Here is a 134657-nt window from a genome sequence, read left to right as displayed (position 1 = left end):
AGAGGGAAAAGGAATAAACAGGGACAGCAAGGCAGGGAAAGGATAGGCTAAAGGACAGGACTGAAAGCTGCAAGCCTGAAACAGGGAACCAACACAGCTAGACAGGAGACTGAACTGAAAGCTGCAAGCAGCCACTGAAGCAGGGAACAAACACAGATAAACCCAGAACTAGGCAAAGACATACAAACAAGACACAAGACTGGGAAACAAGCAACACAGTAAACAAGCAATATCCTAAACTAAACATAGACTAACTAGAACAGGCAAGAACTAGAGCAAGGAAACAAACTCAGGCTGAAGTGCAACAAGCACCAACATACCAGTGCCTTAGACGCAATGCAAAGGCCAAGCAGAGAGTTTCCAAATGGCTAATAAGCCCACCAGCAGTTGAGATTCAGCTGTAACAATCACCAGGCAGCTATGGGTGCTGATCAGGGACAAACAAGAGTAAGTCTGGCAGTCTGGAAGATCCGGACCGGATTGGCCTGAAGTCTGGAACGGGTAGGAACAGCAAGACAGTTTATAGCAGTTCATAGCAGCCACCGGTTCTGGCCACCAGAGGGCGAGGTGAGCACAGACGTAACACCCATCCATTTGAGAAAGCTTTAATCTCCATGGTTCATTTTTATTTTATTGGAAAAAAAGTCACAGGTTAAGAAACCAACGATGTGAAAAACAGAACAAATCTTCATGTAACAAACCCCCTAGTGGTGGAATGCAGAATTACTTATAAATAATTCCGCAGAAAACTCCACACCCAAAGGGGATTTGACAAGAAAAATGAGTCAATATTTTATTAAATACTATTACTACTAAAAAAAAAAATTAAAGCATTCAAAGATGTCACATTTATGGATTACCATTTGCTGAGGTTTGACAGTAGGGCGACAGAATGGTACAAGGTGTTAAAGTCTTTGCTGCTTTTTTACAAATTGCAATAAGAAATTCCATTTTGTGACAGTTAACCTTACCACTCTTTCAAACATAACTTCTACAAGGTAACATATCTCAAAGGTTTGCACTTAATCAGTTCACTCCGTGCCTCCGCAACAGGGACTCGGGAATTCAGCAACAAGCAGGTTTTAACAACAACAAAAAAAAGCCTCATATACGTATTAAAAAAAAAAACCCAACCTCATTCTCCTTCATGTTACTCAAGTTCAGTCAGGTAAGTGTCTTATGGTGAGTATATCGAACATCAGTCCACTCAGATCTGAGATTTTCTGATCTAAAATAAACAGGTAGGCACACCATGTTATTACTGGTACGTTGAGTCTCTGATAGCTATGCAGCTGTCTTGCGGTAGTTATCATATGCATCTCTGTTTCACGTCTCCTTCGGCGTCGGCTCACCAGCTCCACAACTCCAGGGTACCTACTAACTTAACTGTAAAAACACAAAAACAGAAAACCACAACTCCCTATCTTTGGTGAGTGTACCCTAGCTTCATTCAGTGGTTTCTTTGGCCAAGGACCATGAAAGCTTCCTACATTCAAATAAAAAGATAAGCGGGGAATTTCTCACCTAGTTCCCGTTTACCCCTCAAATCCTCTTTTAGGTTTTTACCCCCTGATGGCTTCGTCAGGGAGGTGGGCAAGATCTCCCAGAGGTGGGCAGCTGGCAGGAGGCACGTGCAGTACCAGGTTTTAGGATGAGAGTTCTTGGTGCAGGATTCTAATTTTTCTTAGGTGTGCTTTTCTCTTAGGAGTTGATGTGTCAACTGGGACACACTTTAATGCAGACTTTCTTGGGGTATGGACACAACTCAGGTGAGGCTTCCTCCTCTTCTGGACAGGCCTCTACTTCATCAGGCAGACTCTCACCCGGCCAGCTTCCCTTTCTCTGCACAGGTACATACGAGACTGGGCACACACACACGCCAGACTTCTCAGGGATAGGGATGTGCCCCCCCCCCCAGCGATGCTACACCACACCCTTCCAAGCTTCTCTCTCTGGCCCAACTCTCCTCAGCACTGCCCAAGGCTACACAGATCTTCCCTAGTCTCAGCCCAACACAGTCCCACTGGCTCCTCAGCCTCGCTGTCCATCTGGGATGGTCTCTGTTGTGTCTACTAGGGCTCTTCTTCTGAGCTTGCCTGTCTTCCTGCAGTTCAGCTTCTCGTTTACCCCAGCTTGCTTCACACTTAATGGGTTGTTACTCGGTTCCCTCCGTGTCTCCGCAACAGGGACTCGGGAATTCAGCAAAGCAGGTTTTAACAACAACAACAAAAAAAGCCTCATATACATATTTAAAAAAAACAACCGGAGAGGAAGTGACGTCACCGTCCATGATGGCCGCCTAACTCTGGGGCTCCCGCTCGCAGCACCCGTTAAAAGCAAAATAAATCGGTTAGCGGCACTTCTGGAGATGCACAGTGGGCAGACGGGAACCCTCCCACAATCCCCACCATGAGCAAAGCAATTTCGAAGCGGAATAAAGACATGGAGCGGTCGGCGAACAGCGGGCCTGGTAAAATGCCGAAGCGCCACGAGTCTCGGGCGCATGCCTTGCAGTCTGACTCGGATTCCGCTCTTTCCTTGGCAGAATCTCGACAGCCCCTGGCGAAAAAAGGTATTTCCAGTGAGCTCCACCAACTTTTAACTAGCATTCAAGAAGATATTAAAATGTCCAAGGAAGAGATCCTGGACCGTATGGAGGTGATGAGCACGAACCTTCGGGAGCTGGGGGGCAGGGTCAAAGACGCTGAAATGAAGATCAAAGAGCAGGCTGAATCACTGCAGCAGCATGAATCCCAAATCCAAGCGCTGGAGTTAAAGAATGCAGAACTCGCGTACAAATTGGATGATATTGAAAACAGAAGCAGGAGAAACAACCTTTGGTTTCGTGGGGTCCCAGAGGGCGGAGACACGGAGGATGTCCCGCATTGTGTGCAACATTGCTGGGACTCGAGGCGGAGGTGGTGACAATTGAACTGGATAGAGCACATAGAGCTCTTGGTCAGCGGCAAGAGCGCAGGCTGCGGGATATCATTACTCGGATCCATAAATATGAGGTCAAAGAGCAGATCATCGCTCAAGCCCAGAAGGCGCAGGACCTAGAATATGGTGGAGCCAAAATCTCAGTGTATCAGGACCTGTCTCAATATACTTTGCAGCAGAGACGTCAAATGAAACCGGCGTTGGAAGTATTGATTAAACACCGCACATCATATAGATGGGGATTCCCGTTTTCCTTGAACTTTGAATTGAAGGGAACCAAACACAGGGTTCAGCAGCTAGCAGAGGCCTGGGAGATCCTGCATGCGGCAGGGCTAGTGCCTATGAGAGTACCTCCAGGGGCCTTAGCATCCGTGACGAAAGAAAAGCTACAGAAATGGCAGCGGGTCCCTAATTCTACGAAGCGGAGCACCGCAAAAAGAAGAGTCGTGGCTGCTGAGACCTGAACGACCTCGGGGAGAGTCAGAGCTGAACGCTGGTGCAACTAGCACCTTCCTGAGGTGGTCTAGGGGAATCCTGGACAAACTATGATACAAGCTCAGCTTGCAAATTAGAGATACTATAGCCGGTATCTGAACCTTGAGTTCTGCATGTACTGTTAACGTTGTAGTTTAATTGGGAGGGTATGGGGAGTTTGAGCAGTGGAAGTGTGGGGAACAAGGAGAGGGGACTGGAAATGTAGGGGAATAGGTATGAGTGTTGTAAGAGATAGGTAGAGCTGTGAATGATGCTTTGGTAATTGCTTATTGTTAAGTGTGGGGTGGGAATGCGAGTTATGATCTGTAAGGGGAAGGTCAAATGTTGGTGATAGAGTAAGGGTGTGGGAGGGCGGGGGGATGGCAGGGTTGGGCTGTCGGGGTATTGGTGGGTTACTTCCTCATTTCCCACTCAGGGGACATAATTCCTCTGGCTGGTGCTAGTGTTGGGGGACAGGGGGGTCAGGGGGGGAGGGAGCTGGGTAGAGGGAGGGAGGGAAGGGGTAGGGAGGCCATATTATGTGCAGGTGGAGGTTCCCACCATTGAAGTGGATTGGTTATCTGTGCATCTTACAGGCATGACTTGTTTGCATAACCAGACATGAGTGTTGACCTAAAAATTCTATCTTACAATGTCAAAGGCTTGAATATGCCTCAAAAAAGGCAGAAGTTCTTTAAGGAATTATCACAATTAAAACCGCATATAGTATTTGTGCAGGAGACACATCTTCGTCGGGTGCATGAAAGACTCTTCTCCCACTCTAGCTATCCTAAAGCATTCTTTGCCTCATCCTCTGAGGGATCAAAAAAAACATGGTGTGGCAGTGTTGTTTCACTCGTCGCTAGCAGTTCAAGTAATGCGGATCAAACATGACCCGAGTGGTCGTTTCTTGTTTTTACATATAGTTATGGATCAGGTGGACTTGACTTTGGCATCCATTTATGCTCCCAATGATCATCAGGACCAATTTTTTGCCAAAATAAAGTACGCTCTTGCCGCGTTAGGGGCTCGGTAATCCTGGGAGGCGATTTTTTTGTTTTGGTTTTTTTTTAAACTCTTTATTTATAGCTTTTAACAAACATAATTCATTTTTATGAGTGTCAATACACAAAAAGAAAAAGTAATTCACATGTAACCTTACATCTAATGTCAAAATTTTCTTCTTACTATCGTCCACAATATTACAGTAAATAGTGATCCAAGATAAGGAAATAAAATTATCCTGCTTATTTTAGGCAGATACATCACAAATTAACTAAGGAAGGTCCTTCCAAGTGGTTAACTCTAGCCTGCTATACAGTGGTACATATGGGATTAGACTTGTACACTAACCTCTTCTTTGCTAATTAGAAATTCTTCTAACTGCTTTGGGTCAAAGAATTGATATTGCTTTGATTGAAATTTTACTCTACAAACACAGGGAAACCGCAGAAGGAAGTCCGCTCCCACTGCTACTGTTCCAGCCCGCAGCAGTAGGAACCTCTTACGCCTCCTCTGCGTTTCCCTGGAAAGATCTGGAAAGACCCTTATCTTTGAACCCATAAACTCAGAATCTAAATGCCTTAGAGATAGTTTGAGAACTGCATCTCTATCCATTTCTAACGCAAACGTTGCAAGCAGTGTAGTTCTCTGTGTAATTACTTCAAGAGATGTTTCCAGGAATGCAGTTAAATTCATTGCCCCCTGTAAAGGTAAATTTTCAGATGATTTAGCATCTAATTAAAGGTAAAATGCTCTAGTTATGGGCGGCAAAGATGTCTCCTGCATTCCTAGTATCTCTACTAAATATGTTTTAAGCATTTGGACTGGTGAAATTAAATGTGATCTAGGAAAATTTAAAAAACGAAGAGACAGTCTTTTAGCTTGATTTTCCAGATATTCCAAATGCCTAAAGGAAAAATTTCTCTCCTTAATTGAAGCCTGTTCGAAAAGTTCCAATTTTTCAATTTTTTCAGTCAGTTTTTTTGCTTCGGAGGTTTGAGAAAGATTAATTTGTAGTTGGTTCAATGCAGTCTCTGATAGTGCTTTAATTGTCTCTGTATTTTGAGAAATTAAAGTTTGTAAAGCATTCCGAGTGGTAAAAGTCTAAGGTCACTATGGCAGGTTTTACTATCTCTCCCAATAAAACAGCCGGTTGGGGGGCTTTCACAGCCTGCTCCAAGATACTCACAGTTTTAGACAAAACTGGTTGAATTGTTGTTATTTCTGAATCTCTCTGGCTGTCTGCTCCAGCTTTTCTCTCCCGCAGGCTCCCTCCCTGATCACTCTGTTTACCATTTTGGTCCGAGGTATCAGGGCTCAGCAGGAGGTTTTCCCTTCCGGGTTGAGGAGGTGCCACACGTTCAACAGGGCTCAGGGAAGCCCCGTCTCCACTGCTGTTCAGTAACGAAACGCTGACTCGAGCAGAGGGAGTAGAAGCCGACATGGAAACAGGCACTGCAGTAAAGCTATCCAACGTCGTCTGTTTGGGGGTAAGGTGCTCGTTCCAGCGATAGTCGGTCTACCTTAGGAGCGTGTCTGTTGACGCTTCCTATACCGTCACCATCTTGGATCTCCGATTCCTGGGAGGTGATTTTAATGCCATGATGAATCCAGCCTTAGACAGATCGGGAACCACCCAGCAGAGGGAGAATAGGGAATCACTAGCTCTGGGTTCCTTAGCGCACTCCCTGGGAACGATGGATGTGTGGAGGTTGAATCATATAGGGGAGCGGGATTACACTTACTACTCGCCAGTTCATGCATCTTATTCTCGCATTGATTGCATTTTTCTTGATATAGCACTGGTTGAGAGGGGCCCAACGGCAGGTATAGGTAGTATAACGATATCAGACCATGCACCGGTATGGGTGGTGTTGGCATGCATACAAGCCGAGCTTAAGGACAAGAGGTGGACGTTAAATACGACTGTACTGCAAGATTTGGAGGTGGTTGAGGGTTGTAGGAAAGCGTTGAAGGAATACCTGGAGTTTAACGTAGAATCTGGACCGCCACTTCATATAGTCTGGGACGCTATGAAGGCAGTCTCGAGAGGCTTCTTTTTGCAAATAGCTAGTAGGCGTGCAAAGGCTAGACGGGAGCAGTTGGCGAGTTGTCTGGAGAAAATTAGACACTTGGAACAGCTGCACGTTAGAGGTTCCCCAATAGTTCTGGAGGAATTGCGAGGAGTGAGATTGCAACTGGACTCCATATACTCAGAACATTTAAGCTTGTTACAGTCGCGGAGGCTAGTTAGTTCATACGAATTCACTAACAAGGCCAGTCGTATCCTTGCTATGAGGCTACGTAGGCAAAAGATGGAGCGCGCTATCACCCATATCCGGGATCGGAAGGGTGATATGCTAATCACCTCAGAGAACATACGTAAGCGCTTTGGGGAGTTTCATCAAGCTCTGTACACACCAGAGATCAGCCCTTCTGAGGAGACTATCACTGATTATTTAATGGGGAGCGAGTTACCCTCCTTGACGTGCCAACAGCGAGCCCTGATGGAAGAGCCGGTGACTCCAGTTGAGATTCAAAGGGCTATTCAGGGACTGCCTTCTTGTAAATCTCCGGGGCTGGATGGACTTCCTAATGAATTTTATAAGAAATATGCTCAGGAATTGGCTCCTCCCCTGGCAGAACTGTTTAATCAGACTGGCAGGGGAGAACCCTTGCCTCTGTCAATGCTGGAGGCGTGGATAGCTGTCTTGTCTAAACCGGATAAGGACCCTTGGAGTGCGATTCTTACCGTCCTATATCAGTGTTAAATGCTGATGTAAAAATACTATCTAAAGTGCTGGCCAACCGTCTGGCACCCTTACTACCGGCAATAATCCATCCGGACCAGGTAGGGTTTGTCTCGTATAGAAAGGCCATGGATAACATACGGCGAGTAGTGGATATAATGTGCTTGGCCCAGCGAAATCGGAGGCCCTTGGGTCTTCTCAGTTTGGATGCTGAGAAGGCCTTTGACAGGGTCCACTGGCCGTTTATGTATAAGGTACTGGAAGCATTTGGGATTGGGCCGCGCTTTTGTGGCTGGATTCGAGCCTTCTATGACTCCCCAAAGGCTTGTGTGAGAGTGAACGGGGGCAACTCTGAGATGTTCAAACTCTCTAGAGGAACGCAACAGGGCTGTCCCTTGTCCCCTATGCTGTTCGCCATGGTTATGGAACCTTTTGCCTCCAGGGTGAGATTGAGTTGGGATATCCTGGGAGTTAATGTGGGGGGGCGAGAGCATAAAATGGCATTGTTCGCAGACGACATGTTACTCTTTGTCACAAAGCCTCTGGTTGCTTTCCCGAACCTTCTGCGAGCTATTAACGAGTACTCAGGGGTATCGGGCTTTAAAGTGAATATGACGAAATCGGAGGCCTTGAACGTAACCTTGCCCGAGGAGTTGGTGGAGACTTTAAAGTTGTCTTATGCTTTTCGGTGGGCCCCTAAGGGAATCCGTTATCTGGGAGTGAACCTAACGGGTAAACTCTCTGACCTTTTTACAGCAAATTATAAAGGATTGGCTAGAGTTCCATCTGCGGACTTGGATAGGTGGGGGGACTTGGAGTTATCATGGTTTAGCAGAATAGCTATTGTCAAGATGAATGTGCTGCCGCGCTTGCTATATTTATTCCAAGTCCTCCCGATAATGATACCTAAAAAATTCCTTGCAACTTTGCAAGATCGTATAGTGCGCTTTATCTGGGCGGGGAAGAGGCCACGCTTAGCGCGCTCCTACCTGTATCAAGATGGGAGATGGGGAGGGCTGGGGGTTCCCAACCTAGCATGGTATTACCAAGTGGCCCAAGCACGTGCGGCGGTCGAATGGTTCCAGGACTATCCCAATAGGCAATGGGTGCACATTGAACAGCAATCTGTAGGCCCGAGGCCCCTGGGGACGCTTGTGTGGCTTCCCGGCTCGTTTAGATCACTTGGGGAGGGAGTGTGTCCTTCTATCCTGGTAACGCTTTGTTATTGGGATAGTCTTTTTCCACGAAAAAAGTGTGTACTATCCCGCTTGTCACCGTTAGCCTATAACCCAATGTTTTACCCGGGGACTGAAAAAGGAGTATTTACCAGACGGTATGGAGAGGGATTGAAAACGTGGGGACAGCTGTTTGAGGGTGACTCATTGTTATCTTTTAGTGAGGTTGTGGCTAGATTCCCGGGGGTGGAGAAGGATGAATTTGCCTACAGACAAGTATCTCACTTCCTTACTACCAGAGCTGTTCGGGAGGTGGTTGCTAGGGAGAAATTACCTATGGAAGCAGTATGTGAAGAATCTGCAACGACGAGTGGGTTGATTTCCCGTTTATATAGTTGTATTCGATTGCAAACACCACGATACACACTTCATAGAAGGAGCTGGCAGAGGGAGTTGGGCCTGGAGCTGACAGAAGCTGAGTGGGAGAGGATGGAAAGGGCAGCGGTGAGGGTGTCCACCCATGTACCCTTCAAGGAAAATGCCATAAAGGTGCTGTTCAGGTGGTACCTGACACCTGATCGCCTTCAGCGTATACATCCTGCATCATCGGGCTTATGCTGGAGAGGTTGTGGTGTCAAGGGCACCATGGGGCATATCTGGTGGGCCTGTGTAAAGATCAGAGCCTTCTGGAAATCGATCCAGAGTAGGTTACAAAAGTGGCTGGGATGCCCGATTCCTTGGAGTTCTGCCTTTTTTCTGTTTTCAGCCAAGGAGGCAAGCCTTACATATGAACAGCAGGCATTGACGAGGTATGCAACGAGTGCGGCCAGGATAGTAATTGCCTCCTGTTGGAAGTCGTCTCAGACTCCTCCAATAGTAAGATGGCTTTATAAACTGAGGTATGTTTGCGAGATGGAGAGGCTCATAGCGGAGCGGCGTAACCAGACACATAAGTGGCAAAAAACATGGGAACCTTTTCTTACTCATACATAGTGTACTTGGCGGTGGTAGTTGGGATCTGGGAGGTGAGTTGCCTACCCTAAGGGGGTGGGGGGAAGTAGGGGGGGAGTGTTGGAGAATTTGGGATTTTGGAAAAGCTTATAAAATATTGAAGTTATACCATGTTGTTTTGTGCAAATTAGAACAGAGCTAAGTGGCATACTTTCTAGCGCCTTGGCTTGTGTTTATGTATCTCATGCCTTCACATTGCATTTTGTACTGTTTTAATTGCTAATAAAGACTTCATGCAAATAATAAAAAAAACAACAACCGCATTAGTACATAAGTACATAAGTAGTGCCATACTGGGAAAGACCAAAGGTCCATCTAGCCCAGCATCCTGTCACCGACAGTGGCCAATCCAGGTCAAGGGCACCTGGCACGCTCCCCAAACGTAAAAACATTCCAGACAAGTTATACCTAAAAATGCGGAATTTTTCCAAGTCCATTTAATAGCGGTCTATGGACTTGTCCTTTAGGAATCTATCTAACCCCTTTTTAAACTCCGTCAAGCTAACCGCCCGTACCACGTTCTCCGGCAATGAATTCCAGAGTCTAATTACACGTTGGGTGAAGAAAAATTTTCTCGGATTCGTTTTAAATTTACCACACTGTAGCTTCAACTCATGCCCTCTAGTCCTAGTATTTTTGGATAGCGTGAACAGTCGCTTCACATCCACCCGATCCATTCCACTCATTATTTTATACACTTCTATCATATCTCCCCTCAGCCGTCTCTTCTCCAAGCTGAAAAGCCCTAGCCTTCTCAGCCTCTCTTCATAGGAAAGTCGTCCCATCCCCACTATCATTTTCGTCGCCCTTCGCTGTACCTTTTCCAATTCTACTATATCTTTTTTGAGATACGGAGACCAGTATTGAACACAATACTCCAGGTGCGGTCGCACCATGGAGCGATACAACGGCATTATAACATCCGCACACCTGGACTCCATACCCTTCCTAATAACACCCAACATTCTATTCGCTTTCCTAGCCGCAGCAGCACACTGAGCAGAAGGTTTCAGCGTATCATCGACGACGACACCCAGATCCCTTTCTTGATCCGTAACTCCTAACGTGGAACCTTGCAAGACGTAGCTATAATTCGGGTTCCTCTTACCCACATGCATCACTTTGCACTTGTCAACATTGAACTTCATCTGCCACTTGCACGCCCATTCTCCCAGTCTCGCAAGGTCCTCCTGTAATCGTTCACATTCCTCCTGCGACTTGACGACCCTGAATAATTTTGTGTCATCGGCGAATTTAATTACCTCACTAGTTATTCCCATCTCTAGGTCATTTATAAATACATTAAAAAGCAACGGACCCAGCACAGACCCCTGCGGGACCCCACTAACTACCCTCCTCCACTGAGAATACTGGCCACGCAATCCTACTCTCTGCTTCCTATCTTTCAACCAGTTCTTAATCCATAATAATACCCTACCTCCGATTCCATGACTCTGCAATTTCTTCAGGAGTCTTTCGTGCGGCACTTTGTCAAACGCCTTCTGAAAATCCAGATATACAATATCAACCGGCTCCCCATTGTCCACATGTTTGCTTACCCCCTCAAAAAATGCATTAGATTGGTGAGGCAAGACTTCCCTTCACTAAATCCGTGCTGACTTTGTCTCATCAGTCCATGTTTTTGTATATGCTCTGCAATTTTATTCTTAATAATAGCCTCCACCATCTTGCCCGGCACCGACGTCAGACTCACCGGTCTATAATTTCCCGGATCTCCTCTGGAACCTTTCTTAAAAATCGGAGTAACATTGGCTACCCTCCAGTCTTCCGGTATTACACTCGATTTTAGGGACAGATTGCATATTTCTAACAGTAGCTCCGCAAGTTCATTTTTTAGTTCTATTAATACTCTGGGATGAATACCATCAGGTCCCGGTGATTTACTACTCTTCAGCTTGCTGAACTGACCCATTACATCCTCCAAGGTTACAGAGAATTTGTTTAGTTTCTCCGACTCCCCCGCTTCAAATATTCTTTCCGGCACCGGTGTCCCCCCCAAATCCTCCTCGGTGAAGACCGAAGCAAAGAATTCATTTAATTTCTCCGCTACGGCTTTGTCCTCCTTGATCGCCCCTTTAACACCATTTTCGTCCAGCGGCCCAACCGACTCTTTGGCCGGTTTCCTGCTTTTAATGTATCTAAAAAAGTTTTTACTATGTATTTTTGCTTCCAACGCTAATTTCTTCTCAAAGTCCTTTTTTGCCCTCCTTATCTCCGCTTTGCATTTGGCTTGGCATTCCTTATGATCTATCCTGTTACTTTCAGTTGGTTCTCTTCTCCACTTTCTGAAGGTGGTGGACTTTGGTCCTGGGGAACTGGGTTCGATTCCCACTGCAGGCACAGGCAGTTCCTTGTGACTCTGGGCAAGTCACTTAACCCTCCATTGCCCCAGGTACAAATAAGTACCTAAGCCGCATTGAGCCTGCCATGAGTGGGAAAGCGCGGGGTACAAATAAAAAAAAAAAAGTTCAGTCAGGTAAGTGTCCTATGGTGAGTATATCGAACATCAGTCCACTCAGATCTGAGATTTTCTGATCTACAATAAACAGGTAGGCACACCATGTTATTACTGGTATGTTGAGGCTCTGCTAGCTGTGCAGCTGTCTTGCGGTAGGTATCATATGCATCTTCATTTCACGTCTCCTCGGGTGTTGGGTCACCAGCTCCATAACTTCAGGGTACCTACTAACCTAACCAGTGCATTTTTTCTAGCAAAATAGGTGTCGGTACTCAAATGTCAGGCTGCCCTTTAGGGGTGGGGTGATCACTGAGGGACCCATTCCACAATAGCCAGGTCCCCTGCAACCAGTCACAGAACCTATGACAAGGCAGAATTGGTGTATAGAGACTGAACTCTTTCATTAAAACTTGGGGGCATGGGTCAATTTTAGCAGACAATGAAAAAGGTGCCGGTACTCTACCCCCTCAAAAAAAGCCCTGAACCTAACTGTAAAAACACAAAAAGAGAAAACCCTGACTCCCTGCCTTTGGTGCGTGCACCCTAGCTTCATTCAGTGGTTTCTTTGGCCAAGGACCATGAAAGCTTCTTACATTCAAATAAAAAGATAAGCGGGGAATTTCTCACCTAGTTCCCACCCTTTACCCCTCAAATTCTCTTTTAGGTTTTTACCCCCTGATGGCTTCGTCAGGGAGGTGGGCAAGATCTCCCAGAGGTGGGCACCTGGCAGGAGGCACATGCAGTAGCAGGTTTTAGGATGAGAGTTCTTGGTGCAGGATTCTAATTTTTCTTAGGTGTGCTTTTCTCTTAGGAGTCAGTGAGTCAACTGGGACACACTTTAATGCAGGCTTTCTTGGGGTATGGACACAACTCAGGTGAGGCTTCTTCCTCTTCTGGGCAGGCCTCTGATTCATCAAGGAGACTCTCACCCAGGCAGCTTCCCTTTCTCTGGACAGGTACATACGAGACTGGACACACACACATGCCAGACTTCTCAGGGAAAGGGATGTGCCCCCTCCCCCCCAGCCATGCCACACCCTTCCAAGCTTCTCTCTCTGGCCCAACTCTCCTCAGCACTGCCCGAGACTACACAGCTCCTCGTGGCCAATATGACTCCCAGCACAGCCCTGTTCTACTCTCAGTCAGATCAAATAGTCTCAGCCCAGCACAGTCCCACTGGCTCCTCAGCCTCACTGTCCATCTGGGATGGTCTCTGTTGTGTCTACTATGGCTCCTCATTTCGGCTTGCTGTCTTCCTGCAGTTCAGCTTCTCTTTTGCCCCAGCTTGCTTCAGACCCTTCCCTTCTTGCCTGCTTCAGTGCTTTGCACCTCCCAGGACTTGCCTGCAGCTCTCACTCTCTTTCACAAATTAGGGTACAACAACTGCTGGGCTTTTCTCTCTCAAGATTACTTACAGTTCAGCATTTCTTCTCATGTGCAGGCTTGCCTTTCCAGTTCTTCAGCTGGTATCTCCTCTGTTCAGGCTTGCCTCTCCTTTCTAGCCTGCAGCCTCCTTTCTCCTCAGACTCCCTTCTCTGCCTCCAGCCTGCCTGCTACCTCGCCTGCCCGGTCTTGTTTCTGTCCTGGAAACAAGCAGCTTCTAGGTTGGCTTACTCTCTGCCAACCTCCAGCTGCTTCTGCCTGGGCTTCTCTCCTGCCAGTGTGCTGCCATGACCTGCACAGGCATGTCCCGTCTTACCTCCTGATTTGTCCACATTTGCGCCCTTTTTCAGGCTACCAAGGCTCTTTGCTGCCTCCTAGCCTCTGATTGGCTGCTCACTGCCCCTCTATCCCCGGCTTTCTCCAGTCCTCTATCTCCCAGAACACACTGTGGCAATTACAGCTCCCAGTGTCCTCCAGGGTTCTTGAACATAAACAAAACAAAGTTAACATAACTTGCTTGCTCTAGTAGTTTTTATGAAAAATTGCTACAGAACAAGTCTTTATACTTGGATTGTTTGCTCTAATATTTTTATGGAAAAAAAATTATAGAACAAACTTAGACATGGATTGCTTGATCTAGTAGGTTTGGGGGGGGGGGGGGGTTGTTGGTTTTTTAAACATACAAGGTTTTGAGAACAAAACACATGAGGGGTGGACATGAAAACTTTTACCACAGATAGCCTTTTGAATTTTTAAGAATGTGGCTATGAGCCACTGGGCCTTGTTCATGAGAATCCCTTTTAGCTGAATAGATTTTTTTTTCTCTTTAACTGTGGGCACCTGAGGATTGTAATCCAAAACTAGTTCTTTAAAACTCAAAAATTGATTTTCTCAGTTTTCACTGTTTTTTTTATTTTTTTTTTATTTTATTTATTCGATTTAAAGAAATATACAAGAAACTTCTTGATTGGAAAAGCATCATAAAAATAAAAATATATCAACAGAAATTAACAATCAAAGAGGTAAATATTGATACTCAAGTCCATAAATTGGAAATCCAAAATTTAGGAATTCAAGGGGAGCAAAAAAAATAATAGGAAATTAATAAGGATAACACAATCTCTACTAAAAAGAGTTAATCTTTTCCTTAACGCTTATCCTTTTTCACCGAGGCTATAAGAGCTGATGCATGTGTTGGTTCTGTAAATACATATTTCTTCTCTTCAAGTCTGACTATGCACTTGCAGGGGTATCTTAAAAAGAAGGTACCCCCCAAGTGCAGTATTTCAGGCTTAAGGAGCAAGAATTGTTTCCTCCACTTACGAGTCTCCTTAGAGACATCAGGAAATAATAATATTTTATATCCCAAAAAGGGTTTATCTTTATTATAGAAAAATAAGCGGAAGATCCAATCCTTGTCAGGCAATAATGCAACTGTCGCAACCAAAGTCGCGGCAGTTGCTAATTCGGAGTCAGAAGTTTCAAGCAAAAGAGAGATATCCAATGGAGTTTCAGGCATTTGATTCAATTCTTTTCCTGGGATGTAATATGCCAAGGTAAAAGGTGGCAAATTCTGCTCTGGTATGTTCAAAATGTCCCGCAAGTATCGTTTTAACATATCAAGAGGAGAAACAGTTTTTGTTCTAGGAAAATTAACAAATCTTAAATTATGATTTTTTGCGTAATTATCAAACATTTCCATCTTTTTTCTAAGATTTGTCAAGTCATTAGTGATTAAAGGTTGAATCGTTTCCAATTTCATAATACTTTGTTCCATTTTGTCAGTTTTTTCATCTATAACTTTAATCTTTTCCTCTGTTTTTTGTAAATCCATCTCTAATAGTTTTATTTTAGGTGCAGTATCATTAACTTGTTTCAGGAACGTTTGACCCAGGATAGAAACTAAGTCCCATAAAGTGTCCAGTGTAACCTCTTTCGGTTTAACTAATAATTCCTTCGGTATTGCAAACCTTTCAGAAGTTTTCACACGCTCACTTTGTCCTTCGGCTCCTCTCCCTTCTATTTGCGGCGGCGTCTCTCCTTTCTCTAATGGTAGCAAGACCTCATCTCGACGTTCTTCCGGGTCCATAACACCTGAACAGGGAGACCCCGTCGAGTCAGTGAGGAAGGAGCTTGAGCCTACCGGCTGGGGAGGTGGAGTTTGCATAGCGGGGCTCAGCGTGGTTTCAAGGCTAGGGGAGACCGATTCTCCCAAAACGCCGGTACTCCCTGCTAGCAGCATTCCGCTGTTTGGATTAACTTCCTGCGGTCTGAGAAAGCGGTCGATTGGACCAGGTAAAGAGGGGGTTAGCGGCGAGGCCCTGGCCGTCAATCTCCCTCGGCGTTTTGGCATCGTAGGATCGAGAATCGCAGCGTCTCAGTAGAGTGCAGCCATCTTGGATTTCCCCTCATAGCCCTCAGTTTTCACTGTTAAATGTAATCCCTTTTACTTTCAGACGTGTCCCTACCCATTGAATAATATATAGCCATCTGTTTTGGGGCCAGACAAGACAAATTCTGTGATTTGCTCACCCATTGGGATTTCACTTGTTAATTCACCTAAATAATCTCAGAGTCTGTGTTGTGGTAAGGACAGTGCATGTTTATGTATTCTGCAAAGGAGTTGGTAGCTTATTGTTCAAAACACCTGACCTCATAGATTTCAGCAATCACATACCCTTTAGTGAAAACTACTTCCATTTCTACGGTAAACTAAGTTCCCACCAGGGCTCTCTCACTATTACTGTAAGCGCATTTCTCCCTCTGACCTGTCTTGGTGCACATACAACACAATAGAAATATGAGTTTTCCATGCAGCCTCACATGTAACATTGGTAAAAAGAGCCCATGTGGACAGTACATCTTGACTTTCACAAGCCCGAAATAATCAGAGAGGGGGCCAAAATTTTCACAAATAATTTGTGGTGACCTATTGGATATTCTTTTGTTTTACTGATAAATGGATATAGGCTGGTAAAGTAATAATAGTATATTTTCTTGCCCTGCTTAGCCTGGTAGTACAGACAAAGGGCCCTGCTTACTAAGGCATGTTAGCATTTTTAATGTGCCTACAATTAGTGTGCGCTAACCGTGTAGGTGCCTATTGGGACATTGGGGGCGCATGCAGCGTTAATGTGTGTACATGGTTAACGCATGTTAAAAACGCTAACGCCTATAACACGGCTTAGTAAATAGGGCCTAAAGTTTGTTCTACCTCCAAAACATAGCATCGAGATTAACAGGAAAAGAAGGGCTGAGAAGGAAGGCATGCTGATCCAAAATAAATCCCAGAAAGACAGTTAAAAGTTGAGAGACAGAATAAGGTACTATCTGGTTACGTCCCTATTGCATCCACAACTAAAGGGGCCAAAGGGACATCGGGAAACTCTTGGACTTGTAGAGCAGTACACCAGGCTCCAGTACAAGACGTTGAATAAAGACATGATTGGTTGTGAACCACTCACAGAGGGAAATTTTATTAATGGCAGATGATGAATGCAGTGGTACCATGATTGACTGTAAATAATAGCTAAAAAAATTTTTGTAATTATTTTGATTAACATTTTGAAGTCAAACAAGAATCATATCTCATGCATTTACAGCACCAGCTGGTAATCAACAGTTACAATAACATCCCAAACCCCTCCCCCCTCCCTCCCTTTATTCCGCCAATGAGCTCTATAACCTGTAAGTCGGGCAAACTAACAAATCTCATATCTCAATCTAGGACAACGGTGTAATTATCAGTCGAGGGGCATCCAAGTCCACCCCTTTCTCTAGTCTCCAGGTAACATATTTGTCCCATTGTTTGTAAAAAGGTACTGTTTGTCCATTCTTTATTGCAGTCATTTTAGACATTTGGTATAGATAGTCCATTTTATGTACCACCTTGACCAATGGGGGTTTGAGAGGATTCTTCCATGCCGATGCTAGCACAATTTTTCCTGCCACCAACCACACCGAGGCCAATCGGTGTATTGACGGCTGCACTCCCACCGGCCGAAAATGCAATAGACAGTTCTCTGCTTTCAGGGGATAGCGCACCCCGGTGAAGCTTAGCAAGGCATTCAATAGCTCCGACCAATAGGCCTGCGCCCTAGGGCAGGTCCACCAAATGTGGAACATATCTCCTTTCTCTATACAACCCCTCCAACAATACCCCCTCCCCCCATGACCATACATTTTTTCTATCTTATCAGGTGTAAGGTACCATCGATATAGCATTTTGTAACCATTTTCCACCATAGCATTTGATATGGAAACCTTTAACATATAACCTATAGCTCTTTCCCATTCCTTGTTCACAAAACTTATTTGTAGATCTTTTTCCCATCTCAAGGTGTATCGTTCTATAGGGGTATGTTTGGATAGTAATGCAGCGTAGAGCCGAGATACACATCCCCGATGGCAACCTCCCCCCCCCCCCCCCCCCCCACAGCCTTTTCTATGTCCGTTTCTTCTAAGAGTAATTCCTCCTTGGCTCTGATTTATATAGTCACGGACTCTGTTATAGTGAAACAGGTGGGAAGAGGGAAGGCTAAACTCTTCTTCGAGTTCTGTGAATGCAACTACCTCACCATCCTCCCACACCTGACCCAATGACACCAACCCCCTGCGTTCGCAGGTGCTATAGATATTATCCTCTACTGCTAATGGGGAGCTCATGGCAGTCCTTATCGTCATACTACTAAAGTGCTGTCTACCCGGAAAGAGCTGTTGTCTTATCCTATACCATGTCTGTAGTGGAAACTGTATCCCCGGTGGCGCTCGTCTCATAAAAGTCAGAAACTGCCTTCGAGGCGCCCATATGATAGCATCCAGTCTCCCCACCTTCATCCACTGCTTCTCTATTTGGAGCCATGGTTTTATACCGTCAGTGCCCCATTCCGCCAGCACTCGTAATTGTGCCGCTTGATAATATAGTTTAAAATTTGGAACTCCCATTCCTCCTCGTTTTTTCGGCTGGAACAATACATCCGCTCGAACTCTTGGGGGCTTGTGTTGCCAAATATAGGCAAATATTTTCCTATGAAGTTGACGAAAAAACTGTTTGGGAATTGGCAGTGGCAGCGCCAAAAATAGATACAACACTTTTGGCAAAATGATCATTTTCACAGCGGACTCTCTTCCCAGCCACTATAGCTCAAGCCCCTCCCAACGCTCCAGTTCACGAAATAATTCCTGAACTTTGGAGGGGTAGTTGGGCTCATAATAATAGCTAAATTTAATGCTGAGAAAGTCCCTGATACCAAGATTGCAACATGTATATAGTATAAAACGAAGAACAATGTCCATATTCATTCTTCATGCTCATGCAGCATGGCCTTGGCAGTAGTGACAGGTCCATAGTGCTTTGAAGAAGAATCCATGATGGTTTGGTTCTGGCCTCATATGCACACCAAAAGGTTGTTCAGGCTGAGGTCCTAGGCCAACCAAATTTCAGTTTTGGCTTCAGTGCCAAAACCAAGCTGCAATCCACATTCAGACTTGTTTTAGTTTTGTCTAAAAAAGCTGATGCATTTTTGGCTGAGACCACCTCTCTTCACCCTCCCCCCCGAACATAAGAAGCCCCCCCCCCCCTCCCCAGACTACTGGCAGTACCCCCCCTCCCCGATCCCATTCGTAGGCCACCACTGCTGCCCCTGTGCTTACCTTACCACTCTGTTGGTCTGGTGGCATGTTGAGGCAGGATCAATCCCTAGTCTCTCCTGCCCAACCAGCAGTATCTCCAGTCAAAATCACTGCTGCAATTTTCAGTGGCAGCCTTGCGAGATTGCTGCTGGAGGTAATGGAAGCATTTTGGGATTGGAGCCAGCATGGGGAGGAGCCAGTCTACAATACTGAAGCTAAAGAAGAGCGCATTAGTGTCAGTTGATTAATAGCCAGTATCTGCTATCCTGCGTGGATTATTTTGTTACTTCTTTGATATGACAACTGAGTGATGCTTTTATTACAGTCAGTACAAGTAAATAGTTTGAATCCTTTGCTTAGAGAGGCACGGAAGAAGCCAATTTCAAAAGCAGCCCCGCCACTTAGACCCTGAAGCAGTGGCACGAAACGCTGGCTAGTGGTGAGAGGGAGAAGGAACTTGCTCCAGCAAAAGAAGTTATAAGTGCCAGTAGTAAGTGCAACTGAAAGGTAAGTTTCCTTTCAGTTTTGAATTACCCATTTTTTGTAGCCATAGTTGTCGAAATATCTGATGCGGCAGCATTGTAATTAGAATTGTGTAGCCGGAGGCTATTAACAGTAATTAGCAATTCGACAATAAGATCAAAGGTTTTTTTTGGCTAATGATGAACAAAGGATTATTAAAGATCTGTTTAAGCTCTATTCGATTGTGTTGATCTAGGAGCTCTGTGAGGCCTTTTTTCCTTTGATAGATGCACTAATTTATAAAAGTGTATTTGGTTGCATTTTCATCACGTGGAAGCAATTTTTAGATTAGATCTGACGATTGTCTCCTGTGTGGACCATTTTGTGTCTTTTTAGATTTGAAAGCTGAGTGAAGCTTTTATTACACACAGTACATGTAAATGGTTTGTACCCTGTGTGGATCATTTTATGACATTTTAGATTTGAAAGCCGAGTGAAGCGTTTATTACACTCACTACATGTAAATGCTTTGTATCCCGTGTGGACCATTTTGTGTTCTTTTAGATGTGAACGACAAGTGAAGCTTTCATTACACACAGTACATGCAAATAGTTTGTACCCTGTGTGGATCATTTTATGACTTTTTAGATATGGAAGTTGAGTGAAGCTTTTATTACACTCACTACATGTAAATGGTTTGACTGCCGAGTGAGTGTGTTGATGAATTTTTAGACTTGAAAGCTGAGTGAAGCTTTTATTACACTCAGTACATGTAAATGGTTTGTACCCTGTGTGGATCATTTTGTGTCTTTTTAGATATGAAAGACAAGTGAAGCTTTTATTACACTCACTACATGTAAATGGTTTGTCTCCTGTGTGGACCATTTTGTGTGTTTTTAGATGTGAAAGACAAGTGAAGCTTTTATTACACTCAGTACATGTAAATGGTTTGTCTCCTGTGTGAACCATTTTGTGTGTTTTTAGATTTGAAAGCTGAGTGAAGCTTTTATTACACACAGTACATGTAAATGGTTTGTACCCTGTGTGGATCATTTTATGACATTTTAGATTTGAAAGCCGAGTGAAGCGTTTATTACACTCACTACATGTAAAAGCTTTGTATCCCGTGTGGACCATTTTGTGTTCTTTTAGATGTGAACGACAAGTGAAGCTTTCATTACACACAGTACATGTAAATGGTTTGTACCCTGTGTGGATCATTTTATGACTTTTTAGATATGAAAGTTGAGTGAAGCTTTTATTACACTCAGTACATGTAAATGGTTTGACTGCCGAGTGAGTGTGTTGATGAATTTTTAGACTTGAAAGATGAGTGAAGCTTTTATTACACTCAGTACATGTAAATGGTTTGCACCCTGTGTGGATCATTTTGTGTCTTTTTAGATATGAAAGACAAGTGAAGCTTTTATTACACTCAGTACATGTAAATGGTTTGTCTCCTGAGTGGACCATTTTGTGTGTTTTTAGATTTGAAAGCTGAGTGAAGCTTTTATTACACACAGTACATGTAAATGGTTTGTACCCTGTGTGGATCATTTTATGACTTTTTAGATTTGAAAGCTGAGTGAAGCTTTTATTACACTCACTACATGTAAATGGTTTGTATCCCGTGTGGACCATTTTGTGTTTTTTTAGATGTGAACGACAAGTGAAGCTTTTATTACACTCACTACATGTAAATGGTTTGACTGCCGAGTGAGTGTGTTGATGAATTTTTAGAGTTGAAAGCTGAGTGAAGCTTTTATTACATTCTCTACACGTAAATGGTTGGTATCCCGTGTGGACCATTTTGTGTCTTTTTAGATCTGAACGACAAGTGAAGCTTTTATTACACTCACTACATGTAAATGGTTTGACTGCCAAGTGAGTGTGTAGATGAATTTTTAGAGTTGAAAGCTGAATGAAGCTTTTATTACACTCAGTACATGTAAATGGTTTGTACCCTGTATGGATCATTTTATGACGTTTTAGATCTGAAAGCTGTGTGAAGCTTTTATTACACTCACTACATGTAATTGGTTTGACTGCTGAGTGAGTGTGTTGATGAATTTTTAGATTTGAAAGTTGAATGAAGCTTTTATTACACTCAGTACATGAAAATGGTTTGTACCCTGTGTGGATCATTTTATGTTTTTTTAGATCTGAACGACGAGTAAAGCTTTTATTACACTCACTACATGTAAATGGTTTGACTGCTGAGTGGGTGTGTTGATGACTTTTTAGATTTGAAAGACGAGTGAAGCTTTTATTACACTCACTACATGTAAATGGTTTGTATCCCGTGTGGACCATTTTGTGTTTTTTTAGATGTGAATGACAAGTGAAGCTTTTACTACAAACAGTACATGTAAATGATTTGTACCCTGTGTGGATCATTTTATGACTTTTTAGATTTGAAAGACGAGTGAAGCTTTTATTACACTCACTACATGTAAATGGTTTTACTGCTGAGTGGGTGTGTTGATGAATTTTTAGAGCTGAAAGCTGAGTGACGCTTTCATTACACTCAGTAGATGTAAAGGATTTCTCTTTTTCATGATTCCTTTTGTGAATTTGGAGTTCTGAAAATAAGAGGAAGCTCTTACTACATTCAGCACAAATAAAACTGATACTCCTATTGTACGCAATACATGTAAATTCTTTCTGTTTTTTTCCTTTCCTCTCGCCATGGTGTAATTTAGAAGTCACTTGATCGCTATTATTAATTTGGAAGGGTCTCTGGTCCTCAGGGATGTCCTTGTCATTTCTCTCACACTTACTGGGTCCGTCTGTTGAATCTCCTGCAGGGTCTCTCTCTTCCTTTGATTCTTGCTTACAATTATTTTTATTAATCTTCTTAGTTCTTGGGGAAATATTCTCACAGACATTTTCTGATTGTTTTTGGATTTGTTCCATTTCTACAGGATGTTCTCCCTGCTTCTTTACTCTCTTCTTTTCTCGTGTGATGTGGTGATCTATTGGAAATAAATAGAAGGTATTAATAAAGTGTTAGAAGACTGTGGTGATTTCCAAGATATTACCTATATATAATGGTGGGATTGGTTATTTTACACAGCGATTTTCTAAGTGTGGCTCAAGAACTGGTTTGCAAGTAAGAAACAGACAGACCATTTCTTGAAGTGTTTTTATACAGTTACTGCCACAAAGGTAGGCCAGAGCAGGGCAATGAGCTAGACAAATATCTAAAAAGAAGAAACATAACATAGTAAGTGACAGCAGATAAAGACCTGTGCGGTCCATCCAGTCTGCCCAACAAGATACATTTTACTTGATATACGATACTTTATATATATACCCAAGTTTGATTTGTCCTTGCCATTCACCCAAGAGAGGGACTGCTCAGACCTGTCACATAGTTTGAAAACATTAACGACAAGTGTGTGTGAACTGTGTGGCAGTGGATCATGATATCATGCTAGCACGACTGACAGAAACAGGTATCAATGGAACAGTACTTGCCTGGTTCAGATCCTACCTACCAGACAGGCAACAATCCATAATGTTTGGCAGCAACTCATCACCACCATGGACACTGACCTGCGGGGTACAAGGATCGATACTGTCACCTATTCTGTTCAATATCTACCTCAAACCACTAACTGAGCCGATTCGGTCAATGGACACTCAGTTCTACATCTATGCGGATGATGTGCAGCTACTCATACCCATTCAATCTGACTTACCTACAGCCTTGAATAAACTGTCTAACATCAATTCAAGAATGGGCTAAACACAACAAACTTTGCCTGAACCCAAGTAAAACCGAGCTTCTCTGGGTCCCTAACACAAATGGATGAACTCCCCCTCAAATCACAAGTCAGAAACCTTGGAATACAGTTAGATTCAACAATTACACTGATTCCCAAATCCAAGCAACCTTCAAGAGCTGCTTCTACTATTTGCGACAGCTACGCTATTTCCTTACATCGAGAAGGTAAATTTTATCCCAGTTGTACATGCCATGATAACATCAAGCCTGGATTACTGCAATGCTCTATACAATGGTCTGACTACAACGGGCCTGCACCAGCTCCTGTTGATTCAGAATGTGGCAGCAAGACTCATAAAAGGTTGTAAGCGACGTGACAATATCACACCATTTTTGCAAAAACTTCATTGGCTACCAGTACAATACAGGGCTAAATTTAAAACTCTATGTCTGATCTTCAAAGCCCTGAAAGGAAATGGTCCTGAGTACCTGAAAAATAGGATTATCCTCCACACACCACCAAAGAACACTAAGGTCCTCCCAAGGACTTTCACTAACCACGATGTGATATCCGCAAGCGAGCCTTCTCCGGAGTAGCCCCCACACTCTGGAATGCACTGCCTGAAAGGCTGCACTCAACACAAGACTATCTCTACTTCAGGAAGGAGGTGAAAGTTTGGCTCTTCAACCAGGCCTTTACTGGAAGAAGTAACTAACTCGTTAGTCTCACTCACACACACAAGGAGTACTCAGGCTGCATATACTGCATCAGGAAATGTTTATCCACTTCTACCCTGGCTAAGATAACATTTAACCATTTCTCTGACCTCATGTGCAACTTTCTTTAAATCAATCACCTTTCTTTCTAACTCTTCCTACTTTCTTACCCTTCTATATGTTATGTCCTTGCTTTACCCTTCGCAATCACGAAGTGGCCTAGGAGTAGCCTAGTGGTTAGAGCACTGGTCTTGCATTCCAGAGGTGGCCGGTTCAAATCCCACTTCTGCTCCTTGTGACCTTGGGCAAGTCACTTAACCCTCCATTGCCTCAGGTACAAATTTAGATTGCAAGCCCTCCTGGGACAGAGAAATATTCAGAGTACCTGAATGTAACACCTTGAGCTACTACTGAAAAAGGTGTGAGCAAAATCTAAATAAATAATAATAATGTTCTATTACGTATTGTGTTGACATTGTAAATAGTATACCATGCCATACTTTGTACTGTTTTTGAATATTTTTATTGCTGTAATTGTCTATTGTTCATGTTTGATCAATTCTTACTGTACACCGCCTTGAGTGAATTTCTTCAAAAAGGCAGTAAATAAATCCTAATAAATAAACCGACTCTGGAATGTTAGGAATTTGGGGGGGTGGGGGGGAAACTGTAGCTTGACAAGACAAATAAACAAGATAAAAAGTGGGAAAGATTATTCTGTAACATGGGGGGGGGGTGAAGTGTGGGTGAGACATGACAGGTGGAAAGAATAAACAGGCAGATGAGAAGGAAGGGGGAGAGAACTGGATGAAAAACCTATAAAATGAGAGAACGCCTTAGTCTCTGGGGGAGAGTCTGGTGGGCACCGGGGAAGCCAGCCGACTAATGGAAAAAAAAGATTAGAAGTGGGAAGAACTTTCTTATGTTTTAGTAAGCTGTTTGTGCACTGCTTCTGCTGCTATGATCTTGTCTATCGTTTGAAGAAAAGAAAAAATTAAAGAGAAGTTGCTGAATTGGGTAAGCTTCAGCCCATTGCAGAGATGGCATGAAGAGGTTAAAATCTCACAAGTGAGTGTATGCCAGAGCTGCGATCAGGCGGTACATTACACACATTGCAAGTTTGTGAAATGACAACATGTACCTTGGAAATGGCAGCGAGTAGACAGGAGATTTGGTCTGCATTGGATATGTGATAATCTGTGCTTATCAGGGAGTTTCTTCTACAGTGATGAATTAATGACCCCTTATCAAGACTCCTCCTTAAACATGGTCTCTGTCGGGTGAAGTCTTTCACCACTCTAATTTACAGGAGGGGGAACGACTTGTGAATGGAGTTTGCACATACAGGACCGAAATGATTGCACACAACCTATTTAATGCATCTGAAAATAATTAAACAAGAGTTGTTTATAAAGGGCCTGATGTTGAGCAGTATTTAGTCCTGTTCACTGGGTCATATCTGGATTTTCAGCAGCACTTACCCAGAGATTGCCAGTAAACATCTGGACAGCCCATCTCAGCACTATCCAGGTGCTGCTGGGGTAGTTAGGGTGTAGCCGGGAGTTACTAGTTTGATGGCACTATTCATCTAAGTCAGCACTGATCCCGTTATATCTGACTAATTACATAAGAACTTAAGCATTGCCATACTGGGGCAGATCAAAGGTCCATCAAGCCCAGTATCCTGTTTCCAATAGTTGCCAATCCAGAGATAAGAGGAGAACCAGGAGAGGACAGAGCCCTGGAACCCAAAAGAGGACAGTGTGTCGAGAAGTAAGTTGTGATTGACAGTGTCAAAAGCGGCGGATAGTTCGAGGAGAATGAGGATGGAGTAATGACCTTTGGAGTTGGCGAGGAACAGGTCATTACAGACTTTGGCTAATGCCGTTTCTGTCGAGTGAAGTGGGTGAAAGCCAGATTGAAGCGGATCGAGGATGGTATGAGAGGCGAGAAAATCAATGCAACGGCTGTGAACGGCGCATTCAAGTATTTTGGAGAGGAAGGGTAGGAGGGAGATGGGGCGGTAGTTGGAGGAATAGGTGGGGTCAAGTGAAGGTTTTTTGAGGAGAGGTGTGACAACAGCATGCTTGAAGGTGTCAGGGACAGTTGCGGTGGAGAGAGAGAGGTTAAGGATATGATAGATGGGAGGGGTGATAGTAGGAGAGATGGTGATAAGTAAGTTGGTGGGGATGGGGTCTGAGGAACAGGTGGTGCATTTCGAGGAGGAGAGAAGATGGGCGGTTTCCTCTTCGGTGATATCAGGAAAAGAGGAGAAGGAGGCCTGGGTTGATTGGTTGAGGGAGTGGGTGATAGGATGAAGAGGAGGAGAAGGTTTAGTGGTGAATTCGAGGTTGATCTTCTGGACCTTGTCGCGGAAGTAGTCAGCCAGTGATTGAGGAGAGAGTGAGGGAGGGGTGGGAGCGGAGGGCACTTTGAGGAGGGAGTTGAGGGTGGCGAAGAGACGACGAGGGTTAGAGCTGAGGGAATTAGTCAAGTGAGTGTAGTAGTCCTGTTTGGCGAGGAATAGGGAGGACTGGACGGAGGATAGCATGAATTTGTAGTGAATGAAGTCAGTATGGGTGCGAGATTTCCTCCATAGGCGTTCAGCCGATCAGGAGCAGGAGCGAAGGTAACGGGTGCAAGGGTTAAGCCAGGGCTGGGGATTAGTGCGCCTTGTGGGACGGGAAACAGACGGTGCAAGGGTGTCTAGAGCGGAGGAGAGAGTGGCATTGTACCTGGAAACAGCCTTGTCGACGGACTCGGAGGACGTGATGGACGGGAGGAGATTGGAGATACTAGCGGATAAGGTGGGGGGGTCAACAGCCTGGAGATTCCTGGAGGTAGTGGTTAGTGTTGGGCGGGACTGAGGGGGAGGGTGATGAAGTGTGAAAGTGATCAGGTGATGGTCAGAAATGGGAAGAGCAGAGACGCAGAGATTAGAGGGCGAGCAGGTAGAAGAGAGGACGAGATCAAGACAGTGACCAGATTTGTGAGTAGGGGTGGTAGAGCTCAGTTGGAGGTTGAAGGAGGTAGTTAGGGTGAGGAATTGAGAAGCGTATGAGTCGGACATCGGGGGATGGGCGCCCAAGGCGGGAAAAACCGCGGATGCGCCAGCGGAGGAAAGACCGGCTAACTCACCAAACTCATGAAAGGTGCCCAAAAAGGGCTTCTCTGCCTCCGATCCCCGCTAGATGCGCGCACGCGGTCCGGGGAGAGCTTTTTCGCGCCCTTGCCATCCGACGCCATTAGCCACGTGGAGAACGTTCGGGGAACCCCTGCCCACTAGGAAAGGTAAAATTTACCTGCTGTTTGCTCCGAGCTGCAACGAATTGGTGCCCCAGTGAGCAGCTGCAAGGAAAGCTGTTCTGCTTCAAATTGTTTTCGTTTTCTCTTTTTGTTTTTTTTTTACGGAGCCAGTGGGAGGGGGAGAAAAGGAGGGACCTGGAACCACCGGGTTTCACTTCCTCAAGAAGAGCCCTCAACCCCAGGTACTCAACAAAACCTAAATAAATAGGCTTGGAGACCTAGCCAGAGCTCCTGCTGTGTGACCACCACCTGCTGAGATAGAGAACATACTGAGAAGTTTCCGGCAGCACATGACCACATATAGGGAGGCAAAAAGATTGCTCTCTATCTCCACCTGCTGGTAGATGGACACAACCCACCAGTCTATGGATTGATCTGCTTGATGATATGGAAATGACAATATTTTAATGCCTCGGTATCCTTCCACGGTGCAACACACTTTTGTTTATTGAATGCAATTCTGGTCATCACATCGCAAAAAAGACATAGCAGAATTAGAAAAGGTACAGAGAAGGGTGACCAAAATAATAAAAGGGATAGAATGACTTCCATATGAGGAAAGGCTGTAGAGGTTAGGGTTCTTCCTCTTGGGAGAAAAAGCAACCGAGGATAAAGGTCTATAACATAATGAATGGATAGACATGACTAACTTGTTTACTCTTTCCAACAATACAATGACAAGAGAACATATAATGAAGTTACTAAACAGTATATTTAGAACAAATTGGAGAAAAGATTTCACTCACTCCCTGAATTCAGAGCCCAACCTGACAGAAGCCAGCTTTGTCAGTCCCTTATATGTATAGTGCCTGCTGCCTCCACCTAAAAGGGTTTTAGCAGGTAAGAATTCCACCCGCCCGAACAGAAAAATCCTCATGAGAAATTCTCCCCCTCCTCCCAAATACAGGTTGAAGAAGAGAAAAAGATATATTTCACTGACAGCCAGTCTTCAGCACACAGATATATGTCATCAAAACTAACAGAGAAATCTCACAAACCAAAATGCCAGACTGCTGAATTTCTTACCGCATGGAGCTCCATTGGGATCTTACAGGGTATGTCTCATGTAAATTTCTACATTAATTGCCAAATCAATGATGCTGGCATTCCAAAGAACATCTGCACTTCACCTTTGTGTGTGAAGTTGGTAACAAGACAAATTGACACTGACACAAGTACGAGATAAGATTTGTGGGCCTCCTTGGTTGGTGCCAGTACTTGCAGGGAGTGTGTCTGAAATAACTGTGGACCTCATTGTTCTCCAGGCCTGGATTTCACATGCTGAACAGGAGGAATGTGTTATCCGATTGGGCCAAAAATGTCCACTCTATCAAACACCACCACCCCTGACACACTCTCTGGGATTACCGAGGGTAAGCAGGTTAGTGAGGCAAACGTGATACCCACTTGCTCCCATCTTGATGATTCCCGCTCTCAAATTAGCAGCGCATCCTCTAGTGGGAATATTGCTGAATTACTGCTAGGGGGTCAGAAGTCCATATACAGTGGTGTGGAAAAGTCCTACATCACCTGTGAGATAATAATAACTTTCATCTCTGACCAGCTTTTTCCCAAATGTAAGGTGGAAAAATATTGCATATCACATGCCATTTTCAGAATTCAAGTTTGCATCAGTTGTATGTTTTTCTGATATTTTTCGGTGCCTGTAATGGTTTTTATCACGCCCATTGGTGTTCCATTAGGAGCTTCTAAATTTGATGCAATTTAGAATCGAAATGAACCAATGGTATTGAGAGTTTTCTGACCAATGAATATGCTCTAGTTTTTAGCCAAGTATTAAAGTTGATAAATTGTTTCAAACGGTCCTTTTCAGGGCCACAGAATTAAAAATAATTAATAAAAAAGTAAAAGTGTTACTCTAACACTTGAATTTGTGATATATACAATACACTTAGCATCATACATGGCTCAAAAAATAGGATAGATGGCGCTACATAAAAAATGTCAATGCTAAGTACGTGCAAAATTGAATTTACAACTTATGAACTTTCAACTTACTAATGAACTTAATACTGTATATGAATTTGGTTTCATTAACTCATAGAAGAAAGAGAAATAAACGAAAACATGATTATCTGAACAGGTGATGCAGGACTTTTTCACACCACTGTATGGGCATTTTCCTGCAGGGCTTTTGGCTATATATGAACATTAGCATTATAGGCCCACCCAGGAAACTCCCTCTCCCCACCTAACCTGTATTTCAATTAACTGATGGTAAACATCGACACAGTTGTATTTCAAGTAACTTTCACTGTTGACTGGTTTTAACAGGAGGTTATCTACTGGAATTTATTTTTACCTATGATTAATATGTGCCAGTTTGTGAGGAGAGACTATCAATTGCTGGCTATTTTTTTTCTGATGTGATCAATTTGAGTGTGACAGTGATTCTACATCATTTTATTTTTGAGCATTTAACATATTTGATTTTCTGTGAGACTTTTTGCTCTTTGTTTGCATTTTGGCTTTATAATGATGTCCTGATACTGCTAATAAAAACAAGAAATTATCCCTTACCCAGTGAGATCAGGGTCTGATAATTCTCCTTCATCACCTCCCTGTAAAGTTCCTTCTGCGCTTCATCTAAATACTCCCACTCCTCCTGGGAGAAAGAGACAGTGATGTCCTCAAATGTCACCAGCATCTGAAATGCAAACCAGAAACTCACTCAGCATCTTCTGCATCCTGTCCATCAGGAGCACCAAACATAGTGTTCATTGGGGACGGAAAAGTTTGCTGAATGCATATAATTTAGAATTACATAACACACAATCCCACAGGGTTATATATGAGACCAACAAATACAGGGGCTCAACAGAGCCCAGGGAGAGCTGTCTCTATGTACATACTTTGTAGTCACAGAACAGAGTTCCAGTAACTAGAAACCAGTTACACACAGAACCTGGGACACAAAGAGGGCCATAATCGAACACGAACGCCCATCTCCAAGGGCGTCTATGTCCAAAAACGGGTACGTGAAGAGGCGGGAGACCGTATTTTTGAAAAAAAATGGACGTCCATCTTTTTTTTTTCGATAATACGGTTTGTGCCGGCCAAATGCATCAGATTTGTGCGGATTTGAGCTGGGTGGTATCATTTTTCAGCGATAATGGAAACCAAAGGCGCCCAGCTCAAAAACGACCAAATCCAAGGCATTGGATCATGGAAGGGGGCCAGGATTCGTAGTGCACTGGTCCCCCTCATATGCCAGGACAGCATATGACGGGGCGTAGGGGGCACTTGTAAAACGTAAAAAACAAAAGTAAAATACCTCCCAAGTTCATAGCTCCCTTCCTTTGGGTGCTGAGCCCCTCAAATCCCCCCCATAACCCACTGCCCACAACTCTACACCATTACCATATCCCTAAGGGGTGAAGGGGGCCACCTACATGTGGGTACAGTGGGTTTTGGGGGCAGTTTGGAGGGCTCCCATTTACCAGCACAAGTGTAACAGGTAGGGGAGGGAGGGATGGGCCTGGGCCCACCTGGGTGAAGTCCACTGCACCCACTAACAACTGCTCCAGGGACCTGCATACTGCTGTGATGGAGCTGGGTATGACATTTGAAGCTGGCATACAGGCTGGAACAAAAGGTTCTTAAAGTTCTTTTTTTTTTGGTTGGAGGGGGTTAGTGACCACTGGGGGAGTCCAGGGAGGTCATCCGCCCAGTTGGGGCACTTTTTTGGGACTTGTTCATGAAAAAAAAGGGTCCAAAAAAAGTGACCCATGTTTTTTTCGATTATTGGCCGAAGGCGGCCATCTCTCCTCGGCCGATAACTACGCCGCAGTCCCGCCTTCACCACGCCCCGTCAACTTTGTTCGTTCCTGCGACGGAGTGCTGTTGAAGACGAGCAAAATCGGCTTTCGATTATACCGATTTGGACACCCACGGGAGAAAGACGACCATCTCCCGATTTGGGTCAAAATACGGGTGTCTTTCTCTTTCGAAAATAAGGCTGAAAATCTGCCAAGGGCAATGTCTCCAAACAAGAGCCCTGAATTCTCTCATTCTCCACAACAGTGTCTCAAGGTGTCACTCCCTACCCCTAGGTCTACTTCAGTCCGGAACGTGCAGCAGTGCTTGGCCTCATCTCTCTGTCATTTTCTTATAATCTCCTACCTGAGCAGAAGCCCTTTTAGGCATTTTATGCTCTGCTTTTGTAGTCTGCAGGTTAACCTGGAACAAAGAAAAGGCTCAGCGACGCGTCCGCTTCCAGCTCTGCAGTGTGCACACACTGATGACATCACAAGGAGGGGCGGCGCTTTACACAGAGCTCAGTCGGGGGACTTTTTTTCTGGGATCTACTCCGTTTAGTGCTGATTGGTCAGAATGATCCATGGGGCGGGTAGACTAGAAGTGCCCGCCCCTATCACGTGCAAAACAAGAAAAAGAAAAGCGTGTTTCAGCCGGGATAGAGCTCAAATTTCCTCCTCTTCCCGCTCCCAGGACTATTCTACTGTTTTAGAAATTGAGTTGAGGCTCCGTCTATCTAGCCACACAGCTGAAGTGAGTCCACGGTGACGTCACCGACTCTGCCAAAGCACAGAAAACTGAAGAGCTCTCTGCGCAAGTGCGCATGTCCCTGCCTTCCCGCCACTACAGGCACTATGTTCTATGTATATTGCACAATCAGTGTGCACCCGCGGTATAGTTAGGACCCGCTAAGCCTTCAAGTCCCTTCATATAATTTATTTTCTTCAAATTCTTTATTCATCCCGGTGTGCTTCATGCCTCGTCAATTTTCTAACTACAATTCTATCGTCTGTGTTTTAGAAGCAACGTATGATATAGCAGTGTACCTTGTCAGAAGATGTTCACAAGTTTACCATTACTTCAGGAAATTTTCAAGTCTTCCCTTGTCATATAAATAGCTTGCTACTCCTACGGGGGGGGGGGGTCAGGCTCAGGTTACTCCTGCATTGGCTTTTCCACTCTTACCGATTCTGTTCACCCTCCTGCTCTAACGGGGGGGGGGGGGGGGGGGGGGGGGGGGGGGGGGGGGCAGGATCAAGTTCAGGTTCTTCCTGCAATACACAGTATGTTCAGCACCGTGCACGCCTTCGACATGGAGGTTATTGGAGCCATGCAGGATGTACTGCAACATCACTCCTGATGCCGATACCAACTTTCAGCAAACAACAAAGACTTTTGGAGTTCAACGTGACTGCCACTCTTACCGAGGTGGGGGGGGGCACAGTTTAGCCCGCCACCGCCAGGTACCTTTGCTGGCAGGGGTCCCCAACCCCCACCAGCCGAAGTCTTCAGTGCCAGTCTCCGGCGCATTCGCTGATCTGTTTTTGTGAGTCCTGCAGGACGTCAGGAGTCAGGACTCGTAGAAACAGATCAGCGAACATGCCGGAGACCGGCGCTGAAGAAGACTTTGGCGGGGGTTAGGGACCCCAGGACGTCAGGACTCGCAGAAACAGATCAGCGAAAGCGCCAGTGACCGATGCTGAAGAAAACTTCGACTGGCGGGGGTTGGGGACCCCTGCCAGCAAATGTACCTGGCGGCGGGGGAGGGTCAGCCGCGGTGGAAGGGGGATTGAAAGTGGCCGAGGAGGGTCGGCGGTGGGGTCGAAAGTAGATGTGGCCAGGGCTAAATCTGTAGGGGCCCGTGCCCCTGTGGCCCCACTTAGCTACGCCCCTGGTTTAGGATCAGGTTCCTCTTACAATACTCACTAAGTCCGGTGCCGACCATGTTGTCGACATGAGACTACTGGAGCCATGCAGAATGCACTGCTCAACAACATGACAACTCCTCGAAGCCGATCCATCTTCCAGCAAATATCAAAGACCCTCTGATTTTTCAACTTTTAAAGTTCCAGTACCTGTCATAGTACTGATAAAACAGCAATGCTCTCTTACCAGAACATAATGAGTTCAAGACCCAAACAGTGCTAGTCCTCGTGAGCAAACTGACATGCATAACTCCAATATACAGTATGCATGTATACACATAAAAAGGCAGTTATCAGAGTTGACATTTTGATGTTGGTAAGAGATATGGATGCCGTCAACTAGTATTCACAACTGCTAGTTTATCTGTTCCTTTCCATGTATTTTTCATTGGGGGAATTAGCTTCAGTGCATAAACATGCATAGATATTGGGAGGAACCCATTGAAATTAAGGGTGACACTTCAATCTAGATGATCCTCTCAGTCACTAAAGAGGTACCACACTAAGATAGTGTGCTTACTTGATGTCTTGTGCCTATTTGTTCGTGGTCAACAGCAACGCACACCAATTAGTGCTGCTGTTTTTCTTTTGTGTTGTGTCTTCTCTAAAGATAATTGATCTCATTCAGTCTGGTTTTATTGTTTTTATCAGAGAGTTTCAGCCTCTTCTTGGTGTGTTTCTACTTTCTAGACACGCATTCTGTCTAAATACAGGACTTGTCTAAAACTCAAATAAGTCAGCTACAACTGTACTTCAGCTGTTTACTCAATTCTTTCTTCGGCAACAGTCACCAATCCGAATGAATTGCTTTGTTCCTTAACAGGCTGATTGCAGAGCAATTTAGAAGTTGACAGGTTAACTCTCACTAACTTCTCCCAAATTTATATTTTATTACAGAGGGCCTGCTTCTTCTACAACTAAAGCCTTTTATCAGATACTTTCTTCCCAGAAAGTATTGTTTTCACTTATATACGATGAGGCTCATTTTCAAAGCACTTAGCCTCCCAAAGTTCCATAGAAACCTATGGAACTTAGCCTCCCAAAGTGCTTTGAAAATATGCCTCACTGTCAGCTAGCACATTTACTTATTTCCGATCTGAGGAAGAAGGGCAACCTTCGAAAGCTAATCAAGAAATGTATTAAGTTATGTCCAATAAAAAAGGTATCATCTTATTTTCTTTTCCATGTTTTATTTTGTTTGTTTTCTTCCCAGAGTAACCACTACTGATCTGTAGTGTAATGGTTAGAGCATCTGCCTACTAACGATCTAAATACCGAAACTCAAGACTGGGGGTTCAAGTCCTGCTGTCATATTGGAATTGGCAAACGCCTTTAAGGCAGGGGCATAGCTACTATGGGGCCATGGGGGCAGGGCCCCCATAGATTTGGCCCTGGACCCCCCCTGCTGACGACCCTCTCAACCCCCCCCTCCCGCCGCCAACCCGTCACCATCTGCTACCTTTGCTGGCAGGGGACCCCAACCCACGCCAGCCGAAGTCTTCTTCTGTTTCTGCGAGTCTGACGTCCTACACGTTGTACGTGCAGGACGTCAGACTCAGAAACCAAACGAAGGAAGAAGACCGGTTAGCGGGGGTTGGGGTCCCTCACCAGCAAAGGTAGGCGACGGTGGGGGGGTGTTGGCAATGGTGGCGGGGGGGTCATCGGCGCCGGGGGGGGGGGCTAAAATGTGCCCCCTCACCTCGGCTCTGGACCCCCCCTCCCGCCGAAGTCTGGGTACGTCCCTGCTTTAGGGTACTATGTAAGCCACATTGAACCTGCAAATATGTGGGATACAAATAAATAGTTTACTACCAGTTTTCTCCTTTAATTAAGTACCAGAATCGCAGTTGTTCTATACTTATTTCCCTGCTATTGCAGCAACTTGTACATCAATGGAAGTCTTTCCTTATACTTTCTGGATGTATTGGTGATAGTCTTTATTTATTTATTTATTTATTTATTACATTTGTATCCCGCGCTTTCCCACTCATCGCAGGCTCAATACGGCTTACATAGTAACAAGAGAATACAATCTGTAGTATCAGAATCAACAAAGGAGGTATGTGGTAGGACAAATGAACAAGGGGTAAATGGGATAAAAGAGGTATGAGAGAAAGGATAGGGATAGGTAAGGAAGTGGAGTGATAAAGAAGAGGTAGGGGAAGGGCATGGAGGGTAAGAAGATTGGTAGGAGGTAATTTCTAAGTCATCGTTGTTAATGATAAGATGATAAGGTAATTTCTTTATCACTTCCTACAGCCTCTACAACTGTATCAGTGGATACTCAACTTGCAATGATGCAGTTTCTAGAATTAGAGGGCACTTTTATTGCACTTGACTGCTAGTGTTGCACTTTCAAGATACAGACAGAACTCCTATTGCAATGCCACATCAATACAGTACAGCTTTATACATTAAGGCTGATTAGGCATTTCCTTCACGCAACATATGGTGTCCCATATAAGTATGGGTAAAACAACCAATTATAGCCTCATACTTCGCTGTTTTTGCATTCAGTCTTGAGGGATAATGAATGCCTAAGGAACGTGCAGGTTACCCTCTTCTTCCGAACTCAATGTATATATTTCCTAAGCACACACATGGATCACTCCTTTATATTTGCTGCTCATATGGTAGTCTATTATTGTGCTTCATTATAAATTTCTAACATATTGGATAATCTGTTCGTGCTATTCAGGAAAAAACAAAGATAGTGTTTATAATGTAACAAGAATTAATTTATACTTGGGGATATTGCTCTAGAGCACTCGCTAATATTTATAAGTTTTAAGATAAATATTGAATAGTTCTCCACCAGTTACCCATTAAGGCAACAAGATTCACAATTGCAATGATTTAAATATTATCTCTGTTGAAATGCAGTATCCTGCGCTGGGAGATTTAAAAGCATGTACCCAGGACACAAAAGACCATATATTTAGCTTCAGAAAAGGTTTATTTATAATACAATTGCAATGAGAGAATGAGGTAGTTCCTTTTTAAGAGATCTTACAGAGACTCTGTGCTTGAAGTAAGGTAGCAGATTTGGATCAAAGGTTTTTAACTTACAGAAAAGTCTTTGTTATAGGAGCTGAGTGATGAGCCGCATGGTTACAGGAGAGGTCCTCATAGCAGGGAGATGAGCTGCAGGTCCCCAGAGCAGCAGCAGGTCCCAAAGAGTAGCAGCAGGTCCCAAGAAGACGAGATTGATTTGAGTTTTTCCAAAAATCTTTCAGCATCACCTTTCTTTCGTGGAGGGGCATTTTCGATATGACGTCTAAGTCCGACTTTCGACGTTTTGCAAAAAGCGTCCAAAATCTGAATAAGAAAGAAGTTCATTTTCCAAAAAGAAAAATGTCTTATCGTTTGTTTTAGAAAATACTATTTCGAACAAGGTTTTGTGCTTTGGACATTTTGTTTTTTGGTTCATTTTCAAAACAAAAACGTCCCAAGGGAAAAACATAGAAAATCAAGCCATTGGGATGTAGGAGGGCCCAGCATTTTTAGTAGACTGGTCTCCCAGACATCCCAGAAGATAAATGGGGCACCCTAGGGGTCACTGCAGTGGACTTCAAAAACATGCTCCCAGGTACACATCTTACCATTGCTCCCTTATCTTGTCTGTTGAGCCCCCTAAAACCCACCCAAAACCCACTATGCACAGCTATACACAATAGCCCGAAGGGGGCACATATATGTTTCTGGTGAGTTTTGGAGGGCTCACAGTTTCCACCACAAATGTGGCAGGTAGAGGGAGATAGGGACCAGAGTCCCCCACTCCGTGGTGCACTGCACTAACCACTACACTATTCCAGGGACCTGCATGCTGCTGTAATAGACTTGGCTCTAACATCTGAAACTGTCATAGAGGTTGCTAAATCATATTTGTATTCACATTTGTGGGGGGTGGAAGGTGGGTCAGTGACCACTAGGGGGTATTGGGGGGTCACCCCTGATTCCCTCTAGTGGGCATCTGGTCATTCAGGCACCCTTTTGTGCCTTATTCGTTATAACAGGTCTAGCTCAAAACGTCTTAGTTTTAGTCCTGTACGGTTTTGTTTTGTTCCATTATGGCTGAAAAACATCCAAATGTTAGGAACGCCCAGGTCCCGCCTTTAACCATTCCCCTGACACACACCCCTTTGTGATTTGAACGCACTTTATTTATTTTATTTTTATTACATTTGTACCCCGCGCTTTTCCCACTCATAGCAGGCTCAATGCGGCTTGCATGTTGTATACAGGTGCTTGTTTGTGCCTGGGGCAGTGGAGGGTTGAGTGACTTCAGTGGTGTGCTGGAGCTGGCTCGCAAGAGCCGCTTGTTAACTTTGCTCGGCTCTTGCGAGCCGGTTGTTGAGACCCGCGAGCCGGCTCTCCTCCCTCCCTCTTCCCTCACATCACCGACCTGACGAATTCTTCGAGGCAGGCAGTCTTGCCTGCCCGCTGCAAGTGGTGACTCTCCCCCGCTGGCGCTGCAGGTTCACGCTTTAAAAATGGCCGCCAAGACTTCCAGAGGCGGCCTCGCGAGACTTCACCATTGTAAGTCTCATTCTGTTTCTGAGCTCATTCTGTTTCTGAGTCTGACGTCCTGCACGTACAACGTGCAGCGACGTCAGACTCAAAAGAAACTTTCGGCGCCAGCTTTAGTGGAAGAAATGAAAGGACCTCGGCTTGGCTGGCGGGGGTTGGGGGTCCCCCGCCAGCTGACGGAATTCTTTTAAAGGCAGCCGGCAGCGGCAGGAGGACGCGGACCTCGGCTGGCGGGGGTTGGGGTCCCCCGCCAGCGAAGGTAGGCGAGCAACGGAGGGGGAGGGTTGGCAGCGGTAGGGGGGTCCAGGGCGAAATCTGCGGGGGCCCAGGCCCCTGAGGCCCCACGCAGATACGCCCCTGGCGTACGCTTTGTAGCACTATAGAAATGCTAAATAGTAGTAATAGTAGTAGTAGTAGTATTCAGGAAAAAACAAAGACAGTGTTTATAGTGGAGTCTGGGGTTATATGGTCCCCTCTGCTAACCACCCAGTCTCAGGCTATAATATGTGGTAATTCTTTTTCTGGTCTTTCTACTTACCATAGGAAATATACCAATAGGGGTTTCTGCCTCCTTACACCCACCCCAAGATACAGTGGACCAGCCGCCCCCAAGATGTGGGGTGACAGAAAAGACAGAAGCTATGTTTCTTCAGAGTAGAAAGTTTTTATTACTTACCAATCCAGATAACAACAAAGCAATCAACCCAATAACAAACAGCAATTTGTTATGAGAGGGAGAGAGAAATCACTGCAGTAAAAAGTTACTCACTGATAATCATCTCTGCCTCTGTCTAAATACAGTACAACAGTACCTTATATACAGTGGATTGGGCATCATTTCCCCTCCCAAATCATACAACCTTGCAACTTCAGCTAATTTCTGTCTTACTTTAGCTAATTTCTGTCTTATTTTATTGTTTACATAAAATGGAAAACATTATCTGAATGTTATGGAATACAGAACACAATATCTAAATGTTTATGGAACACAGCATCTTATAACAAGTCCAAGGTTTCTTTCACATGACATTGTAGCCGCCATTTCGTTACAGGAATTTCTCCAATACTCAAGTCATATGAATTGTTTTGTCTAAAAAAAATCAACACGTCTTTGCCTTCAAACTGTGTACATTCTCAGTGTCCTTGTAGAGTCAATGGCACCAATTCTGTCAGGGCGGGGAAGAGTGCTCCTTGCTGAATCAGTATGACCTCGAATTTACAGCTCTCAGCAGAAAGTAAAGATGCAGCTTTCAGGCATTTTAAGTTTGAGCTGTGCAGTTCATGGGTCATAATTGGCCTGTCAATGTTCAGAAAAGTGCAAAATCAATTCACCAGTCACACCTTCTTCAGTCAATCCTAGACCACTTTGAAGGTTGTTGAACCTTATGCATTACCCAGCTCTTTCTAGTTGCAATTAGGCAATTTCTGAAGTACCACTGGTGTAATTTTATTGCTGTTTCATCTAACCCTGACACCATTGACGGCATACTGGACCTAGATATTCCTTTTGCATTCCTCCTTTCGGACATTGTCTTCTCTATTTCAGGGTGCCGATAATTACTCAGAATTGCTATTAACTCAACTTCATTCATTCACCACTATGACTTCTATTTTCTTCTCTGCTCCAATGCAGCAAATACATCTGCTAGAACTGTACAGGTCCCAACTTCAAGCAGCATAAGTAAATGGAAAGCTGCATTCCACCCTAGTAATACTGGATTTTTTCATCCACATTTTTCTTATAAGAGCAGATATCAGAACAGTTATTTCAAATTGTTCTGGTTACAACCCAATCAGGCTCAGGAGTATTTCTACTCAATCTGACATCAGCACCATGAGTGTTCACGTCATGTTTGGTCACATCTCTGACCCATTTTCATCAGAATGGAATAGATGTTTTTAAAGACGTTTTGAACGACAGGTGAATTTTAGGCCAAGTTTTTTACAGATATTTTCATGTTTTCCAGACTAAAGTGGCTCTCCTACTGTCACGACTGTGGTCGTGACTCCTCTTTTACTCACCTTATTTCCCGATGTTCAGCTTCCAAGATGGCTCCTGTCTGTTCAGCCTCCAAGACGGCTCCTGTCTGTCCAGCTTCCAATATGACTCCTGTCTGTCTTTCCTTTGTGTTCCAAGCCTCTCTTTGGTGTCAGTGTGTTCCCTGCTCCTGTCCTGCAGTAGATGACATCATCAGTGAGTCTTTATAAGGAAGTGGTGTACTTGCATTCAGGGCCTTTGCATCTCCAAAGGTTGAGGATAGTTTCAATGCAGTTTGCATTTCTGCCTTGCTTCTAGTTGGTGTGCCTGTGGCACTTCTGTTTGCTCTTGTCTAGAGTTCTGTTCTCTGTGTTTGTCAACTACTGGAGCTTCAGCCATTGCTCTGCTCTCTGTCTGTGTTTGTCAGCTACTGGAGCTTCAGCCATTGCCCTGCTCTCTGTCTGTGTTGGTCATCTACTGGAGCTTCAGCCATTGCTCTGCTCTCTGTCTGTGTTGGTCAGAAACTTGCACTTCAGCCTTGTTTTGTCTGCATGCCTGTGGGCACCTCTGTTTTGATTCCAACCCTGTCTGCTTTTGGCTTCCTTTCCCTCCTGTCGGAGAACCCTGAATCCTTTGTGCTTAGCACTGCAGCCTTGTTCTTGTCTGGGTGCCTGTGGGCACCTCTATCTTGATTCCAGTCCTGTCTGCTTTTGGCTTCCTTTCCCTCCTGAAAAGGATTAGTACCCTAATCCTGAACCCTGTTTCAGTAAAGCTTGTTTCTGTATCCAATACCCTGTCTGAGTCTCCTGAATCCAGAAGTCCAGAACAGTCAAGCTTGTTTAGAGTTCTGTGTCTGGTGTGAGAATCCTGTTGGTCCAGTCTGTCTGCAGGCTCAGTCCAGTAAGTTCTGCCAGCTGCTTGCACCTGGGGGCTCAACCCCTAGGGAACGGTAGTCAAGCGCAGTTGAAGACCAGCTTCTCTGTCCTGCTTATTCCCTGCTTGTCTACTGCCGTAGTTCTAGTCCTGTGGTTCCAGTTCGGTTGTTCCAGCTTTGCCAGTCTACAGCTTCTCCTGCATTGCTTGTTACCAAGTCCTGGTTGGGGTCTTGCCTACTGCTGCCACTTGTCAGCAGTGGTCCAAGGGCTCACGTAGCTCCAGTGTCCGAGAGCCTGAGACCGTGATACCTACAAACTAGAGTTTTTCTATAAAACACTGCTTGCTTACATTTGAACCCAGTGCAACAACAGGGATATATGGAAACGTCCATCATCACCCCATTTCTTTGTATGCAATTATCACTCTCAATCATGTAGACCACATCTCGCTACTGCCTCACATTCTGTGTTTAATATGACCGCAGTTTTTTCTTCTATTATTGAGCTATATGATGATACCACATACTTTTAAACAAGACTGGATGACATATTGGACATAGCACGTGTCCCAAGGTGTGCTTGTGATGCAGCAACTATATGGCATCAGCATATTCATACTTGGGTCCATTCAATACCCTCTCTATATTTTCTACAATTTAGTAACTCATATATTCCTATGTCCAATTGGACAATTGTTTTTTTGCCAAATATTATCTCATAAAGCAGGGAGTACCACAACCTTGGAACTGTCACAGCATCTTATTTCCTGGACGTTCAATTCTCTAGTGGATTCTTTGAGCGCAAAATTGTAATAACATGAATGGTTATTCAGAACCACAATTCTACTTTCTTAATATAAAGTTACATTGTTCATTTTAGTATTTATATGCTGCTTAACCCTAAGCAGTGTACAATTTCACTTTACATAGACTCAAATCAGAGTGGATTACAGTCAGATACATTTCTATTATCCTGGGATCAGGAAGTTCTGTATCTCTTCTTGCAGTTCCCCTCATAGCAAGCATATTTTCATAATGCAATTCGAAACCTAGCATACATACTTCTCATTACTTTGTTTCGGGCTCCGAATGTGTGGTTCCCGGTGTTAGTTCTTTTTCACGGCTTTGTATCAGCCGTTTTCTTTCTTCCCAGAACTAATGGCTCTCATTCCATAACCCCAAGACACTATTCTCCATTTGAGTCTTTTCTATTTCATTATATTTATTTATGTATGTATTTATTTAATACATTTATATCCCACATTTTCCCACTAATTGCAGGCTCAATGTGGCTTACATTAATCTGTAGTAAGGCTACAGTGCATAAGGTACAATTATACAATATATAGTAATGTAGTAAATATCCACTAAAACAACAATGTATAAAGATTATAAAAGTAATCAGTGTTCTGGCACGTCAATTATATGACTTCTTCCCTTATCTCCAGCGGTATCTCATTTTCTTTCGACTACACTTAACACTTCAAGAATTTGTTGTCTAATTTTGAATGCCTCCGATTTTTCTTCTGGGGTATGTGACATTATTTGTTTTCTAATTTCTGAAGGTGTTTGCTCACTTTCCTATAGTTGTCAATTCGTTTCAATTTGGTTTATACAAGAGCTCTCTCCTTTCTCACCCCAGCTGACCTCCAGACATGTCTTGGGAACTCAATTTAGAGTTGCCTGCTTTTATGGATGCTCCTTTGCACCCAAATTAATAACAAGATTAACTATAGGCCTAGGTCATGTTTTTTTTGTTTTTTTTTTACTATGAATTCATTTCACCAGAATTATCCAAGCACCTGTCTTGTTATATCTCGCTCAGGGGAAACAATTTATAGAGGCAGTGAGTCTAAACACCGTATTTGTGCGCTGCAGGTGCTACTTCATTATGAACATAGTAACATAGTAGATGACGGCAGAGAGAGACCTGTACGGTCCATCCAGTCTGCCCAACAAGATAAACTCATATGTGCTACTTTATGTGTATACCTGACCTTGATTTGTATCTGCCATTTTCGGCGCACAGACTGTAGAAGTTTGCCCAGCACTATCCCCGCCTCCCAACCACCAGCCCCGCCTCTGCCACCCAATCTCAGCTAAGCTTCTGAGGATCCATTCCTTCTGAACAGGATTCCTTTATGTTTATCCCTCGCATTTTTTAATTAAGTATTATCAAATCTTTTAATGAGGAGTGGCCTAGTGGTTAGGGTGGTGGACTTTGTTCCTTGGGAACTGAGGAACTGAGTTCGATTCCCGGCACAGGCAGCTCCTTGTGACTCTGGGCAAGTCACTTAATCCTCCATTGCCTGCCGCATTGAGCTTGCCATGAGTGGGAAAGTGCGGGGTACAAATGTAAAAATAAATAAATAAATAAAAAAATACAGTACTTAGCACACATCTGAACTTTTTACCTCAGATCACGTATCCTTTTTTCATTTGGACATATATATATATTATCCTACCAGTATCTGGACTATTTCCTCCTACTAGTATGCATCAGAGATGGTTCTACATAGTGGTCTTTCCTTGAGCCCTTTGTATACATTTGGCTCGTAATGACTCCTCTGACCACCTGTTTTAATTTCTCTCTGTGTGTCTTTCTTTCCACTTTACAAATGAACAAATAGAAATAAAACAAATATAGAAAATAAAATAATACCATTTTATTGGACTAATACATTTAGCTTTCAGAGGCCAAAACCTTCTTCCTCAGGTCAATACAGTATAGTGCTGTTACAGTATCCTATCCTGACCTGAGAAAGGGGGTTTTGTTCTCCAAAAGTTAGTCAAAATGTATTAAAATTAGTCCAATAAAAAGATTACCTTATTTACATGTTCTATGTATAAACATTTATTAACATATCTACAATACTACTTTATCCTAAAGCAAAAAAATAAAAAAATATATTTTATTTACAGTTTCTTGTCTCTGGTTTCTGCTTTCCTCATCTTTTCACCGTCTTCCTTCCATCCAGCATCTGTCTTTGCTCTCTCTCTGCCGTCCCTTCCATCCACTGTCTGCACTTTCTCTCTGCCCCTTCAATACACCATTTGCCCTCCCTCTCCCATCCATCCAGGGTCTGCCCTCCTCACTGCCCCTTCTTTTCGGACCCCAGTTCCAGCTCCATTATCCCACCTGCCCCTAGTTTCAGCCCACATCTCCCACCTGCCCCTCCTTTTCAGCCCCACTATCCCACCAGTACTCAGTTTCAGCCCCAGCCCTTTTCTCCTACCAGTCCCTACTACTACTACTACTACTACTACTTAACATTTCTAGAGCGCTACTAGGGTTACGCAGCGCTGTACAGTTTAACAAAGAAGGACAGTCCCTGCTCAAAGGAGCTTACAATCTAAAGGACGAAATGTCAAGTAGGGGCAGTCTAGATTTCCTAAATAGAAGTATAGTGGTTAGGTGCCGAAGGCGACATTGAAGAGGTGGGCTTTGAGCAAGGATTTGAAGATGGGCAGGGAGGGGGCCTGGCGTATGGGCTAAGGGAGTTTATTCCAGGCGTGGGGTGAGGCGAGGCAGAAAGGGCGGAGCCTGGAGTTGGTGGAGAAGGGTACTGAAAGGAGGGATTTGTCTTGAGAGCGGAGGTTACGGGTAGGAACATAAGGGGAGATGAGGGTAGAGAGGTAAGGAGGGGCTACAGATCGAGTGCATTTGTAGGTTAGTAGGAGAAGCTTGAACTGTATGCGGTACCTGATCGGAAGCCAGTGAAGTGACTTGAGGAGAGGGGTGATATGAGCATATCGGTCCAGGCGGAAGATAAGATGTGCAGCAGAGTTCTGAATGGACTGAAGGGGGGATAGATGGCTAAGTAGGAGGCCAGTGAGGAGTAGGTTGCAGTAGTCAAGGCGAGAGGTAATGAGAGAGTGGATGAGAGTTCGGGTGGTGTGCTCAGAGAGGAAAGGGCGAATTTTGCTAATGTTATAGAGGAAGAAGCAACAGGTCTTGGTTATCTGCTGGATATACGCAGAGAAGGAGAAGGAGGAGTCGAAGATGACTCCGAGGTTGCGGGCAGATGAGACAGGGACGATGAGGGTGTTATCAACTGAGATAGAGAGTGGAGGGAGAGGAGAAGTGGGTTTGGGTGGGAAGTGTGAGCACTCTGGAGGGCTGGTGCGAGGGAAAGGGGATAGTGGGTCTTTCAGCCGGCATCATCCCCGTTCATTCAGCCCAGCTAGGAGAACAGGGCGCCCTCTAGGGATCAAACTGCCAGGGAAAGCTGTAATGCAGGAGAAAAACTACACTTCCCAGAAGACAGTGCAGGGTCAGTTGAACTCCCAGGAGGGGGAGGGTGGAGTGACTGATTGGGAGATGAGGTCTGATCCTGGAGATGGGGAACAGCTGGTGGAGCTTGGGGAGGAGGAGATGGAGTGGAATAAAGAGGAGGTGGAAGGAGAAGGTAAGGAGGAGTGCATGGAGGTTGGAGGGTTTGCTCAAACTTCCTCAGGAAAGGTAAAGGCTTTTGTGGCGGGAGTGTGGCCCAAGCTGTGCATACTTGGAGAGGATAAAATAATCCAGTGGGGAAGCCACTGGTGGAAGAAGCTAACCCATAAACTATCTAAGGGTAGAAGATAGTGCTGAGGAGGGGAGGCTACAATTGGGAGCAAGACAAAGGTTTGCTGGGTGTGATATTCTGAGTTAAGATTGGACTATGTTAATAAGCTGAATGTGGAAAAACTGAACTGACTCTTGCATTCTTGGTGAAGAAACTGCTTGAAGATTAAAGCTGTATTAAAAGATGTTGAGAGAATAAAGACCTGTGGTTTTCAAGAACTATAAGACTGCTGGAGTTTTGTGTGTCCCAGTCGTGAGCTGATCCTGGGCGCAGGTCAGCTGGGCAGCAGTTAAACTAGGCCAAGCACTGCAGCAAGGCGGTGGTTGCAGCTCGTACCGGGGAAAAGCTAGCCAAGCTAAGCAGGGTCGACCCCGGCTCTCACCTGGAAGGAGGACCTGGTTACAGAAGATAGTAAGCTCGGTCTTGGCCATGCTCAGTTTCAGGTGGTGGTTGGACATCCAGGCAGCAATGTCGGATAAGCAGGCCGATACTTTGGCCTGGGTTTCCGCATTGATGTCTGGTGTGGAGAGATAAAGCTGGGTGTCGTCAGCATAAAGATGATATTGGAAACCATGAGATGAGATCAGGGAGCCCAGGGAAGAGGTGTAGATTGAAAAAAGAAGGGGACCAAGGACAGATCCCTGAGGAACTCCAACAGAGAGCGGGATGAGGGTGGAGGAAGAACCATAAGAATGTACTCTGAAGGTACGATGGGAGAGATAAGAGGAGAACCAGGAGAGGACAGAGCCCTGGAACCCAAATGAGGACAGTGTGGCAAGATGTAAATTGTGACTGACAGTGTCAAAAGCGGAGGATAGGTCAAGGAGGATGAGGATGGAGTAGTGACCTTTGGATTTGGCAAGGAACACGTCATTGCAGACTTTAGAAAGTGCCATTTTTGTCGAGTGTAATGGGCGAAAGCTGGATTGAAGCGGATCGAGGATGGCATGAGAGGAGAGAAAATCAAGGCAACGGCTGTGAACGGCGGCGCGTTCAAGTATCTTGGAGAGGAAGGGTAGGAGGGAAATGGGGCGGTAGGTGGAGGGACAGGTAGGGTCAAGTGATGGTTTTTTGAGGAGTGGTGTGACTACAGCATGCTTGAAGGTGTCAGGGACAGTTGCAGTGGAGAGAGAGAGGTTGAGGATATGACAGATGGGGGGGGTGACAGTAGGAGAGATGGTGTTAAGTAAGTTGGTGGGGATGGGGTCAGAGGAACAGGTGGTGCATTTCGAGGAGGAAAGAAGATGGGCGGTTTCCTCTTCAGTGATATCAGGAAACGAGAAGGAGGTGTGGGTTGGTTGGTTGAGGGAGTGGGTTATAGGGTGAAGAGGAGGAGATGGTTTGGTGGTGAATTCGAGGTTGATATTCTGCACCTTGTCGCGGAAGTAGTCAGCCAGTGATTGAGGAGAGAGTGAGGGGCGGTGGGAGCGGAGGGCACTTTGAGGAGGGAGTTAAGGGTGGCGAAGAGACGACGAGGGTTAGAGCTGAGGGAATTAGTCAATTGGGTGTAATAGTCCTGTTTGGCGAGGAATAGGGAGGACTGGAAGGAGGATAGCATGAATTTGTAATGAATGAAATCAGTCCCGAGCTTCATCCCCCAGCCACTTCTCCCTGTCCCCTTTTCAGCCCCCAGTCTCAACCCCAGCACTTTTCTCCCACTAGTCCCAAGCTTCAGCCCCAGCCACTTCTCCATGTCCCCTTTCAGCCCCCAGGTCTGCCCTCCTTGCTGCCCCTTCTTTTCGGCCCCCAGTTCCAGCCACATTATCCCACCTGCCCCTAGTTCCAGCCCCAGCCCACATCTCCCACCTGTCCCTTCTTTTCAGGCCCCAGTATCCCACCAGCCCCAGTTTCAGCCCCCGCCCTTTTCTCCCACCAGTTCCGAGCTTCATCCCCCAGCCACTTCTCCCTGTCCCCTTTCAGCCCAGTTTCAGCCCCCAGTTCCAGTACTAGCCTCCTTATCCCACCAACCCTCCTTTTCAGCCTCCAGTTCCAGTCCCCTTCATCCACATGCCTTAGGGCCCCCCTTTTCAGCCCCAGACCCATTCTCCCACCTGCCCCAGGCATGGCCCCATTCTCCCTCCTGCCCCCTTCTCAGACCCCAGTTCCAGGCCCTTTCTCCCATCTAAGCCCCCCTCCCAGACCGTCCCCTTCTCCCCTCTGAGCGACCCCCAGACCCAGTCTCCTTCTCCCCTCTGAGCCCTCTTCTCCCCTCTGAGCCCCCCTCCCCGACCCAGTCCCCTTCTTCCATCTGAGCTCCCCTCCCCAACCCAGTCCCCACCTGGCTACCAGCTCCATCGATGGACAGACGATCCTCTCCTGCCACCCGGCACCCAGCCTTAAAAAAAAAAACCTGAGACAGGCAGGGGCAGTGGCGTACCAAGGGCGGGGCAGTGGGGGCAGTCTGCCCCGGATGTCAGCAATTGTGGGGGGGGGGTGCTCTGCTGTCACCGCAGTCCCCACCTGCCTACCAGCTCCATCAACGGACAGACGACCCTCTTCTCCTGCCACCCGGCACCCAGCCTTTAAAAAAAAAAACTGTGAAGCGCCTCGCGTCTGCTCTGCTGTAAGGAAGCAAATCGCTTCGTCGTGTCAGCCCTTCCCTCACTGTGTCCTGCCCTCTGATGTAACTTCCTATTTCCGCGAGGACGGGACACAGTGAGGGAAGGGCTGATACGACAAGGCGATTTGCTTCCTTACAGCAGAGCAGATGCGAGGCGCTTCACAGTTTTTTTTTTAAAAGGCTGGGTGCTGGGTGGCAGAAGAGGGTCTGTCCGTCGATGGAGCTGGTAGGCAGGTGGGGACTGCGGTGACAGCGGAGCACCCCCCCCCCCCCCCCACCTGCTGACATCCGGGGTGGACCGCACCTACCGCCCTGCCTCTGGTACGCCACTGCCCCTGCCTTTCTCAGTTGAATCATAACAGCTACCATGTGCCCCAGGCGGCAATTCCAATTTTGACATGCGTCCAAAACACACTGTAGAAATTTTCTACTGTATGGCATTTACCCGGCAGTGTATGTGCACTGATGATTACCGCCCGGTTAACACACAAGACCTTACGGCTAAGTCAATGGGTAGCAGTAAGGTCTCATGCCGAAAATGGAAGTGCGCTGGTTTTAATTTTGCTGCACATGTATTTTGCAGGCGCGCTGAAAAATGGACCTCTGCGCATCCAAAACATGCACCTAAACCAGCGCAGGCCATTTTTCGGCCCCTCTGTGAGCTTCTGTAATGTATTTCACAGTGAAACTCTTCACATCTTTCACCTATGAATTTAGCCGAGCATCTGTGAAACGTTTTGGGTTAAGATTTATTGTGTGCTCTAGAAACTTAAGTTGTTATTTTATATTACATCACATTGTATAAAAATGTTATAAAATTTCATATCCTTCATATTTATTGCACATCACAAAAGTAGTACATGACACGACTCGTTTGGGCAGGAACCTCTTAAGTCCACTCCCCTTAAACAACCAGCTGTAAGCTTCTTGGTTTCCCATTTTCATTTTGGAATCATCGCCGTTTGACATCTAATTTTGCTGCTGTTCCTCGCCGATACAGACTCTGGGTGGCCTGATCTCTGATTTTGGAAACATGACGGCAGATAAAGGCCATATGACCCATCCAGTCTACCCATCCTCTATAACCCCTAATTCTTCCTAAGCGATCCCACATGCTTATCCCATGCCTTTTTAAATTCTGGAACAGTCCTAGACTCCACCACCTCCACCGGGAGGCCATTCCATTTGTTGAAAGTTTCAAGGATTTCTTGATTACTTTGGTCATTTAAACCATTCGTACAAAAGTTCTTTACCACGGGAGTCAGTAACCCATGGTACAGAGATACTTTAGGTTACTGACTCCTGTGGTAAATGAAGGTGCAGTAAAAGCACCTTGATAACGTCCCCCCTTTACGAGGAGATTTGCAGCTTAGCAATCTCTGTTTTTTGATGAGTTTGTAAGCTTTTATAAGAAGTTGTCAGTTACCAGCCTATGCTCAGAAGCTTCAATACAACCAAAACAAGGACCTGTGAGACCATGATAAGAGGACTTTCTCATTCAGGTTACAGGATGTTTTCCCACTGGAAGAAACATGTCGTCTTGCTGTGCCTTTCTGTACATTTATTTATTTTAAAACAATTCTATTCCATACAATCCTTATTTCAAGTTACTATGTAAGCCGCATTGAGCCTGCATTGTAATAAATAAATAAATCACAGATCAGTATATACAATTTATAAAAAAAATAAAAGACCCATGAAAACAACACTGACAATACAATTTAAAAATTCAATGAATTCAATTTTTTATTTATGTGTTTGTTTGTGACTTTTATATCTCACATTATCCCAAACAAGTTTGAGTTCAATGTGGCTTACGATAAACAGTATAAGATACATAACAAAGAATAACGCCTAAGAAAGTAATTTGTTGTAAGAATCTGATATTACAATACAGTATCATAAACATACTGGGATAGCTATGGATGTTTAACATTTAGAAAATCTATTATGAATGAGAAATTGTACAAGAAGCAAAGAGAAAGTTAATGGTAAATAGAGGAATAACCAATTCAGGTAATAATTGTTTGAGATATGGTTGTTCTTTGTGAGGGTTTGTTTGAATAGGAACAATTTGAGGATTTTGCAGAATCTAGTATATTCCTGTATATTTCTTATTTTGGGTGGTAAGGAGTTCCACCATTTGGTTCCTAGGTAAGTGAAGTTTGCAGAGCGGACAGTTTTGTAGATCACTTTTTTGCAATTTGGGAGGTGTAGTCTGAGATAGTTTCTTGCCTCATATTTTGCATTTCTTTGAGGTAAGTTTATTAATGGTACCATATAGTCTGGAGCTGTGCCATTTAGTATTTGAAAGTTAAAGGTACATAATTTGAAGGTAATTCTCGCTTTGATGGGAAGTCAGTGTCATTTGATTAATAAAGGGGAGGCACATTCAAAATGAGAGATTTTGTATATGAACCTGGCTGCAGTGTTTTGAGCTGTTTGCAATTCAACAGGTACTCCTTACAGCCAGCATAGATGGCATTGCAGTAATCGAATTGGGATAATGTTAATGATCGTACCACCCGATAGTCTGAATGTTTCTGATGAGAAATAGGGTCTGATCCTTTTTAGTTTCCAAAGAGACCTGAACGTTTTTGTGATTACTGAGGAAACTTGAGTATCAAATGTTAAATAAAAAAAAAAAAATCAACATCAAACATAAGGTCAGGCAATTCGGACCCTAAAAAGGTCAGGTTAATTATTTGTTTCTTGGACTGTACATTTCCTGAAATGAACTTAGGACCTCTTTTATAAAAGCATGCTAGCTACTACTACTACTACTTAACATTTCTAGAGCACTACTAGGGTTACGCAGCGCTGTACAATTTAACAAAGAGAGACAGTCCCTGCTCAAAGAGCTTACAATCTAATAGACAAGTGAACGGTCGGTCCGATAGGGGCAGTCAAATTGGGGCAGTCTGGATTCACTGAACGGTAAGGGTTAGGTGCCGAACGCAGCATTGAAGAGGTGGGCTTTAAGCAAAGACTTGAAGACGGGCAGGGAGGGGGCTTGGCGTAAGGGTTCAGGAAGGTTGTTCCAAGCATAGGGTGAGGCGAGGCAGAATGAGCGGAGCCTGGAGTTGGCGGTGGTGGAGAAGGGTACTGAGAGGAGGGATTTATCCTGTGAACGGAGGTTACGGGCGGGAACATAAGGGGAGATGAGGGTACTCCTGCATGGCAAGTAAGAGCAAGCCCATTCAGTTCCTATGGGCTTCATCTGATTTGCCACACCACAATCTCTAGCGTGGCTTTGTAAAAGAGGTCCTAAAATAGGTGTGTTTTTAATTGCTCTTTGGACATCATCTATGAGATAATTTTCCTTAGTTCCCAGGGTAAGCTAATCCATAATTTTTGGAAGATAATACCGCTAAGTCCTAGGAGACTCTGGGGCAGTGGCGTACCAAGGGGGGGGGTGGGGGCGGTCCGCCCCGGGTGCACGCCGCTGGGGGGTGCCGCGGCGCGCGCCTGCTCCAAGTTCGCTAAACTTCTTTGCTTGTTCGCTGCAGCTCCCTCTGCCCCGGAACAGGTTACTTCCTGTTCCGGGGTAGAGGGGGTTGTAGCAAACGAGCAAAGAAGTTTAGCGAACTCGGAGCAGGCGCGCGCCGCACCCCCCCCCCCAGCGGCGTGCACCCAGGGGGGGTGTCATTTCGCAGGAGGGGGGGGGGAAGGTGTAATTTAGTGGGGGAGGGGGGCGCATCGGCGCTCCGCCCCGGGTGCCATCCAGGCAAGGAACGCCACTGCTCTGGGGCATATTTTTGAAAACAGAAAAACATCCAGAGAGTGGAACAAAGCTGCAGAAGGATGTTTTTCTTGCACAAACATCCAAATTGCTATTTTTGAAACACATATTTAAGACGTATTGCGGGTTGGTGGAGTGTTGGGGGCAGGATTTGGGTATTCCCACAACTTAGACATTTTTCTGCCACAGTGGAAGAAAGCAAAAACCATCCAGGGCAACTAAGTCATAAAAAGGTGCCCTAAATGACCAGATCATTGCTGAAGGGATTATGGCATGACCCCCTTCCTTTGTCGCCCAGTGGTCACTGTCCCCCACCCACCCACCCCAAAAATGTGACCCCCCCCAAAAAAAAATAACGGTAAAAACCAGTCTCTATGACAGTATCAGATGTTATAGCCAGTCCTATTAGAACAGCAGCCAAGTCCCTGGAGTAGCCAAGTCGTCGGTGCAATGTACTGTAGAGAAAAGAGCCAGGCCCATATAACTGTTACACTTGGTGGAAAATGTGAGCCCTCCAAAAACCTACTGTACCCAAATATAGATGACACCTGCAGGCATAAGGGCCATCGTAGTGGTGTACAGTGGAGGTTTGGTTGGTGTTAGAAGGTCCCCATACCAGGGGTATAGCCAGACCTCACAGTGGGAGGGGGCCAGAGCCCAAGGTTGGGGGCACATTTTGAGTGCCGCCCCACCGTCACACCTCACCGCCCCCCCACCTCCTCACTGACTCCCAAACAAATACCTTTGCATGCGGGGGTCCCCAACCCCCGCCAGCTGAAGGCTTCTTCAGCGCCAGTCTCTGGCGCAACCGCGTTCGCTGCCCTGCTTGTCTTTCTTCTTGCCCCTCCTATGCATGCTGACGCACCTTCTCAGTTTCACGTAAAGGAGCGACAGCGTGCACAGGAGGAGCAAGAAGAAAGATGAGCAGGACAGTGAACGCGGGTTTGCCGCAGACCGGCGCTGAAGAAGGCTTCAGCTGGCAGGGGTTGGGGACCCCCGCCAGTCTAACCAGGGGCCCGGACATAATTTGCGGGGGCCCAGGCCCCTGTGGCCTCCCATAGCTACGCCCCTGCCCCATACAAATATAAGGGGGTAACGGTGAAATGTGTACCTGGGACCTTTTATGTAAAGTCCACTGCAGTGTCCCCTAGGGTGCCCCACTGCTCTGCTGGGATATCTGTGTGGCCAGTGTATTGAGAATGCTGGCCCCTGCCCCCCCCCCCCCCCCCCCATACATCCCAATGGCTTGTTTTTGTGCATTTTTTCCATTGAACGTCTTTTTTTTTTTTTCAAAAATGGTCATAAAAGAAAAATGCACCGAGCACAATTGTCTAAAAACATCTAGGAAATGGCCATTTTTGAAACAAAAAGACAGAGATTTTCCCGGTTTGAAAATAGCCATGTTGTTTCAGCAAGATGTCCAAAGTTGGATTTAGACATTATAGGTCCCTCCACATGTTTGAAAGGTTGGAACATCTGTATACAGATATTTTGCCATCAGAACTTCACAGTCAGCCACTTTACTTAACCTCCTTCCCAATTCCCTACAGAACTGTTTTGGCTTCTCTCTGAACAATTGATTTTGAGTGTTTTTGCTAATTCTAATTTATTACTGGAGCATAGAAATTTAAGGTCTTCCTCTGTTAATGCTGCATAACTCAATTTGTTGTTTTGGATCGTTCTCTTTATCGATGTTAATCCTGTGAGATATTCATCTATCAGGGACACCTCTGCTTCTGATGATTTTATTTTTCCCTCAATACATTTTTTCCAAGAAGCAGCTGTCATCTTTCTTTTCTTTTCTTGATCCTGTATCCTTGCTGGTAGAATTCTCCCAGTAATCATTTTTACTGCAGAATATCGGATTTGATTAAATTCTGTGATACAGGTATTTTCAGAGAGGCTAAGAGCTCAATTATTAATTCCTCTACCTCTTTCTCCCACCTTTTGTCTTTCCCCTCAGTTAACAACTTAGCTTGCCTTTCATTTATTTCACCCTCATACAATTCTAGATTTCTTCTATCATTACCTTATTGCTGACGTCAGTACTCTGTTCTGAGCTCCATCTTGATCTCTTATTAACCTCTGTCCCCTAAATCTCCTCCTTCTTTCTCTCCAACATCAGCCATTTTATTTGCATTCCTTTCTAGATTCCCTTCCCTGTGCATCAGTCGTTCTTTTGGTGTGTTTTTTTTTTCAAACTCTTTAATTCTCTCGCTATATCTTCTGTTGTTTTCTTCTAAGACTACCAGTTCATTTTCAGCCAGGACCTCTCCTATTTCCACAAAAGACTTCAATAGTGTTGAGATGCTATCATGAACTCTTCTGTTTGATCTTTAAAATTAGGGATCTTAAATTCACATCGGCCACTTTTTTTGAAGCTTTTCCCATGACAATATTCTTCTTTCCTCCACTTTTAGGCAAATTCTTTTGGTATACCCTCTTGGTCCACATATAGGAAGTGTAGCATAAAGGCAGCAGTACATTATGTCTTTATCTGCAGGACTCCAATTAATTGTAGTTAATCCTCTCAACTTTTTCATTTGCTTTTGCAGCTGATCTCCTGTTCTAGTGGGTCAATGATTCAAAAAGAAAAATTATTCTCTTTTCCTCAGAAATGCACAGTAATTCACCAGCTACTGTTGATGAATTTATACTGAACTGCCTTTAACCCATTTTGCTGTTCATTTCATGTTGGTTTTTTAAAGCTGAGTGAATCTTATATTACAATCAGGATATATAAATGGTTTCTCTCAGGAACAATTTATCCAAATAAGTTAGCTCTGTGCACATCATGACAGGAATGACCCTCATTCCTAAACCAGGGATTATATGATCTCAGTTCCTTGAATCTACTTCTGTAGTGTGGATCTTTTGGTGGTTTTTTTTAGATCTGAAAGCTGAATGAAGCTTTTTTTTAACACTCTATACAACTAACTGGTTTCTCTCCCATGTGGATCCTTTAGTGACTAAAGCGTAACTGGCTTCTCTCCAATGTGGATCCTTTGGTGACTTTTTAGATGTGAAAATTGAGTGAAGCTTTTATTACACTCAGTACATATAAATAGTTTATCTCCTTTGTGGTTCATTTGGTGTCTTTGAAGATATGAAAGCCGAGCAAAGCTTTTATTGCACTCAGTACATGTAAATGGTTTCTCTCCTGTGTGAACCATTTGGTGTCTTTTTACCGATGAAAGCTGAGTGAAACTTTTATTACACTCAGTACATATGAATAGTTTCTCTCCTTTGTGGTTCATTTGGTGACTTTTTAGATATGAAAGCCGAGCAAAGCTTTTATTGCACTCAGTACACGTATATGGTCTCTCTCCTGTGTGGATCATTTGGTGATTTTTTAGACTTAAAAGATGAGTGAATCTTCTTTTGCACTCAGTACATTTATATGGTTTCTCTCCTATGTGGATCCTTTCATGGCACTTTAAATTTGATAGCCAAGTGAAACTTATATTACACTCAGTACACGTAAATGGTTTTTCTCCTATGTGGATAATTTGGTGGCGTTGTAAATTTGAAAGCGCAGAGAAGCTTTTATTACATTCAGTACATGTAAATGGTTGTTCTCCTTTGTGAATAATTTCGTGACGTTTTAGATGTGAAAGCTGTGTAAATCTTCTATTACACTCAGTACATCTAAATGGTTTCTCTCCTTGGTGGATCATTTGGTGACTTTTTAGATGCGATTGTCGTGTGAACCTTTTATTACACTCAGTACACGTGAATGGTTTCTCTCCCTTGTGGATCATTCGGTGATTTTTTAGACTTGAAAGATGAGCGAAGCTTTTATTACACTCAGTGCATGTAAATGGTTTTTCTCCAGTGTGGATCTTTTGATGGCTTTTCAGATATGAAATCCTAGCGAAACATTTATTACACTCAGTACATATAAATGGTTTCTCTCCTTTGTTTTTTGTGTGACTTCTTTTCTGCGTTTGGAGGTTTGAAAACCAGGGCAAGCTCTTCAGACTCCTGTTAGATGTAGTACATGCAAATTCCTGCTGGTCATTTTTTCTTTTCTCCTCTCCCTTGTCAGGGTTAGAAACCATGTAACCACTATTATTATTTTGGAAGGGTCTCTCTGCCAAGTGTCGCTGGTGCCCATAGATGTTAATGAGCTCCCTGTAACTTCTCTCACACTTTATGATTCCATCCAGTGAGTATCCTGCAGGGTCTCTTTTGTCTTCTGATTCCTGGTGATCATTCCTAGGTCCCTGGGAAATATTCTCACAGACGTTTTCCGATTGTCTTTGTTCTATTTTTACAGGATCTTTGCCTTGATTATTTTCTATTTTTCTTTCTTCTGTGACTGGCTGATCTAGTGGATAAAAATAAAAGTTATGTGTTAGAAGATAGGGGTGGTTTCTAAGATATTACTTGTGTATATTAAGAGGAAGGATTGGTTTTATTGCACCGGGTTCTATGTGTGGTATGTTTCTTATTTGCAAACCATTTCTTAAAACATTTTGTCTCCACACACCACAAGTTTGTGAGAGGCTGAAATGTCCCTTGGAAATGGTAGGGTATAGACATGAGAGCCTTGAAGAATGGTCTGACTGAGAATGTTATAATCTGTGGTTATCAGGGAGTTTCTTCGATTGTGATGAAGTAACAACCTATTAGGTTCTCAAGGCAGAAACTAGGTTCGTGAGCCCTTGTACCACTGCCAAGCGGCAGTGGTAGGCAAAACCACCCCACACCAGAGACAAGGCAGAACTCTGACAGAAACAGCTAGACTTCACCTGCACTTGACCGCCCTTCCCCAGGAGTTGAGCCCCTGGCTGCAGACGGCCGGAAGGATTTACTGGACAGGGCAGGAACTGGATACCTAGGCTGAACAGGGTCAGAGGGGAAGGGAATATACATGGGCAGCAAGGCAGGAAACTGGGCAAGGACTCACAGACAGAGAATACTACACAAGGCAGGACATGGACAAGCTAGAGGACAGGAACTGAAAGCTGCCAAGCAGCCACTGAAAAACACTGACAGACAAGAGACAGGACTGAAAGCTGCAGAGTAGCCACTAAACAAGAACACAGATAAACAGAAACTAGACCAGGAATACAGACACGAGACAAGACTAGGAAATAAGTAATAAACCTAAGCTAACCTACACACAGACTAACTAGAACCGGACAAGAAACTCAAACAAGAAACCAGACTAGGCAGAAGTGCAATAAAGCACCAACAAACCAGGGACCTTAGACAATGCAAAGGCAAACACAGAAGTTTCCAGGTGATTAATAAAGCCCATCAGCTGCTGAAGCTCAGCTGCAGGAATCACCAGGCAGTTACGGGTGCTGTTCAGGCACAAACAAGAAAAGCAAGTCTGGCAGCCCTGAAGATCCGGACCGGAGTGGGCTGAAATCTGGAACATGAGACAGTCCATAGCAGCCACCGATTCTGGCCACCAGAGGGCGAGGTGAGCACAGACAAGGAAACAGTCACCATCGTGACACAACCGTATCAGTAACAACAAGGATGACAAAAGAAAGGGCAGCAGATGATGTACCAACTTAACACCTTTATTATGACATCCAGGACATTTTCGTTTGCTGCTACCGTCGTCGGAAATTGGGTTTTAGTACATGCCAGGGTTAAAAACTTGTTCGTTAAAGGCTCATTTAGTTTAGTGCATCTTGCTCTAAGTCCTTTACAGTTGGGGAGATGTAAGTTTAGATAAGTTTGAGAGATTTAGAGCCGTTTCTGGTTGGAAGGTCGATCAGATTATACATGTTGCTTGGGGATTCTCCGTAGATAATCTTATGAATTGTCGTGTGGATTTTGAAATGTATTCGTTCAGTAATAGGGAGCCAGTGAAGCTTTATGTGGAGAGGTGTTGCGCTCTCAAACCGTGACTTACCAAAAATGAGTCCGGCTGCCGTGTTTTGGGCAGTTTGGAGTTTTTTCAAAATTTGGACCTTGCATCCAATGAAAATGCTATTGCAGTAGTCAACGTCATTGTCCTTGAGTGGGAAAATACAATTAATAAAAATAGTGTTTCTGCCAAAATATATCTTTATGCTCTCCAAAATTTACCCTTCAAAATAGGAAGGATAAACATGTAAATGGAATTAGATGTTCATCGGGGAGAGGGGGGAAGGAATAAAAGATGTAAATGACCCTACTGCAGGTCCCAAAGGTAGAGGATGGAAGGGAGGCTCTTGGATACTGGGGTCTACCATATAGTTTGTCAGTTATGAAAAGATGAGAGACTGGATAGACAAGACAACAAATTATTGTAATCTGCCCTTAGAACACATAAGGGGTCTTTTACTTAGGTGCGCTGATGTTTTTTGCGCGCGTTAAAAAAATGCGCAAACGCTAAAGACATCAATGCATTCCTATGGGTGTCTTTAGCGCGCCTAAGTAAAAGACCCCCGTAGGGCCCTGTTTACTAAACCGCGCTGTAGGCGCGCAAACTTTTTAGTGCGTGCTAACAATAGAGACACCCATAGGAATAGATCATTAGCATGTGCTAAAATATTAGTGCAACTACAGCGCGGCTTAGTAAACAGGGCCCACAGCAAGGCTGTATACACTGCCCTGGGTCTTATGTACTAATTGGGGAGGGAGGGGAGAGAGGCAACTAGCATCCAAAATTAGAAGTAACTCGATTATTACTTTGGTGAGATGGGTGTAGAAAATGGAGAGGAAAGATATGGGATGACACCAGGGTTGCAGGGAATGGAATTTAGAATATGGTGAAATAAAAGGATTAGACCCTGGGAAGAGGAGGAAGAACCTGAAGTGATAAGTTTTGAAGATGTAGAGATAAAGTATAACCTGGCAGAAAGAGAGAGGTTTTGTTTCGTCTCCTGATGCAGCCTGGCGAAACAGGGGATTCCCTGTCAAGATCTGTTTGTGTTTCAGCTCAGTGAAACTGATGTTCCTGAGGGGACTTTTCATGTTTCTATGGACTATTTAAGACAAGTGAAAGCTACATTTTTTGGGACTTATTTTCTAAGCTGTGCACAGTATTTTTAAACTCGCATTGGACTTTTTGCTTTATTAATGCCTTTTTATTTGAAAAATACTCTAGGATTCAGCAGGTTGTGATGGGGCTGGCACTTTACTATAATACCGGGCTTTTTGACATGGTAATTTTTTTTTCCACAATCAGGAGTTATTTCTTACCACGTTTTTTTTTTCCGGTTGTTAGAAAACCAGCGATAGTAGCCTATATTGGGTGTTATATTTATGTTTATTGAAGACTTGACATACCGCCTTTCACAAACAATCAAAGCAGTGTACAAAAAACTAAAAACAAAAGGAGTAAGAAAAGAACGCCAATGTCAAATAGGACAGAGGAAATCATGAATTAGAATAGAAAGGGAAGAGAACAGCTCAAAATGGGACAGGGAAAAGACAACCAATTGCCCGTCAATAACCTGGCCTCCAAAAAAAGAATATAGGTTAGGGGAACGCCTGAGAAAACAAATGTGCTTTAACTAGAGGACAGAAGCTCTGACTTCAAAGAAGGGAGTAAGGAGTTCCAGAAACTAGGAACTATTGAGCACCGCCCATCCACTCCCCCCCCCCCCCCCCCCCACCCAGGTGGTTGAGGTTTTAGTTTTTAATTTAAGCCTTATTCACGCTTCACTGATTGGTAAAACTTGATTTGATAATCGGTATTTAGAAAGAGTTAGTGGGGTTCCTCAGGGGTCAGTGCTAGGACCGCTGCTCTTTAATATATTTATAAATGATTTAGAGATGGGAGTAACTAGCGAGGTAATTAAATTTGCTTATGACACAAAGTTATTCAAAGTCGTTAATTCGCGAGAGGATTGTGAAAAATTACAGAAGGTTCCACGTTAGGAGTTACGGACCAAGAAAGGGATCTGGGTGTCGTCGTTGATAATACACTGAAACCTTCTGCTCAGTGTGCTGCTGCGGCTAGGAAAGCGAATAGAATGTTGGGTATTATTAGGAAAGGTATAGAAAACAGGTGTGAGGATGTTATAATCTGTTGTATCGTTCCATGGTGTGACCGCACCTTGAGTATTGTGTCCAATTCTGGTCGCCGCATCTCAAGAAAGATATAGTGGAATTGGAAAAGGTGTAGCGAAGGGCGACGAAAATGATAGCGGGGATGGGACGACTTCCCTATGAAGAAAGACTAAGGAGGCTAGGGCTTTTCAGCTTGGAGAAGAGATGGCTGAGGGGAGACATGATAGAGGTATATAAAATAATGAGTGGAGTGGAACAGGTGGATGTGAAGCGTCTGTTCATGCTTTCCAAAATTACTAGGACTAGGGGGCATGCGATGAAACTACAGTGTAGTACATTTAAAACAAATCGGAGAAAATATTTCTTCACCCAACGCGTAATTAAACTCTGGAATTCGTTGCCGGAGAATGTGGTGAAGGCGGTTAGCTCGGCAGAGTTTAAAAAGGGTTTGGACGGTTTCCTAAAGGACAAGTCCATAGACCGCTACTAAATGGACTTGGAAAAATCCACAATTTCAGGAATAACACGTATAGAATGTTTGTACGTTTGGGAAGCTGCCAGGTGCCCTTGACCTGGATTGGCCGCTGTTGGGGACAGGATGCTGGGCTTGATGGGCCTTTGGTCTTTTCCCAGTATGGCATTACTTATGTACTTATCTTTAAAATAAGCTTTATGTAACTCAGCTAATTACCCAATTGTCACGGTGGTGCCCAGGTTCCATGCTCTCAGTCACCTCGTCCCCTGGTGGTTAGACCTGGGGGCTGCTGTGAACCGATGACTTGGAGTTTCCCATGTTCCAGAAGATATGCTGGTCCGGTCCGGATCTTCCAGCTTTCCAGATTGTTGTGGAAGTTTTTTTGGAACTAAGCAGTACCCATACCTGGTGAACTCCCTGGTAGACTGCCTTTATTAATCACCTGGGAGGGTTTCTAGTTTGCCTTGCAACAGTGTTCTTCAGAGGTGTTCCTTTGGTGTGAGTTGTTGCTGTGCCTTTGTGCTTTTACTCTTTTGGGACTTTGACTCTGCTTGTCTACTGGACTTTTCTTCTGTTTGCCACCTGCCTAGACCCGGATTGTTACTGGACTATTCTTCTGTTTTCCGCCTGCCTAGACCCGGATTGCTACTGGACTATTCTTCTGTTTGCCACCTGCCTAGACCCAGATTGCTACTGGACTATTCTTCTGTTTGCTGCCTGCCTAGACCCGGATTGCTACTGGACTATTCTTCTGTTTGCCGCCTGTCTAGACCCGGATTGTTACTGGACTATTCTTCTGTTTGCCGCCTGCCTAGACCTGGATTGCTACTAGACTATTCTTCTGTTTGCCGCCTGTCTAGACCCGGATTGTTACTGGACTTTTCTTCTGCCTGCCACCTGCCTTGACCCGGCTTATTTCTGGACTATTCGTTTGCCTGCTGTTTCCCTGGAACCCAGCGTGAAGCCTTGCCTGTTCCACTGTGCTCCAGTTCTGGTCTGCCTTGTCTTGCGTTTGGGTGATTCTCCTGCCGCTCCTCGGCAGTGGCCCAAGGGCTCACAAACCTAGTTACCTGCTGTGTATACGTGACACCAATATCCCACAGTGTGGGGAAAGAACAATTTAGATCAGTTCTGGTCCCAGGAAGACATAACTAAATGATTGACAGTCGAATATTATAAGGCATAGTAACATACATACAGGCTTATTTTCGAAAGAGAAGGGCGCCCATCTTTCGACACAAATCGCAAGATGGGCGTCCTTCTCACAGTGTCGCCCAAATCGGTATAAAAGCTGATTTTGGGCATCCCCAACTGCTTTCTGTCGCGGGGATGACCAAAGTTCCCGGGGGCATGTCGGAGGCGTAGCAACTGGAGACTGGGACGTGCTTAACACACGGGCATCCTCGACCCATAATCGAAAAAAGAAGGGCGTCCCTGACGAGCACTTGGATGGCTTTACTTGGTCCTTTTTTTGTTACGACCAAGCCATGAAAAGGTGCCCGAACTGACCAGATGACCACCGGAGGGAATCGGGGATGACTTCCCCTTACTTCCCCAATGGTCACTAACCCCCTCCCACCCTCAAAAAACAACTTTAAAAATATTTTTTGCCAGCCTCAAATGTCATACTCAGGTCCATCGCAGCAGTATTGTAGGCAAGCTAGAAGTACTTATATATCAGAGAACATTACAAGATAGCAATACTCTGGACTCAGTCTAGGGGTGTACCTCTGAAGCCCACTAATAAGCAGCTAGCAGTGATGAAAAGAAACTAAAGACACAGAAATTAATATATTAGGTTTATTATATAGAGAAAAATATATAGAGAAATAATTCTGTAGCAAATTGCAAAGCAAAATACAAAAGCTTGCTATAAAAAAATAGATTATCACATATATCTATATATAATACAATATGATTCTCCCAAAGGACTAACTAAATGGTGTGGTAACACCACCAATCACAACTGATATCCTAATGAATCCTATGAGAACTCACACCAACAGTCATGCAAAATACTTAGCAGCTAACTACACAGACCACAAGTTCTGCCCACTAGACCTGTCTGTCTCAGTTAACAACCAAGAAGTAATTACCCCGACTAGAGGAAAATATCCAGATCTCACCTTTGCCGTCTGTCACAGACTTCCAATGGTAGATAAGTGGAACTCCTCAGAGTCTCGAGCTGAATTCTCAGCGAGTCTCTCTCAGTCCTGAGATAAGGTCTATTCTGAATACAGATGGCCTGTCAGTAGACAAGTCCTTGTTGTAGTGGTGCAAACCTCAGGAACAGGTTACAATGCACACAGTTCACTGATGATAGGAAAATCAGTCAGCTCTGACTCAGAGCCAGCTATTCGCTTGCAAATCCTCTGGTGATCTTCTCTTCTTCTGTTCTCCTCCGACTCCCTGTCTCACTCTCCGACCAACTGGTTTCCGACTAACTGAACTTTCTTCAGTCCAAAACTTTTGGTATCTCAGGGTCAGATGATACCTTTGGACCAATCACAGACGGTGACATAATGTCCAGGCAACATGGACAATAAGCGAGCCTTTGTTCTAGATGAGGTATGCACACTCCCTGTCTGGTCTCACTGTTCCTGGAGCCATGTCTGTTTCTCCTACCATGTTCTCAGGAGATAACGGGGCAAGTTTGCAACAAATACTATGTCCTTGGAATGTAGAAATCTTGCAATGCTCAGCAGTAGTTTCCTTTGCAAGCAAGCTGGTTTCTGCTAGTTACAGATGTATTCAGGTCACAGGTTGCAGAATCCATTTTGTTAAAAGAATGGTTTAAGCTTGTATAGGCCAAGACCAGCAAAGGTGAGATCTCAGGTAAATACCCCTACAGTATGCACGTCCCTGGAGCAGTTTTAGTGGGCATGTGGAAGATAAGACACAGCTCTAATTAATTTGGTATGTGAAGAGGAGTATGGCACTTGTTTTCCAGGCCCAGCTTGGCCACCTGGACTTGGGGAGCATGTGACCACGTTCCCACAGTATGGCTTGTTTACCTAAACAGAGAAGCATTCTGTAACTTTCCTCAGCTCTGAACATGAGTTTTGAGCCTAATAAAAAGGGGGGTTTCTTTCAGTGAAAACTCGGAGCTCATCTGTGAGTAACGTACGTACTGCGCAGAGGATCTGTTCCTGGTCTAAAAAGCTCCTGGCTTTTGCTGTAACGGGCCCCCCCAGCTGATAAGAGCCTGGATGATGTAAGGACCAGTGATGTTGTATATATAATATATGTATAGTGTATTATTGCTTCTTTTCCTGGTCTAAGAACTCTTAGCATTGCTTAGATGTAGAGACCAGTGCTGTAATAATTGTTTATAGATAGGTATTTCTTTTCAGTTATATAGCTAATTGTGTTTATATAGCTACTACTACTACTACTATTTAGCATTTCTATAGCGCTACAAGGCGTACGCAGCGCTGCACAAGCATAGAAGAAAGACAGTCCCTGCTCAAAGAGCTTACAATCTAATAGACAAAAAATAAATAAAGTAATCAAATCAATTAATGTGAACGGGAAAGAAGAGAGGAGGGTAGGTGGAGGCGAGTGGTTACAAGTGCTTACGAGTCAAAAGCAATGTTAAAGAGGTGGGTTTTCAGTCTAGATTTAAAGGTGGCCAAGGATGGGGCAAGACGTAGGGGCTCAGGAAGTTTAATCCAGGCGTAGGGTGCAGCGAGACAGAAGGCGCGAAGTCTGGAGTTGGCAGTAGTGGAGAAGGGAACAGATAAGAAGGATTTATCCATGGAGCGGAGTGCACGGGAAGGGGTGTAGGGAAGGACAAGTGTGGAGAGATACTGGGGAGCAGCAGAGTGAGTACATTTATAGGTTAGTAGAAGAAGTTTGAACAGGATGCGAAAACAGATAGGGAGCCAGTGAAGGGTCTTGAGGAGAGGGGTAGTATGAGTAAAGCGACCCTGGCGGAAGATGAGACGGGCAGCAGAGTTTTGAACCGACTGGAGAGGGGAGAGGTGACTAAGTGGGAGGCCAGCAAGAAGCAGATTGCAGTAGTCTAAACGAGAGGTGACAAGGGTGTGGATGAGGGTTTTGGTAGAGTGCTCGGAAAGAAAGGGGCGGATTTTACGGATGTTGTAAAGAAAGAAACAACAGGTCTTGGCAATCTGCTGGATATGAGCAGAGAAGGAGAGAGAAGAGTCAAAGATGACCCCAAGGTTTCGAGCTGAGGAGACAGGGAGAATGAGAGAGCCATCAACAGAAATAGAAAACGGGGGGAGCAGGGAGGTGGGTTTGGGAGGGAAAATGAGAAGCTCGGTTTTGGTCATATTTAATTTCAGGTGGCGTTCAGACATCCAGACAGCAATGTCAGACAAGCACACTGAAACTTTGGTTTGGATGCAAGGTGAGATATCAGGGGTAGAAAGGTAGATTTGGGAGTCATCAGCATAGAGATGGTAGGAAAAGCCATGAGATGAGATTAATGAACCAAGGGAAGAAGTGTAGATAGAAAAGAGGAGGGGACCAAGAACAGAACCCTGAGGTACGCCGACAGGCAGAGGGATAGAAGTAGAAGAGGATCCACCAGAGTGAACACTAAAGGTGCAGAGGGAGAGGTAGGAAGAGAACCAGGAAAGGACAGTGCCCTGGAATCCAAGTGAGGACAGGGTATCGAGAAGTATGCTGTGATCAACAGTGTCAAAAGCAGCGGAAAGATCAAGAAGAATGAGGATGGAATATTGACCTCTGGATTTAGCCAGTAATAGGTCATTGGAGACTTTAGTAAGCGCAGTTTCGGTTGTATATTAGTAAATAAGGCCCGTTTCTGACACAAATGAAATGGGCGCTAGCAAGGTTTTCCTGGAAGTGTGTATATTTGAGAGAGTGTGTGTGAGAGTGACTGTGTGAGAGAGAGAGAGTGAATGTGCGAGTGTGTGTGTGTTACAGAGATAGAGTGAGTCAGGGTGCGAGTGTTTCTGTGAGACAGAGAGTGTGTGCGAGTGCGTATGTGAGACACAGTGACTGTGAGAGAGTGTGTTTCACACAGATACACTGTGAGAGAGAATGTGTGCGAGACAGTGTGAGAGTATGTGTGCAATACACAGACTCTCTGTGAGTCCGAGAGAGTGTACGAGAGCGAGTGTGTGAGACCGAAAGTGTGTGTGAGACCGACTGTGTGACACATAGAGAGTGAATGTGATACAGTGTGAGACATAGTGTGAGAGAATGTGTGAGAGAGTGTCTGTGACAGAGAGAGTGTGTGTGTGACAGAGATACCTCCCACCTCCTGTGGTCTCAGGACTCTCTGCCTCTCTCCCTCTCTGCGTGGTTGGGAGCACCGTGCGAGTGTGAGTGTGTGTCACAGAGATTGACACTGGGTGCGAGTGTGTGTGTGTGAGATAGTGTGTGTGATTTTCCTCTGTCCCCTGGCCCCCATCCAGCCACCCAGCGATTCTCCTCTCTCCCCTGGCCCCCCTCCAGCCAGCCAGCAATTCTCATCTCCCCTGCCCCCCTCCAGCCACCCAGCTATTCCCCTGGTCCGCCCTCCAGCCACCCAGCTATTGTTCTCTGTCCCCTGCCCCCCCCTTCAGCCACCCAGCGATTGTCCTGTGTCCCCTGCCCCCCCTGGAGCCATGCAGCGATTCTCCTCTCTCCCCTGGCCCCCTCCATCCTTCCAGTGATTCTGCTTGCTCCCCTGCTCCCCTTCCAGCCACCTAGCTACTCTGCTCTCTCCCCCTGCCCCCCCTGCAGCCACCCCACGATTATGCTCTCTCACCTGCCCCCCCTGCAGCCACCCAGCGAATCCTTTCTGTTCCCTGCCACTCCCTGCAGCCACCCAGTGATACTGCTCTCTCCCCTGTCCCCCCCTTCAGCCACCCATCGATTCTGCTCTGTCCTCTCCCCCCCTGCAGCCACCCAGCGAATCTTTTCTGTTCCCTGCCACCCCCTGCAGCCACCCATTGATTTTGCTCTATTCCCTGCCCCCCCTGCAGCCACCGAGCGATTCAGCTCTCCCCCTTCCCCCCCCTTCAGGCACCCACCGATTCTGTTCTGTCCCCTGCCCCCCCTGCAGCCACCCAGCACTGTTCAGCACCTGCCACGTTGTGAAGCTGACTCCGTGTCTTCCTTGAAGGTTTCATTGGTTTGTGACGTTTTACCCGCCCTCGACGTCAAGACATTTTACACGAGGGCGGGGCAGAGACATGGGCAGAGAGCGAGCTACACCCTTACGAACCCACGAACCCTGAGTGAAGCCACGGAGTCGGCTTCAGAATGTTGGAGGTGCCTTTTATTATAGACGATATCTTAACCATTGTAGATTTTAGTTCCTCTAATAAAGGTTTCATTTATCTAATACGAATCCAAAAGAATCCACGGTAATTACTGAGTAGTCTGTGTCAGTGAGACAGGCTGTAAATCCATAGCGGTACATCTTGGCGATGAGGGTGTGGGATTCGTATAAAGAATGACACCTTTTTAAGAGGAATGCCGGGGAGAGTTAAATTCCAAGGCTGGAATGACGTACTATATGTTATTATAGCCACTGAGTGGATTCCGGTTTAAAGGAATCATTGCCTTTTGCTGTAAGAGGCAATTACTATGTAAAATGAGTTTATCTTGTTGGGCAGACTGGCTGGACCGTACAGGTCTTTGTCTGCCGTCATTTACTATGTTACTATGTAACAGTATTGCTTATCTGAAAACCCGTTAGAGCCGAGATAAACAGCATGGGAAAGGTATAGAGTTGGAATGATGTGTGATTTATGCAGTTAAAATGATAATTGAGCGTGCCGTGCTGTTGTAAGTGTGACGCAGTATAATTTTAAAATTATGTTTATACTAATTTGGAGTTATTAATTGCACATTTAAAGGAAAAGGGATAGGAGATAAATCTTATAAGATACAAGGACCGTCTTAGGCAGGGAACCTTTTAAACTTTCAGGCATAGGAATGTGTTAATTACTCAGCTTTTGCAAGCAGTGCATGTCAGGGAAAAAAATTTGACCTTGAGTGAAGGGAGAAGAGCAACAGGTTTTTTTTTTAAAAGGTTTTTGAGCTGACACAGATTGCTTCAGATCTGTGGCCAGTGCAACTGGAAGTAGAAAAAATAGGACCTTGATTGAAGGGAAAAGAGCAACAGGAGCTGTTGGTGGGACTCGATTTAAGAAAAAGATTCCAGGGACTGTTTCTTTCTACAAAACCAGCTGTATATTTCAACCGGAATGGGGGGAGGAGAGGAATTTTATGGAAAGTGTTTGTTCAAATACACACCTTACCTAGCTCTCCCTGCAGAGCTTTTAAACTGTTCTTAGCAAGCCGATAAGAACCCCATTAAGATACTAACACTTTGAACCACCAGTCAGAAATTTGAGCACTCAGGGGCCCTTTTACTAAGCCATGGTAGGCTGTTTGTGCGTGCAGCGCGCAGCCAAATGAGACTACCGCCAGGCCAGCACGCCCTCTTGGTGGTAATTTCAGATTTGGCGAGTGCCCTGGATGAATTATTTATTTCCTCCTACGCGCGCCGGTTCTGGCGGTAATCGGCGCACGCTGACCGGTCACCGTGCATGTACAGCGTGAGCCTTTATCGCTAAATCAATGGCTGACGTTAAGGCTCAGGCCAGTTTTGGGTGCGCGGTGGTTTCATTTTTACCTCAGGTCCTCTTCCTATCCCATTAAAAAAAAAAAAGTGCCTTTTTTTTGTAGATGTGGTAAATCTGGCCCAGCGAGCATCCAGTACAGACGCCTACACTACCGCAGGCCACTTTTTACCGCGGCTTAATAAAAGGGTCCCCTCAATAACTCATTTAATCTATTTACTTTCAGAATGGAAAAGACCTCACTTATAATTCATTGTCAGTTTGGAATTCAAGATCTCACCTAAATTACGTGATCTTATTAACAATCTGAACCATAATATCATCAACAGAAAAAGAGTGAGGTACATCCAAACTTGAGTCTTAAGTCACGTTCAATTTGAGGGAATTCCCCTTCATCACAGTCTGTAAACAAAGACACAAAGTATTGAATGTGTCATCAAAAGCTTTCTTAATTAGTAGGAAGAACTGAACATCGTCTGCATATAAACTGTAAATGTAAATAATACAACAAATGTACAAAAAGAGGTAATAAAAAATATTAAATAATATAGCAGAGAGAGCGAGAGAGGAACCCTGCGAAACTCCTGTAGAACATTCCATAAATGCTGATATAAAGTTATTAGAAACAACACAGAATTTTCCATCTTGTAAAAATGAGGAAAACCAAGTCAAAACCTTCCATTCATACAATGGAGGAGTGGCCTAGTGGTTAGGGTGGTGGACTTTAGTCCTGAGGAACTGAGTTCGAGTCCCACTTCAGGCACAGGCAGCTCCTTGTGACTCTGGGCAAGTCACTTAACCCTCCATTGCCACATGTAAGCCGCATTGAGCCTGCCATGAGTGGGAAAGCACAGGGTACAAATGTAACAAAAATAAAATAGATACTATTGGAGATTCTACATGGAATGTTGCTACTCTTTGAGATTCTACATGGAATGTTGCTACTATTGGAGATTCTACATGGAATGTTGCTACTCTTTGAGATTCTACATGGAATGTTGCTACTATTGGAGATTCTACATGGAATGTTGCTATTCCACTAGCAACATTCCATGTAGAAGGCTGCGCAGGCTTCTGTTTCTGTGAGTCTGACGTCCTGCACGTACGTGCAGGACGTCAGACTCACAGAAGCAGAAGCCTGCGCGGCCACATTGGTGATCTGCAAGGGCCGACTTCTAGTGGAATAGCAACATTTCTTGTAGAATCTCAAATAGTAGCAACAGTGGAGGAGTGGCCTAGTGGTTAGGGTGGTGGACTTTGGTCCTGGGGAACTGAGTTCGATTCCCACTTCAGGCACAGGCAGCTCCTTGTGACTCTGGGCAAGTCACTTAACCCTCCATTGCCCCATGTAAGCTGCATTGAGCCTGCCATGAGTGGGAAAGCGCAGGGTACAAATGTAACAAAAATAATCAATTAATCAAAATTAATGATTCACCGTATCAAGTGTTGCTGAAGTATCCAAACTTACTAGTGGAAATTGTTCTCCTGTGTCAAATTCAGCTTTTATCATGACTGTCCCAGTCTCCATGGGTCACATATCCACCTTTCTCCAGTCCTCCCCTCCATTACACACACATCCTCCACTCACCTTTCTACAACCACCACCCCCAACCCCTTTGGCACTCTCTCCTCTATTCATCTTTCTCCAAGGAGAGAGGGAAGCTGAGCCATGCCACACTACACCTCTGAGCCATTAGCTGCCTTGTAATTCTGTACAATTTTTGCATTGCACAGTATTCCCCTAGGAGTAACAGGTGGTTAGGCCAATACATGAAACACAAAATGCTATATTGTAATGTTGGTCTATCTTTCGGTGGCAGAAAGAAGAATCCAAAGTGAAAACTTCAAGCAGTTCATGAATAGGGGTAGTAGCAGAAGGAAAACAAAAGTACAGGATATTAATAATAGCAAAAATAAAAGGAGACATCTTAAATCATTCATCAACCAAAACTGGAAGAGGACACTGGAATAAAAGCCATACAAAATCCAAGCAAGACAACCAAAAAATGCTGGAAGGCCACGAGAAAATGCTCACAATCCAGGCAACAAAAGTCATGATCTGAAAGCCCAGATTTGGTTCAAGGAGTCTCATGAATGAGATATTGCCACACCTAGTTATTTAGGAGGGACATAGAAGGAAGAAAAAGGAGAGAGGAGTTGCTCTCTATGTAATAAATAAATAAATATGAAAGCAACTGAAATGCAGTGGGCGTGAGTTAAAAAAAGAAAAACATTGTGGACAGTCTTTGAAAGAGAAGATGGCATTTCCATTGTCACAGGTGTAGTCTAATGACTTCCGAGTCAAACAGAAGAACTGGACAGGGATCTGATAAATTATATCATGAAAATGGGAATGAAGGAAAGGGTGATAAACGGGGTGACTGGAGAGAAGAATGATCGTAGATGCCTTAAAAGGAGCTTCTTTTCAGCAATGATCATCACATGTTGTGGCTCAATATATAAATTAAACAGATTTCAGCCAAACTCAAAGCCCTGGATTTCAAATATGGCTGGCTGACCAGAGAACTAGACTGACAGCGTACGTTGGATATGGTCTAATGTTGATACTGTTCTTCATAGGAGGCTTATAAGAAAACTGAGTGCCCTGAGGGTAGGTCCCAAGGTGGTGAACCGGATCAGAAATTGGTTGGCTGACAGACGACAGAGGGTGGCGGTAAATGGAATTCGCTTGGAATAAAGAAAGGCGAGTAGTAACATACATAGTAACATAGTAGATGACGGCAGAAAAAGACCTGCACGGTCCATCCAGTCTGCCCAACAAGATAATTTCACGTGTGCTACTTTTTGTGTATACCTTACCTTGATTTGTATCTGCCATTGTCAGGGCACAGACCATATAAGTCTGCCCAGCACTATCCCCGCCTCCCAACCACCAGCCCCGCCTCCCACCACCAGCTCTGCCACCCAATCTCTGTTATGCTCCTGAGGATCCATTCCTTCTGAACAGGATTCCTTTATGTTTATCCCACGCATGTTTGATTTCCATTACCATTTTCATCGGAATTCAAACATGTGTGGGATAAACATAAAGGAATCCTGTTCAGAAGGAATGGATCCTCAGGAGCATAACAGAGATTGGGTGGCAGAGCCGGTGGTGGGAGGCGGGGCTGGTGGTTGGGGGGTGGGGATAGTGCTGGGCAGACTTATACAGTCTGTGCCCTGAAAAAGACAGGTACAAATCAAGGTAAGGTATACACAAAAAGTAGCACATACTGTATGAGTTTATCTTGTTGGGCAGACTGGATGGACCTTGCAGGTCTTTTTCTGCCGTCATCTACTATGTTACTATATGTGTAGGGAAGAGGAACCCAAACTAGGCAAAGTTCCACATTAGGAGTCTCCGCCCAGGAAAAAGTACTTACGAGTACTAACCTCCACTTTGTAATACCTCTTCTTACTCTGAGCACTACATTATCACATAACAGTGCTCTGCATTCCTTGGATAAGGGTGGGTTATAAATAATAAATCTAATTTAATCTCTTCTTACTCTGTACAGTGTTTATTATTATTCAGCTGTGCTCTGTAATATACCCTATTACTGACTACAGTATTTTTATTACTTACCTGTGAATGAGTGATAATCTTCTTTCTTTTCTGACTCCAGCAGTTCTTGAACAAATGGCTCTTCCTCTTGTTTAATCTTTGATAATATGTCAGGATCGATCCTTTCATAGTCTGATTTCCGCAAGAAAAAAAAAAAAAAGGAAAATTGAGTTAGGTTTCCCTTACAGTCTCAGAAAAATACACAGGAAGCATCTTATGATGGAGGAGGGGAGGGAGGAACTATTACCACCTCCATCGTACAGCAGAGGGATCTGGGGGTTATTATACCTCACTTTGAGTACTCTGGCACTGGAACTAGTCAAACATTTGTATAACAAATGATTTTATCACTTACGAATGAGGGAGCTGTGACTGATATTTTTAGCAATCTGGTATATTATGAGATCCCTTAGTCTAATAATCAATTCAGGAGCCTCCGGTGAATCAACTTTCAGGATCACTGCTGAGCCCTTCAGCTACTAAATTAATCAATATTTCTACACAATCAGATCTTCAGCTGATCACTGGCTTCACCAAGTCTAGAAGGTCTTTACTATAGAGCTGACAAGTTTCTATGCAAGAGGCTTATGCCAGGATGCTGTAAGGGAATGAGAGTCATTATTAAAGTCTGAAGAGAGACAGTACTATATTATTTCTTTGAATTACCCAGATCATCTGTTACCCGAAATTTGAACCAGATACTGGTGGGTGACATCACTAACTGCATTATTATTTGAATGTGTGCTGCCTCCTGAGCTCTTCACCTGCTCCAAGTCCTCCGTCTGCTCCTTTGTACATTGGGAGACCAGTTTCCAGCACTCAAGACAGGAGAAAGCGGCCTATATAAACCAGACACTGGGAACCACCAGATTACAGTCTTGGATCTGCTGGACCGCGCCTCAACTTATATCAAACTGGGAAACCTGAGTAGCGACACCACCGGACCGCAATCTACCACTCTCACAGACCTTAGGGAACTGCTGGATCAATACACCACTACAGGAGCCAATATGAACACAGTAAAATTACTCTTAGGAATTTTCTCCATAACTCTGATCCAAACAATAATGGCCGCACCTCTTCCAACATACGCAAAACCATGTCTCATGAAAACATTAACCTTGATACCTTCCTTGATGAACTAGACCCACACTCTGGAGAATATCCAGCAGATCGGTCTTGGTCAAACTTCACCTAGACTACAGACGAAATAGTTGCACAGGTAACCAGAAAACTCATCTGCTCATTGTCAACTCGACGCATATCCCAACTATTTAATGAAATCACCACCTGACCGATTCATTGCAGATGTTACATCCCATCTAAACTACATGTTCCAATACTCACGAACAGCACGAGACCAAGTCAGGCTTAAAGCAGTTAAAGCAGCTTTATTACTTGCAAGGACACAACATCCAGGAGATTAATCCAGCACACAGGAAAAAATTCAACACACAAGCAGGAGGTTGTTGTCTGACTGTATACTTATTTATTTATTTTTGTTACACTTGTACCCCACGCTTTCCCACTCATTGCAGGCTCAATGCGGCTTACATGGGGCAATGGAGGGTTAAGTGACTTGCCCAGAGTCACAAGGAGCTGCCTGTGCCTGAAGTGGGAATCGAACTCAGTTCCTCAGTTCCCCAGGACCAAAGTCCACCACCCTAACCACTAATTTGAGATTCTACATGGAATGTTGCTATTCCACTAGCAACATTCCATGTAGAAGTCGGCCCTTGCAGATCACCAATGTGGCCGTGCAGGCTTCTGCTTCTGTGAGTCTGACGTCCTGCATGTATGTGCAGGATGTCAGACTCACAGAAACAGAAGCCTGCACAGCCTTCTACATGGAATGTTGCTAGTGGAATAGCAACATTCCATGTAGAATCTCCAATAGTAGCAACATTCCATGTAGAAGTCGGCCCTTGCAGATCACCAATGTGGCCACGCAGGCTTCTGCTTCTGTGAGTCTGACGTCCTGCACGTACCCTGCGCAGCCTTCTACATGGAATGTTGCTAGTGGAATAGCAACATTCCATGTAGAATCTCCAATAGTAGCAACATTCCAAGTAGAATCTCCAATAGTATCTATTTTATTTTTGTTACATTTGTACCCTGCGCTTTCCCACTCATGGCAGGCTCAATGCGGCTTACATGGGGCAATGGAGGGTTAAGTGACTTGCCCAGAGTCACAAGGAGCTGCCTGTGCCTGAAGTGGGAATCGAACTCAGTTCCTCAGGACCAAAGTCCACCACCCTAACCACTAGGCCACACCTCCACTGTTGCTACTATTTCAGATTCTACATGGAATGTTGAGATTCTGTTGCTACTATTTGAGATTCTACATGGAATGTTGCTATTCCACTAGCAACATTCAATGTAGAATCTCCAATAGTAGCAACATTCCATGTAGAAGTCGGCCCTTGCAGATCACCAATGTGGCCGCACAGGCTTCTGCTTCTGTGAGTCTGACGTCCTGCATGTATGTGCAGGACGTCAGACTCACAGAAACAGAAGCCTGCGCAGCCTTCTACATGGAATGTTGCTAGTGGAATAGCAACATTCCATGTAGAATCTCCAATAGTAGCAACATTCCATGTAGAAGTCGGCCCTTGCAGATCACCAATGTGGCCGCGCAGGCTTCTGCTTCTGTGAGGACATCAGACTCACAGAAACAGAAGCCTGCGCAGTCTTCTACATGGAATGTTGCTAGTGGAATAGCAACATTCCATGTAGAATTTCCAGTAGTAGCAACATTCCATGTAGAATCTCCAATAGTAGCAACATTCCATGTAGAAGTCGGCCCTTGCAGATCACCAATGTGGCCACGCAGGCTTCTGCTTCTGTGAGTCTGACGTCCTGCAGGACGTCAGACTCACAGAAGCAGAAGCCTGCGCAGCCTTCTACATGGAATGTTGCTAGTGGAATAGCAACATTCCATGTAGAATTTCCAGTAGTAGCAACATTCCATGTAGAATCTCCAATAGTATCTATTTTATTTTTGTTACATTAGTACCCTGCGCTTTCCCACTCATGGCAGGCTCAATGCGGCTTACATGGGGCAATGGAGGGTTAAGTGACTTGCCCAGAGTTACAAGGAGCTGCCTGTGTCTGAAGTGGGAATCGAACTCAGTTCCTCAGGACCAAAGTCCACCACCCTAACCACTAGGCCACACCTCCACTGTTGCTACTATTTCAGATTCTACATGGAATGTTGAGATTCTGTTGCTACTATTTGAGATTCTACATGGAATGTTGCTATTCCACTAGCAACATTCAATGTAGAATCTCCAATAGTAGCAACATTCCATGTAGAAGTCGGCCCTTGCAGATCACCAATGTGGCCGCACAGGCTTCTGCTTCTGTGAGTCTGACGTCCTGCATGTATGTGCAGGACGTCAGACTCACAGAAACAGAAGCCTGCGCAGCCTTCTACATGGAATGTTGCTAGTGGAATAGCAACATTCCATGTAGAATCTCCAATAGTAGCAACATTCCATGTAGAAGTCGGCCCTTGCAGATCACCAATGTGGCCGCGCAGGCTTCTGCTTCTGTGAGGACGTCAGACTCACAGAAACAGAAGCCTGCACAGCCTTCTACATGGAATGTTGCTAGTGGAATAGCAACATTCCATGTAGAATTTCCAGTAGTAGCAACATTCCATGTAGAATCTCCAATAGTAGCAACATTCCATGTAGAATCTCCAATAGTAGCAACATTCCATGTAGAAGTCGGCCCTTGCAGATCACCAATGTGGCCACGCAGGCTTCTGCTTCTGTGAGTCTGACGTCCTGCAGGATGTCAGACTCACAGAAGCAGAAGCCTGCGCAGCCTTCTACATGGAATGTTGCTAGTGGAATAGCAACATTCCATGTAGAATTTCCAGTAGTAGCAACATTCCATGTAGAATCTCCAATAGTAGCAACATTCCATGTAGAATCTCCAATAGTATCTATTTTCTTTTTGTTACATTTGTACCCTGCGCTTTCCCACTCATGGCAGGCTCAATGCGGCTTACATGGGGCAATGGAGGGTTAAGTGACTTGCCCAGAGTCACAAGGAGCTGCCTGTGCCTGATGTGGGAATCGAACTCAAATTCCCCTGTTATTTTATACCTTCTTTCACCATTAGATCAATTCCTATCTTGTTTGTCCAATGATCTATTCCTTTATATGGTCAATCTGCACAGCTTCCCATCTACATTTCTCCGTGTCTTACCTCATCCTGCACCTGCATCATTACTTTTCATTTTCCCAGTAACCTCCTTTTAGATGAACTTCATGACCCATACAATTAGTACATTCTTGTATTTTTACCTTCTAAGAACAAACTACAGTGTTTCTTGTCCAAAAGCTGTATATGTAAAAAATGATTAACCCAATACTTTCCCTACACTCTTCACTTGCCAAGTTGTAAAAGCCTGAAGTATAAATCAACACATGCGTTGTTTCTCTTATATATGTACACAGCTCTGGAATTCTCCACCAAAACGCCTGAAATCTATGAATAATCATCTAGAATTCTGAAAAACCCTAAAAACTCACCTGTTCAAGAAGGCCACAGTATCGGACATAAATATCAAATATTGAAATATGGCATTTTAATCAGGAAACGGACAGTTTTCAACCCCGACGCATGATCACACCCTAACATTTTGTCTGAATCACCCCAACCTATTTACTGATACCAGGGCCACCGAGAGGGGGGGACAGGGAGGACAAAATTCCCCGGGCCTGGACCTCCAGGGGGGCCCAGCGCCGCGCCAACTCCATGGGTGGTATGGACAGACGCTCCCTCCCTCCCAGGGCCCGGGCCCCGCCCGCCATCCCTCCCTCCGAATTTCAAAGGCTATCTCCTACCTCGTCCTCGTCGGGGTTGGTTACGGCGACAGCTGCCTCGTAACCAACCCCGACGAGGACGAGGTAGGAGACAGCTTTTGAAATTCGGAGGGAGGGATGGCGGGCGGGCCCTGGGAGGGAGGGAGGCCTTGGAATTCGGACGGAGGAAGGGAGGGAGGCCTTGGAATTCGGACAGAGGGGAGGGGGTGGAGGGGGGAGAGGCAGTGACCTCAGGGGGGGGGGGGCGCAGTGACCTTGGGGGGGGGGGCCCAGGGGCGGCCTTGTCCCGGGCCCGGCCCAGTTTCTCGGTGGCCCTGACTGATACTTCTTTATTGTACTTGTCACTGTAATAGTACCCCTATACTGTATTTGTTCACACTGGAGTCTGTAACCACCTCTCTGGAACTATGTAAGCCACTTTGAGCCTACTAATAAGTTGGAAAAGGTGGGATACAAATGTAACAAATAAATTAATTAATTAATGCACTTAAGGCTTTCAGAGGGTGGGGGGAAGTGGTACCAATGAAGAAAGATTCCAGCTGTACAACAGGTGTTAAATTAGAGAGTTGGGGACGGAAGCAGTTCCTGCGGGGTTCCTGTGAAGTGTATGCTGCAGTTGCACCAGCCTCTCACTTACCGAGTACCAAGTTCTTTCAAGTGCTGTCTCCTCATCCTCCTTACTTTAACAGCACAGATGTGGAAAGTCTCCCTTAAGGAGGTGGTAGCGACAGAAATGATGGTGGGCATGGGATGAACACAGAGGATCTCTAATTAGGAAATGGAAGTTATAAGAAAACCTAAACTTAAATGGAAGCATGTGTGTGGATGTGTCGAGTGACGCTTAGATGGTGACTCTGGCTGTGATGAACTAGGGCCGATACCGGGCAGACTTGTACGGTCTATGTCTCACATGTGACAATCTGGTTTAGGATGGGCTGGAAAGGGCTTAGACAGCAACTTTAGTGGCTGGAACATGAGGACAGTGCTGGACAGACTTTTACGGTCTGTGCCCTGCAAATGAGAAGACAAATAGGCTGCAGTGGGCTTTGACAGCAACTCCAGCAGTTGGAACATAAGAATAGGGCCCGGTGGACTTTTATGGTCTATGTAGTGGCGTAGGAAGGGGGGTGGTCCGCCCCGGGTGCACGCCACTGGGGGGGTGTCGGCTCCGCTGGTTCCCTGCTCTCTCTGCCCCAGAACAGGTTACTTCCTGTTCCGGGGCAGAGAGAGCAGGGAACCAGCGGAGCTGACACAGCTCCCAGCGACGTGCATTCGGGGCGGACCGGCCCTCCCCCTTTCCTACACCAGTGGTAAGAATGCGTTCCGGGGGGGGGGGGGGGTGGGGGGGGGGGGGGTATGCTCGCCGAGGGGGGGTGTGCGCCTTGCTGCACCCGGAGGGCGGGGGGGGTGCGCAGCGGCGAACCGCCCCGGGTGTCAGCCGCCCTCGCTACGGCACTGGGTCTATGTCCCAGAAGCACCACAGAAAGACCATAATCATGTATATATCGTTCATGAATTGATACTGAGTGTGACTATTAGGTAGACTGGATGGACCATTCAGGTTTTTATCTGCTGTCACTATGTTACTATCAGTTCTCTCTGCTCCCGGTCTGATGTGCAGACCTCAGCTTTGACATAGGGATGAGCATCAGATGTCACCTGACCTACTGGTGCATGAATGTGGTGACCTCTCAGCACACAGTGCCAGTGAACAAATAAATAAATAAAATGAAGCCTCACAGGGCTCGATATCCAGCACTATGTAACCAGCCAGGAACGGTTATCTCCGCTGAACATTAGCGGTCGGTGGCTAGCCATGCGACATAGCTGGCTATCCATGAATACTCAAATGCAGGTTGCCTAAGGTTAGCCGGCAAACAGGACCACATAAATAGCAGTCCTATCTTTGCCCGCTATAAACTTAACTGGATAAGTGAATATTTAGTAGCTGGTTAAGTTCGAGCTGGCAAACCCCCCCAGATATTCAATGCCGGTCACTGGAAATGGCCTGACATTGAATATTCTGGTCAGCGCTACCTGCCACCAGCTGAATATAGAGGGGGGGGGGGGGGGGGACAGTCTCTGCAGCAAGCTGATCCAGGCTACTACTTTTCAGTCACAACTTCAATCTGATAACGGAAGATGAGAGGTCTAATTTTACTCCCCCGTCAATTGAGTGGTGGAAGTTGGCAAAAGGAATTGTATTAACTTTGATGATGGAGAGGACTGTGGCGCTGCTGAAGAAAGCTACTGCAGGCCGCTATGTGTGAAAAGGGTTTTTGCACTGAATAAACTCCTCCAGCAGATATCAGCACAAGCACATTAAAATGTACAATAAAGAGTGATGCAGAGTTGTGCCCTGATGTCTACAGTGGGGGAACAATGCAAGAAAACAACCGTCAGGTCCGAGGTGATGTAGGAATCCCTCACGGTGCATCGACCTTGATTTCCTTCCCCCTCCTGACCTGACCGGACTCACTTGCCAATTCCATTCCCTGGTATCTAGTGGCAGCTTCCTAAACCCAATATGACCCCCTCCCCTTCCACTGACTAAAAACTAAAAATCCCCAACCTACACATTCTCACCCTTGTAACCCATCCCACCCTCCCCCAACCAATCTTCCACCTTCCCCTGACTTAAAAAATTTTTTCTATGGTGTCTAGAGGCACTCCACCCCCACCCGATGCTCCCGCCTTAGGACCAATATCTTTGAAAATGGCAGCACCTGACCGGCTTGATCCATCCTGGGCTGCATGAGCAGGGTTGATCTGCCATATCAGGAAATTTTTACCATATTGGGTAATGTAGGTGGAGTCTACCAAATAAGGTATAGCATCCTTTACTGCTTGATGTATCCCAGGATGCACAGGGTGGGGGTAAAGCACCACCATTTTCAAAGATGAAGGCACCATGGCAGGAGAGAGTGGGCAACATTCCTGCCTTACTAAGGTACAGGGGTTTGGGGGGTGTAGGAGAGAATTGGGGGAAGGGGGGTCCGACTGAGGGAGAGAGGGTAGGGTGCCACTAGACACCAGGAATTTTAATTAGGGGGAGTTGGACTGGGTTGGGGGTGAGAGGTAGATTGGTTCTTTGTGTCATTAATAGTTCCTTTGCTGCTATAATTTTCATAAGAGGGAATCCCTTAATGCAAAAGGGTCTTTCTTTCAAATATACCTAGGGTTCATTCCAGGAAGGGGGGAGTTGGGGAGGAGGGAGATCAGGCCGATGCAGACCACCGGCATTTAAAAAAATGTTTCCCTAGAATACTACGATTTTATGATTTACAAGTGTTTCTAGCAATCTAGGCAGAAACATTCACACTAGCTCTATGGCTGCTATAAGTGGTTGAGCCTAAATTATCTGCATCTATTTGTGCTTCTGTGCTAGTTTTCTCTACAGGAAAGGAGGTGCCATCTTCCTTTACAGAATAATCTCCAAATAAACACCTTCTTAGTGCTTAAAATTACCTGCCCCTATCGAATTCCCTTCCACATTTACAGCGCCACTGAATACAGGAAAAAAGTGCTCTCACCCATAGGAGCCGGCTCTGTGGGTGCTTGAGCACCCCCAATATTGACAGAATTCCTTGTATGTTTCCAGGGAGGTGTTATTTCCATTGGGCTTAGCACCCCCAATAATTCTGAAAAGTTGCATTACTTTATCTTGTACCGCCACTGGTGAATTTGAGGCCTAGTGTAGTTCTCTAACCTTCCTTTGTGTTTCAATAATAATAATAAACTTTGACTCTTTCTGGTACTGGGAGATGGGAAGGAGGATCATTAATGGGGAGAGGAATGAAAAGAATTGGCTCTTCTCATGGTATCAGAGCAGACCAGGAGCCCCAACATTAATATTTCTCTCTAGAGACTGCTGTAAATCCTCCAAAGAGCTGCTGTGAAGGAAGCCAAGTTTTCGCATACAGAGGTTTCATTCCCAAGAGGTGGAGAAGACCAGCAGGATCAAGGTTTAAAAGAGCAGCAACCAAGACTGATTCTTGGAGGACATGACATGGTTTTTAAGGTCCTGACCTGCTCTTTCCCTGTAATTAACACATGGAAGCGGCAGTTAATGATGGTTTCTCATATTATTCTTATTTAGTGATCCTGGAGACAATTCTGCAGCTTTAGGAGCAGCTGACCATGCCAGACAGTATCATAAGCTAAGGAAAAGGTCAAAGGGCAAAGCAACAGATTTTTTTTAAAACTGATCTGAAATGCTGCCTCACTAATCTATTACTACTACTACTACTTAACATTTCTAGAGTGCTACTAGGGTTACGCAGAGCTGTACAGATTAACAAAAAAGGACAGTCCCTGCTCAAAGGAGCTTACAATCTAATGGCTGAAATGTCAAGTAGGGGCAGTCTAGGTTTCCTGAAAAGGGAATGGTGGTTAGGTGCCGAAGGCGACATTGAAGAGGTGAGCTTTGAGTAAGGCTTTGGAGATGGGTAGGGAGGAGGCCTGGCGTATGGGCTCAGGGAGTTTGTTCCAGGCATGGGGTGAGGCGAGGCAGAAAGGGCGAAGCCTGGAGTTGGCGGTGGTGGAGAAGGGTACTGAAAGGAGGGATTTGTCTTGAAAGCGGAGGGTATGGGTAGGAACATAAGGGGACGTAATCTATTACAGCAAGGTCCTGAGCATCTGAGCTGCTCTGTCCCTTGTTTTCAGCCCTGTTACAAGAGGTAGGGGAGGGTCTGCCCCTGATTCAAAGGGGAAGAAACACGTAGGACACCCTGCCTGGATGGTCTTATGATCCCTCAGTCCTCCTGACCTCGCACTGTCATCTTAAGACCGAGAGGAAAGATGAGACAAATCCTGATCATTCTTAGAAGTTTCTGGAGTGCAGGAGCTACAGAAAAATGTTTCAAATTATTTTTAATAAATCAGATGCTGTCTATTGAAATGCAGATAATGCAATCCTTACCCAGAGAGATCAGGGTCTCGTAATTCTCCTTCATCACCTCCCTGTAAAGCTCCTTCTGCCCTTCATCTAAATACTCCCACTCCTCCTGGGAGAAAGAGACAGCGATGTCCTCAAACGTCACCCGCATCTGAAAGACAAACCAGAAACACACTCAGGGACCTGTGGAGGTGCTCAGAAAGCATTAGATTTCAGCTGGCTTCATTCTCCTGACATTTTAGGATGGAAGACAGGTCGTCAGGAACTGCCAGACTTCTTTCCCTGGGTTTGTCCCTAGAGTCAGTTTTGTCTATGGACACCAGGGTTTGCCCTTTTTCTCAGTTATTGTTCAGTTCAGCATTTGAACCAGTACTTGAATAGATTTGAGTTTATCTGCAGATATTTGGTGAAAAATGTCAAAAAACTACACAGAAAACTTCATTATATACTGACAATATCTTACTATTTTTGACAATCCATGTTAAACTGGCACCAAGGATAATAAAGATATTACAGTATTTAAATATAATGGTGTATCTGCTTATCAAATGAATCAAAACTTAAGTAATGTTTGGTAATCAAGACTTTTTTTCTGTCTGGGGATTATGACAATTGGGTTCCTACCAGGTACTTTTGACCTGGATTGGCCACTGCTGGAAGCAGGATACTGGGCTAGATGGACCATCAGACTGACCCAGTATGGCTATTCTTATGTTCTTAATATCATTATCCACATGATTAAAAATATCTGAAAGGCAGGTCAGAAGTTCGTAAGAATTATAACTCAAAAGGGCTTGAGAATACCTATCCATCTGTCTGTGGGCAAAATAACTCTCCCAAAATTTAAGGACATGGGATAAAAGTGGTCACACTGTGAAAACGGGCAAAACTGGACCAGGAGTTTTACAGAAATCACCCCCCCCCCCCAAAAAAAAGGCCCAATGTAGCACATAAAATTTAGTGCAATGTGATAAGGTTTGGCTGTGGGTAAACCTGGTAAAAAGATGTATCAAGTTTGAAAATGGGCCAAATTGGACCAGGGATTCCAAATAAATAAGCCTGGTCCTCTGCTCCCCCCCCCAACCAAATGCTTCATTGCTTTTCTATGTGAAAAGGAGTTCCATCTGATGCAGCACAAAAGGCTTAAATACAGTGTAACATTGCAATTAAACAATTCCTCCTTTCAAAATGTCTCTCCATGTTCTCTTTTATCACCACCCTGTTCTACCCCGCACCACAAAAAATGCCCCAAACTATACCTGAAACTGCCCCATCACCCAAAAAACTGCACCAGCCCCAAAACCTGAAGCCAGTGGGCGGAGCTTTCCGCCATATTGTTTAGTCCAAAACAATAGCAAACTTGTGAAGTTTATATTGTTTTATTAAAATCTCCTAGGTTTTGAATTCTCTCTGTTGAGGGGGTGGGGGGGTGGGATTGGGGAGTTTGAGGGGTCTGTGAAGGGAGGGAGGGTTATATTTAAAATGTTTCTGTCAGTGATCCAGAGCTTGCTTTTTTATTTGCAATGCTGTGGATTTCAGGTCTGTGCTCTATGCCTATATTTTTGCTTATGGTGATAAAGATATTTGTATCTAAAAATAATAGCAAATGCTTATGAATCTCCTTGGGAAGAGAGCTGTGTGTGGAGTCAACATTACTCCCCTCTTCCCGCTATAAACACGCCTGACTCCTGCCAGTGAATGACCGTGCAGCCAGGTGGTAAAACCGCTCCTCCTGCCCCAGGATGAGTGGCAGAAATCCTAATGACAACATGCACATAGCATGATAATGTACCTTCCAGTAACCCACCATCACCAGCCCATTCCAGCCATCTCTGGGCTACTGCACGGATTACTGAAAATGACTGGAGACTTTCTGGGGATGCGGAGCATTGGCTGAAAGATACAGCTCACACTGAGATGGATCGGTACTCGCAGGGTATTGTGGCACCGCGGGGCTCGGGGCGGGAATCTGGGAGTCCAGGGGATGTTAGCAGATGGAACTCCTTTTCTCATAGAAAAGCAATGAACCATTTGGTTGGGGGGGGGGGGGGGGGTAGGAGCAGAGGACCAGGCTTATTTCTTTGAAATCCCTGGTCCAATTTGGCCCATTTTGAAGTAATGGTTCAAATACAAAGGGCTCTACTCTATCCTCCTCCTTCTCAATCTTTCTGCTGCCTTTGATACTGTTGATCACAGCCTACTCCTTGACACGCTGTCCTCACTTGGATTTCGGAATTCTGCTCTTTCCTGGTTCTCTTCTTATCTCTCACAGCGTACTTTTAGTGTATACTCTGGTGGTTCCTCCTCTTGCTCTATCCCGCTGTCAGTGGGTGTACCTCAAGGATCTGTTCTAGGACCTCTCCTTTTCTCCATTTATACTTCCTCCCTTGGTGCTTTGATCTCATCACATGGCTTTCAGTATCACCTTTACGCTGATGACTCCCAGATCTACCGCTCCACATCAGTAATCTCGAAAACTGAACTCCTTATCTTCCCTCCTAAACCAACCTCTCCCCTTCCCCCATTCTCTATTTCTGTCGACAACATGCTCATTCTTCCTGTCTCGTCTGCTCGCAAACTTGGGGTCATCTTCGACTCCTCCCTCTCCTTCTCAGCTCATATTCAACAGATTGCTAAAACCTGTCATTTCTTCTTTTATAACATCACCAGAATTTGCCCTTTCCTTTCTGAACACACTATCAAAACCCTCATCCACACTCTCATCACCTCTCGCTTAGACTACTGCTACTTGCTTCTCTCAGGTCTTCCACTCAGCCATATCTCTCCTCTTCAATCTGTTCAAAACTCTGCTGCACGACTAATATTTCGCCAAAGTCATTATGCCCATATCAGCCCTCTCCTGAAATCACTTCACTAGCTCCCTATCCGTTTCCATGTACAATTCAAGCTCCTCTTATTGACCTATAAGTGCATTCACTCTGCAGCCCCTCACTACCTCTCCACCCTCATCTCTCCCTACACTCCTTCACTAGAACTCCGTTCACTAGGCAAATCTCTCCTAGTTGCGCCCTTCTCCTCCATCGCTAACTCCAGACTCCGCTCCTTATGCCTAGAATAGGCTTCCTGAGCCATTACGTCTAGCTCCATCCCTGGCTGCCTTCAAATCCGGGCTAAAGGCCTACCTGTTTGATGCTGCTTTCGACTCCTGACTTGTAACTTTTATCTTATCCTTATGTGTCCTTCTGTCTGTCCTTCCCTTATCCTTTTTGGGCCTGTCTGTTTGTCCTGATTTAGATTGTACGCTCTTTTGAGCAGGGACTGTCTTTCTTCTTCATGTTCAATTGTAAAGCGCTGCGTATGACTGGTAGCGCTATAGAAGTGATTTACAGTAGTAGTAATGTTAGTAACATCATGAATGTTGGAGCACCTGATTCTCATAACATTATGTCTATTTTGGTGGCCCTTTACTAGGTGAAAATATTTCAGCACCAATACAACACATGTCCCCATAACCAGCCCCTCGACATGACACACTGATTACGATTTAGAACAAATTACTACTCTAACAGATGAAAGGTTATTCCGTTGTGATACTTCTGGCATGTTTCTAAATATAACTCAGATAAAAGAACGATGAACGATGACAATATGGATGCAGCAGACTGTTTTGGAAGTACCAAGATGGCGGCTGGGCACAGTGGTGGCAGCTTCAGCTTTGTGATGGCATGCCCGCTCCTGTCTTATTAAACCTCCTTGGGTTAAAATCAAAGATTAGATTAGATTGAGAACAGAAGACGACATGACGTCAAAAAGCTGAAGGAAATGAGGTTTGTCTTCCCCTCCCTCTCCCCCACACTGCCGTCATCCTTGTACACCCAAACAAAGCAAAACAAACCTATGAACTGCTGCATCAATGTCGTCATCATTGTTGGCACTGTGTTATTTTGATCTCACTTATATTTTCAAACATGCTGCCTTGTCCAGCATATGGATGTACACAGACAAAGTATCGGTTTCATTGGCTAGAGTAGTAATTAGTTCTAAATCATAATCATTGTGTCATTTTGAGGGGCTGGTTATAGGGATTCCCTGTATTTGTACAAATATGTTTTCACCTAATAAAGGGTCACCAAAACAGATATCATGTTATGGGAATCAGGTGCTCAGCAATCAGAGTTTCTATTTATACTAGACTTTGAGCCCGTAAAAACGGGCTATTATAGGAAGGGGGGGTTGAAAGGCCCGCCCCCACCGCCGAGTTCGCCGCTGCCCCTCCCCCTCCGAGTTCGCGCCCCCCCCACCGAGCCGTCACCACCCACCTTCCACCCAGCCGGGCCCTCGCTCCGCTATTGAAACAGCGAGGGTCCGGGAACGCAGCACTGAGCTCTGCTGAGCTGCTGACGTCGGCCTTCGTTCTTCTTCTCTGCCTGTCCCGCCCTCGTGTGACGTAACGTCGTCGAGGGCGGGACAGAGGCAGAGAAGAAGAAGGAAGGGCGATGTCGGCAGCTCAGCAGAGCTCAGTGCTGCGTTCCCGGACCCTCGCTGTTTCAATAGCGGAGCGAGGGCCCGACCGGGTAGAAGGTGGGTGGCGGCAGCGACTCGGGTGGGGGGAGCGTTAGACGGCGGTGTCCCTCCCTCAGCATTAATGCGCAGTACAGACCCTCTGTGTTCCACCCCCCGTCATCACGTATTGACGTGGGGGCGGGGCAGAGAAGGTCTCTACTGCGCATTTGCGAGTGAGTACGGTCACTCGCCGTTTATATGTTTGATGTACAGCTTTTTAAAAAACATTCATCAGGTTGAAACCTGGGAGCATTTACTATCTTTTTTTTCCTGTGGGTACATGAACAAAAAAAGATAGTATATGGGAATTTACTCCTTTTGTTTTGTGGAATGCAGTGGCATATTAAAAAATGCACTTGATTTTTTTTTTTTATTACTACTATTTCAAAGGCAGGTATTTAATAATGAGAGAAGGGCTTTCTTCATGCAGTTCTCTCCAGAGTCAGTCTAAATCAGGGGTGTAGCTACTTGGGGCCATGGGGGCATGACCCCCCCCCCCCAGTTTTGGCCCAGGCCCCCCTGCCGCCACCCCTTTCGACCCACCCTTCCCCCCCGCCGCCGTCAGGCACCTGTGCTGGCAGGGGTCCCCAACCCCCAAGTCCTCTTCAACGCCGGTCTCTGGGCCGGTGCGTTATTGATCTGCAAGGATTCTGTTTCTGTGTGAGTCGTCCTGATGTCCTGCACGTAGGAACGTTCAGGATGACACAGAAACAGAATCCTTCCAGATCAGCAACGAGCTGGAGGCCAGCGCTGAAGAGGACTTCGGCTGGCGGGGGTTGGGGACCCCCGCCAGCAAAAAAGTACCTGGCGGCGGCGGCAGCGGCGGGAAGGGGGGGCTAAAATGTGCCCCCCCACCAGTGGCGTACCTAGGGTAGTTGACACCCGGGGCCGGTCATTTTTGAACACCCCCCCCCCCCCATGCCGAGAATACAAAACACTCAGGACCTATAGAGCAATTCTACCATACCATAAGCAGTCATTTCTACGAGTCACACAAGGAAAAGGAAAGCATCTTAAACACTACAGTGAGCACTAGAACATCAATTCACCTATTGTAAAACGAAACCAGACAGAATAGTACAGATCGTCGATCCTGCACAGTCAATGCCAACCGAAAGCCATGTCTTTTTCACAAACACAGATACACCCTAATCCACTATAGAATAAGTAATCATAAACTTTCTATTTAGACAAAAATTAAACTGAACCCCCAATGCCAGACTCTGCATACAATGCAACACCACAGAAACTGTCCCCTAGTACTGTGCAAAATATAAAGACAGCAGATGTCAATTTGAAAAAAAAACCTAACAAGTACCAATCACCACTTTACAAATTAACAAATAGAAATAAAACAAATATAGAAAGTAAAATAATACCATTTTATTGGACTAATACATTTAGCTTTCAGAGGCCAAAACCTCCGTCCTCGGGTCAGTACAGTATAGTGCTGTTACAGTATCCTATCCTGACCTGAGGAAGGGGGTTTTGTTCTCCGAAAGTTAGTCAAAATGTATTAAAATTAGTCCAATAAAAAGATTACCTTATTTACATGTTCTATTATAAACATTTAACACATCTACAATAATTTATCCTAAAGCAAAAAAAATAAAAAATATATATTTTTTCTGGTTTCTGCTTTCCTCATCTTCTTTTCACCGTCTTCCTTCCATCCAGCATCTGTCTTCACTCTCTCTCTCTCTCTGCCATCCAGTGTCTGCCCTCTCTGCCGTCCCTTCCATCCACTGCCTGCCCTTTCTCTCTGCCCCTTCAATCCACCATTTGCCCTCCCTCTCCCATCCATCCAGGGTCTGCCCTCCCTCTCACTCCCCCTTCCATCTAGGATCTGTCCCCTCTCTCTCTCTGCCCCTTTTTTCAGCCCCCAGTTCCAGCCCCCTTCTCCCCTCTGAACACCCCCACCCCAGTCCCCTTCTCCCCTCCCCTGTCTGAGACCCCCACCCCAGTCCCCTTCTCTCCTCTGAACACCCCCATCCCAGTCCCCTTCTCCCCTCCCCTTCTCCCCTCTGAGATCCCCACCCCAGTCCCCTTCTCCCCCCTCCCCTGTCTGAGATCCCCACCCGTCCCCTTCTCCCCTCTGAGATCCCCACCCCAGTCCCCTTCTCCCCCTCCCCTGTCTGAGATCCCCACCCCAGTCCCCTTCTCCCCTCCCCTTTTCCTCTGAGACCCCCACCCCAGTCCCCTTCTCCCCTCCCCTTCTCCCCTCTGAGATCCCCACCCCAGTCCCCTTCTCCCCCCCCTGTCTGAGATCCCCACCCCAGTCCCCTTCTCCCCTCTGAACACCTCCACCCCAGTCCCCTTCTCCCCTCCTCTTCTCCCCTCTGAGATCCACACCCCAGTCCCCTTCTCCCCTCCCCTGTCTGAGATCCCCACCCCAGTCCCCTTCTCCTCTCTGAACACCCCCACCCCAGTCCCCTTCTCCCCTCCCCTGTCTGAGACCCCCACCCCAGTCCCCTTCTCCCCTCTGAACACCCCCACCCGAGTCCCTTTCGCCCCTCTCCTTCCCCACCTCAGTCCCGTTAAAACCGGCGAAGCAGCGTCGCAGGCAGCGCCTCGTGCCCTGCTTGTAAAAAAAAAAATCAAATCTCCTTCCTTCTCCTCGTCTTGACGTCGACTCGGGCCTTCCAATCATGGAAGGCCCGAGTCGACGTCAAGACGAGGAGGAAGGAGATTTGATTTTTTTTTTTACAAGCAGGGCACGAGGCGCTGCCTGCGACGCTGCTTCGCCGGTTTTTTAAATGTGCGGCGCCGCGGGAATGGCCACGGGAGGCGGCGAGAGCGGAGCACCCCCCACCCACTGGCACCCGGGGTGGACCGCCCCCACCGCCCCCCCCTTGGTACGCCACTGCCCCCCACCTCGGGCTCTGGACCCCCTCCCGCTGAAGACTGGCTACGCCCCTGAATATACCAACATTTTCCAGTTATGTTGTATATATTTATTTCTTCTGGTTGCAAAAAGCATTTTTTTTTTTTGTTTTGGAATCTTTGTGTCCTGGATGTGTGTTTGTATATAGACGAGTGTGATTTTATTATGCAGGCAAACAATACACTGCCAAAATACAAAACACAGTAGGAATATAATGGGTGTCTCTATTGTTAACGTGCGCTAATTTTTAGTGTGTGCTAAACAGTTTGCTCGCTTACAGCGCAGCTTAGTAAACAGGGCCCCAAGTTCATACAAAATTATGTTCAGTGGAAAATAAATCTGTTGGGTGCCTGCTACGTTAATAATCCAACACTGTTGCATTATGGCTACCAAGTATTACATATTATGGGCATTTGTTTTAAACTTTGTTTTAATTTTTTTATCCAGAGTTTACATGCACATGGTATTGCTTTTTAAAACCAAATGTGAATCCAAGGGTGGTTGAACGATTAGGTATAAGCTGTTTGTGACTTTATTTATTTAATATTTATTTTATTTAACGTATTTATAACCTGCCTATCCAGACGTCTAGGCAGGGTACAACATACCACTCAGATAAAAACATGTCAAAAAAACATAGTCAATGCCCCAGAAACACCTGAAAGTCCTCCCCTCAAAGAAATGCTTTACAAAAGAACCAGGTTTTCAACTGCTTTTTAAACAGACATAGAAGACAGTTGGCACATGGCCAAAAAAAAAAAGAATTCCACAGAGAAGTGGAAACGAAATTGACCCCTTAGGAAAGTAAGGGGTCAATTTACTAAGCTGCACTAGTGGATTCCACGTGGCATTGCTGACACAGCCCATTCAAAATGAGTGGGCTGTGTCAGCACTAGTGTACAGCCAGCCACGGGGAAGACCACACAATAGAGCGTTACAATAATCAAAATGAGGCAACACAACTCTGGACCACCGTACAAAAATTCTCTGAGAAAAAATTCTGAAGCTGAGATACCAATCGGGGCTACACATACAGGCTCGGGAAGTCTATTCCAGGCGTGAGGTGCACCTATAAGTGCATTCACTCTGCCTCTCCCCAGTACCTCTCCACTCTTGTCTCCCCCTACGTTCCCCCTCGAGTACTCCATTCTGTAGATAAATCTCTCTTATCCGTCCCTTTCTCCTCTACTGCTAATTCAAGACTCCATTCCTTTTATCTCGCTGCACCTCACGCCTGTAATAGACTTCCCGAGCCTGTACGTCTAGCCCCGTCTTTAGCCGTTTTCAAGTCCAAACTGAAAACCCACCTCTTTACCACTGCTTTTGACTCCTAACTCACTTACCCTGTCCTTTATCCTCACCTCTTTATTCCCTTACCCTTAATTGTTCTGTCTGTTTACCTGTCTTATCTAGATTGTAAGCTCTTTGAGCAGGGACTGTCTTCTGTGTTTGGTGTACAGCGCTGCGTATGCCTTGTAGCGCTATAGAAATGATAAGTAGATAGATAGCTAGATCTAAAATGTAAACTTCTGCAAAACAGATGAGGTGAAGATGTGATTCCACCTGCCCCAATGAAAGGAGAGTTTTACTTCCATTTAATTTCAATAAATTCCATCTTTATATCACCAGGCTTCCCAAAGCAGATTACAACTTTTGAGATGAACCCATCAGGAAACAGGTTATTCACACTTAAATTTGACCATGTATTGCTGTATTCTATAGAACAGTGTAGAAAATGGTACAACAGATGCAGATTCATATTAGACAATATACCGTATTTTTCGGACTATAAGACGCACTTTTTTCCCCCAAAATTTGGGAGGAAAATGGGGGGTGCGTCTTATAGTCCGAAGGTAGCGTTTTTGGACCTCCGTCCCATACTTACACGATTCCATGTTCCCTGGTGGTCTAGTGACGTCGGGGCAGGAAAGAGCCCCCTCTTTCCTGCCCATCGCGCTGCTCTCCGTGCTTCTCAATGCTTTCCGACGGTCTCGGCGAGATTCAAAATGGCCGAGACCGTCAGAAAGCATTGAGGAGCACGGAGAGCAGCGCGATGGGCAGGAAAGAGGGGGTTCTTTCCTGCCCCGATGTCACTAGACCACCAGGGAACATGGAATCGTGTAAGTACGGGACGGAGATCCAAAACTCGGACAAGACGCACCGGAGCACCTAGGTTTTAGAGGAGGGAAAAAGGAAAATTTTTTTTTTCCTATTTCCCTCCTCTAAAACCTAGGTGCGTCTTATGGTCCGGTGCGTCTTATAGTCCGAAAAATACGGTAGCTCCAATCCAAACCAGAACCTAACATAGAAAGAATTCAATACCATGGTTCTATGAAGAGCTGAAAAAACTTAAAACACAAGTTAGAAGGCTAGAACGAGCATGGAATAAAAAGAAAGATGAATCCACACTTAACGCCTGGAAACAACTTCAAAGAAAATACAAATATACCATAAAACAAACTAAAAGATTATATTACAAAACTGTAATTGGACCAAACTACAAGGACACACATAAACTCTTCCAACTCGTGAATAAACTAATAGATATTACACCAATCACAACCAACAGTAAAGGTGCACCAGGAGCAGACAATCTCGCGAGATACTTCAACGAGAAAATCGTACAACTACGACTTAAGATACCTGTCAGTACCATCGACTATGCAGAACTCCTTGACTGTCTAGACCCAGACCCTGGTATTTACCCAGCAGACAGAACCTGGACCAACTTCGAGACACTATCAGAGGATATCATCTCCCAAACGCTCAAAAGATTTGCCAGATCTCATTGCAAACTAGATATATGTCCAAACAACCTTATGACATCTGCTCCTCAACAATTTATAACAGACATAACGAAACACTTGAACTATATGTTACAAAATGGACTCTTCCCGAAGGAGAAAGGAAACATTCTACTCACCCCCATACCCAAAGACGCAAAGAAAAGTGCCAGTGAACTAACCAACTACAGGCCAGTAGCATCCATTCCCTTAATAACCAAACTAACAGAAGGGTTGGTGACCAAACAACTCACAACTATTTAAACAAATACTCCACGGCTCCCAATCAGGATTTCGGTCTAACCACAGTACTGAAACAGTACTAGTTACCCTCATGACTAAATTCAAACAAATGATCGCAACAGGAAAAAACATACTACTCCTACAATTTGACATGTCAAGCACTTTCGACATGGTTGATCATGGAATACTACTACATATCCTTGAGTACTTCGGAATTGGAGGTAACATCCTCAATTGGTTCAAGGGATTCCTAAACACACGATCATACCAAGTGACATCTAACTCGACTACTTCAGCCACATGGATACCTGAATGTGGAGTCCCACAGGGATCCCCCCTCTCGCCGACCCTATTCAACTTAATGATGATACCCTTGGCCAAACTATTATCAAACCAAAACCTTAACCCATACATATACGCAGACGACGTAATGACCTACATCCCATTTAAACAAGATCTAAAGGAAATTTCCAATGACATCAACCAAAGTCTCCATATCATGCATTCATGGGCGGATGCTTTTCGACTGAAACTTAATGCAGAAAAAACCCAATGCCTAATACTCACCTCTCAACATAACAAGAACAAATTCACAGCTATCAACACACCAAATCTGAACCTTCCTATTTCAGACAACCTAAAAATTCTTGGAGTTACCATCGATTGACACCTAACACTCAAAAACCACGCGAAAAATACAACCAAGAAGATGTTCCACTCAATGTGGAAATTAAAAAGAGTAAGACCTTTCTTCCCAAGGAATGTTTTCCGTAACCTGGTACAATCAATGGTGCTCAGTCATCTAGATTACTGCAACGCACTCTACGCCGGCTGTAAAGAGCAAATAATCAAGAAACTTCAGACAGCCCAGAACACTGCAGCTACTAAGCCCCTAAGAGAAAAACAACACTGGCTCCCACTTAAAGAACGCATCACGCTCAAATTTGCTCCCTAGTTCACAAAATCATTCATGGAGATGCACGAGCCTACATGTCAGACCTGATAGACTTACCACCCAGGAATGCCAAAAGATCATCCCACATATTCCTTGATCTGCACTTTCCAAACTGCAAAGGTCTAAAATACAAATTAATGCACGCATCAAACTTTACCTACTTAAGTACACAGTTATGGAACGCACTGCTGCGCAACTTAAAAACGATCTACGAACTAACGAACTTCCGAAAACTACTAAAGACCCATCTCTTTAACAAGGCTTACCACAAAGATCAACCCATGTGAATATACATAACTCCTCCACACATAGTTAGAACTGTCTTATAATATCTGCTTGTTATACCACTATCATGTCTTATCATTATCATGTTGCCAAAGATTCTTCTGGAACCCTAAACACCTATTTTCTATTATATTTCCACTACTCATGATGTATTGTAAGCCACATTGAGCCTGCAAAGAGATGGGAAAATGTGGGATACAAATGCAATAAATAAATAAATAAATAAATAAATAAAAATGAGCATAAAATGCAGAGTTTATTATTGTTGTTTCTACGAGCTACAATAATTTTTAAGCTGTTTTAGTGATATTCAATTTTATTTCATGATATATATCTAGATATGGGAAGCTTTCAAATGAATAAAAAAGCCGTCAAATAAGTTTAAAAAATCATTTATCCTCCACCCTTTAAGGCATTGCCAATCCAACTGGAACAGCTTTAGACTTTTTATAGATGGATCACTCATAGGCAGTCCATTATTTCTAAAAAACTTTTGCTATTGTTTTCAATAGTGTTTGCTATTGTTTTGGGTGAACTAAAATGGCGGCAAGCTCCGCCTACTGGCTTCAGCCCACATAACGGACTAGATAGGCTCATGCCATCTCCTGTTCTCAATCTACCCTTCTCCACCACTGCCAACTCCAGGCTCCGCCCTTTCTGCCTCGCCTCACCCCATGCCTGGAATAAACTCCCTGAGCCCATACGCCAAGCCCCCTCCCTACCCATCTTCAAATCATTGCTCAAAGCCCACCTCTTCAATGTCGCCTTCGGCACCTAACCACCATACCTCTATGCAGGAAACCTAGACTGTCCCTATTTGACATTTCTCCCATTAGATTGTAAGCTCCTTGGAGCAGGGACTGTCCTTTTATTAATCTGTACAGCCCTGCGTAACCCTAGTAGCGCTCTAGAAATGTTAAGTAGTAGTAGTGGTTAATCTAAAGAGATCATGGGAAGGACAAATTGAGGCCCTGATGCTCAAAATTCAGGCGCTGTTTCAAACAGCACCATAAAAATACCGCCAAAACAGCACAGAACTCCAAAATGTTGAGCACTAATGAGATGCAAATATATGCGTGCTCATAACGTTGAGCATTAGGGAGTTTGGCGGCAGGATATTGTGTGGCACGTGCGCAGAAGAGTTTCAGTGGGAGGATCGCGCCTGCACATGAGCCTGGAAAAACCTGAACTTAGAAGCACACACTGGTGTCTATTGTCTGCAGCCTAAATATGTTTAAAATTTTTTTTTTTTTTTTAGCTTGGACGCTTATATTTAAATGCAGGAAACAGATGCCAATCATCATCACTTCAATATATGAGTGGAGGAGTGGCCTAGTGGTTAGGGTGGTGGACTTTGGTCCTGGGGAACTGAGTTCGATTCCCACTTCAGGCACAGAGGCAGCTCCTTGTGACTCTGGGCAAGTCACTTAACCCTCCATTGCCCCAATATGTAAGCCGCATTGAGCCTGCCATGAGTGGGAAAGCGCGGGGTACAAATGTAACAAAAATAAAATAGATACTATTGGAGATTCTACATGGAATGTTGCTATTCCACTAGAAGTCGGCCCTTGCAGATCACCAATGTGGCCGCAGGACGTCAGACTCACAGAAGTAGAAGCCTGCGCGGCCACATTGGTGATCTGCAAGGGCCGACTTCTAGTGGAATAGCAACATTCTATGTAGAATCTCAAATAGTAGCAACAGTGGAGGAGTGGCCTAGTGGTTAGGGTGGTGGACGTTGGTCCTGGGGAACTGAGTTCGATTCCCGGCACAGGCAGCTCCTTGTGACTCTGGGCAAGTCATTTAACCCTCCATTGCCCCAATATGTAAGCTGCATTGAGCCTGCCATGAGTGGGAAAGCGCGGGGTACAAATGTAATAAAAAAAAATAAAAATAAAGTCTCAACTGCTTCAGGCTTCAAAAGAAGAACTGTGGCAGTATTGTGGCCTTCTAGAATCTCAAAAACATTTTTTTCTGTGATCAGAATACTGTCTACATTATTCTCCTGTAAAATCTTGAAAATATGTTTTCAAAGATTTTAGCTGTTCATAACACTTCAGCATCAACTCATGTAACCTCTCGACGTCTGCTGAATAAGCCTGGTCCAATATTTCTCCAACACAGCAAATCTCAGAATGAGAAATGAAAGAATTGTTGAACTCACGAAGTTCCTGTTTACAATTAGAACATCATAACAGTGGACGCGCGGCTGTTGTTAAAAAGAGCCTGAGGGGCTGCAGGGAATAAAGAGCAGAACTTCCTTTTCTGGAGCCCCAGGAATGGATTGAGCAGTGCCAGGCTCTTTTCTTCTTATTTTTATTTGTTACATTTGTATCCCACATTTTCCCACCTATTTGCAGGCTCAGCTCAATGTGGCTTACATAGTACCGAAAAGGCGTTCGCCAATTCCGGTATGAACAAATACAAAGTGATGTTGTGGTAGAATAAGGTTCATGTGTAACAGACACATTAGGGAATCGTAGAGAGGCAGAGTTATTACATGCCCATTACGAGCTTTGGTTTCGTTGTGTTGCAGGGTTCAGGCATTTAAGGTTTTGCCTTTTTGAACAGGTTAGTTTTTAATGATTTCCGGAAGTTTAGGTGATCATAAGTTGTTTTGGTAATGCTTGCCCCATGCAATGTGTGTGCCTGAGAGGCTGGATCATGGCATCCCCTGCTGCCCACCTCCTACCTGCTGAGCAGAAACCCCTGCAGCCATGATTCTCCAGTCCTGGCTCCCTCCTTCCCTACAGGGTCCTCTAACAGGTTTGGGCTTTGCTGGGTCAGTGCTGCTGGCTCTCAGCTTCTCTCTCTGGTCTGGTCTTAGATTTCTGCACAGCTCTTTGTTCTCTCCAAGAGGAAGTGATATCCCAGGAGAGGAGGATTGCCCTGCATTGGATGCTGGGTAACGTAGTCTTAAGTTGCTCCTTTCTCTGTATAGTTAGGGGACTACATACCAGTAGGACTACATTTCCCAGTATCCACCCCACAGCTCCCTGTGACATCACCTCTTCCTGGATTGTTGCACTGTGCTGTCAGTACATGTCTGATATCCAGAGACCCAGCAGCAAAGTTCAAAGCTGCCTCAGGAAGCTGTGCAAGGAGGGAGGGAGCCAGGGCTGGAGCTGGTGCTCTGCAGAAGGGCAGGAGAATGGCTGCAGGGCTTTGTGCTCAGCAGGTAGGTGTAATACCCCATGGGATGGGTATTACTAAAACAGAAATGATGTTAGAAGTTTCCAGGGTCCCTGGCAGAGGGCTGGAGAGTATGGGATGGCCCTGGGTGGGAGGAAGCCCAGCCCAAGGGAAGCATTGGAATAAGTTGCAGAAAGAAAGTGTGTCCCTGGGGCCAGTGACAGCAGGGTTGGAGTTTTGCTTCAACAACAGAGAGTGTGGGGAGGTACATGGGGGTCTTTGGTTGCCTGTACTAGAGAATGACACGGGGACAAAGTTTGTCTCCGTCCCCACCCCATCCCCTTGGGCTCTGTCCTCATCTGCAGAAGCCTCGAACAAATATGATTTTATATTTAAATCTTTTTATTAAAAGATAAAAAGGAACAATATGCTGTGCAACTGTTGTGCATAAATTACAAATAGAAAGCAATAACAATGAGCAGCTATAATAACCCTCCTTCCCACAACCAGCCTCTACCCTTCTACTACACCAAGGAATCCTAATTCACACTGTTAAAATGTCCAGGGATATAAAATACAACCCGTTCTATTAGCCCTAGAGGGGAAAAATATGCCCTATAAAGCACTGTTATGGTTTTTTAATCTGCGGATAAATAAGAAGTCATCAACAATCTCAGGACTCAGTCTAGCTCTCCTGTCTTCCACAGTCCTTCCTGGAATAGAAGTTGTCTTCTTAGAAGATGTGCTGGTAGCAGGATGTGCAGGATCCCACATGCAAATTTTGCTAGTTGTGGCCAGTATGTTTGCTTGTTTTTCCAAAAAATCTAAATATTGTCTGCATCACTCAAACCAGTTCATTAACAGTCTTCAAAGTAGAAAATGACATGGAGACAAAGATTGTCCCCATCCCCATGGGCTCTGTCCCCATCCCCGCGGTTACTGCTGTTCCGCATTCCCATGTCATTCTCTAGCCTGTACCCCTGCCAGAACCCTTGGGAGTATTGGGAGATTCTGGAGTGCAGAAATAAATACAAGCTGGCTTAAGGTACAGTTGCTGCCCGTGCAAGTGACAACTGAGAGGGAGTGAGAGCTTCAGGTGGACAAGGGGAGTCCAGCCTGGAAGCAGGACCGGGACGGGGAGAGGCTATCCAAGGCCGGAGAGTAGCCCTGTGAGGTGCACTGCTGGAAGAAGGACAGCCTGAAGGGTCTGTGCTTGAAAGTAGCAGATTGGAGTCAGCAGAAACAAAGCAGCTTTGGATTTATTGCTGGCATAATGGGATGGGTAAAAGGACAGGTGGAGATGTAAATATGTACAGAGGGATCGAGATTTCCATCACAAATCTTGAATGGAAATGTATAGTGAAAGAATTGACAAATCGATTACCAGTTGCAGACGTTCCAAGGCAGTCGGTGTTGGTTTTGATATAACCTGTCGGAGTACTGTGTAGTCATTTGGCGACAGAGGAGAGCGGGTGCTCCCAGACTGAGAGAAGTGTCATCTCAGAATTCCTCTTAAGCTCGCAATACCCCAGATCTCTGTTCCTTAACATCGACCTCCTCCCAAGCTCGAATGGTGGATCTGGCGACTGTCTGAATGGGGAGCTGAGTGGAGAAAGAATGGAGCTCTGAATAAAATAAATAAATTTTCCCTGTGACCTGAGTCGAGGACTTAGCCAGTGGCGAGACCCGAATTCCACAAAACTGGTGCCCAATGTGGAGCACTGGGAGAAAGAATAGAGCTCTGAGGGAATATAATAAAATCAGCGGAGTAGTGTATTTTGCGGGGTTTTCCCTTTGTCCCGGGTCGGACTGAGTAGAGCTGGATGGGACCCTGAGACCCGGGCTACTTAGGAGACTGGCAGGACATGGGCACCAGGGGATGCAGTGCCAGGCAATGCCATCCAGCCTCTCTCACACACGTTGCATGGGGCAAGTAGAAGAAATGAGTCTGGCTCTGCTCAATCCATTCCTGGGGCTCCAGAAAAGAAAGTTCTGCTCTTTATTCTCTTCAATCCCTCAGGCTCTTCTTCCTGATTCTCCTCCCCTCACAGCAGCTCCTCCTGCTTTATGATGCTCTCTGATTGTTTGCCCTGCAATTGTATTTCAGTGGGGATGTTTGGATTTGCTGTAGATAGTCTTCTTAAGCACAGATCAGAAACCTGAGCAGACCTGGGCCTGAGGAAAGGCACTTTGGAGGACTCTACTGAGGGGAGAGAGAGAGATCTGGAGTCCCACAAAGGGAGATTTTGGTGTCCCAGGTTCCATGTGTAACTGGTTTCTAGTTGCTACAATCCTGCCCTGTGACTTTGAATTATATACACGCAGATCTCTCTCTCTTCCTCCCTCTGCTATGTTGAACCCCAGCAATAGGAGGTCTCCTGAAATATAATCCTACTCTGGGACTATATGTTATGCAAGGGTGCAGGCAGAAGTCCATTTTGGGGGGTGGACTTGTGGGGGGCATGTATTTAATTTCATCTCATCTCTTCTCTCTCACTGTCCCCCACCCCAGGTGGTGATAAATCCTACCTTTCTTGACTGGGATGCCGAAGTCCTGCCAGCCAAAGCAGTCTGCTGCTCGAGCCTTCTCCCATCCTCTCTGAACAGCGAAGTTGGCGGTGTGCTTCAGCTGCTGATGCCGGCACTCTTGAGCATGTTCAGTTCACACTGCTTAACTGAGCATGCAAGGGGGTGCCGGTGATGGCAGCTGAAGCACGCCACTGACTTCTTTGCTGCTCAGGCATTCCCATCAGCCATTCCATAGGTGCCACGATTTTGGAGGGGGCCTAGGCCCCCCAGGACCCCTCATAGCTACGTCACTGGTGTTCTGTAGTTATGAAATATATATACTCCAGCAAACTTTCCTCTGTCATGATGAACACCAGTGCTGGCAGATCTCCTGATGGATGTGATGCAAAGATGCTGAGTGTGATTCTGGTTTCTATTTCAGATGCAGGTGAAATTTGAGGACGTCGCGGTCTCCTTCTCCCAGGAGGAGTGGGAGTATTTAGATGAAGAGCAGAAGGAGCTCTACAGGGAGGTGATGAAAGAGAATTATCAGATTCTGATCTCACTGGGTAAGGGATAATTTTACATATTTAGTAGCGGTATTGAGGCATCATTATAAAGACAGTTCTGGGTATGACTTTCTGACTGAACGATTTGGTGAGGAAATGAGTAAGTGCTGCAGTGATCACTTTACATCCTGTCAGCAGTGCACGTGTTGGTGAACGGAGGTGAGAATGGGGTTCAGTTGATTCAGAGGTAATGAACACCAGGTAATATGTGGACTGAAGGCATAATGGATGGAGTGGATATTTAGGATTACTCCCTTCTCTCATGACTTTCCAGCAGCTTTTTCACCACATTTGCATTGGTTGCCTTTTGAAGTATGTATTACTACTACTACTACTAATAGCATTTATATAGCGCTACCAGACGCACACAGCGCTGAACACTTGACATAGACAGACAGTCCCTGCTCAAAGAGCTTACAATCTAGGTACGTTTAAACTGTTGTGTTTGGTCTATAAATCATTCCCTTTGAGAGTCCAGCTTATCTTTGCAGTAAGTTGCAGAAATATACCTCTCAACGGGAACTTCGCAGAAAAATCTTTTACAACTTCCTGGTCATCTGCTGAATATCGGCTTAACCTGCTATGTTTGCAGTGCCAAAACCTCCCCGAAAATTCAATGCTGGTGAACGAATAATACAGAAAAGACATACATATAACTAATATTAATGAAAAATATACATATAATCAGTTATAACAACCAAAACAAATTTTTGTAAGAGCTTTATATCTTGTGTTTTATCATTCAACCAAGGGCCTGGCATCTATTAAGTTTTACCATGCTATTTATTTGTCATTGTATACTCTTAATTTCTATATTTCTGTAGTAATGGATTCATTTATCAGCCCCTTAGATGAAGTAGTAAATTTAAAACGAATCGGAGAAAATCTTTCTTCACTCAACATGTAATTAAACACTGGAAATCGTTGCCAGAGAATGTGGTAAAGGTGGTTAGCTTAGCGAGGTTTAAAAAAAGGTTTGGACAGCTTCCTAAAGGAAAAGTCCATAACCATTATTAAAATGGACTTGGGGAAACTCCACTGCTTATTTCTGGGATATTGATATGGCAAATTCCACCACGTAAACTTCAAATAGCAAAACAAAAAATGGATGGAAACACTACTCAGAGTGATACCTGTTGTTGTATTGTGCAATAGTTTGTTACACCATTTTTACTCGTAGGGAAGGAGTCTCATACTTTACACGAGCTTCATCTCATCCTGCACGGTGAATCTGAGCACATGGGTACATTTATAATCACTGACTCACCATCCCCCTCCTTTCACTGCTTCTGCACAATACAAACTTATTTAACTAACAGCGGTGAAAGCGCTTTACTTATCTTAATAAGCCGGCGTGCCCCGTTACCCCCCGACAGGTTCCTGTTTCGCAACCAATGCTTTGTCAAGGGGAATGCTGGCACCGGACCTACAAAAACGCACCCATAGAAATGTATAGGCGTGTTAGTGTTTAATGCGCCTTAAATTTACAGCCGCGTTAAAAACGCTAACGCACCTTAGTAAACATACCCCGTACTATACAGGTAAGGATTTACACAGCCACACACACAGTTTCTCTTGTTCATCATAAAACACAGTCACTGCTGACTCCTATATAAAATCTCCCACGTTTTTCTTAGTTCAGTCTATCCAAAAGAGTATTCCTCCTCTTTGTGCCGGGGCTGGTGGTTGGGAGGCGGGGATAGTGCTGGGCAGACTTATACGGTCTGTGCTGGGGCTGGTGGTTGGGAGGCGGGACTAGTGCTGGGCAAACTTATACGGTCTGTGCCAGAGCTGGTGGTTGGGAGGCAGGGTTGGTGGTTGGGAGGCGGGGATAGTGCTGGGCAGACTTATACGGTCTGTGCTGGGGCTGGTGGTTGGGAGGCGGGACTAGTGCTGGGCAGACTTATACGGTCTGTGCCAGAGCTGGTGGTTGGGAGGCAGGGTTGGTGGTTGGGAGGCGGGGATAGTGCTGGGCAGACTTATACAGTTAAATATGACGTTATTTTGCTGTCCACATAGTATGTACAACCATTTCTCTCCAATATTTGTGATATCTTATAATCTATTGTTTTATTATATCTTCATTTCCTCTCTAGGTATGTAGAATTTTAGTTTGCAGCTTTGGTTTTAAGGTTTCTGTATACCTCCTGTTATATTTCTGGACTATTTGGCACCCTTTTTAGACAATAAATTATTCCATTACTGCAGTTTAATTAAAATTTACCTAAGTGTTTTAAAATATATTTTAATGTACATGTCATTTTTAATATGTTTATATTTATATAGTTTCCTTTTAGTTTCTATCATGTATTATATACATCTATACACACCTATGCAAGTATTTAAATTTTTTTCTACTGTCATCATTCCTACGTAGCGACCAAGGAAGCCAAGGACAGGAAGATGTGCATTAATAAGAAAGTTGATTTGAAGTATGAAGACTCGACACAACGTTGTGTTTCAGCCGTTAGGCCTGCATCAGGAGTCTCTTACACAGTGCGTGCAGAAGTCTGTTTAGACCAACGCGTCCACGCTAACAACAGTCTTTTTCAAGACTATTGTGCTACTTTGAAGATTTCTCGTCGTCATTTTTCTGAAACATCCTGTGTAAGAGACTCCTGATGCAGGCCTAATGGCCGAAACACGACGTTGTGTCGAGTCTTCATACTTCAAATCAACTTTCTTATTAATGTACATCTTCCTGACTTTGGCTTCCTTGGTCGCTCTCCCACTTTTTTTGTTGTACTGTTGTATCTACCGTGGGGCGTTTTGAGTTCTCCGTCTTCTGGCGGATTTCTTCTATCATTCCTACGCATTCATTTTGATTGTTATAATTGATTATATGTATACTTTTCATCAATATTAGTTATATATATATATATGGCTTTTCTGTATCATTTAGGAACTCCTGAGGCAGGCCCTTGTGCCCGAAACACGATTTGTATCGAGTCCATTGCATATATATTTTTGGAATAAAACTTCTGATGTGAACTCTTTGAGTCCGTTGGATGTTTGTTCTACACCACCTTTTCATAGTAACATAGTAACATAGTAGATGACGGCAGAAAAAGACCTGCACGGTCCATCCAGTCTGCCCAAGAAGATAAATTCATATGTGCTACTTTTTTTTATTTGTACTGTCCTCTTCAGTGCACAGACCGTATAAGTCTGGCCAGCCCTATCCCCGCCTCCCAACCACCAACCCCGCCTCCCAACCACCAGCTCTGGCACAGACCCTATAAGTCTGCCCAGCACTATCCCTGCCTCCCACCACCGGCTCTGCCACAGACCGTATAAGTCTGCCTAGCACTATCCCTGCCACCCACCACCGGCTCTGGCACAGACCGTATAAGTCTGCCCAGCACTATCCTCGCCTCCCAACTACCAGTCCCGCCTCCCACCACCAGCTCTGGCACAGACCGTATAAGTCTGCCCAGCACTATCCCTGCCTCCCACCACTGGCTCTGGCATAGACCGTGTAAGTCTGCCCAGCACTATCCCTGCCACCCACCACCGGCTCTGGCACAGACCGTATAAGTCTGCCCAGCACTATCCCCGCCTCCCAACCACCAACCCCGCCTCCCAACCACCAGCTCTGGCACAGACCCTATAAGTCTGCCCAGCACTATCCCTGCCTCCCACCACCGGCTCTGGCACAGACCGTATAAGTCTGCCTAGCACTATCCCTGCCACCCACCACCGGCTCTGGCACAGACCGTATAAGTCTGCCCAGCACTATCCCCGCCTCACAACCACCAGTTCCACCTCCCACCACCTGCTCTGGCACAGACCGTATAAGTCTACCCAGCACTATCCCTGCCTCCCACCACCGGCTCTGGCACAGACCGTATAAGTCTGCCCAGCACTAGTCCCACCTCCCAACCACCAGCCCCGGCACAGACCATATAAGTCTGCCCAGCACTAGCCCTGCCTCCCAACCACCAGCTCTGCCACCCATTCTAGGCTAAGCTCCTGAGGATCCCTTTCTTCTGCACAGGATTCCTTTATGTTTATCCCACGCATGTTTGAATTCCGTTACCGTTTTCATCTCCACCACCTCCTGTCGTCTCCGCTGTGTTTGTCTTTTTGGCTCACTTCTAAGATCATTTTATATGTGGAAGTGTTTTACAATAGCCTCTCCTAGGCTGGCAGTGCTGCTACTGGCGCAGCTGTTGTTATCATTATATTCCTGTGGGCATCTCAGTGTTTACTGCCAGCTGATTTTTACCATGAGCTTTGTAAAAGACCCCCATAGTGAGGTATTGGGATTTAAGTTGATTTACGATATATCAGAAGCTTGAAAATTGATCTCGAGGAATTGGAGGAACGGACAACAAAAGACTACTTTCCTTTTTAAATGGCCAAGACAGCAAATTAATCTCCCTGTTTAAAAAAGCTGTGGTGGGGCATAATCGAACGAAAACGTCTATCTCCATGGGCGTTTATCTCCAAGAACGGGTCCGTGAAGGGGCGGACCGAACTGTATTTTCGCAAAAAATAGACGTCCATGTTTTATTCGACAATTTGTGAGCTGGGCGTTTTTGTTTTTCAGCAATAATGGAAAATGAAAGCGCCCAGCTCAAAAACGAATAACTCCCAAGACATTTATTCGTGGGAGGGGCCAGGATTCGTAGTGCACTGGTCCCCCTCACATGCCAGGACACCAACCGGGCACCCTAGGGGGCACTTTTACAAAAAAAAAAAAAAGGTAAAAGAGCTCCCAGGTGCATAGCACCCTTCCCTTGTGTGTTGAGCCCCCCAAATCCCCCTCAAAACCCACTGCCCACAAGTCTACACCATTATTATAGCCCTAAGGGGTGAAGGGGGGCACCTACATGTGGGTACAGTGGGTTTGGGGGGCGGTGTGGAGGGCTCCCATTTACCAGCACAAGTGTAACAGGTGGGGGGGGGGGGATGGGCCTGGGTCTACCTGCCTGACGTCCATTGCACCCCCTAATAACTGCTCCAGTGACCTGCATACTGCTGCCAGGGAGGTGGGTATGACATTTGAGGGTGAACATAAAAAGTTGTGAAATGGCATATTTTTGTGGTGGGAGGGGGTTTGTGACCACTGGGGGAGTCAGGGGAGGTCATCCCCGACTCCCTCCAGTGGTCATCTGGTCATTTAGGGCACTTTTTGGGGCCCTATTCGTGGAAAAACAGGGTCCAGGAAAAGTGCCCTAAATTCTTGCTAAAAACGCATATTTTGTTTCCATTATCGGCGAAAGGCGCCTATCTCTGATCGGCCGATAACCACGCCCCAGTTCTGCCTTCACCATGCCTTTGACACGCCCCCATCAACTTTGTCCGCATCCGCGATGGAGTGCAGTTGAAAACGTCCAAATTCGGCTTTCGATTACACCGCTTTATTCGTTTTTGTGAGATAAACGTCTATCTCCCGATTTGGGTCGCAATATAGGCGTTTTTCTTTTTCAATTATAAGCTGGATAGTCTTTTACTGAGATGGACATGGGGAAAGCCATTGCTTGCCCTGGGATTGGTAGCAGAGAATGTTGCTAATATTTGAGTTTCTGCTGAGTACTTGTGACCTGGATTGCCACTGTTGGAAGTCGGATACTGAGCTAAATGGACCATTGGTCTGACCCAGTATGGCTACTCTTATGTTCTTATGAATAAAAATGAAAGCCAAAACAAATGTATGTGATACCCTAAACAGAAATCAAACACTTCCGAACGTTGCTCCTGCAGCAAACATGAGGTGTAAGCTTCAGGAAAACTTTACATATATCAGGAGAAATAAACCAACACTGGCTAGTAAAAAGGTTAGTATTGTTCAGAAAAAAGGCTTTCAACAGTCTTTCCTCATCACCTTCCAATAGAAACATAACCAATAAGGTAGCTCGGGAATATTATCGGATGAAATATACACAGGAAATCCAACACGTTAGCATTTAACTTTCAAAAAGGAGACTATGATAAAATGAAAGGAATGGTGAAAAAATAAACTTAGAGGAGTGTTTGTGCGGGACAAAAATTTACATCAGGCATGGATGCTGTTCAAAAATACCATCCTGGAAGCCCAGGCCAAATATATTCCGTGTATTAAAAATGGAGGGAGGAAGACCTCTTCAACATCAGCAAAATTCGCCCTTTCCTCTCTGAGCATACCACCAGAACTCTCGTCCATGCTCTCATTACCTCTCGCCTTGATTACTGCAACTTACTCCTCACCGGCCTCCCACTCGGCCATCTATCCCCACTTCAATCCGTTCAGAACGCTGCTGCACGTCTTATATTCCGCCCCTCACTCCCTCTCCTTAAATCACTTCATTGGCTTCCGATCAGATATCGCATACAATTCAAGCTCCTCCTCCTTACCTACAAATGCACTCAGTCTGCGGCTCCTCACTACCTCTCCACCCTCATCTCCCCCTATGTTCCCGCCCGCAACCTCCGCTCACAGGACAAAGCCCTTCTCTCAGTACCCTTCTCCACCACTGCCAACTCCAGGCTCCGCGCATTCTGCCTTGCCTCACCCTATGCCTGGAACAATCTTCCTTTACCCATACGCCATGCCCCCTCCCTACCCATCTTCAAATCTCTGCTTAAAACTCACCTCTTCAATGCTGCCTTCGGCGCCTAACCGCTTGAGAAATATAGAATGCCCCAATCTATCCACCCTATCAGATTAACTGTTCACTTGACCTCTAGATTGTACACTTGTCTTTAGATTGTTCTCTTGTCTTTTAGATTGTAAGCTCTTTGAGCAGGGACTGTCCTTCTATGTTTGAATTGTACAGCACTGCGTAACCCTAGTAGCGCTTTAGAAATGTTTGTTAGTAGTAGTAGTAGACCAAACGGCAGCCAGCATAGTTAAAAAGTGAGGTGATGGAAGCTATTAGAGCAAAAAGAAAATCCTTCAGAAAATGTAAGAAGGAACTGACTGAAAATAATAAGAAACAGCATAAGGAATGTCAAGTCAAATGCAAAGCGCTGATAAGGAAGGCAAAGAGGGACTTTGAAAAAAACAGATTGTGTTGGAGGCAAAAACACATAGTAAAATTTTTTTTTAGGTATATTAAAAGCAAGATGCTGGCAAAAGAATCAGTTGGACCGCTAGATGCCGAGGGATAAAAGGAGCAATCAGGGAAGACAAAGCCATAGTGGAGAGATTAAATGAATTCTTTGCTTCATTCTTCACCGAGGAACATTTGGGAGAGATACCAGTGCCAGAAATAGTATTTGAACCTGATGAGTCAGAGAAACTGAATGAAATCTCTATAAACCTGGAGGATATAATGGAGCAATTTGACAAATTGAAGAGTAGTAAATCTCCTGGACCGGATGGTATTCATCCCAGAGTACTGACAGAATTGAAAAATGAACTGGCGGAACTATTGTTAGTAATATGTAATTTATCTTTAAAATCGAGCATGATACTGGAAGATTGGAGGGTAGCCCATGTAACGCCGATATTCAGAAAGGTTCCAGAGGGGATCCGGGAAATTATAGACTGGTGAGCCTCACAGCAGTGCCAGACAAAATGGCAGAGACTATTATAAAGAACAAAATTACAAAGCATATTCAAAACCATGGATTAATGAGACAAAGCCAACATGGATTTAGTGACGGGAAATCTTGCCTCACCAATCTACTACATTTCTTTGACAGGGTGAACAAACATGTGCATAAAGGCGAGCCGGTTGATATTTTGTATCTGGATTTTCAAAAGGCTCCAGAATAAATTGGAGAGTCATGGGATAGGAGGTAGTGTCCTATTGTGGATTAAAAACTGGTTAAAGGATAGAAAACAGAGAGTAGGGTTAAATGGTCAGTATTCTCAGTGGAGAAGGGTAGATAGTGGGGTTCCTCGGGGGTCTATGCTGGGACTGCAGCTTTTTAACATATTTATAAATGATTTAGAGATGGGAGTAACTAGTGAGGTAATTAAATTTGCTGACTACACAAAGTTATTCAAAGTGGTTAAATCATGACAGGATTGTGCAAAATTACAAGAAGACCTTACAAGACTGGGAGACTGGGCGTCTAAATGGCAGATGACGTTTAATGTGAGCAAGTGCAAAGTGATGCATGTGGGAAAGAGAAACCCGAACTATAGGTATGTAATGCACGTTAGGAATCACCGACCAAGAAAGGGATCTCGGCGTCGTTGTTGATACGTTGAAATCCTCTGCGCAGTGTGCTGCGGTGGCTAAGAAAGCAAATAGAATGTTAGGTATTATTAGGAAAGGAATGGAAAACAAAAGTGAGGACGTTATAATGCCTTTGTATCGGTCCATGGTGCGACCGCACCTCGAATATTGTGTTCAATTCTGGTCGCTGCATCTCAAAAAAGATATATTGGAATTAGAAAAGGTGCAGAGAAGGGCGATGAAAATGATAACGGGGATGGGACAACTTCCCTATGAGGAGAGGCTGAAGTGTCTAGGGCTCTTCAGTTTGGGAAGAGACAGCTGAGGGGAGATATGATAGAGGTCTATAAAATAATGAGTGAAGTGGAGTGGAACGGGTAGACGTGAATCGTTTGTTTACTCTTTCCAAAAATACTAGGACTAGGGGGAATGCAATGAAGCTACAAAGTAGTAAATTTAATACAAATCAGAGAAATGTTTTCTTCACTAAATGTGTAATTAAACTCTGGAATTTGTTGCCAGAGAATTTAGTAAAGGCGGTTAACTTAGCGGGGTTTAAAAAGGGTCTGGACGGCTTCCTAAAGGAAAACTCCATAGACCATGATTAAATTGACTTGAGGAGGGCGTAAACAAGATGGCGCCAACACGCTGAGAGGAGTGAGGCTGTTTAGGAGGGCTTGCTGAAGATTTTTTAATTGAATTGATTACCGCTGCCGCTATGCCTCATACTAAAAGAAAGGGGATTGTAAGGTCCTTACTGCTTCCAGCCCTTGCGTCTTCCCCAAAGCAGCAAACCCTCGACAGCTTCGCACTCCGGTGCCCACGGATTACAAACTTCTGTGTGTGCCGAAGGAGGAACCTCGACTCCCCTGGATCATGAAACAACATTACCCCCCCCCCCCCCCCCCCGGGAAGCCGAGATATCACCTTGTCCTGCTGAGTCGTGGGTGGAGATGACGGGTCCCAAGAACGCGGAAGGCGCTGGAATTGGGCCCTGAGGTAACAGCTCTTCATCAGGGCGGCCGGCAGTGGAAGTGGAGACCTTGAATAAGAAGGGGGTATTGAACCCTCCCGTGGTGGTAACCCTTGATGCTCTCTGGCAGGCAATTGAGAAACTGAACTTTTCTGTTACAAAATCAACCCAGGAAACAACAACATTAGTTTCAACGGTGGAGCAGCTTTCCAGATCGATGGATAAATTAAAGCAGAACTTCAACGATCAGGTACTAAAATATCAAACTGAACTTGTAACTATTAAGGACGATGTTTCAGCAGTTATGAAAGATAATTCGTTTATACGTCAAAAAATAGAACAAATTGAAAATTATAACAGTATACCCTGGAGGAAAGGAGTGATATGATACAGACGTTCAAATATTTGAAAGGTATTAATCCGCAAACGAACCTTTTCCGGAGATACGAAGGCGGTAGAACGAGAGGACATGAAATGAGATTGAAGGGGGGCAGACTCAAGAAAAATGTCAGGAAGTATTTCTTCACCGAGAGAGTGGTGGATGCTTGGAATGCCCTCCCGCGGGAGGTGGTGGAGATGAAAACGGTAACGGAATTCAAACATGCGTGGGATAAACATAAAGGAATCCTATTCAGAAGGAATGGATCCTCAGGAGCTTAACCGAGATTGGATAGCAGAGCCGGTAGTGGGAGGCGGGGCTGGAGGTTGGGAGGCGGGGATAGTGCGGGGCAGACTTATACGGTCTGTGCCAGAGCCAGTGGTGGGAGGCGGGACTGGAGGTTGGGAGGCAGGGATAGTGCTGGGCAGACTTATACGGTCTGTGCCAGAGCCGGTGGTGGGAGGCGGGGATAGTGCTGGGCAGACTTATATGGTCTGTGCCAGAGCCGGTGGTTGGGAGGCGGGGCTGGTGGTTGGGAGGCGGGGATAGTGCTGGGCAGACTTATACGGTCTGTGCCCTGAAGAGCACAGGTACAAATCAAAGTAAGGTATACACAAAAAGTAGCACACATGAGTTGTCTTGTTGGGCAGACTGGATGGACCGTGCAGGTCTTTTTCTGCCGTCATCTACTATGTTACTATAACAGACGTCTAAATATGAGGATATTGAACTTCCCAAGGCCTGTTGGAATTCTTCCTTTAGAACTATTTTAAAAATACCTTATTGGAAAATTTCAGCTCAAAATATTCCTCCTATAAGTAAGATATTCTTTCTTCCAGAAAAGAAGAGACAAGTAGGTTCTTATGAAGAAATGGAATAGGTCCAGGAAGATGAGAAATTGGATGATTTATGAAATATTTCCTTGATTTTGGAGGACTCATTATCAGAAGTAACAAAAAGGGCCACATTATTGGTATCATTTGTATTTGAACAAGACTTTAATGCCATTTGGAAATGATACTTTAAGAATGTTAACCAAAACTTTTGTGGTCAAAAATTAAGGATATTCCCAGATGTCACCAGATCTACTCAAGACAAACAGAAAAGCTTAGGACTTTCTTAGACCTGAAGAGGGTATCATGGGAATGAACAACTGTATGATTTAACGTAGGGCGGGCTGGGCCTTTTTTTGTTTATTGTATTCCACTTTGATTTCCTCAATTGTTTTGGTCACTCCCCAAGTTTGTGGTCTAAGGAAGGGTTAAATACGAAACAAAAATGATGGCAAAAAGTTTTTTTTTTTCCTTTTTCTTGTTTGTGAAAACATTGAATTTGTATTATTTCCCTGTGTTCATGTAACAAGTTACCACTTGTGTAATATAAGTAAAGCAATTAAAATATTTAACATAAATTGACTTGAGGAAAATCCACTGCCTATTTCTGAGATAAGCAGCATTAAATGTATTGAGTTTTCTGGGAGCTTGCCAGGTATTTGTGACCTGGATTGGCCACTGTTGGAAACAGGATGCTGGGCTTGATGGACCTTTGCTGTGTCCCAGTGTGGCAATACTTATGTACTTATTGCAAGAAAGCAGAGAGTCCCATGTATCAGGAGTTCCCAAAACATCCCGACCTTCCCCGCAGTATCCCTTAGAATCTTTTTACTAGTTAAATATATAAAGTTTGCAAATTGCAATAGACTGAGCATGCTCGGTGTGTTTGTTCTGGATCTGATGAAGGAGACCTGCATATTGTATAAAGGATGAAGAAGTTTGCACATATTGAAATGAGGATGATAACATATTGCAGTGTTTAGAGTGTGAAGTAGACTATAAAGATGTGTAAAGAGGGTTTATGTTACTTTATTGAGATTTGCAGAGCTCCAAAATTGTTCCCCTCTGACTGAGGTATGAATATTTTTGTTCAATGAACTTGGTGACATTGTTTATGCTGGAGATTTGTCTAACTTTTGAATTTGAGGGAATTGGACACACACATTTTAAGAAACCTAATGCAATTTTCTTACCCCAGGAACAGGTTCTTTGACCTTCACCCCTAAGATTATATCCCAAATTGAACGAGGAGAAGAGCCGTACAGCAGGGATGAGCCAGGATCAGAGGAAAGAGAACCTGGGAAAAGCAGCTGCTCAGGTGAGTGCAGTAATAGGAAAGACTGGGGTACAAATGCATTCTATAGACACCTACTGTAGGGTAAGTGCTGGGTGTGCTGCCCCCTTTATAGATAAGTCACTTGTCCCCCTATTTACTAAGCCACATGGCAACGCCAACACGGCCCATTGAAAGTGAATTGGCTGTGTTGGCATTAGCGCATGTTTTGTAAGTGAAGGCTGAACCTGTGGCGTGGTAGAGGGAGTTAGAAGGAAGGCATGTTTTATGGTGCCAGATCCTGGTCTGTGACTGTTGTGAGCTTTGCTGTGTTCTGGGTCTGTCTGTAGAACTTGGGAGACAGCAGAGTCTCTGTCAGCTGAACTGCACTTAAAAATATTATACAAACTTCCACAGTCTTAACCTGAAAATCTTCAAAAACCAATACTCAGTGCAAAAATAAACTTTTTAAAAAATATATATTTTATAATTCTTCTCATAGCAACATGCCCATGAAGGTTATTATTCATTAACCTCAAACGTCTGCAGTACTTTGCTGAAATTTCCAATGATGTAAAGTACTCAAGCAGAACTGGCAACTCATCATTGGTCAAAAAAACTTCCAAGCAATTTTATTCAAATACAATTGTTCGGTTTTCTTTTCTCTGGAACCTTTTAAAATATTCTTATCTTCTCAATTGTATAACTGCGTATACTCATATCTTCTCAACTTCGATTATATACGTCCAACAGCATAAAACACACTTATCTTTTGATTAACACTATACCCTGACTGTGTCTGTGATGTCTCTATGCCTGTCCACCAGCCACAATGCCACAATCGTGAACATCACAACACATTCGGCAGCCAGTGGTGTTCCTGGGGGGGCTGGCACCCGGGGCGGATCGCCGATGCGCCCTGCCCCCCCCCCCCGGCAAAAGGACAGCCCCGCGAAGGAACCCCCCTCCCGCCGGGTGCACGCTGCTGGGGGGGGGGGGGGGGTGCCGCGCGCGTCTGTCCTCCGTTGTTCCGGGGGCAGAGAAGAAGCATGGAACAACGGAGGACAGGCGCGTGCGGCACCCCCCCCCCCCAGCGGCATGCACCCAGGGCGGACTGCACCCACCGCCCCCCCCCCCCCCCAGGAATGCCACTGTCAGCAGCATAACTCTTTTACTAATGATGTTATGTGAACATCTTTCAGATTGTGTGATTCCTGATGCAGTGTAGAATCTCATTTCTCTTCTGTTGCCCCAACCACCTATTAGTCCTGGAACTACCCAACTGTGCCGATCGATTAGAATTCCGTTCAGAGGAATGGTTTGGCACAGGTCAACTTCCTTTCCTCCCTGCCACCATCAAGAGAAGGAGGCACACAGTTCCTTATCAGGCTGCTTCCTCTTCCTCCTCTGCCACCTTGGTCCCAGCTTAAAAGAACAGTTGACCCAGGACAGCAAAAAAGGAGGAAACAGCCTGATGATGTGCAACTGTAAGGCCTACACCCTGCCAATGTAGCTACAATACAGAGCTTCTTAACAAACCCCTGCATTCCATACTACAGATGTGCACGGATAACACTTCAATACAGCTGAACTTTTGCCTCCGTATTTGCCAAGGCCTGCATTTCAGCAGGAGGGTGCCCGTGACCCACTTTGGCAGTCATTGCAAAAGAGACCTCTTGGGTTCTGGGGAATTCCTCAGAAATAATGTCACTGTTCGGAGCGCTGAGTTCCAAGAATTGCATCTTTGGTGACATCAAAAGACATCAAAAGACTCTGCTAAGCTAACCGCCTTCACCACTTTCTCTGGAATTCGTTGCCGGAGAAAGTGGTGAAGGCGGTTAGCTTAGCAGAGTTTATAAAGGGGTTGGACGGATTCCTAAAGGACAAGTCCATAAACCGCTACTAAACGGACTTGGAAAAATCCAAAATTCCAGGAATAACATGTATAGAATGTTTGTACGTTTGGGAAGCTTGCCAGGTGCCCTTGGCCTGGATTGGCCGCTGTCGTGGACAGGATGCTGGGCTCGATGGACCCTTGGTCTTTTCCCAGTATGGCATTACTTATGTACTTATGTACTTATGACATTCTCGTGCTTCTCCAAACCAAAACATCCAGATCAGATCATTTATCTTCTCTCCAAAGACAGTACCTTTATCAAAACAATATAAAAAGGCATCTCCAAGGGTAAAGAGTTATCTGGTGCTGACATTGTCTCATCAGCTCATGTACTCCATTGAACTCCTCATCTCTCCATCGCTGGAACACTTCAGAGCTTTGGAAGGCTAAGTGCTTTGAAAATATGTTGATCATCCACAGACTAGAAGATCCTAAACTTGCCTTCAATGTTGCAGATGAAAAGCGTAAAGCTCAACAAATGCTAGAAAACCTAAATGATGAGCAAAGGGTGGCATTTCATACTATACTTTCTGCCTGCAATAAAAAAAACATACCCCACACGTGCTTCTTCCTAGACGGTCCTGGTGGCAGTGGAAAAACGTATACGTATAACACTATTCTCAGCACCATCCGAGAAGATGGGGGAATTGCACTACCTGTTGCTTCTACGGGAATTGCTGCAAATCTGCTTTCCGTCGCGGGGACGACCAAAGTTCCCGGGGGCGTGTCGGAGGTGTAGCGAAGGCGGGACTTGGGCGTGCCTAACACATGGGCATCCTCAACCCATAATCGAAAAAAAAGGGCGTCCCTGACAAGCACTTGGACGACTTTACTTGGTCTTTTTTTTTGTTACAACCAAGCCACGAAAAGGTACCCAAACTGACCAGATGACCTCCCCTTACTCCCCCAGTGGTCACTAACCCCCTCCCACCCTCAAAAAAATAGTTTAAAAATCTTTTGTGCCAGCCTTTATGCCAGCCTCAAATGTCATATTCAGGTCCATCGCAGCAGTATGCAGGTCCCTGGAGCAGTTTTAGTGGGAGCAGTGCACTTCAGGCAGGAGGACCCAGGCCCATCCCCCCCGCACCTGTTACACTTGTGTTGGTAAATATGAGTCCTCCAAAATCCACCACAAACCCACGGTACCCACATGTAGGTGCTCCCCTTCACCTGTAAGGGCTATGGTAGTGGTGTACAGTTGTAGGTAGTGGGTTTTGGGGGTGTTTGGGGGGGCTCAGCACACAAGGTAAGGGAGCTATGTACCTGGGAGCTTTTTCTGAAGTCCACTGCAGTGCCCACTAGGGTGCCCAGTTGGTGTCTTGGCATGTCAGGGGGACCAGTGCACTACAAATTCTGGCTCCTCCCACGACCAAAGGGCTTGCATTTGGTCGTTTCTGAGAAGGGCGTCCTCAGTTTCCATTATCGCCGAAAATCAGAAACAACCAAGTCTAAGGGCAACCATCTCTAGGGACGACCTAAATGTCAAGATTTGGGTGTCCCCAACTGTATTATCGAAATGAAAGATGAACGTCCATCTTGTTTCGATAATACGGGTTTCCCCGCCCCTTCGCCGGAACATCCTGCGAGGACGTCCTCAGGAAAACTTGGGCGCCCCTTTCGATTATGCCCCTCCACATCTTTTAAAAAATTCTACAAACACAAAACACACATAAAAAAACCCCACTTCCAACACCATAGAGAAAACAATCCACATCCCATACCCACGCAGCATATTACTCATTCTACACCCTTCCCAATTATTCCTTATCATCATAGCACATTTCTCCTAACAGTTCCCTTAAAAACATAATCGCTATAACATGATAACGTTGTTAGCGGCCATTTCATTTTTTATGAAACTGGCTTTGTTGCACTAGTATTCTATATACTGTTCCTGTATTTTATGATGATGTGACAGTTATATGATTACTAGTAAAAAAGGCCCGTTTCCGAAACCAATGAAACGGGCGCTAGCATGTGGCTTTTTTTGTGTGTGTGTGTATGTGTCACAGAGTTATTTTGTGTGTGTGTGTGTGTGTGAGTGTGTGAGGGTGCGGTGTGTGTGCAGGTTGTTGATGTGTGTCTTTTTTTGTTTTGTTTTTTGCTTGGGGGTTGGGGGATGTGCTGTGCTGTCCTTGGTCGCTGTTTGCTGCTGGCTGGGTCGCGGGTAATCCTTCCAGCTGGGCTGCAGCTTGTCCTGTTCGCCCACGTCCCAGATGGTGATGGGCACGTTGTTTTCCGGCTCCTCTGACTCCATGATCCCAAATATAGTCTGTGCTATAGGCCCTCTGGCACTCTTCAGTACTGGCATTAGGCATTTAAAAATTTCTCTCCCCCCCCCCTCCCCCCCGGTCTATTTTTGCACATACCCACAGCAGGAATATTCTTCTCTCGTTCCAGCGTTGGTTCTGTGCTCTCCGTGCTGCAGTGATAATGAGCCATTCTGCTGGGGAATGCTCCTCCCTTATTGTCACGTAGTTTCCTCTGATTGGTCCATCTTACGTTGCCTAGTGTTGCCTGGGAACGGTGTTGTGATGGTCCTTTGTGTTTCAGAATGTTGAGGGTGTTTTTTCTGATTGGTCCATCATGCGAGGGCGGGGCAGAGAGACATGGTCAGTGTTGTGGCTTCACCACCATGAATCCATGAACCCTTCAGGGAGTGACTGAGTGACTTCAGAACGTTGTCTTCAGAACGTTGAGGGTGAGTTTTATTATAGTAGATTATGTTGTTTGTATATGAGTTTATTGGATTATTGTGTTTGTTTTTTTGTAATCTGCCTAGTTAATAGGTGGGCTATAAATATTTTAAATATCTCCATTTTCATTCTTGGTTTTGTTACTTTCTTGTAAATGAGTAGGGACAGGGAATGGGACTCGATATACTGCCTTTCTATGGTTTTTGCAACTACATTCAAAGCAGTTTACATATATTCAGGTACTTATTTTGTACCTGGGGCAATGGAGGGTTAAGTGACTTGCCCATAGTAACAAGGAGCTGTAGTGGGAATGGAACCCAGTTTCCCAGGATCAAACTCTGCTGCTCTAACCAGTAGGCTACTCCTCCCTAATCAACTTTGCCAAGATGGGGAAATAGCTCAAGGAAGAGTTAGTTGGATGGGAACAGCTGAAGGACGTAGAACAGCAGTGGGCAAAACTGAAAGGAGCTCTTTTAAAGGCAACAAACCTTCATGTTAGAAAAGAATGTAAAAGTAAAAAGAAAACAAGGCTCTTTGGATCTCAAATGTAGTAGCTGAAAAGGTAAGAAAAAAAAAGGTTAGCCTTCATAAATTATAAGACATCTCAGAAAGAAAAGACAGGTAAAAATATCTAGAAAAGCTAAGAGTAGCTGGAAAAGCTGTCAGGAAAGCAAAGATGCAAATGGGTAAAAAAGATAGCCAATACGGTACAATCGGGGGACAAGACATATTTTTAGATATGTAAGTGATAGGAGGAAGTGCCAAAATGGCATAGTGAGGCTCAAGGGTGAAGGGGCAGAATATGTAGAAGCTGGTAAGGATAAAGCTGAACTGCTTAACAATTATTTCTGTCTGAGTTCATGGATGAAAGGCTGGAGATAGGGCGTGTGGTAGACCAGGACCGATTCTCAGAAGACTATGTTCATAAGGAAGTAGCTAAACTAAAAATAGACAAAGCGGTGGGGCCTGATGGGCTACATCCAAGGGTACTCAAGGAACTTGGGGAAGTTCTGGTGGTTCCATTGGAGTCTGCAGTGGTCCCGGAGGACTGGAGAAGGGGGATGTGGTCCCTCAGCAAAGGAGTGGAAGTAAGGAGTTGTTTATTTATTTAATTTATTTGTAACATTTGTGCCCCGCGCTATCCCACTCATTAGCAGGTTCAATGGGGCTTACATAGTATTACAGGTTAGCATAGTCTTTCTTCTGTGTTTGTACAGCGCTGCGTACACTTTGTAGCGCTCTAGAAATGTTAAATAGTAGTAGTAGTAGTAGAATGGATTCAGCTGTAATATAGTAAATAAAGAGGTGGTCGTTAAAAGTGGATAGGTAAGATGAGCAGTGAAGGAGGATTGTGGAGGTAGGGGAATAGGGGAGGGTGCGTATTGGGATTAGCGAGTTGTTTAGTATGGGGGAATGAAGGGAAGGGTAGAAGAGGGATGTACTAGAATGTGTAGGAAGGAGAAGAAAGAGGGATGTACTAGAAAGGATTAAACAGGGGACATATTCCAGGTTATTTCTTCATAGTCTGATCCGGATGGTGGAGATGGGCTCGTAGTTTAAGTCAGGTAATTTGTATAGGCTTGCTTGAAGAGGTAAGATTTTAGCAGCTTTAGGAATTACAAACTTGTTAGTCTGACCTCATGGTGACTAAACTAATGGAAATGCTTCTAAAGCGGAGGATTGTAAGGTTTCTAGAACTGAATGAACTGCAGGACCTGAGGCAGCACGGTTTCACTAGAGGCAGGTCTTGTCAGACAAATCTGATTGATTTCTTTGATTGGATGACCAAACAGTTGGATATGGGAGGGGCGCTAGATGTGGGGTACTTGGATTTTAGCAAAGCCTTTGACATGGTTCCGCACAGGTGACTGATAAATAAACTGAGTGGCTCGGTGTGGGCCCTGAAGTGACTGACTGGTTAAATGGTAGGAGACAGAGGGTAGTGGTAAATGGATTTTGCTCTGTTATCAGCGTGTACCACAGGGATTGGTCCTTGGGCTGGCTCTTTTTAACATCTTCGTGAGTGATGTTACGGAAGGGCTGTCTGGTAAGGTTTGGCTCTTTGTGGATGATACCAAACTCTGCAAAAGGATGGACACCCCAGAGGGCATGGTTAGCATTCAGAAGGATTTGATGAAGCTTGAAGAATGGTCCAGAAATTGGCAACTCAAACTTAATGCTAAAAAATGCAGAGTCCTACACTTTGGTTGAAATAATCCAAGGGGAAAGTATAGTATAGGGGGTGAAGTAATTCTATGTACAAAAGGAGAGTTGGACTTGGGGGTGATTGTGTCTGATGATCTTAAGGTGGCAAACAGGTCGAAGAGGCGACGGTCATGGCCAGAAGGGTCCTTGGGTGCAGAGGGAGAGGAATGGCCAGCAGGAAAAAAGAGGTGATAGTGCCCTTGTGCAAGTCTCTGGTGAGGCCCATTTAGAACAGTGTGTTCAATTCTGGAGCTCGCACCTACGAAAAGATATCAACAGGATGGAGTCGGTCCAGAGGGCGGCTACAGAATTGATCAGTGGTCTCGGTCATAAAGCATATGGGGAGAGACTTAAGGATCTCAATATGTATACTTTGGAAGAAAGGAGGGAGAGAGGGGATCTGATAGAGATGTTTAAATACCTCTATTGCATTAATGTACAGGAGATGAACCTCTTTCATATGATGGAAAACTCTGGAATGAGAGGGAATAGGATGAAGGTAATGGGTTATAGGCTGAGGAGTAATCTAAGGAAATACTTTTTCACGGAAATGGGACTTGATATACCGCCTTTCTGTGGTTTTTGCAACTACATTCAAAGCAGTTTACATAGTATATACAGGTATGTTTTTATGTTAATATTTAAGTGTGGTTAAACACAGTTTTTTCCCTAGGAGGTTTTGACAGCTTTACACAGCACATGTAGTTTCTGACCATCTAGCAAGTACACACATTGTATCGTTGTAGTTGTTATAGACATTTTGAACCATACTTTTTCTTTTGGTCTCTTTTACTCAGTGGCGTTCCTAGGGGAGGGCGGCGGGTGCGGTCCGCCCCGGGTGCACGCCGCTGGGGGGGGTGCCACGCGCCTGTCGGCGCCGCTCGTTCCGTGCTCCGTCTGCCCTGGAACAGGTTACTTCCTGTTCCGGGGCAGAGGAAGCATGGAACGAGCTAAGCCTACAGGCGTGCGGCACCCCCCCAGCAGGTAAAAATGCACCCGGGAGGGGGGGGGTGGTGTCGTTTCGCCGGGGGAGGGAAGGTGTCGTTTCGCCGGGGGGGGGGGGGGGCGCATCGGCGATCCACCCTGTGTGTCAGCCGCCCTAGGAAAGCCACTGCTTTTACTGCAATGGACCTGTGTACTGCAAACTTTGTGAATCTGAATTACAATTAGAAATTATGATGCCATGTTTTTGTAATGCATCTTTCACTGGGGTCATCTCGTTGACATCAACAGATTATCTGCATTTCGTTTTTACTCTGATATTGAACTGTGGCTAAATATGTACCTTTTTTAAGGGGTTCGTGATTTTGAGTGTTTATATACAATCTGAACCTCACTTTCATTTCTTTTCACGTTAGTTTCTTTGCATCCTTTCTAGCACACTGGGACTTTTCAAAGTTAGACTTTGGGGTTCGTTCTTCCATGTCTTCCAGTGGTTCCAATGTGTTTTTGCATTTCTTTCTTCCTCCTATTTTTTTTAGACTTTTAGCATTTTAGTCCATTACCAATTATTTATTTATTTATTCTCATAGATGTTTTGTTATCATCATGTATCAACTTGTACTTGGACATTACTTTATGTTTCCACATTTTTATTGAAGACATAACATGAACATTCTTACAATCATTGATACCACATCTGCCAAGCAAAAACTATACAACAATCTGTTATTACTGTCTCCAAGAGTTTTTCTTCCCCCCCCTCCCCAATCCTACCCCTCCCCCCATTTTTTGTTGATACTTATGCTTTGTTATCATCTTAGTGTGTTGAGGACCAAACTTCTTCCCCTATGAGACAAAGAATCTACATAAGCACCCCAAATTTTCATAAATGTTTTCTTTCTTTTTAGTGAACGTTTAGCTTCTTTGGCTTCCCACGTCATTAACTGATGAACAAGATTCCGCCAGTGCCAATAATCTGGCCCTATATCATTTGTCCAGTTTTGCAAGATACATTTCTTTGCCAGCAAGGCAACTTTGCGGAAAAATAGATTGTGCTCTGGTATTTGACCTTTAAATGATCCTGGTAAATTTAACAACATCTGCACTGGTGTACCTGCTACCTTTCGACCTAATAGTTGTGATAGATAGTGAGTTATTTTCCCCCAAAACCTTCTAATCTTCCAACAACTCCAAAAACTATGATAAAATGTGTTGCCTGTTCTCCCACATCTCGCACACAAGGGCGTCTGCAATCCCCCGAATTTTGCGAATTGTACCGGTGCCATGTATGCTCTATGTATAAAACGGAATGCACATTCCCTATATTGAGCTCCGCTGACCAATTTTGGTATCCCCTTCAGTTGCCTCTCAACATCCCATAACAATAACTTGACTCCTAAGTCCTTCTCCCAGCGCTCTTTCAGCTTTTTAAAGTTTTTGGGTTTCTCATATGACCACAGCGCTTTATGTATCCCTGAAATTGATGGCACTTCTTCAGAAATCTCTATGAAGAAATTTTTTAGTTTCAAACCCTGTTTCTGTTCCAATCGGCCTTGTTCTATTGACTGAATAAAATGTTTTAGCTGACAGTGTGCAAATGTATCACCCCATTGAATTTTATCTGTATCCAACAGCTGATCTAATGGTTTTATCTTTCCGTTATCGCCTATTACATCTTCCAGACATTCCAAACCTCTGTCTTCCCATCGCTGAAAGACTGGGTTTTCTATACCTGCTTTAAAGGTTGGGTTCCCTCTGATTGTTAGTAGTTCTGTTACCCCTCTCCCCATCTTCAATCTTTGGACATTACTTTAATTATTAAGGTTTTTACAATCTATGTATGACCCAAATGAGTGCATAGATCTTTTTTTTTGTCATTCAGAGTTTCCCCTGAATTTCTATTCATTTTTTTAATGCATTGCTTTTTTGAATCACATTTTGTTCTACATATGTACTAGGACAGTGGTTCACATCCTTATATCCATTTTGGTCTTTTTGTTTTTCCAACAACGATTTACAAGGTTTATAGTAACATAGTAGGTGACGGCAGAAAAAGACCTGCATGGTCCATCCAGTCTGCCCAACAAGATAAACTCATCTGTGCCACTTTTTGTGTATACCTTACCTTGATTGTACCTGTCTTTTTCAGGGCACAGACCGTATAAGTCTGCCCAGCACTATCCCGCCTCCCAACCACCAGCCCCGCCTCCCACCACTGGCTCTGGCAGACCGTATAAGTCTGCCTAGCACTATCCCCGCCTCCCACTACCGGCTCTGCCACCCAATCTCAGCTAAGCTCCTGAGGATCCATTCCTTCTGAACAGGATTCCTTTATGTCCCACGCATGTTTGAATTCCATTACCGTTTTCATCTCCACCACCTCCCACAGGAGGGCATTCCAAGCATCCACTACTCTCTCCGTGAAAAAATACTTCCTGACATTTTTCTTGAGTCTTCCCCCCTTCAATCTCATTTCATGTCCTCTCGTTCTACCACCTTCCCATCTCCGGAAAAGGTTCATTTGCGGATTAATACCTTTCAAATATTTGAACGTCTGTATCATATCACCCCTGTTTCTCCTTTCCTCCAGAGTATACAGGTTTAGTTCAGCAAGTCTCTCCTCATACGTCTTGTAACACAAATCCCATACCATTCTCGTAGCTTTTCTTTGCACCGCTTCAATTCTTTTTACATCTTTAGCAAGATACAACCTCCAAAACTGAACACAATACTCCAGGTGGGGCCTCACCAATGACTTATACAGGGGCATCAAGACCCCCTTTCTTCTGCTGGTCACACCTCTCTGTATACAGCCTAACAACCTTCTAGCTACGGCCACCGCCTTGTCACACTGTTTCGTCGCCTTCAAATCCTCAGATACTATCACCCCAAGATCCCTCTCCCCGTCCGTAACTATCAGACTTTCCCTGCCTAACACATACGTCTCCCGTGGATTTCTACTCCCTAAGTGCATCACTTTGCATTTCTTCGCGTTGAATTTTAATTGCCAAATCTTAGACCATTCTTCTAGCTTCCTCAGATCCTTTTTCATGCTTTCCACTCTGTTACAGATCTTAGTATCATCTGCAAATAGGCAAACTTTACCTTCTAACCCTTCGGCAGTGTCACTCACAAATATATTGAATAGAATTGGTCCCAGCACCGATCCCTGAGGCACTCCACTACTCACCTTTCCCTCCTCCGAGCGAATTCGATTAACCACCACCTTCTGGCGTCTGTTCGTCAACCAGTTCCTAATCCAGTTCACCACTTCAGGTCCTATCTTCAGCCCATCCAGTTTATTTAAGAGCCTCCTGTGGGGAACCGTGTCAAAAGCTTTGCTGAAATCTAAGTAGATTACGTCTATAGCTCGTCCCTGATTCAATTCTCCTGTCACCCAATCAAAGAATTCAATGAGATTCGTTTGGCACAATTACCCGACTTTGATTTGTCCTTGCCATTTTCAGGGCACAGACCGTAGAAGTCTGCCCAGCACTCTTCTTGTACTAAAAGTTCTGAAGCTAACGTCAAAGCCCCTTAAAATTTACACTCCAGCCCATCCCTATCTATTCAGTTACGATCAGGGCACAGACCGTAGACATCTTCCCAGCACTGGTTTTGCTTCCCAATTACCAGCATCACCACCCAATCTCCGTTAAGATTCTGTGGATCCATTCCTTCTAAACAGGATTCCTTTGTGTTTATCCCACACATGTTTGAATTCCATTACCGTTTTTATCTCCACCACCCTTTTCTGTGATACATGGTGTTTATATAGCCTCCTGAGGCAAGCACGTCTGAGCCGAAACATGGTACCATGTCGAGTCATTAAGAGTCATTAATAAAAGTCAAAACTTCATATTGAGTTTTCCTGGTCTGTTTTGAAGAGTGCGATCCAGTTCTCACTCCTGTTTCTTTGCTGTGTGTTTTCCCGTGGGACCTTGGTGTTCTTTCCATCTCTGTGGTTTTTCTACAGAGGTTGGGGTAACATATTCCCCATATATCTGATCCTGTTACTGCTTGTGGGGCTTGGCTAGGGCCCCCCAGTGGTTGATACCTCTTTCGATCCCTGCTTTTCAGCCTTACATGGAGTCAACCCCCTTTTGTGAGGGCAGCTGAGGTATCGGTAGCAGCTATAGCTCCTGTGAGGAAACTGGACAAGCACCAGCAATAGCAGAATATTCTGTGGATTTTGTCAGGTGCTTGTGACCTTTGTTGGCCACTGATGGAAACAGGGTATCAGACTGCTATCCATAAGTGTTGCCACACTGGGACAGACCAAAGGTCCATCAAGCCCAGCATACTGTTTCTAACAGTGGCCAATCCAGGTCACAAATACCTGGCAAGATCCCCAAAAAGTTCAATACCCTTTACCCAGACTGCTCCATTCTCTGGGACTATGCCTCCTCGATATCTTTATCTGTTAGGAAAACAGTATATGCTTGGTGGATGCGATTTTATCTTATTGCATATATGTTACTTGATCTTCATGATTACCTCTTAGGTAAACAATATATTCCTATTAATTTCGATTACTTTATTACCTGTATGTTGCTATCGCAGCTGCATAAGCATCCTTGAAGCAGTTTGTACAAGAGGCAGCTTTGTACTGAACTTGACTCATGGATTTTGGGCCTGGAGTAGGTTCCTTGATGCTGCGGAAATGCTGGAGGGCAAGGCGGGTGCGGATTTAAGCTGTCCAGTTCGTTGCTGGGGTGGCCAATGCATACGCGGCACTACAAACAGGGATCATACATCTTGTGCCCCTATACATTTTGCAGGTGGGGGCTGGCACTGTGTTTTGCAGCTGGGCTATACTTTTTGCACTGCTGCCACAGGTGGTACAAGATTTTTTGCCTTACAGGCACTGATTGGACACCTCGGACACACCATCTACCTCTCCTGTGGGGGCTGGGCATGCTTCTGTGGGCTCCTGTGGACCGTTTTCAGCTTCCTGGGCAACCTGGGGGTACACATTTGTTTGAATGTTTTACATTCACACATTTTGAGACATCACCGTTCACGCGCTGTACATTTGGATGGCCTTTAAGATGTCTTAGAGGGTGGAGATACGTCAATTTTACAACGGACTAAAATGTTCAGCCCTGCATTTCTAAAACATGTCACAGGCTCTAGACATTTTTGCTAAAATCTCAATGCTCTGACTTCCACGGCTTTTCTAAAATGGAGCTCTTTTTGTCCCATGAACTGTGTTTCCATATTAATGCTTCTAAAAATAGAGTCTCAGTCTGAGGAGTAACAATTTGCTGTTCTGTGGCATTTTAATATTACCTGAGGTTTTTTTTCCCCCCTGCACTGGATGTGTTGGGACCTGAGTGGGCCCTGGATTGCACAGCACAGGAATTACAGGGAGGAAATTCTATCCACAGATCCAGAATTGTCATACTTATATGTTCCATGTTGCACACATGTTTTGTATGTGTCTATGGCACTAGTAACATGTATTTTCATGGTAGAGAAAGGCATATTTTGTAAGTGGACCAGTGCTGACTTAGATGCTCATTTCTCAACTTAACTGACATACAAAGTTGCCCTTAGTATAAGTATTTACAGATTAAATTTCAGCTCACTTCAGTCAGTCTTTTTATTTTTTTAATGCCTTCCGCTACAGACATTTTATAACTGGATATTTGGGTCTGGGCTGTATCCAGATACCGATGCTGATGCCTGGATATAATGAAGCTGCAGGCACTTAATTGATAGGATAGCTTTTTTGCTGACTTAACTTTATCTGGATAGTTCCCTTGTTAGTGAACTGAATATTGCCACTAGTTGGGTAACTCCTGGCTCAACCCAGACTGCCCTGGCAATACTGAGATAGTCAGACAAGATGTGTGAACGTGTTCGGTGAGATCGCTCCCTGCTGCTCGAAAGTGAAGCATTTTTTCTTCTTTGCCTATGCCGTATACAAAACGAAAAGGAGCCGCGAGGCTTCCACCGTTGCCCGCAGCTTCCTCCTCTCCACTCCAGGGTAGCATGGAGAGCTTCCTGACCCGCCCGTCGCAGAATGTAGAGACAGGGTTGCCTGCTGCAGGGGCATCCGGTGGAGCGGAGCCCCTGATGGGCTTGGAGACATCTTTATCCCCGCCCCCGACTCTAGATGCCCTCCGTGCCCGGCTACAGAAGCGGTGAGGGGAGCAGGTATCCGAGAACCCATTAAGGGGAATAAGGAGCCAGCAGACGGAGGACCCATGCCACAGAAAAGTAGCCAGGAGAGAGAGGTCCTTGGGTTTAAAGGACCCGAAACAACTCCGGAGGTTAATCTAGAGAGGATCTGGCTGAAGTTGAGTAAGATGGATTCCACGCTTCAAAATGCTTCAGACAAGGTAAATACTTTATCTCTGAGAATTGAGGACATGGCAAAAAATTTAGGAACGGTTAAAGAAGACCTGACCACACAACTAAAAGATTAAAAAAAAGATATGGATCAATTGCAAGAATTTAAAGTGATGGTGATAAAAGATAATTTGACAATGCATAGAAAAATTGAACAGATTGAGAATTTTAATAAAAGATTGAACCTTCGAGTATTGAATTTTCCTAAAATTCCTGACAAGATACCTATTGAGTTATTTAAAAAATACCTGCAAGAAAATTTGAAAATGCCTCAAGAACTTATTCCTCCTATAAATAAGATTTATTACCTTCCAACAAGATTAAGTGGAAAAGAAGAAAAGAAAGAAGGTTTGGATGTTATAGACTTTAACAATCTGTCTGAAATTCTAGAACAATCCATTGAAATAGTTCCGCAAAGAGCCACTCTTTTGGTTTTGTTGGTATTCGAACAAGATCTCAATGCAATATTGAAATTATACTTTAAATTCTCAAAGGTTCCTTTTTATGGATCAAAAGTATGGATATTTCCAGATGTTACTAAAGTAACGCAAGAACGTAGAAAATTATTTTTGGCATTGCAACAGGATGTTCTTAAATTGGGTGGTTCTTTTTTGTTAGTTTACCCTTGCAAATGCTTGGTCAGGTTTAGTGGGATAAAGTATGTATTCTATGACTCAGAACAGCTAAAATCCTTTCTGGACATGAAACAGCTTAATCTAGAACTAGTTAAATGATATTGTCACGAATTATACACATAAACCGCATTTAATATTTATTTATGTTAATATGCCTGTATAAAACTCCACTAAACTGTAACACCCCCCTCAATTTGAGGTCTAAGGAAGCATTTATAATTTTTCTTATTACCTATTTCTTTAACGTTTGTATTATGCTGTTTTTCTGTAACAAGTGATATGCTTGTAAAAAATTGGCAAATCTTATAAATAAAAATTAAAAAAAAAAAAAGATAGACAAGATTTTCAGTGGCACTATCTGAATAATGTGACTCAATGAGTAGGACTTAGGATAGGAGCCACATCTGCCTACGTAAGTTATTAACTTCTCATCTTTAATTATGTTCAGACACGTTAAACAGATTGTCTGCAGATGTTTCTGTCCTATGTTTCCATGTTTCATTCCCAAGTTGTTCTTCCTTTTGGAAGTTAGGATGGAGACAAACTTGACCCGACAGCGGCCGTGTTTCAGTAGGAGTCTGGATCAGGTGTTCTTGCTTCATCACTGTGGAAGAAACTCCCTGACAAGCAGATTTTGATATATTTTTATTCAGACCATTCTTCAAAGCTGTTATGTCTACATGTTGCCATTTCCAAGGGACACCTCATCATCTGACAAACTTGCAGTGTACCGAGAGAGACAAAAGCTTCAAGAAATGGTGTGCAAAAAAAGAAACCAACCAATGCTTAAGCCATGCTTAGAAAATCCCACAATATATCCTATCTTCCTTCTTATTATGCACAGATGATATCTTAGAAACCACCACTGTCTTCTAACACATTATTAATACTTTCTGTTTCTGTGCAGATCATCTGATCACACAAGAAAGGAAGATAGAAAAGAATGGAGGAGAACATCCTGTAGAAATGGAAGAAATTCAAAGACATTCAGAAAATGTCTGTGAGAACATTTCCCAGGGTTCTAAGAGGATTAACACAAGGAATTGTGAGCAGGAATCAAAGGAGCAGAGAGACCCTGTTGGAAACTCAATGCATGGAGTCAGTAAGTGTGAGAGAAATGACAGAGAGCTCAGTAACATCCCTGAGCACCAGAGACACCTTGCAGAGAGACCCTTCCAAACTACTAATAGTGATCAAGTGACTTCTAAACTTCACCAAGAAGGGGGGAAAGGAAAAACACGCCAGAAAGAATTTAGATTTAGTTTTCCCTTGTTTTCAGAGCTTCAAATGCACAAAAGGCAGCACAGAACTGAAAAACTATTTACATGTTCTGAGTGTAATAAAAGCTTCACAAAGCTTTCGGCTCTAAAGAGACACCAAATGATCCACACAGGAGACAAACCATTTGTATGTGCTGAGTGTAATAACAGCTTCACTCATCTTTCATCTCTAAAAAGGCACCAAAAGATCCACTTGGGAAACAAATCCTTTCCATGTAGTGAGTGTAATAAAGTTTTCACTCAGCTTTCAAACCTAAAAATTCACCAAAAGATTCACACGGGAGAGAAACTACATTTATGTAGTGAATGCAATAAAACCTTTACTAAGGTTTCAAGTCTAAAATACACCAAATGATCCACACAGGAGAGAAACTGTTTCCTTGTACCGAGTGTAATAAAAGTTTCATCCAACTTTCAAATCTAAAAAGCCACCAAATGATCCACACAGGATACAAACCATTTACATGTAATGAGTGTAATAAAAGCTTCACTCAGCTTTCAAATCTAAAAACTCACCAACAGATCCACCCAGGAGAGAAACCATTTCCTTGTACTGAGTGTAATAGAAGCTTCACTCAGCTTTCACTACTAAAACTTCACCAACAAATCCACACAGGAGACAAATCATTTCCATGTACTGAGTGCAATAAAAGTTTTAGTCGTGTGTCAAATTTAAAAACTCATCAAATGATCCACACGGGAGAAAAACCATTTCCATGTACTGAATGTAATAAAAGGTTTATTCAGCTTTCAACTCTAAAAAGACACCAAATGATTCACACGAGAGAGAAGCCATTTGCATGTACTGAGTGTAATAAAAACTTTTCTCAGCTTTCAAATCTAAAATCTCACCAAATGATCCACATGGTAGACAAACCATTTGCATATACTGAAAAGCTTCACTAACCTTTCATATAGAAAGCCACCAAAAGATCCAGATAGGATACATACTATTTCCATGTAGTGGCCGTATGAGACTTGGAGACAGGACGTCCAAAAGGCAGATGACATTTAATGTGAGCAAGTGCAAAGTGATGCTTGTGGGAAAGAAGAACCTGAACTATAGTTACGTGATGCAAGGCTCCACATTAGGAGTCACCATCCAGGAAAGGAATCTAGGCGTCATCATTGATGATACTTTTAAACCCTCTGCTCAGTATGCAGCGGCGGCTAAGACAACAATAAAATGTTAGGTATTTTTAGGAAAGGAATGGAAAAGAAAAATGAGGGTGTTATAATGCCTTTGTATCGCTCCATGGTGCAACTGCACCTCAAATATTGTGTGCAATTCTAGTCACCACATCTCAAGAAAGATATAGTGGAATTAGAAAAGGTAAAGGGGATGGGACGACTTCCCTATGAGGAAAGGCTAAAGCGGCTAGGGTTCTTCAGCTTGGAGAAGACAGCTGAGATATGATAGAGGTCTATAAAATAATGAGTGGAAACAGGTAGACATGAATCACTTATTTACTCTTTCCAAAAATACTAGGACTAGGGGGCATACAATGAAGCTACAAAGTAGTAAATTTAATACGAATCGGAGAAAAGTTTTCTTCACTCAACGTGTAATTAAACTCTGGAATTTGTTGCCAAAGTATGCAATAAAAGCAGTTAGCTTAGCAGGGTTTTTAAAAGGTTTGCATAACTTCCTAAAAGAAAAGTCCATAAGCCACTACTTAGATGGACTTGGGGAAAGACAACTGGTATTTCTAGGGTAAACAGCATAAAATGTACTGTTTTGGGATCTTGCCAGGTACTTGTAACCTGGGGCTAACCTGGGGCTAACTCTGCGGCCAACTAAAGGGTCTGTCCCAGCACTGCTCAGGCCTTGTGCACATGCTCTACACTGGCATACCCTCCACCCCACCGTACTGGGTTTTTCTAGCCTCCAGGCGAGTCTCCCAACCACAAGTTAATTCCACAGTGGTTTTTAAGGACACTGGAGCCACAAACCCAAGGGTACCACAGTTCCTATAAAACACCCATAGACCAAAGACACAAACCACCAGGATTCTTAGTCAGTCCAGGACAACAGAGCTAAAAACTAATAGGTTTATTATCAGAAAAGTGGAACAGCGAACAGTGGAAAAACAGATGTAAATAGCAAACAATTACAGGTAAATTAACAGGTATGAACAGTAAAACTAACTAGATACTTTCTTACTACCTAAGTAGTACCTGGGGAGTTCAGGAAAATAACTGCTCAAAGGTTTTAAACAGGATCTCAGTGCAAAGATCTTTACACTTCACACTCCCTCTCCGAGACTGGGGGAATCTAGCACATTCTGGCTGGATTTTGTATTTCAGGGCCAATCGGAGCCCAGAGTATTAGCACTGAGGGGTATTTGGCCAATAGCAGTGCAGGTTATTTTCCCTCAGGGCTTAAGCTGAAAGGAAAACAGCCACCTCTGCATTAGCTTTAAAGCAGAGGACAGACACCATCTGCTGGCCAAACAAGAGAAATATATGTCTTAAAATAGTAATACAAATTCCAGGCATGAAAATCCCAATTCGACACACCATCTACTCTCCCTATTGCTGTCTTAGAGATCCTATGCACTTGTCACGCACTCTCTTGAATTCAGATACTCCACCACTTCCACTGGGAGCCCGTTCCATGAATTCACTACCCTTTTTGTGAAGAAGTATTTCCTCAGGTTCCTTCTGAGAATATCCCCTTTCACCTTCATCCTATGCCTCCTCATTCCAGAGCTTCCTTTCAATTAAGAGACTTGCCTCCTGTTCATTTCTGCCACATAGATATTTAAATGTCTCTATCACATCTCCCCTCTCCCGCCTTTCTTCAAAAGAATACATATTGAAATCTTTAAGTCTGTCCTCATATGTTTTTTGACGAAGACCACTGATCATTTTAGTTGCCACCCTCTGGACTGACTCCATCCTGTTTATTCCCCCGATATTCAAAACCATTTAACTGGCCAAGAATGGCACCTGACTGGTTTATGGCACTTAACTGGCTATGCTACGATATGCAGCAGGGGACAGCCAATTATCCCCCTGCTGAATATTCCCAGAGCCCCCAGGAGATAAATGGCTATATTATGCGATATAGCCGACTATCCCCGAATATTTAATCCATACCTGGCTATTGTAACCAGCCACGTTGGACCACTTAAATAGCTGGTATATCTTTAGCCGGTTTAAAGTTAACTGGTTAAAAATAAACTGAATATTCAATATCGGTCTCCAGAAATGGCCACTCCCAACTCTAGAGAAGCATTGAAAAGATCAGCCAGCGGAACCACTAGAATTTTCCTAAGTTTTCTCAGAACCCTCGGATGGATGCCATCTGGCCCATTGCTTTGTCCACCTTTAGATTAGCCAGATCCTCATGAACACAGTCTTCTGAAAATTTCAGGGACCACCTCTCTTCCTTTCCAATTTGTGTTTGTCTTCTGTGGTCCTGCTCCCGTCCCTTCAGCTGTGAACACAGAACAGAAATATTTGTGAAGCAATTTCCTGTCATATTGTTGGGGCACAACCTGATCATGGATTCTGTTGCAAAGCACTATGGACCAGGGGCGTCGCTGCTATGGGGCCACGGGGGCCAGGGCCCCCATAGATTTGGCCCTGGACCCCCTACCGTTGACCCCCTGCTCGCTCGCCGTCGCCTACCTGGGCTGGCGGGGACCCCATCCCCCGCCAGCCAGTCCCTTCCTTTCAGATTTCCGAGTCTGACGTCCTGCATGTACAACGTGCAGGACGTCAGACTCAGAAACCTGAAAAGAAGGAAGAAGACTTCGGCTGGCGGGGGATGGGTCCCCGCCACACCAGGTAGGCGACGGCGAGCGAGCGGGGGGGGTCAAGAGGGGTGGCGGGGGGGTGTCGGCGATGATGATGGCGACGGTGGCAGCGGGGGGGGGCAATGATGGCGGCGGGGGGTGGCGGCGGTGCCGTGGGGGGGGGCTAAAATGTGCCCCCCCACCTCGGCTCTTGTCCCCCCTACCGCTGAAGGTCAGCTACGCCCCTGCTATGGACCTGTTACTATTGCCAAGGTTATGCTGCCAGAATATGAAGAATGAATATGGACATTATGCTTTGTTTTCTAGTGTGTACATGCTGTGGAGTTAGTACCAGGGACTTTCTCAGCATTACGTTTAGCTATGAAAACCTTGAAGATGACACAAAATTGATATTATTTACAGTCATTGTATCACTGCGTTCCTCATCTTCCTTCCGTCTCTCCTCATTGAGGACATGATTCATCTAACTGTAACCTGATTACAAATGCCAATCCGACTCATGCAATCAGAGAGGCAGTTTAAAGTGTGCAGAGATTTACATACAGCACCGATAGCACAGTGAAAGTAATCATTGTAAGCACAGACGAAGGACTTAGCAAAAGCAAAAAGGAATCGTCACTTTCACATTCACCCTGACCGAAATCAGTATTTTTGGTTCCTGTCCACACTGAATCTGCAACCGTCATTGGCCGCTCGGTTTCAGCAGAAATCGAAACTGTAAGCAAAAATGCCCCCCCCAATCCAACCAAAAAGGCCTGTCCCACCAGCGATTGCCCCCTCCCTGCAAGTACATCACGTCCCCCATGATTTTCCAGCCCCTCCCTCTGAGACCCTCCCTGGGCCTACCTTATGTAGTCCTGGCGGTCTAGTGGTCTATTCGGTGCTGGAACGAACCTCGTTCGTTCTTGCCCTATGCGCTGCTCCAGTGAAAATGGCTGCTGAGACCTCTGCATTCATCTGACATTCCTATTGGTCTGGTTTTAGGAAGCAGCATGGTACAGTGCAGAAGCTGTGGTAGAATCCAGTGACAGGAAGGAGGGTCTGAGCTGAAAGGACTGTGGTGGGGAAAGCTGAGCCCTGCACAGGGTCTTTGGATAGAATCAGTGGAACCAGTGAGTGTTCTGGGGCTGGTAGTGTTTCGGCCCTTGAGGCTTGTTAACTTGAGGCCTCAATGCCTTGGAGTATAACCTTGGCACACCAATCACCTGAAGTCTCTATTATTTTTATGAAGTCTCTTTTATTGAATAAATCACAAATAATTTACTCACAGACAGATGTTCATAGGTGCTGCTCCAGGATACAGAGACTTCTTAATCTGAAGGCTGTAGGAGGTGGAGATCTGAGGAGAGGTAGCTGTATTGCAGAGGGAGGAAAGATAGTTGAACAGGTAGAAATAGTTCAAAGCTGGGTGACTGGAATATGCAATATCTCATTAGGGAGGAGATATTTTCAAGGTAAAAAACCAGGTTCGTTACAGGGAGTTTCAGCAGGACAGAGCTGTCTGGAATGAGATGGTGCTTGCTCCATGTCCCTGGCTAGATGGTGGAAAGCCTCGTGGCTGAAAGGACAAAGAGGTGTTGAGGCTTCACACAGGCTCAGGGAGGAGCAGATAGAGACCAATGGGGACAGAGCCTGCCATCGGGTAGCAAGGGGTGGTCCTAGAGGACGGCTCTCAATTGGAGGGAAGGGTCATACCTGGCTGACCTCCCAGGACAGAGATAGTGAGAATGGCCAGGAAATGATAGCAGGAAGACAAAAGAGCCAAGCTTGGCAGAAAGAAAGAAAGAGAGAGAGGGTCTGGGCAGCCTCACAACCAGTGGAACAGTTCTTACGCAGCCAAGCAAGTATGGTTGCATTGCCTGTGAACTACATTACCCACAGTGCATTGCTCATGTATCTTTGCAGTGAGAAACTGCAGCAATGATAGTCCTTAGGGCTGAGAATAACAGTAAAGGCATTACACACATTTTAGGATCACGTTATAAACTAGTGCGAGGCTGTCGGAAGACAGAACAGGTAGGGAAGGGGAGGAGATTGTTGAAAAAGAGTAGGACTGAAGAATGAGGTGGGGGGAGTGTGAAGGGTCTGCAAATGTCAGAATTTTAAATGATGGTGGGCAGACCCGGTGGGGGGTGGGAGCACTGCCTGAATGAGCACATGAGCAGCAGGACAACACTAGAAAAGAGAACTAGAAAGTGTGCCTACTTGTGGATGAGTCTGTGTCTCTGATGGGGACAGTCTCATATAAATAAAACTTCCCTTTGAAAATCTGGGCTGGAATGAAGAAGTTCAGTGAAGAGAAGTGTTCAACCCTGGGACTTTACCCTCTTAACTATGAAATTACTTGGGCAAATTCATGCCAAATCCACTTGTCTTCTGGTTTCTGCTGGCCAAGTTCGCATGTCTCCTGGTTCCTGATGCCAAGTCCGCTTGCCTCCAGAATCCTGCTGTCAAGTTCATTTTGCCTCCTGGTTTCTGCTGCCAAGTCCACATGTCTCCTGGTTCCTGCTTGCTAGTCCTACTTGTTCCCTGGTCCCTGCCTTGACAAGCTTCAGCCTTCTCTCCTAGGTTCCTGCTATGCCAAGCTCATGTCTTGCCTCTTTTCCTTGAATTCTGGAAGTGACATGTCTGCTGTTGTTGGGAATCTGGCTATGGTCGTAGGACGCACCACTCAGGATCACAGTAGTATCCATAAGTATTGCTACACTGGGACAGACCAAAGGTCCATCAAGCCCAGCATCCTGTTTCCAACAGTGGCCAATCCAGGTCACAAATACCTGGCAAGATCCCAAATAGCTCAATACATTTTATGCTGCTTTTCCCAGAAATAAGCAGTGGATTTTCCCCAAGTCATTTTAATAACGGTCTATGGACATTTCCTTTAGGAAGCCGTCCAAACCTTTTTAAAACCCCCACTAAGCTAACCGCCTTTACCACATTCTCTGGCAACGAATACACATTGAGTGAAGAACCATTTTCTCCAATTCATTTTAAATTTACTACTTTGTAGCTTCATCGTGTGCCCCGTAGTCCTAGTATTTTTGGAAAGAGTAAACAAACGATTCACGCCCACCCGTTCCACTCCACTCATTATTTTATAGACCTCTATCATATCTCCCCTCAGTCGTCTTTTCTCCAAGCTGAAGAGCCCTAGCCGCTTCAGCCTTTCCTCATAGGGAAGTCATCCCATCCCCTTTATCATTTTTGTCGCCCTTCTCTGAACCTTTTCTAATTCCACTATGTGCAAATAGATGAATTAAGATGAAATTAAACATGTGAACAAATGATTGAATCAATAAATAATCAAATAAATAAATACACCACAAATTGAAATACAACTCTTGCCATGGAAACCATGGAAATATGAAACAAGTACAATCCATGCAAAAGTATCAAAAGGAAAAATAGTGATGTGAAAACACATGTAATAAAAAATATGAAGAATCATGCCTAGACTACTACTACTATTATGTATCATTTCTATAGCGCTACTAGACATACGCAGCGCTGTACACTTGAACATGAAGAGACAGACCCTGCTCGACAGAGCTTACAATCTAGACACAGAGCAAGTACTAACCAAAGAGAAGTGCAAACTACAATGTGAACACCTTATTTATCGCTAAACTTAAAACCATGAAGGAGTTTAAAAATATATGTCTTATTTGTGCTGAAAGATGGGTTTGAACTGTGCTGACCAGGAGTTATTTTGCTTGAAATGGGTTGTGTGATAGTTAGTAACGATGGTATAATAAGATTTGGGGCAACTCAAAAGTCAAAATAAAGTGAGTTTTAAAAATATGTATATCCTTGTAGAATCACAATAGTATTTAAAATTACATGTTTAAGCCCAAAATCTTTTGGTGGCCCCCTGGAGCTTTCTCGTGCCCACTTTGTAGCCCTTTACATTTACTCTTTTCAAAAACACTAGGATTAGGGAGCATACAATGAAGCTACAGTGTAGTAAATTTAAAACAAATCGGAGAAAATATTTCTTCACTTAACATGTAATTAAATTCTGGAATTCGTTGCCAGAGAATATGGTAAAAGCAGTTATCTTAGCAGGGTATAAAAAAGGTTTGGATAACTTCCTAAAAGAAAAGTCCATAAGCCATTATTAAGATGGAGTTGTGAAAAATCCACTGCTAGGGTAAGCAGCATAAAATGTATTGTGCTGTTTTGGGATCTTGCCAGGTACTTGTGTCCTGGATTGGCCACTGTTGGAAACAGGATGCTGGGCTTGATAGACCTTCGGTCTGTCCCAGTATGGCAACACTTATGTTCTTATGTAACACTGTCCTAATACTGCCTCCACTCTGCCTTTTTTCACATACAAATCTTTGTAAATTTATATCTTGAACAAGTTGCCTTTAAATCTCACTCTTTCAGGCAGTCCATCCTTGGAATCTCTGGTTTGTATCAGACAGTGGCGTAGCCACAGGTGGGCCATGGTGGGCCGGGGCCCACCCACTTAGGGCTCAGGCCCACCCAACAGTAGCACATGTTTAGCAGTAGCTGATGGGGATTCCAAGCTGTACCAGCTGAAGACTTCCCCCCTGATGGTAATGAAAATGGTTTGCTCCACGATACTGGCACCTGCGAATGCTCTGTTTTCAGCGCATGCCTGCTGCAGACTGCCAAGGTGGAGAGAAGCATTTTCCCACCAGCTTAGATATTTTTTGGGGGGAGGGGGGAGAACACTTGGTGCCCACCCACTTTTTGCCTAGGCCCACCCAAAATCTGCTGTCTGGCTACGCCCCTGGTATCAGAGCCAATAATAGAGAGTGAACCTGACTTGCCCAGCTTCCCTGGTTCTCAGCCCACTGCTGCAGAGCTGCCAAGTTACCCAGCTCCAGGAGGGAGACTTGATATAGCCATCGACCCAGAGTTAATTTAGTACACTTGAAGTCAATGCCTTCAGACTCAGACGATCTGTCTTCGAAAATCCCACACAGACACAATACCTCACACCACGAAGCCCGAGCACTAACTGAAATTGAATCTATGACACGCGCTAACTCCTAACGAAAATGGTACATGCCAGTCAGAAACATAACCAGATCATCTCGAACATACCTAAACCTCCACTACCCAAACTGCAAAGGCCTTA

The 134657-nt window shown here is 44.8% G+C and overlaps 3 protein-coding genes across 4 annotated transcripts; 1 reads left to right on the top strand and 2 right to left on the bottom strand.

The window, feature by feature from the left end:
- Positions 1–19655: 19655 nt before the first annotated feature.
- LOC115461176 (oocyte zinc finger protein XlCOF6-like) lies at positions 19656–30007 on the bottom strand. The gene is made up of 5 exons (XM_030190850.1): positions 29978–30007; positions 29602–29728; positions 20851–22282; positions 20347–20703; positions 19656–20115 (listed from the first exon to the last, which is right to left on the bottom strand). Exons 1-5 carry the CDS (start codon positions 30005–30007, stop codon positions 19656–19658), a joined length of 2406 nt encoding a protein of 801 aa, XP_030046710.1.
- A 23191-nt stretch (positions 30008–53198) lies between these two features.
- LOC115463555 (gastrula zinc finger protein XlCGF57.1-like) lies at positions 53199–94854 on the bottom strand. Of its 2 annotated transcripts, XM_030194190.1 has the most exons (4): positions 94683–94854; positions 80341–80467; positions 70603–70713; positions 53199–55341 (listed from the first exon to the last, which is right to left on the bottom strand). In XM_030194190.1, the coding sequence occupies exons 1-4, from the start codon at positions 94707–94709 to the stop codon at positions 53981–53983; spliced, it is 1626 nt and encodes a 541-aa protein (XP_030050050.1). In that variant the 5' UTR covers positions 94710–94854; the 3' UTR covers positions 53199–53980. The 2 variants fall into 2 exon arrangements, with proteins under 2 accessions (XP_030050050.1, XP_030050060.1); XM_030194200.1 differs by lacking the exons at positions 80341–80467; positions 94683–94854 and adding an exon at positions 67297–67418 and having other exon boundaries at positions 70603–70685.
- A 3142-nt stretch (positions 94855–97996) lies between these two features.
- Positions 97997–126832, top strand: LOC115461102 (zinc finger protein 501-like). The gene is made up of 4 exons (XM_030190720.1): positions 97997–98078; positions 109697–109816; positions 125411–126001; positions 126112–126832. Exons 1-4 carry the CDS (start codon positions 97997–97999, stop codon positions 126687–126689), a joined length of 1371 nt encoding a protein of 456 aa, XP_030046580.1. The 3' UTR covers positions 126690–126832.
- Positions 126833–134657: the final 7825 nt, after the last annotated feature.

The sequence above is a fragment of the Microcaecilia unicolor genome, chromosome 1 (genome assembly GCF_901765095.1).
Source record: "Microcaecilia unicolor chromosome 1, aMicUni1.1, whole genome shotgun sequence".
Lineage (NCBI taxonomy): Eukaryota > Metazoa > Chordata > Amphibia > Gymnophiona > Siphonopidae > Microcaecilia > Microcaecilia unicolor.
The sequence above is the reverse complement of the archived record's forward strand: the minus strand, read 5'-3'. Positions and strand labels throughout refer to the sequence as shown.

What these genes read in the sequence shown, in the direction of transcription:
- LOC115461176 (XM_030190850.1), bottom strand. Translation starts at nt 30,007, where the DNA reads ATGGCCCTCTTTGTGTCCCAGGTTCTGTGT. An exon ending in CATAAAATGATCCACACAGG is followed by an intron (nt 20,704 to 20,850) that starts GTACAAACCATT and finishes ATATCTAAAAAG; the next exon opens with ACACAAAATGATCCACACAG. An exon ending in CATAAAATGATCCACACAGG is followed by an intron (nt 20,116 to 20,346) that starts GTACAAACCATT and finishes ATATCTAAAAAG; the next exon opens with ACACAAAATGATCCACACAG.
- LOC115463555 (XM_030194190.1), bottom strand. Translation starts at nt 94,709, where the DNA reads ATGGCTGCAGGGGTTTCTGCTCAGCAG. An exon ending in CAGGGGTTTCTGCTCAGCAG is followed by an intron (nt 80,468 to 94,682) that starts GTAGGAGGTGGG and finishes TTTGTCTTTCAG; the next exon opens with ATGCGGGTGACGTTTGAGGA. An exon ending in CGAGACCCTGATCTCTCTGG is followed by an intron (nt 70,714 to 80,340) that starts GTAAGGATTGCA and finishes TGCGGAAATCAG; the next exon opens with ACTATGAAAGGATCGATCCT.
- LOC115461102 (XM_030190720.1), top strand. Translation starts at nt 97,997, where the DNA reads ATGAACACCAGTGCTGGCAGATCTCCTGATGGATGTGATGCAAAGATG. An exon ending in GGTTTCTATTTCAGATGCAG is followed by an intron (nt 98,079 to 109,696) that starts GTGAAATTTGAG and finishes TTCTTACCCCAG; the next exon opens with GAACAGGTTCTTTGACCTTC. An exon ending in TGGGAAAAGCAGCTGCTCAG is followed by an intron (nt 109,817 to 125,410) that starts GTGAGTGCAGTA and finishes GTTTCTGTGCAG; the next exon opens with ATCATCTGATCACACAAGAA.